General features: G+C 38.4%; 1 protein-coding gene across 3 annotated transcripts; it reads right to left on the bottom strand.

Annotated features, from left to right (window-relative positions):
* Window positions 1-9934: 9934 nt before the first annotated feature.
* On the bottom strand, window positions 9935-119009 carry APOOL (apolipoprotein O like). 3 transcript variants are annotated; one of them, XM_073228167.1, is made up of 10 exons: window positions 118742-118984; window positions 75525-75629; window positions 47214-47333; window positions 44316-44370; window positions 42763-42861; window positions 31663-31754; window positions 18583-18696; window positions 18256-18373; window positions 17525-17604; window positions 9935-10511 (listed from the first exon to the last, which is right to left on the bottom strand). In XM_073228167.1, exons 1-10 carry the CDS (start codon window positions 118754-118756, stop codon window positions 10446-10448), a joined length of 864 nt encoding a protein of 287 aa, XP_073084268.1. In that variant the 5' UTR covers window positions 118757-118984; the 3' UTR covers window positions 9935-10445. The 3 variants fall into 3 exon arrangements, with proteins under 3 accessions (XP_073084268.1, XP_073084270.1, XP_017514448.3); XM_073228169.1 differs by lacking the exon at window positions 42763-42861 and having other exon boundaries at window positions 118742-119009; XM_017658959.3 differs by lacking the exon at window positions 17525-17604 and having other exon boundaries at window positions 118742-118890.
* Window positions 119010-121467: the final 2458 nt, after the last annotated feature.

The following is a 121467-nucleotide window of genomic DNA, read 5'->3' as shown; positions in this document are numbered from 1 at the left end:
GACCAGAAGCAGGGAATCTGGGGATCTCTGGGCACTCTAACCCCCTGGGCAGCAGGGAGCACAGAGGCCCCTTACGGAGATAAATAGTCTCCTGGCTGCTCCCCCTCTAACGAGGCTCCACCATTTTGGAGGAACAGCCCCAGCCAGGCCAAGCCCACAGCAACAGTGGAGATAAACCCCAAAGCAACTGGGCAGGAAGCAGAAGCCCGTCTGCGCACAGCTGCCCAGCACAAGCCACTAGAGGTCGCTATTCTCCCAGGAAAAGGCTACAAACCAACAAGAAGGGAAGCTCTTCCAGCGGTCACTTGTACCAGCTCTGCAGACTATCTCTATCACCATGAAAAGGCAAAACTACAGGCAGACAAAGATCACAGAGACAACACCTGAGAAGGAGACAGACCTAACTAGTCCTCCTGAAAAAGAATTCAAAATAAAAATCATGAACATGCTGACAGAGATGCAGAAAAAAATGCAAGAGCAATGGGATGAGATGCAGAGAAAAATGCAAGAGCAGTGGGATGAGATGCAGAGAAAAATGCAAGAGCAGTGGGATGAAGTCCGGAAGGAGATCACAGATGTCAGGAAAGAGATCAAAGAAGTGAAACAATCCCTGGAAGGATTTATAAGCAGAATGGATAAGATGCAAGAGGCCATTGAAGGAAAAGAAGCCAGAGAACAGGAACGTATAGAAGCTGACATAGAGAGAGATAAAAGGATCTCCAGGAATGAAACAACACTAAGAGAAATATGTGACCAATACAAAAGGAAAAACATTCGTATTATAGGGATACCAGAAGAGGAAGAAAGAGGAAAAGGGATAGAAAGTGTCTTTGAAGAAATAATTGCTGAAAACTTCCCCAAACTGGGGGAGGAAATAATCGAACAGACCATGGAATTATACAGAACCCCCAACAGAAAGGATCCAAGGAGGACAACACCAAGACACATAATAATTAAAATGGCAAGGATCAAGGACAAGGAAAGAGTTTTAAAGGCAGCTAGAGAGAAAAAGGTCACCTATAAAGGAAAACCAATCAGGCTAACATCAGACTTCTCAACAGAAACCCTACAGGCCAGAAGAGAATGGCATGATATACTTAATGCAATGAAACAGAAGGGCCTTGAACCAAGGATACTGTATCCAGCACGACTATCATTTAAATATGATGGTGGGATCAAACAATTCCCAGACAAGCAAAAGCTGAGGGAATTTGCTTCCCACAAACCACCTCTACAGGGCATCCTACAGGGACTGCTCTAGATGGGAGCACCCCTAAAAAGAGCACAGAACAAAACACACAACATATGAAGAAGGGAGGAGGAGGAATAAGAAGGGAGAGAAGAAAAGACTCTCCAGACAGTGTATATAACAGCTCAATAAGCGAGCTAAGTTAGGCAGTAAGATACTAAAGAAGCTAACCTTGAACCTTTGGTAACCACGAATCTAAAGCCTGCAATGGCAATAAGTACATATCTTTCAATAGTCACCCTAAATGTAAATGGACTTAATGCACCAATCAAAAGACATAGAGTAATAGAATGGATAAAAAAGCAAGACCCATCTATATGCTGCTTACAAGAAACTCACCTTAAACCCAAAGATAAGCATAGACTAAAAGTCAAGGGATGGAAAAACATATTTCAGGCAAACAACAGTGAGAAGAAAGCAGGGGTTGCAGTACTAATATCAGACAAAATAGACTTCAAAACAAAGAAAGTAACAAGAGATAAAGAAGGCCACTACATAATGATAAAGGGCTTAGTCCAACAAGAGGATATAACCATTCTAAATATATATGCACCCAATACAGGAGCACCAGCATATGTGAAGCAAATACTAACAGAACTAAAGAGGGAAATAGACTGCAATGCATTCATTGTAGGAGACTTCAACACACCACTCACCCCAAAGGATAGATCCACCGGGCAGAAAATAAGTAAAGACACACAGGCACTGAACAACACACTAGAACAGATGGACCTAATAGACATCTATAGAACTTTACATCCAAAAGCAACAGGATATACATTCTTCTCAAGTGCACATGGAACATTCTCCAGAATAGACCACATACTAGCTCACAAAAAGAGCCTCAGTAAATTCCACAATATTGAAATTCTACCAACCAATTTTTCAGACCACAAAGGTATGAAAGTAGAAATAAATTCTACAAAGAAAACAAAAAGGCTCACAAACACATGGAGGCTTAACAACATGCTACTAAATAATCAATGGATCAATGAACAAATCAAAATAGAGATCAAGGAATATATAGAAACAAATGACAACAACAACACTAAGCCCCAACTTCTGTGGGATGCAGCGAAAGCAGTCTTAAGAGGAAAGTATATAGCAATCCAGGCACACTTGAAGAAGGAAGAACAATCCCAAATGAATAGTCTAACATCACAATTATTAAAACTGGAAAAAGAAGAACAAATGAGGCCTAAAGTCAGCAGAAGGAGGGACATAATAAAGATCAGAGAAGAAATAAACAAAATTGAGAAGAATAAAACAATAGCAAAAATCAACGAAACCAAGAGCTGGTTCTTTGAGAAAATAAACAAAATAGATAAGCCTCTAGCCCAACTTATTAAGAGAAAAAGAGAGTCAACACAAATCAACATAATCAGAAATGAGAATGGAAAAATCACGACAGACTCCACAGAAATACAAAGAATTATTAAAGACTACTATGAAAACCTATATGCCAACAAGCTGGAAAACCTAGAAGAAATGGACAACTTCCTAGAAAAATACAACCTCCCAAGACTGACCAAGGAAGAAACACAAAAGTTAAACAAACCAATTACAAGCAAAGAAATTGAAACAGTAATCAAAAAACTACCCAAGAACAAAACCCCGGGGCCGGACGGATTTACCTCGGAATTTTATCAGACACACAGAGAAGACATAATACCCATTCTCCTTAAAGTGTTCCACAAAATAGAAGAAGAGGGAATACTCCCAAACTCATTCTATGAAGCCAACATCACCCTAATACCAAAACCAGGCAAAGACCCCACCAAAAAAGAAAATTACAGACCAATATCCCTGATGAACGTAGATGCAAAAATACTCAATAAAATATTAGCAAACAGAATTCAACAGTATATCAAAAGGATCATACACCATGACCAAGTGGGGTTCATCCCAGGGATGCAAGGATGGTACAACATTCGAAAATCCATCAACATCATCCACCACATCAACAAAAAGAAAGACAAAAACCACATGATCATCTCCATAGATGCTGAAAAAGCATTTGACAAAATTCAACATCCATTCATGATAAAAACTCTCAGCAAAATGGGAATAGAGGGCAAGTACCTCAACATAATAAAGGCCATATATGATAAACCCACAGCCAGCATTATACTGAACAGCGAGAAGCTGAAAGCATTTCCACTGAGATCGGGAACCAGACAGGGATGCCCACTCTCCCCACTGTTATTTAACATAGTACTGGAGGTCCTAGCCACGGCAATCAGACAAAACAAAGAAATACAAGGAGTCCAGATTGGTAAAGAAGAAGTTAAACTGTCACTATTTGCAGATGATATGATACTGTACATAAAAAACCCTAAAGACTCCACTCCAAAACTACTAGAACTGATATCGGAATACAGCAAAGTTGCAGGATACAAAATCAACACACAGAAATCTGTAGCTTTCCTATACACTAACAACGAATCAATAGAAAGAGAAATCAGGAAAACAATTCCATTCACCATTGCATCAAAAAGAATAAAATACCTAGGAATAAACCTAACCAAGGAAGTGAAAGACTTATACTCTGAAAACTACAAGTCACTCTTAAGAGAAATTAAAGGGGACACTAATAAATGGAAACTCATCCCATGCTCATGGCTAGGAAGAATTAATATCGTCAAAATGGCCATCCTGCCGAAAGCAATATACAAATTTGATGCAATCCCTCTCAAATTACCAGCAACATTCTTCAATGAATTGGAACAAATAATTCAAAAATTCATATGGAAACACCAAAGACCCCGAATAGCCAAAGCAATCCTGAAAAAGAAGAATAAAGTAGGGGGGATCTCACTCCCCAACTTCAAGCTCTACTACAAAGCCATAGTAATCAAGACAATTTGGTACTGGCACAAGAACAGAGCCACAGACCAGTGGAACAGATTAGAGACCCCAGAAATTAACCCAAACATATATGGTCAATTAATATTTGATAAAGGAGCCATGGACATACAATGGCAAAATGACAGTCTCTTCAACAGATGGTGCTGGCAAAACTGGACAGCTACATGTAGGAGAATGAAACTGGACCATTGTCTAACCCCATATACAAAGGTAAACTCAAAATGGATCAAAGACCTGAATGTAAGTCATGAAACCATTAAACTCTTGGAAAAAAACATAGGCAAAAACCTCTTAGACATAAACATGAGTGATCTCTTCTTGAACATATCTCCCCGGGCAAGGAAAACAACAGCAAAAATGAGCAAGTGGGACTACATTAAGCTGAAAAGCTTCTGTACAGCGAAAGACACCATCAATAGAACAAAAAGGAACCCTACAGTATGGGAGAATATATTTGAAAATGACAGATCTGATAAAGGCTTGACGTCCAGAATATATAAAGAGCTCACACGCCTCAACAAACAAAAAACAAATAACCCAATTAAAAAATGGGCAGAGGAACTGAACAGACAGTTCTCCAAAAAAGAAATACAGATGGCCAAGAGACACATGAAAAGATGCTCCACATCGCTAATTATCAGAGAAATGCAAATTAAAACTACAATGAGGTATCACCTCACACCAGTAAGGATAGCTGCCATCCAAAAGACAAAGAACAACAAATGTTGGCGAGGCTGTGGAGAAAGGGGAACCCTCCTACACTGCTGGTGGGAATGTAAATTAGTTCAACCATTGTGGAAAGCAGTATGGAGGTGCATCAAAATGCTCAAAACAGACCTACCATTTGACCCAGGAATTCCACTCCTAGGAATTTACCCTAAGAACGCAGCAATCAAGTTTGAGAAAGACAGATGCACTCCTATGTTTATCGCAGCACTATTTACAATAGCCAAGAATTGGAAGCAACCTAAATGTCCATCTGTAGATGAATGGATAAAGAAGATGTGGTACATATACACAATGGAATACTACTCAGCCATAAGAAGTGGAAAAATCCAACCATTTGCAGCAACATGGATGGAGCTGGAGAGTATTATGCTCAGTGAAATAAGCCAAGCGGAGAAAGAGAAATACCAAATGATTTCACTCATCTGAGGAGTATAGGAACAAAGGAAAAACTGAAGGAACAAAACAGCAGCAGAATTACAGAACCCAAAAATGGACTAACAGGTACCAAAGGGAAAGGAACTGGGGAGGATGGGTGGGCAGGGAGGGATAAGGGGGGGGGAAGAAGAAGGGAGGTATTAAGATTAGCATGCATGGGGGGAGGGAGAAAGGGGAGGGTGGGCTGCACAACACAGAGAGGACAAGTAGTGACTCTACAACATTTTGCTAAGCTGATGGACAGTAACCGTAATGTGGTTGTTAGGGGGGACCTGATATAGGGGAGAGCATAGTAAACATAGTATTCTTCAGGTAAGTGTAGATTAAAAATTAAAAAAAAAAAGAAAGAAAGAAAGAAAGAAAAGGGGGATTACTCCTTAACAGGATAAAACTATTGGTAAATCAAAGATCAACGCATGCTTTAAATATCCTTAATGTTGATCACTTAAAGGGTGTCAGATGATCAGCTATGGAGGTACTCTTTTCTGATAATATTCCTTTCTCTTAATTAAAAAAAAAAAAAAAAAAAGCAGTTACTGTGTGCTGACCTCCAATGAGTTCTGCACAGTGGTATAGAGGGCATGTCAAAGTGTGGGCAAAGGGTCTGTTTGTTTCTACGCAGAAGATCAAGGCCTAGCTTGGATACCCAGAAAATGAACTAAGATACGATATGAGGAGGAGCTTCCGGCATCAGCACTCTCTGGAGGACTCGTGCCGGGGGATGATCATCAAAAAGCCTCCACAGGGATCCGGACGATGCTGCGGTTGTGGCTGCATCCAGCCCACCATCTCCTGGACTTGCCATAAGAAGGAGGAGGGAGATGTCTAGGCTGGCATGTGCATACAGTGAGACAACGAATTTGACTGGATCTGTACTGTTGGAACTCAACCAGGAGTTGGGAGGGGTGCAAGTTGTAGCACCCCAAAATCTCATGACTATAGACTATCTATGGTTAAAAGAACATATGGGATGTGAACAGATCCCAGAAATGGGCTGCTTTAATTTGTCTGATGGTTCAAGTACAGTTGGAAAATATCCATCATATCATAGATAAATTTTCACAAATGCCTAGGGTGCCTAAATGGTTTTCTTGGCTTCACTGGAGATGGCTGGTAATTATAGATTTGCTTTGTTTATGTCACCGTATTCCTATTATGTCAATATGTGTGTGCAAATTAGTTAGTAGTTTAAAACCTATACATACTTAAGGTACTATACAAGAAGATATGTCAAAGAAATAATCAATCCTCCCAAGTTTCCTTCATATGCTACATCTATAGCTTTTCTTCTTCCTTCCTAATTACAAACTTTAAATAGAATTCGTGCCTCATATCGAATTTACCGAGTATCATAATTCCTCCAGGTGGTAAAGATACCTCGAGACAAGTGCTGGGCATAGAAGCTACAGGGCATAAATCTGCAAAGAAGTAAAAAGCTAACCTTTGCAAACAATATGGCTTCTCTCTCACTTACCAACTTTACATTTCCCTGTATGGCCCCGGAAGATGACTGGTTAGCCAGAGACGGGTAAGATTCCTCAAGGGAGGAACAACCTAAGACAGGCACAGTCGCAGGGGGGCCATCAGGTGAGAATTTGGGGATCAACGGAGGTGAGGCTCAGAACCTCACCCCCCCTGCTTTGAGAGAAATCTTCTGCATCCGTGGATGTCTTGCTGCCCTTGTCTAGCCTGGATTAATACTTAGTCCATAGGCACACACCTGATCATCTGATCATCTACATTTGCCTTCTTACAGCACTAAACTATGTTTTCTACCTTTATCTTGCATCTACCTACCACTTCAGCATTTTATTAAAAATAAAAATAATAATAATAATAGGAGAAATGTGGGATCAACATATAAATCAAGTACAAAAATCAAATGAATATTCATATTTGACCTGATGGTTTATAGGTCATATTGCATGATCAAAACCGAAAGTTTCTGTGATGACTGCCCTTGTACTGTTCACCATGTAAGAATTTATTCACTCTGTAAGAATTCGTTCACCATGTAAGAACTTGTTCGTTATGCTTCAGAAGATTGGAGACTGACGAGAATTAGGCTTGAGATGGATTAATGATTGTACATTGAGCATTGACCCCCCTATACTGAATTTTATTGTTGTTAACAACCATTTGATCAATAAATATGAGAGATGCCCTCTCAAAAAAAAAAAAAAAAAAAAAAAAATTCATTTAAAATATTGAAGTTATGGTGACTTGATAATGGGGGGAATCTAGTAACCACAATGTTGCTCACGTAATTGTATATTAATGATACCAAAATTTAAAAAAAGGAAAAAAATTAAATGATTTCCTATGGGCAACATAAAAATAAATATTGAAGTTAAATTTTAAAGAGCTTACTTATGAAAACCTAGTAAGTGAACTGCTTCCTCACCTTGAGCAGCTCAAGTACCACTGCCTCCTTGATATCAACCCAGAACTACATTCCATCTCTGAGCATCTACAGGTCTTTGGTTGTACTTATCTTAGGGAATATACTACATATAACACTGTATTTTATATGTTTCCATCCTCTCTGGTAGAATATATGCCCATTGATAGAATTATAATTATTTTTGCATCCTGTTATAATTGGCAAGGTAGAACATGTGAGCTCCTATTACTATGTACCAGGCATTTCTTGGGCATCAAAGCTACACAAAGATGATTCAGTCATACCCACAAGGAGCCTCATCTGTGAAAAAAATACCAGTTTTTGTTTTATAGTAAATTGTATGTGCTATCACAGCTATACATATCAAGTGTAAGAGAACAGAGGAAAGAACATCTAAATCTCACCCTAGAGAATTGAGAAAGGTGACATTGGAATTGGGTATGAAGAATGAATAGGAAGTTGGGATGGGGAACCGGATAAGGCAAAAAAATTTCTAAGAGGAAACATTAGGATAGGCAGAGAAAAAGAGATATAAAAGTACGAAGCATGTTCAAGAAGCAAGTGGTATGTTATAGATAATATACCTTGGCAGTAGGGTGAGGGGGGAAAGGGAAGACAGGATTAACATTGAGCTAGGATCATATATGAAGTACCTTGTATGTCACACTACAGTCTTGATTTGATTCTGTAGGCAATGATGAACCACTGAAAATTTCAGGAAGACAACTATCCATCCATAAAAGTTGTTAGAAAGACAACTATGTCATATGACACATGTTACAAGAATATGGTAGCAGATGCTGTATGTTAGCTCAAACTCAACACAATTCTAAATCCCTTACCCCTTTGCCTTCCTTACCATAGAAAAAACTATGGTTTGCCAATCTTGAGCTGAGTGTGGCTATGTAAGATTGGTCAAGATGTAGATATAAATCTTCTGAGAGGGGATCTAAGAAAGTGTTTACTCTTCTAATAAAAAGGAATCAGAGAAAATGTCTAGGTCTTTGATTAGCCACTGTACCAACCCTATGGTGCCTAATTTCAGACTTTACATAGGTTTATTTAAACTATTGTTAACTGGTTTACTGTTATTTACAAGCAGAACTCATTCTGAAGAGATAGAAAGCAAGGCTAATGGCAGGCAGATTGACCAGAAGACTTACTGTAATATTCCAGGAAAGTGATAATGAATATTTGAATGAGAGCAAGATTACAGGAGGTAGAATAGATTTGGAAAACCATATAAATTAAGAAGAGAGAGGTAAAGGCAATTTAGTTTGATGCATAATGACACTGAGGATACCTATGGGATGTACAGTGGATACAACTAATAAAAAGGATAGGTCTACAGCTCTGGAGATGTATGGGTGTTAGAAGTAAGGAAAAAAAAGGACATACAAGTGGTGTCTGAAGCCAGTGAAGTATGTTGAATGAAAATGAGAGAGCATATAGAATGGGAAAAAGGCTAGGAATGCAACCTGAGGAGCCTCAGCATTTAAGGGATTCAGAGCAAGAAAAGAATAAAGAGTCAGACAAGCATGAATAGCAGAGCAGAGGGAAGAATGAGTTTCAAGGAGGTAGTAGTGAAGAGTCCATAATTACAGAAAACTCATATAGAGGCCAGAGTATCGCAAGTTAAGAGAGAAATTGAAAATGAAGAAGAAAATGACATTAATTAATTTTTTATGAATTATGGAAGTCATAGGAAGGAGAAAGAAAAGATAGCTTGAGAGGAAGAGGCATGGTTAGGTAGAGACTTTTGTTACTGATGTTTTTGGATAAAGACGTGAAGCTATTTAAAGGTTGAGGAAAAAAGAATGAAAAGAGAAATGAAACACTGAAGATTAAAAAAGATGGGATATAATACTGGAAAAGATGGGAAAGAATGAGACCAGGAACATAAATAGAAGCATTAGTCTTAGAATATGGGGATGCCTGGCTGAAAAGAGGTAAGTCTTGAAGGTAGAAGGGGAGAAATTGGGAATGGTCATGTCTAATAACTTGTTTTTTTCCCCACTATGTAATAGGAGACACAGTCATCTTTGGCAGGTATAGAAGGCTTAAGAATTAAAGGTTTGTAATACCTCTCCTGCGGAACAGAACAGGAAAACCATCTGGGAATTAGTAGTAGGGTTGCTAAGCAGCATTGGGGATCCCATGTAGCCAGTCCACTTAAATAGTTTGAGATGTTTTGGGACATTTAATAGGAGGTAACATTAATAAATCAAAAAGACAAGGCCAAGCCCAACTGTCATAAAATATGGATATTTTATTCCAGCTCTGGAAAATCAAAAAAAGGGAGAAGGTACAGGGGTGAGGGAACACATCCATCCACACACCATTTTAATTTAGCTGACATTAATTTGGAAAAGTTGAAGCAAATATACATGTATATGTATAAATATTTATATATATACATATACCTACATTTTTCAGATTTTAGTCTCATCAGTGTTTATACATTTGCTGTTTTTTTTGTTTTTTATAAACACTCTTGAAAATCATCAAATGCATTATAATATATCTACTTCTGCCTCCTTGTCAGTTTTTAAATATTATTTGGATTGTATTCAGTTTGTGTTTTAATCATTTATGTGACTGGTCAAACTGAACATTGGAAGATGTAAGGGAAAATCTTGGTTTAAGTTATACTCTATGCATCAAAGTTACCCATCACATGATATTTTCACCATTATTTGCAACTTCACACATCTTGTTGCTCTCTATGCAGACTATTTCAGCTTCTAGTGCTGTACATATCTACATCTTCTGGATGGGACTGCCCGTGATCCATGAGCTTGGGGTCAGGCATAAACTGTGTGGTACCTGATAAAGTATTAAAATGAAAAAAATTAGTAATTCATTTAACAAATTTATTGTTGGTACTGGGAATAAATACATCAGTGAATAAAACACATAAAAATCTCTGCCAACATGCAGCTAAAATTCAAGTTGGGTGAAACTAACAATAAATTAAGTAACATATATATCAGATGGTGGTGTGTTTTGCAGAAAAATAAAACAGAGGGGCATATGGAGTCCTTGGGTGATTTGCAACTTTAAATATGGTGGCCAGGGAAAGCCTTCTAGAAAGGTGATATCAGAGCAAAAAACTGAAGGAGGTGAGGGTGTGAGTCCTATAGCTATCTGGAGAAAATGCCTTATAAGAGGAGCAGATGGTAAGTATAATGAACCTGAGGCATGTCTGAGGAGTCACACAATGGCCAGTATGGCTGGAACAATGAAGGGAGGACCCCAGTGATGGTGGGTTCAGTGAGACTGACAGGAGACATGATCACCAAACAAAGGAAGGCTAGGCCACATAGGGCTGTGGTAAGGTGTTTTTTTTTTTTAGTGCAATGAGAAGCTACTGGACAGTTTTGAGCAGGAGAGTAACATACGTTTTCCATAAGATCACTCTTGGCTATGGGGAGAAGTGACTATAGGGGAACAAGGATGGAAGCAGGGAGACCAGTTGGTAAGCTGTTTCAGTGCTTCAGGAGATGCTGATGGCTTCAACTAAGGGCAGTAACAGCAGAGGTGGTGAAAAGGGACTGGATTCTGGAAAACCTCTGAACGTAGAATGGACAAGACTTCCTACATGGGCTCACTATGTTGAGTGAGAGAGACTCTTTAACTTGAGAAATTGGACGAATAGAGTTGACATTTACTGAGATAGGGAAAAATGCTAGAGAAGCATGTTTGTGGGAAGGCAAGTGAAGTGTTAAATTTTGGATGTGTTAAATTTGAATTGCTAACTAGACATCTGAGTACAAATGTTCTCAGCTAGAAATGTGAGTCTGTAAGTTCAGGAGAGGTCTGGGCTGGTTATAAATGTTATAGTCCTAGCCTATATATGGCATTTAAAACTGTGGGACTATATGAGAACATATAGACCATCAGAAAAGAAGTCCAAAGAATGAGCCCTTTGAATACACCAACATTTTGAGGTTGTGAAAATTAAGAGGCTGTAGCAGAGAAGAATGAGAAGGAACAGCCAGTCAGAGAGATAAGAGAATCAAGAACAAGTAGTTCCCCACAGGCCTAGTGAAGGGACTGTTTCAAGGAGGAAGAAGTAATTACCTGTGTTAAAAGTTTCTGATGGGATTACATAAAATGGGGACTAACACTGGACTCCTTAGTTTGGCAATGTGTGGATCAATGGTGATCTTGTTAACTGTGTGCCAGTCAAGATGCTTTATTATTTTCATGCATTATCTCACAATATCACTAAGAGACACATGGTATTTTTATATTGTCCTTGTTTTACAGATAAGGACATATTTACTTAGAGAGGTAAGAAACTGAACCAGTGTCACTAAACTGATAAGTGATAGAGCCAGGATTGAACCCAGTTTTGTCTGACTTCTCAACACAACATGGCTCTTCTGTAAAATGGGGGTGAGAGTAGTAACAATGACACAATTTTTTCAGTATTCAATATAATAATATGCACAAAATGCTGCATATAATACACTGTGCATTGGTAAGTAGGCCAGAAAAAACTTTATTTTGTGACAAGACTAAAAATATTTTTTCAGAAAATTTTATTTGAAAGGTTTTTCAAACCTATTTTTAAATAATTTTATCATATTTGGAAGACACACTTTTCTTCCATAAAATTTAACTACCAATTTTATGACGAAAATTAAGGGGAGACACAGATTTACACACAATGATTTCTTTTATACCTATCTTTTCAGAAACATTTCCTATTTTATAAAGAGTGATATATCTATGTATAATTTCACCATCAAATATGTTAAACAACCAGGTCATAAGTAACCACTACCCATGACACTAATACAGTTCTCCACAGGATAGAGAACCTTAGTCTGGGATCCCTTTGGGGGTCTGTGGATAGAATCCATGTGATCAATGAACTTGGATAGGGGAAATTTGCCTTTATTTTCATTAATCTCTGGCTGACAATTAACATCCTCTTCAATAATGAATGTAGGCAACAAACCACAACAGTATAGCAGTACCTTAGCTTTTGTCACTAATAGAAATCACAGATATTTTCATACCACACTATAATTATAAATGTTTTGAAATATTTACAATTGCTACTACTTCAAACTATTGCCTTTATTAGATATGTTGTTAGATATCGCTATGTAATATATTTGCGGAAACTCCCATATTACTATGCATTTTATTTTACGCTTTTAAAAACAGTCTGCAAAGGGATCCGTGGCACACTAAAAAGGTTTAACAGATTTTGCCTGCTCCTTTCTCAAGTGTATGTTTACTGCCATCTGGTGGAATCCTTTGCTCAGTACAAGTGGAAAGTGTACTATGAAAGTAGTTTTTAATCAAACATAATCATTATGGTTAGCATGTGACAAAACGATTATTTTATATAAGTCGGAATGTGTATAATTTCCTTAACAATGTCCACCATTTGACTAAGTTCTCTAACACTTTTACTCACTTCCTTAATTTATATCCTTGTCCAAAGTCCGGTCAAAGATTCAGCCCATCCAAATTTGAAGGCTCCTTTGCTTTTAGATCTCTACCTCTCAAAATCTATTGAGAGGTTTGAAGTTTTTGATTTATTCATAGCTTATGTCAGACATTATTAACTAGAGGAATATACATGAGAATTGCCTGTGGAGTTTTTCCTACAATTCACCTGCTTGTGGCCCTCACCTCTACAAATTTCTCAGGTAGAGTGAATTTGAGGGGGAAAAAAAACTCAAGTTAATTGTGATGTGGATCCCTGTGGTTTAGAACCACTTAGCCTAGGCCATCTGATTTCTGCCTTTTAAAAAAGATTCATCTCATGATTTTCTGAGTAATTAAGGATTCTATCTTTCCTCTTAGAAATTTCTTTACCCCCTGAGATGATTCAGGGCTCTCTATCCTCCCAAAGGAATTGCAGTTGTATAACTTTTCTTGAATCTCCCCTACTCATTGTAATGCTTTTCTTTGCACTTTATCATATTTTTAATCTCTCATAAAAACATTTCATGTTTAAAGGTTTTTAGCAGACTTTTAAAAAAGTTGGTGTTACAAAAACCAAAAAGGGAATAAAGACGTTTACAGTTATAAAACAGCAATGAATTATTATCTCAAATAGCCATTAGGTGATATCTGTTCATTAAGAATTTAGTTCACACATTATCTCATTTATATTTCAAGCAAGTTGGGTACAAAAATTGGGACAGATCACAAACTGCTCAGTGAAGTTAGGATTGTTAGGAATTCTATTTTTGTTTCTTTTGTATAAAGTTGGGATGATACTCAGCTTCTGAGTAATTGAAACACTTAAAGATACTAATCACTGTATCAAATTACAAAGTATAATTCTCATACTTTGTTCTAATCTTTTCATTCTTTTTTCTCTCTGTAATTCAGTTTGTCTATTGTCTATTGACCTGTATTTGAGTTCATTACTTCTGTCCTCTTTTGTATACAGTCTGCTGTTAAACCCATCCAATGAGTTAATTTCAGATACTGTTTTTATTTACTTTTAGATTACCCTTCACTTTTTAATAGATTCTTATTTTCTGTGAAATTCTCCATTTTCTATCCACTTTATCATTTTTTCTAATTAAAATACTAGTCATAAAGTCCTTTTCTTTTAATTCAATATTTAGATCACCTGTGGGTCTGCTGTTACTATTTCTTTTCTCTTTTGATTGTCAGTCAACCTTCCTGCCTTTTTGCATGATTAGTATTTTATTTGTCTATATGGTAGAAATTGTGTATATAAGAATTATAGAAGCTCCAGATGATATCCTCCACAAGAGAGGGGCCCCTTTTCCTTTTTTAGGAAGGGTGAAGTGTTCATCATCTCAGTCCAATCAGGCAGTGAGCTGAGTTACAGTTTCAGAAAGAGTCAGTCAACTGGTTCCTCCCTGTTCCTCAGGTATGGCACTCCCAAGCTTATGACTGAGAGCTTGATGAGTTTTGGTCTCCCTTATACTGAAAGACTGTAGGAAATTTGGTTTTGCCCTTTAGAGATTTTGAGCTTGGCTGTTTAGTGTCCTGACCCATAAAAAAATCCAGCAAAAATCATGAGGATGATGAGTCCATTTATGTATGGCACACTTTATACCTCTATAACAGGAATCAGCAAACTTTTTCTGCAAAGGGCCAAAATAAATATTTTGAACTTTGAAAAGGTTTGTTTTTGTAAAAAATTTTGTAAAGCCTCTAGTGCAACTGTTAAGCTGTGCAAAAACAGCCAGAGACAATAACATAAATGAATGTGTGTGGCTGTGTTCCAATAAAATTTCATTTATGGGCAGAGATTTGAATTTCATATGATTTTCACTTGTTATAAAATAGTTTTCTTTTGATTCTTTCAACTATGTAAATCACTTAGAAACCATTCTTGGCTTGTGGAATGTATAAAAAGTGGTGAGCCAGATTTGGCACAAGAGCCACAAGTTGCCAACCTCTGCTTTAGAGGGGCATGAATCCTGTAGGACCGTGAGAGATTTCATTCTGCTTTCATCAGGTTTTGAAAAGGTCCATGTCCCCAAATTTCTAAATTTGTGATTCCCCAAATAATAATTCTTGCCATAAACGTATATGGATGATAAAGAACAACCAAACTCATATTCAGAGCCACAGTATATATAGTTGGACAGTACATCCAACCTATGCTGTATGGTGATAAGTGATGGCTATGGCTAGGTTCCTTAGCTAAGTAATATACTCCCAAAGTTTGTTCTCAATGAAAATCTATTTCTTTACCAGCCAAATGGCTGATTACTTAGGCAAATGATATCTTCTAACACTCATTGAGAACTCTGTATGTCCTCGACACTGTACTTTGTGCTTTAGTGCAATATCTCATTTGATCCTCATTACAACCATATGAGAAAGACACTATTATTGTCTCCCTTTAGTGGATGAAGAGATTGAGACTTGCGGTATTAGATAACTTGCCCCAGGCAATAGAACTACTAAATGTATCTAGGACTCAGATTCAGATCTTGTTCTAAAATCTGTGCTCATAATCACACCTGTTTCCTGTATCTTGGACCTTTGGTATTGCATATAAACTATGGAAATGGTGAATCCTGAGTACTGTATAATCAACTCTGAATGATACATGATAAGGATGAACAGCACTGGCATCTTTCTCTCTACATATCTCCTTTTAATGCTTTTCATATACTACATTACCCATGATGGGCAGGTAGTGTTCCAGAATCACTGTGTGTGAAGAAAAGACACTGGCTAGAGATGGTTTGGTCCCACTGTTAAGCTGTAACATGTTTCATCTCCACAAAGATACTCTGGAATTGACAGGCATTTAGAAAAATGAGTGGATATATTATATACTTGTGGGGATACGGTCAACTGTGGATTACTCAGAAAGACCCTAAAAACTGTATAACTTACCTTGATTAGAAAGGATAGGTGACAGAAAAAATAGCGAAAAGGAAAAATTCTGAAATGTCCTAAAATTAAGTGACATAACGGCCAGAGAATGAGGTAAAGGACAAAGTAAGATAATCAATCAATAGCCAAGGGCCATAGCTAAATAGAAACTCCATGACGCTGGATGAAGCCATTTCAACAATTATCTAGACGGTCCCCAGAACCACTGCGTCTCCCTTGTGGATGAACAGTGCCTGACCATCCTCGACACAAAATCTATGAGCCTACTCTATGGACTAATCACCTACCCCTGAACTTTCCCATTTTGCATTAGCCCACCTTTTTAAATGTGAATTTAAAGAACTTTCTTTCCTTAAGACCCCTTATAAATGTGTCCTGTTTCTTATGTCTAGTGGACAAGTTGTTTCTGTTAACTGGCCTTGCTGCTGCTGAACAGAAACTTCCTCTCCCAGGACTAGTCCTTTTTCTGGTTAGCATCTGGAAAGGCTCTATTTCACAGATCTCTTGGTCTCTAGAGTTTTTGATTTTTCAATAGTAAAACTCAAATCAGGTTTGTTACTCAGTGACAGCTTTTATGACGATTAAGTGAAACATAAGGAGGCTGAAATTAGAGACTGAACTCTGGTTTTAAATTAATCTATACAGAATGGAAAGAGCTTGGGCTTTTGGTGTCAGGATTATCTAGACTATAAACACAACTTTGCTACTCATAAGTTGTATGATTTGGGGCAAGTTACTTAAGCTCTCTGAGTGTCAGTGTTTTCATCAAAAAATGATTGTAATTACATAAAGACCAAAGTTTTTTCTTGTTTGTTTTGGTTTTTGCGTGAGGACTGAATAATATAATATACTTACAGCTCTTTACACCACAGTAGGTGCTCAATAAAGTACAGATATTATCATTATTTGCGAATTCTCTACCTGTGTTTTGGTCCTATTTCCTTTGCAATAAAACAACTTAATGGGTAGTACCATTCACATTGTACAGATAGACAAACCTGTGTAAGCCAGTGGCTGCTGAGTTTATGGGAATACACTATTGAAACAGTAAACACTCTGTTACCTGCTTTTTTTTTTTTTGAGAGGGCATCTCTTATATTTATTGATCAAATGGTTGTTAACAACAATAAAATTCTGTATAGGGGACTCAATGCAATCATTAATCAACCCCAAGCCTAATTCTCAACAGTCTCCAATCTTCTGAAGCATAACGAGCAAGTTCTTACATGGTGAACAAGGTCTTACATAATGAATAAGTTCTTACATGGTGAACAGTGCAAGGGCAGTCATATCACAGAAACTTTCGGTTTTGATCATGCATCATGAACTATAAACAATCAAGTCAGATATGCTTATTTGTTTGATTTTGTAAAGATACCTCAAGACAAATGCTGGGCATAGAAGCCACAGGGCATAAATCTGCAAAGAAGTAAAAAGCTAACCTTTTCAAGCAATATTGCTTGTTTCTCACTTACCAACTTCACATTTCCCTGTATGGCCCCAGAAGATGACTGGTTAGCCAGAGACGGGTAAGATTCCTCAAGGGAGGAACAACCTAAGACAGGCAGAGTCACAGGGGGGCCATCAGGTGAGAAATTGGGGATCAAGTTACCTGCTTTTTGATTACAGTAAAACCATAGAAGTATTTACCTAGAAAGTATAATTGTCACTATTTGTTCCCACAAAGTATTGCCAGTACCTAATACTAGCAAAATTATTAAGTATTATAATTGATGCTATTTTAACTATTTGGTGTTGAAAGTTCTCCCAGTAGAAAAACTAAATAAAACTGATGGTGGAAGCTAAGACTGATAGGGTAAGTAGTACAAGAAATGGAAAGATGGTATTTCTATACAGATGTGACTCACACTTACAGCCTATACATTGATAGAATCCAGGAAGGTACATTTTCCTCCATTTAATTAAAAAACTCACGTTTATAAAGTGATATTAAATGCTTCAGTTACCCAACTGCCAGTGATATTCTATAACCCCATATACAAAGTATCTGTATTATGAACTATATGGCAATTAGAAAAAGTACCAGGTACCTTAGTACCTCAGAATCTAAACTGGTAAACAGACTATAGATATAAGATAAAACATTTATAAAGAAAACACATACATAAATTCAAACTGCTGATTATAATACTATAAAATTATTTAAGAAAAGAATGAAAACAAAATTGAATTACTCTGAACAAACCTGAGGTGGATTCTGAGTTGGTCTTTGTTTCATAGCTGAGTTCTTTTGGCAAAGGCACTGAGGGTTTCAGGTCATGAGTTGTTTTTGCAGGGATTTCCATTTCAGCAAAATTTCCTAGCTGTTTATCAAAAAGATTTTTCCTTCATAAGTAAATCATTTTACTAAAAGAAAAAAAATACCCCCCAAAATTCTAGCATGCAAAGATATTATGTTTCTTCATTTCCTTTTATTCTATCCTCAGCCTATCTAGGATTCCCATGACAAGCCAAACCTCTTTCCCCATAGAAACCTTTCAATGTCTACATTTTTGGTTCATTTAAATTCTACCTTAATTTTTTCTTTACGTTCAGGAAATAACTCTTCTTTGTTGTTTTTTGTCCACAATGATTTAACTGCTTCATAAATTTGCTGACTTGTAGCATATGCCTTTTTCCCAGTTACCTAATTAAAACAAAAAGTAAATCAAATAACATATTTTAAAAAGTTAAAATAAAAATATTAAAAATTTTGTTAGGTATTTTATAAGAACATCCAGGTCAGAATCAATACTAAAGATATAAATCTCTAGGTCATATAACACAAAGCCCCATTTTCTAAATCTTATATGAAAAACTATTTGCATCACGTAAAAGGCTAAAAGCTGTATAGTTAAGTACAGTACCAAGAGTGAATCCTAATGTAAACTGTGGACTTTGGGTGATGACAATGTGTTAATACAGGCTAATCAATTGTAATGCATGTACAATTCTAGTGAGGGACGCTGAAAATGGGGAAGACTATCCATGTGTCGGGGCAGGGAGTGTATAGGAAATCTACATTCCTTCCCCTTAATTTTGTTGTGAATCTAGAACTGCTCTAAAAAATAGTCTAAAAAATGTGGTTTTCTTCACACTGTAACATGTGAATTCAAAACTGTCTGTTTAACAGGAGTTTGGGAAAGATGGTTTGACATAATAAACAGTTGACTGACAAAATGAAACTTCAAGATGTTATAAAATTAATGCATTTGCTTATTTGTGGTGCTTTCTCTGGTCATGAAGAAAAAGCATCAATGTATTTCTACTGAGAATAATATTCTTTGTGGTGAAAACATGAAATAAAAAACTGAAGAACAAACACACTATAAGCAGAGATCAGGGTGCTAACTGAATTCTGCAAGTTGCTATTAATTTCATTCATACCTCTTTCCCTTTGAAAACCTCCTTCTGATTCCTTTTCTCTGTTCTTTTCCCATCCTTTTGTTCCTTACTGCAAAAGTAAATTCAAAAGCTATGGATCTGTCAAGTTTTAAAGAGGTTTTGGAGAGTTTTCCAGGATTACACTTTCTATAAACATTCATTTTTAAACTTTTTCTTCCTTAAAAAGAAGTATTTTTATTGTCTTTGCTAAGTATATACCTACACTTGAGAAAAATCAATCCACTAGTATAAAGAAAGTGCTCTCCTTTACAAAGTGCTCTTGTAAATAAAGTCCTCAGTGTAACCTTTGTTAAGTTGTGTGGATATTCTTCCTGAATTTTGCCTCTTATATATACACTATGCATATACACACAAAGCATTTTAAAACAAACACAATGTTAATAACTATAGATCTACCAAAAAGGATGAAGTAGACCTATATGCACTGACATGGGTCGAAGTCCATGATGGACTACTGAATTGAAAAACAGAGATTATAGATAATGTACCACAATCTCAATTATGTTTTAAATTAAATTTAAAATAAACTACACACACATTTAGTTTCCTTTTTAAATACAAGTGATATCACACTATACATATTATTTTGAGATTTGATTTTTTAAAGGCTTAACAATGTGTCATACAGATGTTTCCATATCGGTTTATATACCAGTAAACGTGCTTCTTTCTCGATAGCTGCATAGTTGGTTTTCTATAATGGACATGCCACAATTAGTTCAACCCAAGTCCCCTACTGATGGGCATATGGGCATTATGATTTGTTTAACAAATCCTTGCTGATAATCACTCCTTGCTTATAATCCTTCACTGATGGGAATATGGGATATTTCCTTTTTGTGTGTGTGTGCAATTATAAGCATGCTGTGATTAGCACCCTTATGCATACAACTAGGATCATACACCCTTGTGGTGTTTCCTAGACACAAATTCCTAGATGTAAAATAACTGGATTAACGATTATATACATTTTAATTTTTGATAATAGTGCCACACTATCTCCAGAAAGTCAGCAATACACTAGCAATTAACACACCCACCAAGAGTATATGTCTGTTTTCCTACTCCATTTACCAGCAGCATTATTATGAATCTTTTAAATCTTTATCAAATTGAAAAGCTAACTGCCAAAATCTAAATGAATTTTTAAATTTGCATTTATTTGATGGCTGATGAAGTTAAGTTTCATATGTTAGGTCATTTATGTATCTTATTTTGTGTATCGCTTGTTCATATACTTTATTTTCTTAGAGGTCACTCATCTTTTTCCTATCAATTTATAGGAGCTCTTTATATATGAAGGATTATGTTATTTTGTTCTTTGTTATATATGTTGCAGAGTTTTTCCAGTCTTTCTGATATCCATTAAACTTATAGTTAACCAGTATATAATGGTATATTGTGATCAACAGAAATGTATTTATTTTGCTGTAGTACAATATAGTAATTTTTTCTTTGATGACTTCCAGATTGTGTTTTGCTTAAGGCCTTTCCTATATCAAGATTACACAAATATCCTTCTTTTTTCTTTTAATATTTTATAGTTCTATATTTTATGATTAGATCTTTATTCCACCCAGAATTTATTTTTGCATATCTGTAAAGGTCGAAGTATTTTTCCAAAAAAGCCAATTATTTCAAAACATTTCTTGAATAATCTATCCTTTCTTTACACACTGAAGTGAAGTGCCACCTTTACTATGCCCTACCCCAGCCCCATAACATTTACAAAGACATCGTCAATATATTTGTTTTTGGACATGCTCTTTTATTCTCTTGGTCTATTTTATTATCTATGCTATAGCTTAGTATGATTACTGATACCTGGCAGGTGGACAACAAATACTGGTTGAATCAATGTCATATTCCCTCCAAATCCAGGAATCTTGTAAGAACTGAATTAAGTTTATAAATTTGGGAACATCTGCCATATTCTAATATTGAGTCCTTTCATCCAGAAACAAGATATATCTCTAAGTACATTCAAGTAAAAAAAAATGCCCTTCAGTAAAGCTTAATAGTTTTTAAAAAAATAGGTGTCATGACAATATTTGGTAAATTTATTTCTATATATTTCATAGTTTTCAAAGACAGCTGACTTGTTACTCTCTACATAGTTAATAAAGAAAATATTGTGAGGAATAATATAAAAAAGCAAAGGGTAACCCATCTTGAAGTATATTTCCAAAGTGGTGAATAACTGGAGTGTGACTTTTATTTTTCAAAGGACTTTCTGAACTATCATTTTGTAACCTTTTTTTACCTCACAGACCCCTTGAATAATCTCTTCAAAGGTATGAGCCCTTTCCTTCAGAAAAATACTACACATACAGTAGGTTCCCACATAACAAAGAGACTTGTCTGATTAACTGAAGATGTTTTAAATTTTTACAAGAAATGATGTTCATGGAATGCTAAATATTCATTGCCACTGAGTACTCTCCAATACACTCAATTGAGTACTGTCTTTCACAAGTGATTTGCCTGCTGGCCAACAATAAGCTGTATTTGTTTCCAAGTCTGTACATCAGTTTCACTATAATTAAACAATTTAAATGTAACATAATAGGATGAAATACGAGTATAAAGAGAATTGTGTCTAGGAAAATTAAATGCTTTGGAAAGACTCAAAAGTGAATTACTAACAAAATAACTACAGTTAAATTAGTGGTGGGAAAGACAACAGTAAAAGGCTGGGAGAAATAATAAAAATCTAAGAGGATTCTGCACTCGTATCATTTAAAAATGTTTTTAAGTGTTCATTCTACTTTAAAGAAACCCAAACTGAAAACAGTACAAGACATATTACAGATACAGCGAACTATAAGAAAAATGCTATGGATCTGCAACTAGAAGGCCCATGCTCACAGAAAAGCCCTACTTCATAAGAAAAAAAAGAAAAAAAATCAAACACTAATTTATGTTTTAATTTGAAATAAAATAAAAATTTAAATACATATCATTTTTTAAAAACTTCCTGCTTTAATATTTTTTATTATTAACTACCAGTCCTGACAATATCAATTAGAAGGCATCTATTGTCTATACCCAATTTTTCATACAGTTTCAGGTGGGGGAGTTACAGATTCTCTGAAGTCCATCATGCATCTCAGATTAAGAACCCATGTTCTGTACATATAAATTCTATATGTAATAATCTATATATATAGGGTATTAATTCTAACATATATATATATATGTGAGAATCAATCAAATATTACATATAACATTGTTACATGCAAGTTAAAGGAAAAGCAAGGGTCTCAACTCAAGGAATTTAAGTAACAATCATTACTTAACCACAGAAGAACTTTTAGGAACTCATATTCATATCTCTTCATCACAGATATTTTTATTTGAGGCTTAGTAATTCTTTTGTTTTTATTTTTCTTCCATTAAAGTAAAATTAAATTTAATACTTTATTTTTTAAATTAAAAATAAGATGCATACTGTACTATGATTCTGTTCTTATGAAATGGTATCTGCCTATTCACTCGTCTATCTTTCTATTTCTATGTATGTATGGAGAAAAGTCGAAAACCAAATGTTAACACTGGTATTTTTCTGGATGAAAGAATTTCAGGTGGTTAGTTGTTTTTTCTTATTCTTTTCTGTAAAATCTAAGTAAGTTATTTAAGGATGAGTAGGTACTAATTTTATTAAGAAAACATGAAGTCATTACTCTAAACCAACCAACAAACAAAAAGAATTAGTGGCAGCATCATGCACTAGGAAGAGAACAGGGAAGCAGGACATCTGAAACTGAATAGAACCCTGAGCAAATCAGTCATAGTGAAACTTCTCTGGGCCACAGTTTCCTTACTGGCAAATGAGAAAATGAGAAAGTTGAATGTGATGAGCTCAAAGGTTTCTCAGTACTAACATTATATGAATTTCAGCAGCTAATCACTATGTAAATTCTTAGGAAGATTTTTAAAAACAAGTTTATCATTTTATCCACCAATTATCTCAAGTATAACTAGGTTTAATGAATAATGCCCTCTTCCTTTGCTATAAGCTTTTATAGACTGACTACATTAAAAACTATATAGGGCACTATACCTTTGACATCTCAAAATATTGAATAGGCAGCTTTATCTACATCAGTAATTAAAGAGATGCAGTGATGAGATACAAGTAAGAGAAAGTCCTTCTGGTAACACTACACATTGCTTCAAATGTGAGGGGGAAATGTTAAATATATTAAAGGCAGAAGATTTAAAAAAAAAACACAACACCCTGCATATCCCAAAGCTCTCCTCCCCTATCCAAATGTGTTAAAAATTGTGGGATTAATATATAAATCAAGTATAGAAATCAAATATATAATCTATATATGACTTGATTATTTTTCCTGTAATTCCTGGTAAATGATCAAGAACAGAACAAGACCAAAACAGTTTCTCTGACCTAATTGCCCTTGCTATTGTTTCAATACCATCTAAGACGTCGCGCTCCAGGAGACTGGAGACTGCCGAGGATTAAGTTTAGAGTTAGTTAATGGTTGTCTATTAGGTCCCCCACACAGAATTCTATTGCTGTTAACATGTATTTGCTCAATAAATACGAAGGGTGCCCTCTCAGCACCACTCTTGCAGTGCTACGCCTTGAGTACCCTGGGTGGTCCTTTCAGGTCTTTGATATCTCATCACATCTCCTCCCTTATCTGTGGGTCAGAGACAGGGAGGGACTGACAAGTGGCACCCGAACAGACACCCTTGAAACTCAGAGTGGGGAAGCTCCAAAGATCGTTGATCCAGTAAGACTCCCGGGAAAGCATATGTAGGGACAGGATTGAGATGTCAGGGACACTATAATGGGCCAACATGAAACTAAATCAGATAATTCAGAGGATTACTTAAATAAAATTACTCCATGCCCTCCTAAAAACCTCAGGAGCAAACACTTCTAAAAAAGACTTTGCTCAACTTCACAAATACATTAAAAAACATTGTTACTGGTTGTCACCACAAGGAACCTTCAGACAAGCTGATTGGAGTAATGTATTAAGAGATTTCAAAAAGGCTCACAGACAGGGGAACATTATCCCTATAGCTGTTTGAGTGGATCAATGACCCCTCAATAAAGAAAAACTGGCAACCTTACACACATTAGTTCAACAACAGCTTCAGTTAGATAGATTAGAATTTTCCATAAGCCCGTGGAATTCCCCTGTACTTATTATAAAACAGAGTCTGGAAAATGGAGATTCTGACATTACTTAAGACAAATTAATGCAGTCCTTAAACCTATGGGTCCTTTACAAGAAGGCCTGCCTTCTCCAGCTATGATTCCAAGAGACTGGGACATGGTTATCATTGATCTTAGAGATGGTTTTTTTTTACAATTCCTTTAGCTGTAGCAGATAGGTAAAAGTTTGCTTTTACTGTACCCTCCTTAAATTTACAAGCTCCTTCAGAAGGATTCCAATAGAAAGTACTTCCTCAAGGAATGTTAAACAGCCCTACAATTTGTCAAAATTATGTACACAGGGGCTCTCTTGTCCCTTCCTGGTGTGAGCCAGGAGCTGTCTGTCCTCTCACTGTATCTCTAAATAAAAGCCTCCCCTTAGTTCTCCTACCTTGACTGTTTGCTAAGTTCATTTATCAGCTTTGCAAACAAGAACCCTGGCACCATTTTTGGGGGCTCATCCGGGATAGCTTTGGAGGTGAATATCAGCATCCAAGCCTGCTTTTTCTTTCCCTATCCTTATAGATGGAAGCCGTATACGGCACACAACATCGGGCGCTCGTCAGCCACTTAAATGGGACTAGCCTGGCTGCCATTCTCAAAAGTCTTGAGTGACAGGTTCCCGTGTCTCCCTCAGTGGATCCCCCGTCTCCCTTGGGAGCCGGGAAAGTCTCCTGAGTGGAGGCCAGGATTCCCATTCAGAGGCATCTCCTTGGATGCAAGGGACTGAGGAAAGCCATGGGCAACTGCGAGAGTCTAGGCTGAGGCTACACTTCAGCGGCTTCTCAAAGGTCCACGTGTCTGGAATGAGACCCCAACAGCCTGAGTAGGAATCCATGAGGAGTGTCTCTCTTTCTGTCTCTCTGACTTCCAGCCTGCTTCTTCAGGCCACCCTGGCCTCTCAGTGAGGCAGGAGATGTTCCTAACTCTCTCCTAATTTCATCAGTTTCACGGAACCTGATACCCACCACTGCAAGGTAAGAGATTGCTCTTATTCCTGACTAAATGCTGTACTCTTTATCTCATAAAATGTGTCTAAGCACCTGTTAGCCACTTAAAAGATGATTAGCATTGGACACCAGTCTTAAGTCGCTGATTAGAAAGGCTTGGCCCCTGAGAGAAGTATACAGTATTATAAAGTTATGCAGCTGAATTTATTTTAATGCAAGGAAAGGAAATAGACAAAAATCCCATAGACTACAATATGGAACTAGTTTTCTAAATTAGTTTGTTGAAAATCTATTCTTATTGGGTTCATTATTATCTGCAAAAACTAGGAGATTTTTAAACTAGACTCCCTGAAATGGAAGAAATTTATCTTCTGCAATACAGCCTGGCTTTAAATAACTGGTGCTAGAATTGTACTTGCATTTCATTTCCAGCCCCCTTAGACACACACAGTCCCTATCAGTACAGAGCTTTCATTGGCCCTTTTAATCTGGGGCCATCTAAACCTTAACCCAGTTATGGAAACTACTCACCCTTAGAGTGTATTCTTGAAAACTGAGATACTTTTAATCAAGTAAACTAAAAAGAAAGAAGGCAATTGAATATTAGTAACTCAAATCTTTGTTATCAGTTTATCTGTCTGTGTATATGTTTTTATGAAGTGTTGCTAACTACAGTCATTATGGCTCAATCTGTATGTCTGTGTGTCTAAGTGTATAAATGAAAAATATTTTTCTACCTCTGGATGGTATTAATAAAAATTGATTTAAAGACACGCGCTTGTAAAAATTGGGCATTCTAAAACTTCCAGAAAATTCTAATAAAAGATACTAAGCACTAATGCTGATTTAAGTTAAACTGAAATGGACATGTCCTTATGGTTATCAGCTGCCTAAGTTTACCTAAAGTCATTGAAGTTGATATTCTGTTAAATCTTTCAAGAAAAAATGCTTAAAGAGAGGCTTGACTTTGTCTATTGTTTGGTAAAAGTTTTGTGAGCATACTTGTTAGGAATAAGTAAGCTAAATAAGTGTAGCAAGTAAACATCTTAATAATAGGGTGTTAATGTACTACAGTGTGTTACAGTGTATATACCTATAAACAGCCTGAGAATCTTTGAAGTAACCTAAAATCTTAGTTTTGCTAAGTAGACATACTTTGTGCTTAGTGAAAGACTGTGCTGTAAAGCTGATAATTACAGAAATTATAAAATGTGTTCATAAATTTGTTAATCTAAAGAATGCTAGTGCAATGGTTTACAATAGCCCACTTCTCAGTGTTCACTGAAAATTAAAGTTCCTAATGGCTTTAAGGTCTAATTAAAGCTACTTAAAGTAATAAAGAAAACATCTCTACTTGCTCAAAAAAGATGTGTGTTTTAATAAGAGAAGGTATAAGGAATGAAATTCGTTTTGTTGAGGGTAAAAGAAGGTAACTGTTCTAAAGTACAGCTGTTTATTTAAAGAGGAAGAACTCAAAATTAAAAAAAAATTGTAGAAACTCTGTAGAAGAATTAATATGGTCATGCTATGTAAAATTAAAACAAATGAGTCTCGATATCAGGTACAGGGCAAATTAGAATTTTGTTTTCAGTTAAAAAGACAAAGTTTTCTTAAACTGTTAGTCTGCTCTTAATGTTGAAAGATCACAAAAGGTTTTCTAATTGTTTTATCAAAATAGTTTCTCATGTTTAAAGTCTCAATGAATTTATTTAAGAAAACGAGATCTTAATATTAAAGGACTAAAAGTTAAACTTTGCTAACAACTGTGTAAACTTCTGTGTCTGCCTTTGAAGTATTTTGTTGTCATTCTAGTTAAATGGATAAGTATTGCTACATGGCAACCTATGATCTTATTTAAGCAAATGCCAAAGAAACTTTCCTCTGACAACTTTCCAAAATCATATTCAAAAAGGTGCTTTTACCTCTAATTAACTCTGATATTTTCCAGAGCGCCCCTGGAACATGTCAGAGGAATTTTTTCTCCTCATTGGGGAAAACATTTGGCTAATTCGGCTTATTTATCTGATATATATTAACCTGGAAAGTACTGTCAAAGGGAATGATGCTAAACTTTGTTACTGAATGTTTAATGTTACAGAAACATCCAAATTTTCTTATGTCAGCTGTCTTATAGTAAGCTCTCATCAGGTCTTTAACCATTGTTATTTGTAAGTCTTTTGTCACTTATAATCACTGTTTTATTACTCCTAAACTAGTAAAGAACTAGATTTCAGCAGAACAGGTATTGGTTACATAAGATTAAGTAATCTAAGGGATATGATTTTATGGCTTTTTGTTTCAAATGTTGCTGATGAAGTGTTTAAGCTTTTTCTCTGAAACTGACAACAGTTTAGTAAATGACAATACCTTTATAAGCAGAATTGAAACATTTATCTTTCTACCTGACCCCTCCAAAATTTAAAAACTTTCAGTATTTTTATATTTTATGGCAGTATGTTTATTGGCATAAGCTCAGTAAGAATCTGCTTTCCTTATAACAGGACCAATTAAAAACACTGGTTATGTTACCAAGGCTTTGACTGGAATGTCATACCTGAGAGACACATGCATAAACTCAGATATGAACAGTTTTAAAGAACTAAGGTTGACTTTATATAGCCAACAAAGCCCCTTGGAAGAACTGGCCTGGTACCTTGCTTACAAGGTTCCCAGCAGCCTTACCAGGTGAGTAAGGAAGGTCACTTCCTGGCAGGTGCAGGAACCTCACAATGTCTTTGGGCCATCAAGAAGAGAGGAATTCACCCAAATCTACAGGTTCTGCAGGCAAAACCTGATGGCAAATCTGGCTTGGCTTTCTGGCCTCAAGAGGCCTTTAAAAGTCCAATCAGAAATTCCTTATAAAAAGTTCCAGCAAAGCACATTTAAAAGATCCCATGTAATCAACTGCTCTTCTTGCTGCACTTATGCAAACAGTCAAGCCAAGTGTTAATTATTTTCTTAATCTAGTTAGTTCTAATAAAGATGAAGGTGATTTTAGAGAAAAGTATTGTTTCAATAATGCAGCCTTATCTATACTAAATCCTAATACTAGTCATGAAGACATAGACTAGATCCAGAATTATAGTTTCCCCAAAATATCAGCTATGATTCTCCAGATGTTTTAGTTTTCTCCCATAATTTCAATTAAAATTTTACTGTTTCTAGTTCTCATATTCAGCCATACATTCTTAATCTTGTCAAGTTGCTCTGAAAAGGAAAATCCAACTCCAGATGTTGCTACTTAACCTAATAACACGATTTGTCCTATCTTGCCTAGAAGCCATAAAATTGCAAATAGTAATAAAAATGGAACCCAGAATAGAAGTGCTAATCTTCTGAGGCCCTCTCAACTGACCAGTGATGGAGACTGTGCTCCCTCTCTCAGCATGAAGCAGCCAGAGCAGTCATTGCCCTTTTCCCTAGCAGTAGCCAGGGTCTCTATCTGTAGAGGGGGGAATGAGACAGGGACCTTGACCTTAGAAGAGGGTGAGGGCCTCCGGAAAAAGCAAGGCAGGATATTTGCAGCCAGAGCAATGTAACTACATGCAAGGAAACCCCCTACCAAAACTCTGTGTTAAACATTAAGCTCTAGAGTCATTCTTCACTGAGATCAGTTAAAGCTCATAAGGCCAGGAGCAACTTGGCCTGGAATGTTTGAGTCTTCCGCAAATAAAGAAGGGTATCTCAGCATAACCCGTGACTTCACTGTAAACAGCCCTAGCAAATAAACAACACAGCCCACCTTAGGGGCAGGGCAGGTGGTACAAGTCTACACCCTAAGCCCTCTCTTCACATTATCAAAGTATATGTGGTGTTGAATGCATCCTTCCTGCTCTAATAGATTATCCCGGAAATAGTCATGAAAGATTTCTCCAAGCTCTGCCATCTGAGAGTGATGACAACTTGAAACTTTTAGATCCCACCTCTGTTGCAGTTGCAGCTGCGTTCATCCTGCCAGTTCCCGGATTTGTAGGTGGAATGCAAAAAGATATACCTAAGCTGGCCTGTGCGTATAGTAAGACAACGAATTTGACTGCTTTTGTATTATCTGAACTCAGTCAAGAGCTAGGAGAAGTGCGAGTTGCAGTGCTTCGGAATCGCGCTACTATAGACTATCTGCTGTTAAAAGAACATATGGGATGTGAACAGTTTCCAGGAATGTGTTGTTTTAATTTGTCTGATTTTTCTCAAACTATTCAAAATCAATTAGACAATATTCACCATATTATTATTAAGTTTTCACAAATGCCTGGGTTACCTAACTGGTTTTCTTGGTTTCATTGGATATGGCCAGTAATTGTAGGTCTGCTTTTGTTATGTATCAGTATTCCTGTTCTGTTAATGTGTGTACGTAATTTAATTAGTAGTTTATTAAAACCTATACATGCTCATATTACTCTACAAGAAGTTATATCAAAGAAATAATCTTCTCATATTTTCTTCCATCTGCTACTTCTATAGCTTTTCTTTTTCCTTCTTAAATACAGCCCTTTCCTAGAATTTGTGCCTCATACTTAAAATTACCGAGTATCATAATTCTTCCAAGTGATAAAGATACCTCAAGACAAGTGCTGGGCATAGAAGTCACGGGAAATATGCAAAGAAGTAAAAAGCTAACCTTTCAAAGAATTCTCTCTCACTTACTAACTTTACATCCCCCTGTATGGCCCCGGAGGATGGCTGGTTAGCCAGAGATGGGTAAGATTCTTCAAGGGAGGAACAACCTAAGAGAGGCACAGTCACCGGGGGGCCATCAGGTAAGAAATTGGGGGTCATCAGAGGTGAGGCTTAGAACCTCACACCCCCAGTTTTGAGAAAAATCTTTGCATCCATGGCTGTTTTGTTGCCCTTGTCTAGCTTGGATCAATACCTACCTAGTCTATAGGCACGGACCTGATCGCCTACACTTGCCTTTCTACTGCACTAAACTCTACTTTCAATTTTTATTTTACATCATGAGATTTAAAAAATAGATTATCTTTTATGAAAAAGTAAAGTGTGTTAAAAAGCTTTCTATTAGAAACTGTAATCTTTATTATGTCTACCTACTACTTAAACATTTTATTAAAAAAATAAGGGGGAAATGTGGGATTAATATATAAATTAAGTATAGAAATCAAGTGTATAATCTATATGACTTGATTATTTTTCCTATAATTCTTGATAAGTGATCAGGAATAGAACAAACAAGACCAAAACAGTTTCTGTGACCTAACTGCCCTTGCTATTGTTTCAACACCACGTAAGACTTCACGCCCCAGCAGACAGGAGACTGCCGAAGATTAAGTTTAGAGTTAGTTAATGGTTGTCTATTAAGTCCCCCACACAGAATTCTATTGTCGTTAACATGTATTTGCTCAATAAATACGAAGGGTGCCCTCTCAACACCACTCTTGTGCTGCTACGCCTTGAGTCCCCTGGCTGGTCCTTTCAGATCTTCGATATCTCATCACGTCTCCTCCCCTATCTGTGGGTCAGAGGCAGGGAGGGACCAACAAAAATAAAATAAAATACTGACACAAACTATTCAAACAATTATGAGAATCTCTGGATTTGTATGTAAGCTCACAATGACAAAAAAACTAACACAGATTCATGGCTGTCACTTAGCTTCACATGGTTTCAAAACTGAGTTTGTATGTATTTTTTTTAAACCTTCAGAAGCCTTTGTCACCTATCAGTTCATCATTTTTTGCATTATGTTAATCTGCTGAATCAACAGCCACCAGCTGGTATTATTTTGTTAATTAAAAGTTGAATTTTTCACAGCTCAACAATGGAATGGTATTTCTCCCCATAAATTCTAATTTAGTGTCTCTGAATTTAATCTTTCATATTGTTAAATTATATTTAAAGAAAATTCATCCTATTTATTTGTGATGCTCATGTAATTAAGAATGTCACCTATCATGCTAAGATGCTAATGTGATTTTGCCACATAAAAGTTGATACCAAGTATATATTTCTCTGAAAAGTAAATGCTGCAGGTGCTGTATGGTATTTAAATATTGTCACCCTAAAAGTTTAAACAAATACTGAAATGCAGCTATCACTTAAAAGAACTTACCTTTGCAATTATTACTGACTGAACGGGGTAGCAAACAGCTGCTCCTACAGTGGCCAGTCCCAATGGATAAGCCATTTTCTTAAACCTAGAACCTATGAAATTCAAACAAATTATTAAAATCTGAACAGATGCTACCAGAGACTTGATACTTTTATAACTTCAATGTTTTCTTCGTTGCCCTTTAAGCCATCACTGTATGTTGTTACTCTTTAAGTAATAATACAAGTCAAGATGGTAGCTGAAATGTCCTTAAGGATCACAATTCAATTAATACCCCTTGTTGTCATGCCCAATTTAAGTACTCTCAACCTAACATTGATAATTACCTACATAAAGGGAGTTGCTTATTTTCTTATTTTTAAAAACTAGGTATTTTTTCACATGGCAAGAAACCCAAAGTTGAAACACATTTTCTTCAACTATCTAATAAGGCATGGTAATATAGAGAACTGATCAACTACCATGTCTGTGATACCATGTTAAACTGAAAGGGACACTCTTAATGTATCTTTCTGATTAACTCCTAAGGAAGGTGAAAGATCCAATTAACTAAATAGCTAAGGACTTTAAAAGGTACATAATTCCATGTCAATGATTTAGAATACTGAAGCAATAACAATGGTAACTTGAGATGATTAATTCATTTCCAAAAGCCCTTAACTAAGCACCTAAGAACTATTTTCAAACTTTTTTGACAGCAAAATCCTTTAAAGAAATCTTCAAAATAGAATCTCACTAGTATCCTCATATATAAAACCTACCAAGTTAAAGCTGTTCTGGACAGCCTCAGGGAGGGAAGCTCAGTATTGAGCCCTGCCTGCATAGCTTTTCCTTTATCGCCATGCCACCCCTAAACACTTCCATGGAACCCTAGGTTCTGGAGATGAGTTTGAAACCCACCACTCTAAGCCATAGCTTACTTTCAACAGTCTATTAGTTCAAAACAACATGTATCTTAAGAAGCTTGTCTGTGTAACCTGAACTCTGCAAATATGATCTGGGCAATTAGATGATAGGATTTCTAATTGGGGTACTTTTATTCACCTGAACAGCTCTTAACTACCCTTAATTTCAAAATGAAACAGCCTACCATGTATCAGTAAACACTAAGGTGAAAAATATCTAGCAGTGTTTGCAGGCAACTTTACAGTTTGTGGAAGGTAAAAACAAAAGGTATTTCTCTGGTTGAACTGTTACTAAGGAGGCCTTCTACAGTAATGTCTACAATAGACAGAGCTTAGGGGAAGTGGGTAGGTAGGGTGCTTCAACCTCTAGTATAGCCTCCCTTTAGATTTAAGACTGGTTTTTGTGGTACTGGGAAAGAGGAACTAGGTATATTTAAACATGTCCTACGCTGCTCTTTTATTCTAGTCCTTGTTGTTATTCTAATATCTATAGTTTGGTTCTTGATTTTACTGACTTAACATTTCTTGATGTAGATTTCCTTGACTCATCCAAATTCCCCTAATTGTGCTGCTCCTAAACTTGGAAGGTAGCAGCTTTTCCTTGATATGTCATTTTAAATATTAAAAAGGCTATGCTCTCCTGTCTTTACTTGATATGAAAGGCCAGTCTACAAGAAAATTTCATTTGGGTTTAATAGCCCTACTTCCATAAGAAGGAAAAGACTGTAGACACAGCCATCTATGTACTCTGTACTGATATTGTCAAGTGATTTCCTTTTCCTGGATCTCTAGCTGTAGCATCAGAGGGACTTTGATGTCCAAAGTTTCAAACTTTTTTGACCATGACTCATATTAAAGAGCAAAATATTACCTTATGACCTATGATTTCTCTCTCTCTCTCTCTCTCTCACACACACACACACACACACACACACACACACACACATACACACTCTACTGAAACTGAAACAAGTTTCATGATACCTGTACTAAGTGCAAAACATGGATATTTGCTATTCTCCTCTATTTTGAAAATAAAATGTTTCCTGAGATCAGCTATGTTTATTTCACTACCTACTAATAGGTTGAGATCTTCAGTTTGAAAAATACTGGCTTAGATTATTCTAGCTCTGACATTTGGAGACAAGGTGAATGACCTAAGGAATACTTTATCTACTAACAAGTTGACATCTACAGTTTAAAAAGTACTGGGTTAGACAGTCTCCAAAGGTCAGAGCTCGAATAGTCTAAATGACTTAAGAACGTTTTCTCTTATAAGGGGACTATGAGTTTTTCACTGAGAATTGAGTAATATGTTTTAGCCAATTTCTTCCAAAATTTAATTGTTTTATTGTCACATGATGATCTTGGTTTTCAATTTCTTTCTAATATTTTATAATGTGTATTCAATTGGAAGTTGCTCATAGTGTTGGAATAAAAAAATGGGAGATATGGAGATTGATATTAGCTATAGGGACAGTGTTAGGGCTATTGGTATGAGATATATAGGCTAGAGTTAGAATGCTGGAATATTCTTATAATTCACAGAGGTTCTGTATCTGGTAAGTGTACTTGAGTTGAGGCTACTTTAAGGCCTGAAGCTGGGCAAACCAACCATAGGTACCTGATATTAGATTCCAGACTGGTTCAGAGCTGTGACTTCCAACCACATGTAATGAAGTTTGAGGACAATGACTGGCAACTGAGTTACAGACAGAGGACGAATGGAAGATGACCAAAATGGCTCCTGACCAGAGACCTGCACCAGCTTAGTAAGGGTTTGAGTGAGGAAGGGAGGCACTGATGCCTACTGAGAGGGATTTCCATACCCAGAGGTAGAAAACAGGCAAATTCAGAATTCACCATCTGCTTATAAAACAGTTATTCAACAGTGTTCAGAAAAACATCAACATAGTATGTATAAGACTGTTGCTGTTAGAAAGGCCTGTCTGCTAGGCTGGCACTTGGCTGGCATCTGAGAACTTGACTGATAAGCAGTTCTCTAGACTGATTGAAAACATTCTCTCAAAAATAAGAGTGCTACATTGTGCCCAACCCATTCATGCAAATAATGTGGTTTACACTCAACAACTACTTTGCTTTTGGGAGTCTGGAATTTTGGTACTTGCTAGCAAGACAGTACTTATGTGACTAGCCCCCAGTAATAACCTTGGCAACTCAGTCTCTAATGAGCTTCCCTGGCTGACAATATCTCACACATATTGTTGTAATTTATTAGTGGAGGAATTAAGTGCATCTTACATGACTCCACTGGGAGAGCATTCTTGGAGGCTTGTACCTGATTTCCTTTAAGCTTTGATCCATGTGCCTCTTCTCTTTGCTGATTTAACTTTGCATCTATTTACTGCAATAAATCTTAGCTATGAATATGACCACAGGCTGAGTCCTCTGAATCTTCCTAGCTAACCAGCAAACCTGGGAGTAGCCTTGGGGACCCTCTACACAAGTGATATAGTGGGAAGGAAGGACAAAGTACAAAGGAGAAAATGAATCAAATACATCAAGCCTCATGTGCTGAATGGGAGTAGTGAATGCACTGTCTACTTTCATAAACTCTATTCTGAGCTGGCTGATGTTAGTTCCAGCAATCTTGGTGAGGATGAGGCCAAGAGGGAATAGTTTTTTTCTGAGATATCAGCATCTTACACTCAAATCTTTAAAATGGCTCCCAGAATATGGGTGGTCATGACAAAGCAGAGAAAAGTAGTTTGAGTGGTTAGTGTACATTTTTACATTATAGTAAAAGTCTCTAGATTGTGTTTTGATGGTCTGTTTTTAAAAGATATCAATTAACTACTTAATTAATTAATTATTTTTTTAAATTTTGGTACCATTAATCTACAATTACATGAAGAACATTATGTTTACTAGGCTACCCCCTTCACCAAGTCCCCCCCACATACCCCTTCACAGTAACTGTCCATCTGCGTAGTAAGATGCTGTAAAATCACTACTTGTCCTTTCTGTGCTGCACAGCCCTCCCTGTGCCCCTCACGCACTATACATGTTAATCGTAAAGCCCTCTTTCTTTTTCCCCACCCTTATCCCTCCCTTCCCACCCAACCTCCCCAGTCCCTTTCCCTTTGTTAACTGTTAGTCCGTTCTTGGGTTCTGTGATTCTGCTGCTGTTTTGTTCCTTCAGCTTTCCTTTCTTCTTTTTTCATTTGGTATTTGTCTTTCTCCGCCTGGCTTATTTCACTGAGCATAATACCATCTAGCTCCATCCATGTTGTTGCGAATGGTAGGATGTTTTTTTCTTATGGCTGAGTAATATTCCATTGTGTATATGTACCACATCTTCTTTATCCATTCATCTATCGATGGACATTTCAGTTGCTTCCATATTTTGGCTATTGTAAATAGTGCAGCAATAAACATAGGGGTGCATCTGTCTTTTTCAAACTGGAGTGCTGCATTCTTAGGGTAAATTCCTAGAAGTAGAATTCCTGGGTCAAATGGTAAGTCTATTTTGAGCACTTTGAGGAACCTCCATACTGCTTTTCACAATGGGTGAACTAATTTACATTCCCACCAGCAGCGATGGAGGGTTCCCCTTTCTCCACAACCTCGCCAACATTTGTTGTTGTTTGTCTTTTGGATGGTGGCTATCGTTACTAGTGTGAGGTGATATCTCATTGTGGTTTTAATTTGCATTTCTGATGATTAGCAATGTGGAGCATCTTTTCATGAGCCTGTTGGCCATCTGGATTTCTTCTTTAGAGAACTGTCTATTCAGCACCTCTTCCCATTTTTTAATTGGATTATTTGCTTTTTGCTTGTTGAGGTGTGTGAGCTCTTTATATATTTTGGAGGTCAATCCTTTATAGGATCTGTCATTTATGAATATATTCTCCCATACTGTAGGATACCTTTTTGTTCTATTGATGGTGTCCTTTGCTGTACAGAAGCTTTTCAGCTTGATATAGTCCCACTTGTTCATTTTTGCCTTTGTTTCCCTTGCCTGGAGAGATATGTTCATGAAGAAGTCACTCATGTTTATATCCATGAGATTTTTGCTTATGCTTTTTTCTTAGAGTTTTATGGTTTCATGACTTACATTCAGGTCTTTGATCCATTTCAAATTTACTTTTGTGTATGGGGTTGGACAGTGATCCAGTTTCACTCTCTTACATGTAGCTGTCCAGTTTTGCCAGCACCATCTGTTGAAGAGACTGTCATTTCCCCATTGTATATCCATGGCTCCATCATAAAATATTAATTGGCCATATATGTTTGGGTTAATGTCTGGAGTCTCTATTTTGTTCCACTGGTCTGTGGCTCTGTTCTTGTGCCAGTACCAAATTGTCTTGATTACTGTGGCTTTGTAGTAGAGCTTGAAGTTGGGGAGTGAGATCCCCCCAACTTTATTCTTCCATCTCAGGATTGCTTTGGCTATTCGGGGTCTTGGTGTTTCCATATGAATTTTTGAACTATTTGTTCCAGTTCATGGAAGAATGCTGTTGGTAATTTGATAGGGATCGCATCGAATCTGTATATTGCTTTGGGCAGGATGGCCATTATGACGATATTAATTCTTCCTAGCCAGGAGCATAGGATGAGTTTCCATTTGTTAGTGTCCTCTTTAATTTCTCTTAAGAGTGTCTTAAAGTTTTCAGGGTATAGGTCTTTCACTTCTTTGGTTAGGTTTATTCCTAGGTATTTTATTCTTTTTGATGCAATTGTGAATGGAATTGTTTTCCTGATTTCTCTTTCTATTGGTTCATTGTTACTGTATAGGAAAGCCAGAGATTTCTGTGTGTTAATTTCGCATCCTGCAACTTTGCTGTATTCTGATATCAGTTGTAGTAGTTTTGGAGTGGAGTCCTTAGGGTCATGTACAATATCATGTCATCTGCAAATAGTGAAAGGTTGACTTCTTCTTCACCAATCTGGATTCCTTGTATTTCTTTGTTTTGTCTGATTGCTTTGGCTAGGACCTCCAGTACTATGTTGAATAACAGTGGGGGGATTAGGCATCCCTGTCTTGTTCCCGATCTCAGAGGAAAAGCTTTCAGCTTCTCGCTGTTCAGTATGACGTTAGCTGTGGGTTTATCATATATGGCCTTTATTATGTTGAGGTACCTCCCCTCAATGCACATTTTGTTGAGAATTTTTATCATGAATGGATGTTGAATTTTGTCGAATGCTTTTTCAACATCTATGGAGATCATCATGTGGTTTTTCTCTTTCTTTTTTGTTGATGTGGTGGATGATGTTGATGGATTTTCGAATGTTGTACCATCCTTGCATCCCTGGGATGAATCCCACTTGGTCATGGTGTATGATCCTCTTGATGTATTTTTGAATTCGATTTGTTAATATTTTGTTGAGTATTTTTGCATCTACGTTCATCAGGGATATTGGTCTGCAGTTTTCTTTTTTGGTGGGGTCTTTGCCTGGTTTTGGTTTTAGGGTGATGTTGGCTTCATAGAATGAGTTTGGGAGTATTCCCTCCTCTTCTATATTTTGGAAAACTTTAAGGAGAATGGGTATTATGTCTTCTCTGTATGTCTGATAAAATTCCGAGGTAAATCCGTCTGGTCCGGGGGTTTTGTTCTTGGGTAGTTTTGATTACTGAATCAATTTCGTTGCTGGTAATTGGTCTGTTTAGATTTTGTTTCTTTCTGGGTCAGTCTTGGAAGGTTGTATTTTCCTAGGAAGTTATCCATTTCTCCTAGGTATTCCAATTTGTTAGCATATAGGTAGGTATTCATAGTATTCTCTAATAATTCTTTGTATTTCTGTGGGGTCCATCATGATTTTTCCTTTCTCGTTTCTGATTCTGTTGATGTGTGTTGACTTTCTTTTTCTCTTAATAAGTGTGGCTAGAGGCTTATCTATTTTGTTTATTTTCTCAAAGAACCAGCTCTTGGTTTCTCTTATTTTTTCTATTGTTTTATTCTTCTCAATTTTATTTATTTCTTCTCTGATCTTTATTATGTCCCTCCTTCTGCTGACCTTAGGCCTCATTTGTTCTTCTTTTTCCCATTCTGATAACTGTGACGTTAGACTATTCATTTGAGTTTGTTCTTCCTTCTTTAAATATGCCTGGATTGCTATATACTTTCCTCTTAAGACTGCTTTCGCTGTGTCCCACAGAAGTTGGGGCTTTGTGTTGTTGTCATTTCTTTCCATATATTCCTTGATCTCTATTTTACTTTGGTCATTGATCCATTGATCATTTAGGAGCATGTTGTGAAGCCTCCATGTGTTTGTGAGCCTTTTTGCTTTCTTTGTACAATTTATTTCTAGTTTTATATCTTTGCGGTCTGAAAAGTTGGTTGGTAGGATTTCAATCATTTTGAATTTACTGAGGCTGTTTTAGTGACCTAGTATGTGATCTATTCTTCTATTCTGGAGAATGTTCCATGTGCACTTGAGAAGAATGTGTATCCTGTTGCTTTTGGATGTAGAGTTCTGTAGATGTCTATTAGGTCCATCAGTTCTCATGTGTTGTTCAGTGCCTCTGTGTCCTTACTTATTTTCTGTCCTGTGGATCTGTCCTTTGGAGTGAGTGGTGTGTTGAAGTCTCCCAAAATGAATGCATTGCATTCTATTTCCTCCTGTAATTCTGTTAGTATTTGTTTCACATATATTGTTGCTCCTGTATTGGGTGCATATATATTTATAATGGTTATATCCTCTTTTTGGACTGAGCCCTTTATCATTCTGTAATGTCCTTCTTTATCTCTTGGTACTTTCTTTATTTTGAAGTCTATTTTGTCTGATACTAGTATTGCAACCCCTGCTCTCTTCTCGCTGCTGTTTGCCTGAAATATGTTTTTCCATCCCTTGACTTTTAATCTGTGCATGTCTTTGGGTTTGAGGTGAGTCTCTTGTAAGCAGCATATAGATGGGTCTTCTTTTTTAAACATTCTATTACTCTGTGTCTTTTAATTGGTACATTCAGTCCATTTACATTTAGGGTGATTATTGAAAGGTACATACTTATTGCCATTGGAGGCTTTAAATTTGTGGTTACCAAAGGTTCAAGGTTAGCTTGTTTACTACCTTACTGTCTAACTTAACTGGCTTATTGAGCTATTATAAACACTGTCTGATGATTCATTATATTATTTCTCTCCCTTCTTATTCCCCCTCCTCCATTCTTCATATGTTGGGTGTTTTGTTCTGTGCTCTTTTTAGGAGTGCTCCCATCTAGAGCAGTCCCTCTAAGATACCTTGTAGAGGTGGTTTGTGGGAGGCAAATTCCCTCAACTTTTGCTTGTCTGGGAATTGTTTAATCCCTCCTTCATATTTAAATGATAATCGTGCTGGATACAGTATCCTTGGTTCAAGGCCCTTCTGTTTCATTGCATTAAGTATATCATGCCATTCTCTTCTGGCCTGTAAGGTTTCTGTTGAGAAGTCTGATGATAGCCTGATGGGTTTTCCTTTGTAGGTGACCTTTTTTCTCTCTCCGGCTGCCTTTAATACTCTGTCCTTGTCCTTCATCTTTGCCATTTTAATTATTATGTGTCTTGGTGTTGTCCTCTTTGGGTTCCATCTCTTTGGGGGTTCTGTGTGCCTCTGTAGCCTCAGCAACTATTTCCTCCCCCAGTTTGGGGAAGTTCTCAGCAATTATTTCTTCAAAGACACTTTCTATCACTTTTTTCTCTCTTCTTCTGGTACCCGTATAATGTGGAGATTGTTCCTTTTGGATTGGTCACAGAGTTCTCTTAATATTGTTTCATTCCTGGAGATCCTTTTATCTCTCTCTGCATCAGCTTCTGTGCGTTCCTGTTCTCTGGTTTCTATTCCATCAATGACCTCTTGCATCTTATCCATTCTGCTTATAAATCCTTCCAGAGTTTGTTTCACTTCTGTAATCTCCCTCCGGACATCTGTAGTCTCCCTCCGGACTTCATCCCTTAGCTCTTGCATATTTCTCTGCAGCTCTGTCAGCATGTTTATGATTTTTATTTTGAATTCTTTTTCAGGGAGACTGGTTAGGTCTGTCTCTGCAGATCCTCTCTCAAGTGTTGTCTGACCTATCTTGGACTGGAGTAAATTTTTTTGCCTTTTCATGGTGATAGCGGTGGCTGTAGGCAGGTTGCAGGTGTGTCAGCTGGGAGAGAAAAGTCCTTTTCTGCTTGCTGGATGCCTTGCCCTTCTCTGCTGCCTGTGTCGCTTACCTGCACTCCTGGAGCAGCCATCGGGTTAGTCCCCAAAGCTGCCATGTGTGGGGTCTCCGTCAGAGCAGTGTGGAGCCCTGCAGGGAGTGTCAGCCACACTAGGTGTGCCCCTGCCGGGCACTGTGTGGCAGCAGCAACCTTTAGGTCTGGCCCAGGTGGCTGTATGTTGGGCTGGGATTCCAGTCGGCTGCTGGGAGTGCTCCTGCTCCCTCTGGCTCCGCTGAAGCTGCGCACGGGGCTCTCCCGTGCGGGCTTCTACCGGGCTCCTCTGACTCCATTGCCATTGGTGCACGTGAGCCGTACCCGGCCTGTTCAGTCTCCGCTGCTGCGGGCTTGCACAAGCCTCTCCTGGTCCCCTCTGTTGCCTTTGGCACACGCGATCTGCTCCTGGTCCCTTCTGGTGTTGCCGCCCCTGGCACGTGCTGCCACTCTCCCGCTACTGGGCCGGTATGTCGGGGTCCGTGCCAGTTGGGGGAACTACTGGCAGGCTGCTTAGTGCCGTGAGGATCTTCAGAGCCACACTGCCTCCCTGGGGATTAGGGCACCTAAGGTTCCCCGGGATTCCCAGCTGCTGGCTAAGTGTGCCGAGATGACTTCGGCCAGCTATGGGGTCCCTGTCTCTTTAAGACGTGCAGAAAGCACTCGCTTTTCTTTTGTCTCAGGGGCCCCAGTTGTGGGGACCTGCCCACAGGTTTTGCTTTTCCGTTTCTCTAATATCCAGCCGCCCATACACCTTGTGTCTGCGCTCCAGGTGTGGATTTCTAGAGCTGGTTGTAGTCCTGGGATTTCACTCCCTCCCCGTTCCGACTCCTTTAGTCCCACCAGGTTGTGGGGTGGGGGAGCGTTCGGTTCCCACCTGGCCGCAGCTTGTATCTTACCCCCTTCATGTGATGTTGAGTTCTCACAGATGTAGATGTATCCTGGCTGTTGTACTGTATCCACTGGTGTCTCTTTTAGGAATAGTTGTATTTATTGTATTTTCATAAATATATATGTTTTGGGGAGAAGATTTCCTCTGAACTACTCATGCCGCCATCTTCCTGTGATCCCCCCTTAAAAGATATTTTTAAGAAATAAAGTTATCTAGAAGATGGGAAACAAAACAACAAATTACAATTTTAATGGGAAGTGTATTTTTACGTTTTACTTTTAAATGATTACATGGGAAATTCAACTTTCTTGGTATATAGTCTATCAATGTTACTATACATATGGAGTCCTGCATTCACCAGTACTATCAGGATTCAGAACAGTTCTAAAAAATATCTTATGCTATCCCTTTGTAATCACACCTTCTCTTCACTCTAACCCCAAGGAACCCCTGACCTATTCTTTGTCACTGTAGTTTCATGTTTTCTGAGTAAGTCATATGAATGGAATATAATATGTAACTTTTTTAGAATGGCTTCTTTAACTCAGATTCATCAAGACTGTTGCACATGTCAGTGGTTCACTCCTTTTTTTACTGAGTAGTATTTCTTTGTATGGATATACCACAGCTTAGTTTTGTTGAAAGACATTTAGGTTCTTTTCAGATTTTAGTAATTATGAATACAGCTACTATAAACATTTGTGTACAGGTTTCTCATTCCTCCAGGGTAATTACCCATGAGTAGGATTACGGGGTCTCATGTAAGCATATATTTAACTTTATGAGAAACTGTCAAACTATTTTCCAGAACAGCTGTACCATTTTGTTTTCCCACCACCCATGCATGAAAGTTTCAGTTGCTCTACATTGTTTTGGTATGGTCAATATTTTTAATTTTAGACATTGATAGGTGTATAAAGGTATCTCATTGTGGTTTTCACTTGCATTTCCCTAATAACATCTCATGTTGAACATCTTTTGGAATAGCTGTATTTTTGAAAACACAGAAGGCCTTTACAAAAGTAAACATGCTGTACTATACAATCTAAAAATTCTTATGGTAGTCTATCCTAGTAATATTCAATAAAAGGTATATTTTCCCATGACAGTAACATTTCAAAATTAACATAATGGCATTGAAAGAGAGAATATGTATTTTAATCCCTACCTTTTCTTGCTGAAACCAAGCCTGCCAATCCTGAAACTGTAATCATTCCAATTTTCGGAAGAAAATCTCGAGGTGGATTCTTCAGATAGACATATGCATCTCAAGAAACCAGTTAAGAATTAACGTAAGTGGGCTTACTACAATTGGGCATTATAAATAGTTATGATGCAGAAAAGTTAGAGATTTGTGAAGAAAATAGCAGATGGTTTAAACACTTCAAAGGAGCTACACAAAAGAATAATCTGAGCAGCAACTTAAAAAGCAGTTACACTACTTACTAGTTACAAAATAAAATCTTCCTTCAATAGGTGACTTAATGATACTTGTTTTCTTAATACACAGGTGTGATTACTACTCTAATGAAGTATAATGCTAGAGTGCATACCTTAATATGGATTACTATAAATTCTTGATAGTATATGTACTATACCACTATAATGGAAATTCTTCTGGCCTTACCTGTTCAAACACTGGTAGAATCCAGTAAGAATTAAATAGATACTTTATTAGGGAACTTTGAATAACCATCTACGGATACATGCAGCTACCAGAACCTGATTGCCACTACTCCCCAATAACCTCAGAGCAGATGTTGCTCTTGAATAAAACCAATGATTAGGATGAGAAGTGAGCCTGGGGAAAAAGTAGATGGAGAATGGACAGAAGTCCAGATTTCTTGGTTTTTGTATCTTTAAATTGTTTCTTTTTCATGCAATCCAAAAAACACATTCTTTTATCACAGTAAATTACTTAATGGCAATCACTTATTTAATCATATTCTTCAAGATTGATGAGGACTATAATTTAGAATTAATTCCTACATATACTAAATAATGGTAATGCATATATATAGGTCATCAACATCATGAAGACATTTACAATTTTAGCTGATCTTTCTGTCCTCCACACATATTTATTTTGACAACTGACTTAATCTCAGAATATTAGGAAGCTATATCTGCTGCCAAACTCCATTGCCAAACCAGAGTCAAATACAACTACTTTCTAACATTAGCTCAGATATTCTAGGGTGAATGATTGGTACAGTGTTTCCTATCAATCAATAGCAAAATACTATGTATTTTAACAGCAAATAGCATTTATTTAAACTAGTTGATAACAATGGAGACATGTTTCTAATTTACATTTTCTTAGCATATAATATGGGCTTTGTAACTAAAACACACCTCAGTTTGAGTCCAGGTGCTGCCACTTACTTGCTATGTGACCTTGATAACCTAGTTAACCTTTCTAAACCTCAGTTTCCTCATCTATAAAGTGGGGATAATTTTAATACCAAACACTCACTGAATTGCCACAAAAATTAAATTAGATAAATCATGTAAAATTCCTATCATAGTGCCTTAGTATGTAATTGCTAAATAAATGATAGGTACTATTGCTTTATTGTCATCATAAAGTGTTATACAGAGTGCTTTCTGAATTGCTAAAACATGATAATGGTAGCATACCATGTTTATTTCCTTACATTGAAACCTTGCAAATTAAAAAGATAATAACTGTTTCTAATTGTGGATGGTTTGGTCACCTACCTTTTCCAAATTGTACTGTATCCATTATCCCATTTTTCACAAAGACATAAATACCCTAAGCAAAAAGGGGAAAAAAGGACATCTGCATTTTTGAAGATGTTAATGAGATCAAATAGTCAACAGCTCTGAGGTTATATTCAAGCACTGATTTAGCATTGCACCAAAATCTAAATTTAGCTTTCCTATTTAATCACTGTGAGGATACTTGTTGAACTTAGTTTCTCTTCATTTCTTGCTTTTCATTCTATTTAACACGGATAATACCTGTTACCTAGTTTCCTCCATAAATAGGCAAAGTTGCTTATAAAATAATCAGAGCAGCTCACAGAACAGCTATTGCAGAAATGCAAATATTTATCATCACATTTTACAATGGCCTAGGAAAATGAATGTAATTTAAATAAAGGATGAAGAGAGGTACCTTTCACCTCAGAAGCAGTATCTAATTAATAAAGATGTAGCAGCAGTAATATAATGGTTGTGGAAAAAACAACAACAGAAGCCCAAAAAGTACTTCACCTTCTCCCCCTCTCATAGTGTGTATTAGAATGAGAAAAAAATCTAAATAAGAATTTTATCTCAGGACAGAAATCATTCTACACAGACTAGTGTCCATCTTGCTTTTAAATAGGATCATAAATTTTCTGCAAATCAAGACTATATTGACCCACTGGAGGAATTAAAGCTTTAAATCAAAATTTTCCTTTTATTTATTTCTAACCAATTTATTTTAATGCAAGAAATACTGTTATACACATTTATTGAGTGATAGGTACTATCTCAATTACATCAATAGAAAAACGAAGGTATGGAATAATTTACCCATAGTCATGCTGTACTCTATCGAAGGATGCAGAAAACACAATCCAAATATATGCTCTCCTACTCTGAACTAGCTGCTATGAAAGCAGGATAAATACAACAACAAAAGAGATTTTCAAAGCAAAGAAAATAGAAAGGATTGCATTAGACAGTAAAGAAATATTATTGCTATTGAGATAGCTTGATATTAGTAATTTTGTCTCATATATTTTCATGATGATCAGAGATACATAGCTTCAACCTCTTTATTACAGTTGAAAGCTGTACAAACCAGTACAGACCCTAACCAACACTGAACTACTTCTATTTAGGGGCTGTCTCTTGAGAAAATTTCACCCACAAAGTTATAATACTGACCAGTTGACTGGGAGTCATGTAACTATTGAGGAAAAAAACTGGTCACTTTTGGGAAATTTTCCCTAGCTGTATTTAGGAATCCACTTTTACCACTGGGGGTCACTGCTATCTAAATTCCAAAACACTACGGAGTAGGAGGAGGAAGTGAATTTGCCCTGCATGATTCCAAGCTTAATGCAGAGTGCAATTTAGGTCAGAAGTAATTTTTAAAGAATAGATTATGTTTTTAGGAGAAAATTAGAGGAAAAGCTGTTTACACTGAAGATGAAATGCATTCGAAAGTGCCTCTCTTCAAGCTATTTGTTTTGGCATATTAACAAAAAGTTCTTTAAGTCTTAAATTGGGTGATAGTAACAATAGCAATTTAAAGCTCTCTCAGGAACAATTTACCTCACTGAAAACAACTTTGAGAACACTATGGAAAATTAGCTCCCAGGAGACTTGAGGCTGAATCATCTAACTGTTGGCATACAGCCTCAGGGGCATGATTCAGACCTTAATTAGTTAAGCTATTTCCCTCTGAGATTCAATTATTAAGAGTGTATAGTACAGCTAGCACTATTACAATTGTTTGACAGGCACACAGTTTCAAAAATAACACTGAATTCATCAGATTTTTGAAATATCACCTGGAATGTCCAGAGTTCACAGATTTGATATTTCAAAATTATTAAAATTTTCTCTTTAAAGAGAAAGGATTAGAAAAAAGCACAAGGGTTCACAATTGAATAGTTAGATCTGAGGAGACATTGTGTGGCTATAAGGTCAGAATGATGAAAACAGTGGTGCCAACATTACCATTATGACATTGACACTGGAAATATTGATGTTAACACACCTATATTGATGTGATGATAATGAAACATCAGTATTGTATTAGTTTACTCCACCATTCTACTTCTGGGTAATGCTGACTGAAAGCTAAGTATTAAAATAAGGTGAACTCTATTCTTCCCAATAGCTGACTGAAGTCAGAACGGTCTTAATGATCTAAACTCAGTAAGTGAACATTTTGCTTAGGCAAATAAGGAAAAATTCAAAAGTAACTTCACAACTTCATGTAAAAGATCAAACAAGTACATGCTAGGTGACATAAATGCTTGCTGAACTATTTTAATCTATGCAGGAGTGGTAGATTAAATATGGCCACAAATTCTCTGTGCTACTTGTATGGAGAGGTGGCATCTAATTCCCCTCTTAAAACTAGATAGGCCTTAGTGACTTGCTTTAACAGAATGCTGCAAAAGTAACATTCAAGGTCATCTGAGGTAGGGAAGAAGCTTGGCAAATTCTGCCTATGGCCTCTTGGAACAATTTCTCTAGAAGTCCTGAACTGCACATGTAAGTTATCTGATTACCTTGAGACCACTAAGCCTGAGAAGCTACATGTAGGTCCTTCAGTCAACATTCCCAGCTGAGCCATCTGTTAGCCATCTGTGACAAGGTGTCAGAGATAGATTCAAGCTGTCTTAGATCCTCTAGTTCAGCCCACTTGCCTGATGAGTATCACTAAGTGACCTCTGTCAACATGACATGCAACAGAGGAATCGCCTATCCAAATTCTGATCAAAATCTTGACTCATAAAGTCATGAGGTATACAGAATGGTTGCAACTAAGTTTTGGCGTAGTTTCTTACACATCAGTGAGTAACTGGGACAACTGTTATGCAATACAAATCAGAAACTTCTATTATTTAACTGCTATTAGAACTGACTTACCTTGCACCAGCCAATATAATGACCAGTTGTAGTACGGATGGATGCAAAGCCCATTTGTAAACTACCAGGCTGCTCTTCCACATACTTAGACTGAAGAGGTGGTGTACTATATATGGGGAGCTAGAGGCAAAAAAAAGTTCATGTCAAAAATGTAAAACAGCTGGATTTCCTTTTCCAGCAGTATGAAAGAATAAGACTCGTCATCAACCTTCCTGCTAAAAACCACTAAAAATGCTGATAAAATATTTTTTAAAAACACCTTAAATGCAGGAATGAAATCTGGTAAGTAGTTTATAAAAACTACTCAGAAGTCAGAAATTAAATAAAGACAGAAATTCTCAGAGATTACAAATAAAATCCTCTTTTACCTTGATGTCACTTGATATAAAACAGATGGCTCATGGGGCATGGAATCAGAACACAAAACCAACAGGCTTTAAGTGGGCAATCTTATTGGAGACCTTATAAAGCTAGCATCTCAAATTGTTACATTCTCAACTTAAGGGTGATCTAGAAATAGTTCACTCCATGGGACTTAGGAAGATTGACTGTCTCAAAGACTGGGCACTGAGTAGAGGAGAAAGAAATATTTCCTAAGAATCGGCAAACACAAGTGAGAACTCCTTTAGTCTACAGCACGAAACTATCGGATAACCTGAGAAATCTCAAATAAGTAATATATTTGTACAATAATATCATACAATAATAAGTATTCCCAGGCTGGTAGCCCCCACAAATGCTTGGCAAAAGCAAATAAATATCTTCTCTCTGGAGAAAGTTACCCAGACTTCAAAGAATTACAGCAGATAAAGTTTCAAGAAATATGACACAATAATTTTTAAAAATTAGAAAACAGCAGGAAGCATCTGGATAAGAGCTGGCAAAAACCACAAAGAACAAATTCAGATCCATAAAGAATGTATATTAGAATATATAATATAGAATTTATTTTTTATTTTTAAAGAAATTAAAGGGTAAAATATGAGTTAACATCATGAGGCTATAAAAATTACCAAAGCTAATGAAAGTAAAGAGAGAGAACTTCTAGACCTGGAAATTAAAAAACAAAGAACTGAATTGATGAGTTCGACAGATTGGATACAGTTGCTGATTTAGTGAATGAGTAGATCTGAAGAAATTATGCAAAGAAATGAAAAAATATGAAAACTATAGGTAAGCTAGAATGAAAAGATGGGGCAGAGGTAATATTTGAGTAGAAAGGCCAAGATTTTTCCAGGACTGATGAACTGAACACTTGACAGATTCAGAAATCCAACATATCCCAAGCAGGATAAACAAAAGATAATCCAGAATTAGACAAATCATACTAAAACCCCATAACATCAAAGGGGACCTTAAGAAAAAAGCCAGAGAGAAAAGAAAATTTACCTTCAAAGGAATAAAAATTAGATAAAACTTCAACTATTGGAAGGCACAATATAATAAATATCTTCATGTGTTAAAAGAAAGTGACTCAACTGAGAATGTATACTTAATAAAATATCTTTGTTTCAAAAATGAGGGGGGAAGTAAGGACACACTCAGACAGAATAACCAAGATAGTTTGCAACCAAATGACCCTCATTAGGAAGTTTTAAATCATGTACTTAAGGCAGAAGAAAAGAATTCCTATTGAGCATATCTGACATGCAGGAAGGAATGATTAGCAAAGAAAGTGGTAAGTATGTGGGTAAATATAAATCAATGACTATATAAAATAATGTTTATGCATGTGTTTTTATAGTAGTACCAATCCCTGAGAATCAATACAGTATAAATTAGGAGAGAATGACAGAAATTAAAGTATTCTAAGTTATCAGTATTGTTTTGGTGAAGGGTAAATATATTGATTAGACCTGAAACAAATGCAGGTTGAAATTTCTAGAGCCATCAGTAAAAGAAAATAAACAGAAGACACAATTACTAAACATTTTTGTGAAGAAAATAAAGAGGCAAAAAATAATCCAAAGGAGAAGCTAAAAGGATATAAAAGAACAACAGAAGAGTTAAGAAAAACAAAAAACACAAAAAATGGTAGAAATAATTGTAAACATGATAAATGCAAATGGTAAAGTGATTTAGTTAAAAGCTAAAGAGGATCAGAATGCATTTACAAAATAGTCATATGCTGGTTGTAAGACACTCCTAAACAACTATTGAGAAGTTGAAAAAAATTAAAAAATGCTTATTGGGCAAATAAGCAACCAAAAGAAAGCAATTACAAGCTATATTAATATTAGACAAAATAGACTTTACGGTAAAACCATTAGTAGATATGAAGTGACTACATCAAGATAAAAAGTTTAAGTAGATAGATATTACAATCTTAAACTTGTGTGAATCTATTAACATATCATAAAAATTTATGAAACAAGAAATAGATAAATTCATCAACACAGAAGGAGTTTAACTTATTCTCTCAGTAGTAAGTCAAAGAGAAGCAGATTAAAAAGAAAAAAAAGGACTTCCACATGACGTTGTTGTAGGAAGATCCTGAAATCACTTCTTCCAATGGACATTCCAAATCTACAGCTACATATAGAACACTTCCCTCTGAAAAACACATGAAAGCTAGATTAACTGCTTCTCCACAACAAAGGACAAAAGACTACATCGAGACAGATGGGAGGGTAGAGAGAAGGTCTCACCGAAAACCTCACCCAGGCACAGCAACACAGAAGTTGGAGGTATTTCATAAGTCTGGGGCACCTCCTGGAAGAGTAAGAGGTGGGTGGTCCACATCAGGCACCCCAAACTCTGGGATCTGCACCAGAGACATGAACCTCCAAAACATCTGGCTTAGAAAACCAATGGGGCTGATATCCAAGGAATCCAAAGTACTATAGGAAACTGAGATTCCCCTTTTAAAGGCTTGGCATGTGATCTCATATGCCCTGAGACCTCCCAAAAAAACAGCAGATCATGACTGCAACCCCACAGGACTGTAATACCCTTGCATACTTTAAATGCTACTTCTCGAGGGTCTGCTTTCCAATCAGCCTGAAACTAGGTGCTAGCTAAGTGAGATTCCCCCACTTGGAACACTGACATATCTTGGCACACTCTCAACAACAGGGACATGTCACAAATAAATTAGGTGGTCTAGACAATCACAGAAGATTGAGAGACGAACAAGAGCTAGGGCCAGATTGAATGAGAAAGCTTATCACCTACATGAAGCCATTCATGTAATACTTAGAGAGGTAATAGATAGAAAAAAACAGCAGTTTGAAAAATGCCTGGAGTATATATGTGAGGAGATTCATTTGCTAATCTAAAAGCATCTCCTGGAGAAGCAGGGCTTAGGTGAAACTTTCCCCAGAGAAAGAGAGGTGCTGGCATATGCCAATTTTGTATTCTCCACCTATCCTGTTTGCACAGGTGCTCATGCTCAGATGTGGCACCCTCCTGCCAACTTGAGAAGAAACAGGAAGGAGTGAGCACTTCTGGCACCATCCCACTGCCTCACTGAAGCCAGAGAGAATGGTGGTTGCACTACTCTGCAGCTCCCTAGCTGGAGCTGGCAAGCATGAGCAGCCACAGCATTTGCCTGCTCCAGCTGAAAGCCAGCACATATGCACAGAAAAGGCCTTCTCCCACTGCATCCTAAAGCCCAGGGACACAGGTGTCAAGACATTTTCCAGCTGCCTTTCTGAAGCCAGTGAGCATGTCCTGCCTACTACACTCTCCAGCTGCCTAGCTAAGGCCAGTGGGCACACACAATCCATACAGGTTTCCCCTTGATGGCCTGCCCTGATGGCCAAGGGAGCTGGCATTCCTGAGCACCATGGGAATGTAAAAACCAAAGAGAGTTCTTCAGACAACACTGCGCAGACACTGGACTGGAACGCAACCAGTCTTCCTGTGAGAAAGGCTATTATCTGGCCAAGAGATTCAGGCTGAGGGGCAGGTTTCAGGTTTCACACACACCTAGAGGCTAAGAAGGCGCTCCCAAGGAACATAAGCAGGGAGACACCAAACTTGCACTCCTCCATGACCTCACTACAGCTCAATGAGGCATCCCAGAAAAGAGCTTTATACTCACCTGGAACCCTAATTTTAGCAACTGTTGCCCAGAGGACACCTCCAGATATCCTGGTCTGGAGGCCAACAGGGATCATGACTGCGACTCCACAGGACTGTATACCATTGCATACTTTAAATACTACTTCCTCAGGGTCTGCATTCCAATCAGCCTGAAACTAGGTGCTAGCTAAATGAGATTCCCCCACTTGGAACACTGACATATCTTGGCACACTCTCAACAACAGGGACATGTCATGAATAAATTAGGTGGTCTAGGCAATCACAGAGGATTGAGATGAACAAGAGCTAGGGCCAGATTGAATGAGAAAGCTCATCATCTAATGAAGCCATTCATGTAATACTTAGAGAGGTAATAGATAGAAACAAACACATAGTCAAGCAAAATGAGGAGACAATGAAATATGTTCCAAATGAAAGAACAAGACAAAACCTCAGAAAAAGACCTTAATAATATGGAGATAAGTAATTTACTTGATAAAGAACTCAAAGTGATATTCATAAAGATGCTTACCAAATGAGGGAGAAAATTGGATGAACACAGTGAGAACTTCAACAAAGGGATAGAAAATATGTGAAAGTAACACACAGAAGTCACAAAACTGAAGAATACAGTAACTGAACTGAAAAATACATTAGAAGGATTGAAGCAGAAGAACAGGTCAGTGAGCTGCAATACAAAGCAGTGGAACTCATTCAGAGTAGCAGAAAGAACAAAGAATAAAAAAAATGAAGATAACATAAGAAACTTATAGGACAACAATATGATAAGGATCCCAGATGGAGAAGAGAAAGGGGCAGAAAACTTATTTGAAGAAATAATGGCTGAAAACATTCAAAATTTAAGAAAGGAAAAAGACATTCAGGTCCACAAAGCCCAGAGTTTCAAGTAAGATGAACCCAAAGATTCAAACAAAGGCACATTGTAATTAAAATGTCCAAAGTTAAAAAGAAAGACAGAATCTTAAAAGCATAAAGAGAAAAACAAATTGTTACATAAGAGAAATCCCACAAGGTATCAAAGATTTCTCAGAAGAAACTCTGCAGGCCAGAGGGAGTGGCAAAACATACAGTGCTTTAAAGGAAAAACTTCCAACCAAGAATATTGGCAAAATTATCATTCAGAATTGAAAGAGAGATAAAGAGTTTCCCAGACAAGCAAAAGATAAGGAGTTCATCACTACTAAACAGTCCTTCCAAGAAACATTAAAGGGACTTCTTTAAGCTGAAAAGAAATGGCACAAATTAATTACAAGAAAACAGATGAAAGTAAAACTCTCACTAGACATGTAAATATATAGTAAAGGTACTGAATCACTTATAAAGCTACTATTAAGGTGAAAAGACAAAAGTAGTAAAATCAATTAAAACTACAATAATTTGTTAAGGGACATATAAAAATTTTAAAAATGTAAAATGAAAAATGTGACTTCAAAAACAAGATATAACACTCATATATAGACCCAATACAGGAACACAAAATAAATAAAACAAGGATTAACACATCTAAAAGAAAGAAATTGACAGCAATACAATAATGGTAGGGGACTTTAACAACCCACTTACATCAATGGATAGATCATCTAGACAGAAAATCAATAAGGAAACAGTGGCCTTAAATAAAAACTTAGACCAGATGGTATTATTTGATATATACAGAATATTCCATTCAAAAGCAGCAGAATACACATTCTTCTCGAGTGCATATAGAACATTCTCCAGGGTAGATCACATGTTAGGCCACAAAAAAAGTCTCACTAATTTCAAAACTGATATCATATCATCACTTCCAATTACAAGAAGGAAATTGGAAAAACTAAAAATACAGAGAAAAAACATGTTAATTAATGAATACTGGGTTTTAGAAGAAATCAAAGGAGAAATTAAAAAAATGAACAAATGAAAATGGAAATACGACATACCAAAATCTAAGGGAAGCAGCAAAACTGGTTCAGAGAGGGAAGTTCATAACAGGCCTACCTCAAGAAACAAGAGAAACCTCAAATAAACAATACAACTATACACCTAAAGGAATTAGAAAAAGAGCAAAAATGAAGCCCAGTGTTCCTAGAAGGAAGGAAATAATAAAGATCAGAGTGGAAATAAATGGACTACAGACTAAAAGGACAATAGAAAACATCAATGAAACTAACAGCTGATTCTTTGAAAAAATAAACAAAACTGACAAACCTTTAGCCAGACTCACCAAGAAAAGACAGGGCACAAATAAGTAAAATTAGAAATGAAAGAGGATATGTTACAACTGACACCATAGAAAGATAAGCCATTTAGTAGAAAATATTTCCAGATATATACCTGATAAAGGGCTCAAAATCCAGAACCTATAAGAATTCTCAAAACTCAATAATAAAGAAACAAACTACCGAGAGACAGGATTAAAGATGGTGGCGTGAGAGGTGAGACAGACGCCTCCTCCTAAAACTGCATATAATACGAAAATATAATTAATACAACTAATCCTGAAGGAGCAACAGGAAAAAAGGCTGTGCCAGACTGTATACACCTGAGAAAAGAAGAGACCTCATGGAACAGGGTAACGTACCAAAGCCATGACCCAGCGGGACCCAAGCCCTTCCCCCACCCCAGCTCACCGGCAGGAGGAAGAGAAACAGAGCGGGGAGTAGAGGCCAGGGACTGCTGAACACCTAGCTCTGGAGATCTGCTCTGGGAGCACAAACCTGCATTACATGGTGCTCTGGAGAATAAGGGGGTTGGAAAGCTAAGACAGGCAGAGTACCTGGAGAGACTGAGATTCCAGCCGCTTGTGGAAAACAGGGATCCATATCAGGCTGCTCTGGGACAAAAGAAAGGCGGCCAGTCTGACAGACTTCCTAACAGCGAGAGGACTGCTTAAGGGGCAAGGATTGCACAGAGCTTATTGCTCAGTACAAAGGACAGGTAGACAAAATTGTCCAGGTGCACTTTGCACAGCAGGGTGGGATCTTTCATGATCTTAAGGGACTCCATCCCCCTAGATGGCTATGCAGCGCCAAGGCCACCCTCCGTGATAAGTAGCCTGTTGTGCCTTCCTCCCGGCAATCCCGCACATGACTCACAAAACAGCAAACCGTGTCCTGTCGTCAGGCCAACCACAGGGAAACCCCACCTACAGCAGCTACAAACGCAAAGCATAGAGGCTTATACCTGTGTGCTCGGACCACTGGTTCTGGCACTGGAAACAGACATAGCACCTGGGAAGCAGAAAACAGCTCTTTCCTCCCCTCAGGGACCAAAACCGCTCTCTTGCGACCCCCAACGTTGCTCCAGGGGCTGAGCAGCTCCAGAGAGTAGAGCTTCTGGACAGTAGAGGGCACAATGTGCAAATATGAAACACCAAAGGAACCTGGTTCAAAGCAAAATCATAAATACACAAGAGAAAGAGTCAAAAGAAATCAAACTCATGAATCTTCCTGAAAGAGATTTCAAAATAAAAACCATAAACAGGCTCATGGAAGTAAAGGAAAGTATTCAAGAACTCAGGAATGAATTCCAGTAGGAGATCCAATAATTATGGAACACAGTATCAAAAATGAAACATACAATGGAAGGTAAAAGTGCAGTAGATAAGGTGGAGGAGACAATAAATGAAATAGAAATTAGAGAAGAGGAATACAAAGAAACTGAGGCAAAAGAGAAAAAAGGATGTCTAAGAATGAAAGAATATTGAGAGAACTGTGTGACCAATCCAAAACAGAAAAATACTCATATTATAGGGATACAAGAAGAAGAAGAGGGAGAAAAAGAGATAGAACGAGTAGAAGGCAATTGCTTAAAACTTCCCCAATCTGGAAAACAAGATAGTCTCTTAGGCCATGGAGGTGCACAGATCTCCCAACACAAGGGACCCAAGGAAGAAAACATCAAGACATATAATAATTAAAATGGCAAATCAAAGATAAGTACAGACTATTAAAATCAGCCAGACAGAAATAAGACCACATACAAAGGAAAGCCCATCAGGCTATCATCAGACTTTTCAGCAGAAACCTAACAGGTCACAGGGAGTGGCATGATATATTTAATACAATGAAGCAGAAAGGACCTGAACCAAGAATACTTTACCCAGCAAGATTACCATTTAAATTTAGAGGAGGGATTAAACAATTTCCAGATAAGCGAATGCTGAGAGAATTTACCTCCCACAAACCATCTCTACAGGGGGGGACTGCTATAGATGGAAGTGTTCCTAAGGTTAAATAGCTATGACCAGTGGTAATAAAAATATATAGACAAAGAATACAGAATGTGATACCTAATATATAAAGAATGGAGGAGGAAGAAAAGGAGGGAAAACAAACAACCTACAGATTGTGTTTGTAATAGCATACTAAGTGCGTTCAGTTAGACTCTTAGATAGTAAGGACGTTACCCTTGAACCTTTGGTAACCATGAATCTAAAGCCTGTAATGGCAATATGTACATACCTATAAATTACCCTAAATATAAACAGTGTGAATGCACAATCAAAAGACACAGACACAGAGAAAGTGAATGGATAAAAAAACAAGACCCGTCTTTATGCTGCCTACAAGAGACTCACTTTAAACCCAAAGACATACACAGACTAAAAGTGAAGGGATGGAAAGAGATATTTCATGCAACTAACAGAGAAAAAAGCAGGAGTTGCAATACTTGTATGAGACAAAATAGACTTCAACACACAGAAAGTAACAAGAGACAAAAAAGGACATTACATAATGATAAAGGGGTCAATCCAACAAGAAGATATAACTATTATAAATATCTATGCTCCCAACACAGGAGCACCCACATATGTGAAACAAATACTAACAGAATTAAAAGGGGAAATAGAATGCCATGCATTCATTCTAGGAGACTTCAACACTCCACTCACTCCAAAGGACAGATCAATCAGATAGAAAATAAGTAAGGAGACAGAGGCACTGAACAACACATTAGAACAGAGGGACCTAACAGACATCTACAGAACTCTATACACAAAAACAGCAGAATACACATTCTTAAGTAGACATGGAACACTTTCAAGAATAGGTCATATACTAGGCCACAAAAAAAGTCTTGGTAAATTCAAAAAGAATGAAATTGTACCAACCAGATTTTCAGACACAAAGGTGTGAAAGTAGAAATAAGTTACAGAAAAAATGAAAAATCCCACAAACACATGGAGGCTTCACAACATGCTCCTAAATAATCAATGGAAAAATGACCAAATAAAAACAGAGATCAAGCAATATATGGAGACAAAAGACAACCATAATTCAACACCACAAAATCTATGGAATGCATGAAGGCTGTGCTAAGGGAAAGTATATTGCTATACAGGTCTACCTCAGGAAAGAATAACAATCCCATATGAACAGTCTAAACTCACAATTAATGAAACTAGAAAAAGAAGAACAAATGAGGCCCAAAGTCAGCAGAAGGAGGGACGTAATAAAGATTAGAGCATAAATAAAAAAAATCGAGAAGAATAAAACAATACAAAGAATCAATGAAAGCAAGAGCTGGTTCTTTGAGAAAATAAACAAAATAGATAAAACCCTAGCAAGACTTATCAAGAAAAATAGAGAGTCTACACACATAAACAGAATCAGAAATGAGAAAGGAAAAATCATAACAGATACCTCAGAAATAAAAAGAATTATTAGAGAATACAAAAAATTATATGCTCATAAATTGGATAACCTACAAGAAAAGGACAACTTTCTAGAAAAATACAACCTTCCAAGGCTGACACAGAAAGAAACAGAAAATCTGAACATACCAATTACCAGCAACAAAATTGAATTGGTAATCAAAAAACTACCTAAGAACAAAATGGCTGGAACGGATGGTCTCACCACTAAACTTTATCATTTAGTGAAGACCTAATACCCATTCTCCTTAAAGTTTTCCAAAAAATAGAAGAAGACAGAATTCTCCCAAACTTATTCTGTGAGGCCAGCATCACTCTAAAACCAAAACCAGGCAAAGACAACACAAATAAAGAAAATTACAGACCAATATCCCTAATGAACATAGATGCAAAAATTCTCAACAAAACACTAGCAAACCAAATTGAAAAATATATAAAAAAGATCATACACCATGATGAAGTAGGATTTATACCAGGGATGCAAGGTTGGTACAATATTAGAAAATCCATCAACATCATCCACCACATCAACAAAAAGAATGACCAAAACCACACGATCATCTCCATAGATGAAAAAGCATTTGACAAAATTCACCATCCATTCATGATAAAAACTCTCAACAAAATGGGTATACAGGGCAAGTACCTCAACAGAATAAAGGCCATATATGATAAACCCACAGCCAATATCATACTTAACAGCAAGAAGCTGAAAGCTTTTCCTTTAAGATTGGGAACAAGACAAGGATGCCCACTCTCCATGCTTTTATTCAAGATAGTACTGGAGGTCCTAGCCACAGCAATCAGACAACACAAAGAAATAAAAGGCATCCAGATCGGTAAGGTAGAAGTCAAACTGTTCCTATTTGCAGATGACATGATATTGTAAATAAAAATCCCTAAAGAATCCACTCCAAAACTACTAGAGCTAATATCTGAATTCAGCAAAATTGCAGGATATGAAATTAATAACCAGAAATCTGTTGTATTCCTATATACTAACGATGAACTAGAAAGAGAAATCAGAAAAACAATTCCACTTAAAATTGCATCATAAAGAATAAATACCTAGGAATAAACATAACCAAGGAAGTGAAAGACCTATACTTTGAAAACTACAAGATATTCACAAGGTAAATTAAAGAAGAAACCAATAAAGGAAAATGCATCCCATGCTCATGGATAGGAAAAATTAATATTGTTAAAATGGCCATCCTGCCTAAAGGAATCTACGAATTCAATGCAATTCCTATCAAAATACCAACAGCATTCTTCAATAAACTAGATGAAATCATTCTAAAATTCATATGGAACCACAAAAGACCCCAAATAGCCAAAGAAATCCTGAGAAGGAAGAATAAAGCTGGGGGGATTATGCTCCCCAACTTCAAGTTCTACTACAAAGCCACAGTAATCAAGACAATTTGGTACTGGCACAAGAACAGAGCCACTGACCAATGGAACAGAATAGAGAGCCAGATAGGAACCCAACCACATATGGTCAATTAATATACGATAAAGGAGCTATGGACATACAATGGGGAAATGACAGCCTCTTGAACAAATGGTGTTGGCAAAACTGGACAGCTACATGCAAGAGAATGAAACTGGATTATTGTTTAATCCCATACACAAAAGTTAACTTGAAATGGATCAAAGACCTTAATGTAAGTCATGAAACCATAAAACTCTTAGAAGACAGCATAGGCAAAAATCTCCTGAATATAAACTGAGGAACTTCTTCTTGAATGCATCTCCTCTAGCAAGGGAAACAAAAGCAAAAATGAACACATGGGAGAACATCAAACTAAAAAGCTTCTGTTTGGCAAAGGATATCATCAACAGAACAAAAAGACATCCTATAGTATGGGAGAATATATTTGTAAATGACATTTCCGACAAGAGGTTAACATCAAAAATATATAAAGAACTCACATACCTCAACACCCAAAAAGCAAATATCCAAATTAAAAAATGGGTGGGGGATATGAAGAGACAATTCTCCATAGAAGAAATTCAGATGGCCAACAGGCATATGAAAAGATGCTCCACATCACTAATCATAAGGGAAATGCAAATTAAAACCACAATGAGATATCACCTCACACCAATAAGGATGGCGAGCATCGAAAAGACTAAAAACAACAAATGCTGATGAGGATGTGGAGAAAGGGGAACCCTCCTACACTGCTGGTGGGAATGTAAGCTAGTTCAACCTTTGTGGTAAGCAATATGGAGCTTCCTCATAAAACTTAAAATAGAAACAGCATTTGACCCAGGAATCCTCTTCCTTGGAATTTACCCAATAATACAAATTCTCAGATTCAAAAAGACATATGCAGCCCTATGTTTATTGCAGCACTATTGACAATAGCCAAGATATGGAAGCAACCTAAGTGTCCATCAGTAGATGAATGGATAAAGAGGAAGTGGTACATATACACAATGGAATACTATTCAGCCACAAGAAATAAATAAATCCTACCATTTGCAAAAACATGGATGGAGCTTGAGGATATTATGCTCAGTGAAATAAGCCAGGCGGAGAAAGACAAGTGCCAAATGATTCCCCCATTTGTGGAGTATAACAGTGAAGGTAAACTGAAGGAACAAAACAGCAGCAGACTCACAGACTCCAAGAAGGGACTAGCGGTTACCAATGAGGTGGGGTGTGGGAGGGCAGGGGCTAAGGGGAGAAGAAGCAGATTGAGGGATATTATGTTTAGTACACATGGTGTGAGGGGTCACAGGGAAGACAGTGTAGCACAGAGAAGGCAAACATTGAATCTGTGGCATCTTACTCTACTGATGGACAGTGACAGCAATGCAGTATGGGTGGGGAATGGATAGTATGGGTAAATTTAGTAACCACATTTTTTTTATGTGAAATCTATAAGTGTGTATATCAATAATACCTTAATAAAAAAATAAAAAATAAAAACAAGAAAAACAAGAAACAAACTTTGCAAACACCAAAGACCCCAAATAGCCAAAGCAATCCTGAGAAGGAAGAATAAAGTGGGGGGGGGGGGATCTCGCTCCCCAACTTCAAGCTCTACTACAAAGCCACAGTAATCAAGACAATTTGGTACTGGCACAAGAACAGAGCCACTGACCAATGGAACAGAATAGAGAGCCCAGATAGAAACCCAACCATATATGGTCGATTAATATATGATAAAGGAGCTATGGACATACAATGGGGATATGGCAGTCTCTTCAACAGTTGGTGCTGGCAAAACTGGACAGCTACAAGTAAGAGAATGAAACTGGATCACTGTCTAACCCCATACACAAAAGTAAATTCGAAGTGGATAGAAGAACTGAATGTAAGTCACGAAACCATAAAACTCTTAGAAAAAAACATAGGCAAAAATCTCTTGGACATAAACATGAGTGACTTCTTCATGAAAATATCTCCCTGGGCAAGGGAAACAAAAGCAAAAATGAACAAGTGAGACTATATCAAGCTGAAAAGCTTCTGCACATCAATGGACATCATCAATAGAACCAAATGGTACCCTACAGTATGGGAGAATATATTCATAAAAGAGAGATACGATAAAGGGTTGACATCCAAAATATACAAAGAGCTCATGCACCTCAACAAACAAAAAGCAAATAATCCAATTAAAAAATGGGCAGAGGAGATGAACAGACAGTTCTCCAAAGAAGAAATTCACATGGCTAACAGACACATGAAAAGATGCTCCACATAGCTAGTCATCAGAGAAATGCAAATTAAAACCACAATGAGATATCACCTCACACCAGTAAGGATCACCACCATCCAAAAGACAAACAAGAACACATGTTGGCGAGGTTGTGGAAAAAGGGGAACCCTCCTACACTGCTGGTGGGAATGTAAATTAGTTCAACCATTGTGGAAAGCAGTATGGAGGTTCCTCAGAATGCTCAAAATAGAAATACCATTTGACCCAGGAATTCCACTTCTAGGAATTTACCGTAAGTATGCAGCACTCCAGTTTGAAAAAGACAGATGCACCCCTATGTTTATCGCTGCACTATTTACAATAGCCAAGATATGGAAGCAACCTAAATGTCTATCAGTAGATGAATGGATAAAAAAGATGTGGTACATATACACAATGGAATATTACTCAGCCATAAGAAGAATACAAATCCTACCATTTGCAACAACATGGATGGAGCTAGAGGGTATTATACTCAGTGAAATAAGCCAGGCAAAGAAAGACAAGTACCAAATGATTTCACTCATATGTGGAGTGTAAGAACAAAGAATAAACTGAAGGAACAAAACAGCAGCAGACTCACAGAACCCAGGAATGGACTAGCAGTTACCAAAGGGAAAGGGAGTGGGGAGGATATGTGGGAAGGGAGGGATAAGGGCGGGGAAAAAGAAAGGGGGCATTACAATTAGCATGTATAATGTGGGATGGGGCATGGGGAGGGCTGTGCAACACAGAGAAGACAAGTAGTGATTCTACAGCATCTCACTACACTGATGGACAGTGACTGTAATGGGGTGTGTGGTGGAGACTTGGTGAAGGGGGGAGCCTAGTAAACATAATGTTCTTCATGTAATTATAGATTAATGATAACAAAAAAATGCAAATGGATGAAAAAAATGGGCCACACATATTAACAGACTCATCATCAAAGAAGACACATGAATAACAAATAAACACATGCAGATGCTCAACATAGTAATTAGAAAATATAGAAATTAAATGCAGAATGTTACACCTCTTCACAATCACTGGTTGTGCTTAACTTCATTAAAATGATGTTTTACTTTATTAGCAACATGGAAATGCGAATGAAAAACACAATAATATAGCATTAAATCCACCAGTTTTTCAAATTAAAGTCTGATGATATCAAGTGTTGACAAGAATATACAATAACCTAAACATTTATACACTGTTTGTAGGAATATAAAGTGGCACATATACTTTGAAAAATAATTTGGCATATAATAATAAATTTGAAGATGCCACATACTGCATGACCTACTGGTTCCACCCCTAGGTATATTTAGAGAAACTACTGCAACTATATACTTAGAGACATACACAATAATGTTCATAGCAACACTTTAATTGTAAAAAGCCAGAAACAACCCAGATGTCTGTCAACAGTAGAATGAGCGATTAAGTTAGATTATACTCACACAATGAAATATTATAAATATTATAAATTAGTGAAAAATATCAACTACAGCTATGTGGAAAAACTTTTATTGACTTCAGCGACATTGCACATACAAAGGTATTTATATAACAAAAAAGTAAGACGTATAAAATTACATGCCGGTAAATTTCTATCAATATTCAATGCAAACACTTGTAAAAACAAAAAGTCATACTGTTCAGCAATGCAGATATACATGGTAAAACTAAAAAGTAAAGAAAGAGGGCAAATGAAAATTCATGGCAGTGTTTATCTCCGAATGGATAGGGAATATTATGAGCACACAGGAGATTTTATTTGGTGTTTCCTTTAAACTGAGTGGTAGGTACATGGTTGTTTATTAAAATTTCTTTTATAACTTTCATAGATTGATTAGACAGCCTTTTGATTCTAATCAATATTTAGTAAAAACAATAATAAAGCATAAAAGAACTATGAAACATTTGATGAGGTACGGACTTATTTCCTTTAACTATACATACATATTATATATATATTATATATATATACATAATATATATATATATACCCTGAACAAAAAAGCAGAATGTATATATATTAGGTAAATAAATATATACATGCATGTGTGTGTATATACGTATATATGTATGTACGTGTGTGTGTGTATGCTTTTATGTTCAGGGTGTAGCAACTTTCAAGAAAGTCTGATAAAGACATAGCTTGGAAGAATCAAGTTTACAAATCAACAGCAAGGGAAGTAGATTATTAATAGCTTTGGATTTGATCTACTAGTAAGAAACATGAGACAGTGCAGGTTTGGCAAAACTTTACCAGTAATAGAGCATAAATATTGTTTTACCATTAGATGACACTTTGCACTCATACTGGGATTAAGGAATTAGTGCTTCTAAATTCACGATGTTGGTAACTATGTGTAGTTAGGAAGGTCAGAGGTGTATATTTTATAATAAGGGTGCACTTCAAGTATAAAAAGCAGGCACACAGCAGGTGGGGAAGTTCCCTGGGTTCCTTTATAGCATACCTGTAGATGCATGGGTGTTAACAGTATACAAAATTACTTACTTATACGTTTTTCCATTATATCCCCAGCATTTTCATTCTTTGTGCTGTCCAATTCCAAACTGTGTAAGTTATTACCTGTTCTCATATTCTCCTCTATCGCAATCAAAATCTACTGATTCTTCATTTATACCCCAGTATAAATTAGATTAACAATTTATAGAATAGGCTAATTACCTATGGCCTATTGTAAGAAAAATTTTGTGTATGCACTTTTCTAGGAAGAGTACCTAAATTTTCATCAAATCCTCAAAGGGTCAAAATGGTTCAGAAACAGTGCCTTAAAGTATTTTCCTTCTTTGGTATGAGCATTCAAGCATATTTGAAAGGCTTATGATAAAAGTATTTATTGAAATGATTAAATCAACAAACTCTTAAACTTATAAAAAAGAGTCCAATAAAATTATAAATGAAAGAGGAGACATTACAATGGATACCTTAGGAACACAAAAGATCATAAGGGACAATCGTGAACAAATATGTGTCAACAAATGGATAACTTAGAAGAAATGGATAAATTCCTACAAATATACAACTGACAGAGAATAAATTAAGAAATAGAGAGCCCAAACAGACCAATAACTAATTATGAAATCAAACCAGTAATCAAAAATACCCCAAGAAAGAAGAGCCCAGGACCAGATGGCTTCAGCGATAAATTAAACATTCAAAGAAGAGTTACTGACAGTTCTTCTCAAACTCTTCCAAAAAATAGAAGAGGAAACACTTTCAAACTCATTTTATTATTGTATCAGTCTATACCAAAGCCAAGCAAAAATACCACAGAAAAAGAAAACCACAAGCCAATATCCCTAGTGAGCATAGATGAAAAAATCTTCAGCAAAATACTAGCAAACCAAATTCAATGGTGCATTAAAAGGATTATACAACATGAACAAGTGGGTTTCATCCCTGGGATGAAAGGGTGGTTCAACATATGCATATAAATATGAAGGACCACATTAACAGAATGAAAGATTAAAAACCACATTATCATCTCAATAGATGCAGAAAAAGGATTTGACAAAATTCAAAATCTATTCATGAGGAAAAAATTTCAACAAAATACATACAGAAGGAACTTACCTCAATTTAGTAAATGTCATATATGAAAAGCCCATAGCTTACATCATAATCAATGGGGTAAAATTGTAAAATGTTTCTTTAAATCCAGTACAAGGCAAGGATGTCCACATTTAAAACATCTATTCAACACAGTACTGGAAGTTTTAGCCAGATCAATTAGACAAGAAAAAGAAATACAAGGCATAAAAATCAGAAAGGAATAAGTTAAATGATCGTTTGAAGATGATACAATCATATACATAGAGAACTCTTTAAGACTTAACAAAAACTGTTAGAACTAATGAACAAATTCAGTATGGCTTCAGGATACAAAATCACCATACAAAAATCAGTGGCATATCTACACACTAACAATGAATTATCTGGAAAAAAAATTAAGAAAACAATTCCACTTATAACAGCAGTAAAAAATAAAATATTAAGAATAAACATAATCAAAGAGGTGAAAGATTTGTATACTAAAAATTATAAAACACTGATGAAGGAAATTGAAGACACATAAATGGAAAGCTATTGTGTGTCCATGGATTATAAGTATTAATATTGTTAAAATGTCCATGCTATCCAAAGTGATATACACTCAATGTAATTGCTATCAAAATTCCAATGGCATTCTTTACATAAACAGTATAAAAATCCTAAATTTCACATGGACACACAAAAGACCCCAAATATCCAAAGCAAGTCTTGAGCAAGAAAAACAAAGCTGGAGGCATCGCAATTCCTGATTTCAAAACATATTACACAGTGGTAGTATCAAAACAGTATGGTACTGGCATAAGAACAGACATACAGACCAGTAGAACAGTAGACTGGGAAGAAATATATATATGCACTTACAGTCAAATTCACACAGGGACCATGGATGTAGGCAGAGCAGGGTGAGGGCCTCCGGAGGGAGCAGGGCAGGATATCTGCAGTCAGAGCAATGTAACTACATGCAAGGAAACCCCCCTACTAAAATTCTATGTTAAACATTGAGCTCTAGAATCATTCTTCAGTGACATCAGTTAATGTTCCCCAGATAAAGAAGAGTAGCACATGTTTTATTATGCTAATCATTTGTAACCATGTGTAAGATTCACTTTAGCATGCTAAAAGGCCCAGGTCTCTGTGCTGTCTTTCCTCCTTCAGATCTGACAAGGTGATTTTGCAAACTGAGCAACTAACTTATCATGCAGACCCAGCTGTAGACGACATGGTAAAAGACAGGAAGAATTCCATCTTAAAGATAAAATTGCATTTTAACACCCAGGAAGTTTAAGAGGCAAGATTCTTTAGCAAGTAGACAATACCTCAGCCCACCTTGGGGGCTGGGCAAGCAGCCTTTTGATATGCTTCCAGACCAAGGCGCCAGTGTCCCAGAGAGAAATCAAGGCAAGAAATTCCTTACAGTTAATTTTTAATATTCAGGGACCACTTAACAAGTCTCCACCCCTAAGTTTTTTTCATGTTCTCGAAAAATCCTCAACTGCCTATAAAACTCCCTAGACAATGCACCACTACAGACTCTCTTGTCCCCTTCTGGCATGAGCCGGGAGCTCTGTCCTTTTACTTTATCTCTAAATAAAAGCCTGTACCTTGCTCTCCCACCTTAACTGTGAAGCTCATTCTTCAGCTCCGCAAACAAAAACCCCGACATCACAGTTACTATCAGTCGACAAAGAAAAATGCTCCAGAAACACTGACTATATTATCCATGCTGCATGCCCATCCCTATGACCAATTTATCTTACGACTGATATTTTTGTGCCTCTTGATACTTTTTTAAAAAGATGTTTAACAATAAGAGTCGAACTTAGAAAGGATTTTCTGAGGAGCGTCAAGTTTTCCAAAAGATTCAATTAACCAGAATAACTCATTTTTAACTATTTTGATTTAGCAGAGGTTTTATTATAAACTTAAACAGAGGCAAAACTCACTTTACACAATAAAAATACCTGGAAATTTTGCATGAAAATGACATTTTCACTCCTTCAGAAATGCTAAGTTCCTCAAAAACTGGATCCTGACTTTGTGAATAGTCCCTAGTGCTTAGCTGGCAACCAACTTTGTTAGTAAGTTATTCCGTTAAATTCTTTTAAAATGTACTTGCATATATAATAAATACCAATGATTCCTCTGTATACCATTTTATGGTAAAGAGCGCACATTGATTTTAATATTTACAAATATGTGAATTCAGCTATTAGGGACAGATGCTTGTTACTTATCTTCCTATCTAGAGTTTGAGCCTTCCAAAAGATGGGAGTATCAAGGGAGGCTTAAAAATATCATTTCTCTAAGATGAATAGAAAGGAGAAAGAATTCTGAGGGTCATCAAGTGTACAAGGAAGTGAATGACCCTAGATTGTAACAAAAGAACAAAAGAAACAAAAATTTAGTCAGTGCTTAAAATAATGTCTCATACAGATACAAGAGAAGCTCAGGATTTTTTGTTGAATAAAGGAATGAATAAGACCTTTATACATGACAGTTTGGCAATGGGTTAATAATTTTCATGCCTTCTGGCCTACAATTGCATTTCTAGAAATTTACTCTAAGAAAATAGTTACACATGTTGTGGGTAAAATTGCAGTATTTCCAGAATCTCCCACCTGGCCTTAGTGTATCTCCATATCAATAGGTGTTTACAAGGGGTGGAAAGAAGTAGTCCATCTCCATATCAACAGGTGATTATAAGGGGGAGTGAAGGCATATCTGTACCAGAGAGGATGGGTGGGGTCCCTTTCTGCATCCAGGTTGCAAGAGACACAGGCAAGCAGAAGTGGACAACTGCTTGTAAGCAAGAAACAGGTTTCTCCCACTTTATCTCTCTGTTTGACTGATTTTTAGCTTCAAAGGTAATTTGCCCTGGGCTGGAAACATATTTTACCCCCGGAGTTAAACATGTACATAAAGATTTATATCAAGATGTTTTGACAAAGCACTGATTACAATAGCAAAGTAATTGGAAATATGCTAAAATTCCACAAATTTATGGAAATTGTACATTTGATACTGGCACACTTATACAAGAGAATATGCCACCATTAAAAATTCTGTCCAAAGTCATTCAACTAGTCAGTGATGTAGTCAGGATTCAGACTCAGGACTGTCTGATTCAAATATACGTTTCTAAGTATACAGATAAATCTTAAGGGTAACTCGAGTCTGGAGAAGATTGAAAAGCACAATGGTGAGAAGAATCAGTAACCACAATTAGCAACATGCTGGAATGATAAGACTAGATCAACAGGATGAAAGCTAAATGGGCATAAATGTACCTGCAACTGAGTCTGAAAGGTCCATAAGTGTAATGAAAGGAAAGGAGTGACACATAGCAGCAATTCACTGGAGAGTTCCGCTTTATTAGGGAAAGGTGCTGGGTTATATAGGAGGGGGCATGAATTGATTGAGGTGTCACTTCTACGGGGCTGGTGGCTGTTGGCTAGGTGCTGGGATTGGGAGGGGGGCAAGAGGTGATTGGGCTTCAGGTGGCGCCGGCGGGAACTGAGGACCCCGAAGAGAAGCCGGAAGTTTGCCATCTTACTGGTGGTGACCCTTCATTCCCCCCTTTCTCCTCTATGGGTTTGTGGACTTTGCTTTCTCTCTGGCTGCTTCTTACTGAACAGGGGCGGAGAAGGGAGTGAGGGCTTGAGGATTGGGAGGAAAGGGTTGATAGGATTCCCCGCAGTAAGGACGAGTAGATGTGGACTTCTTCAGGTTTGGAAATCAATGAAGGTTCCCTATAACCATAGGTTGGCTAAGAGGATATGGGTGTCAGGAGCCAGGCGTCTGCGGCTATTGTTTCCAGGAACAGTTTCCAGTGGAGAGAGGGGTCCATCTCAGCGTGAGGTGAGGAGGTCACATGAGGGTGAGGGATCTTCTGTGGCCAGAAGCTGGTAGTTCCTGAGTAAAAGCTGGTTGAAAGCTTGATTAGAGATTTTTCCGACTTGGGATTTGATGAACTTTATTATACAGGGTAAGAAGAGACAGGCGAGAAGAATGATTATTATGGGGCCTGCAATGGGCCAGAGCCAGGTGAGGAGGGGGTTTGTTAGTATTGACGAGAATGGGTTGGAATTGGAAGCAGAGTGGAGACTGGAGGCAAGGTCGGTGAGTTTGGTAATGTCAGTTTCTACAATGCCAGATTCGTTGATGTAATAGCAGCACTCTTCCCAGAGGAAGACGCAGGTGCCGCCCTTCTCGGCTGTAAGCAGATCTAGGGCCCGCCGGTTTTGAAGGGTGACTTTAGCTAGCGAAGTGACCTGTCTTTGGAGAGAGGCTAGAGAATCGGCAGTGGATGTCAGGGCTCCCTCAAGTTTGGCGTTGAGATCTCTAACTGCCTATAGAGAGTGACCCAAGGCTTCTCCCGAAAACTCTGCACCAATGGCTGAGGTGATCAAAGAGCTACTGACCATGATGGGAAGGAAAGCAGCTCTTTTTGTGTGCGAGGGCAAGGGAGGTTGGAGCTCAAGGAATTCTGCCATGCTGTAAAGTGTAAACTGTGGGATTAGGGTGACGAGAATGCAGGGTGTATCGGAGTTGAGAGGCACTGAGTTGAAAAGGCTGCCATTACACCAAAAGAAGTGTCCCGGTTGCGTAAAAGTCTTAGAGCTGGAGGTAGGGGTGTAGATAGAGAGGCAGTGAAGTGTGCTGGAGGGGGGTGGAGTTGGGCCTACACAGTGGTGGATGGTGAGATTATCTGCTATTCTGGTTCCCATAGGGGTATGTCTGCCAGGGGGCAGAGGGGTTGTCCTTCTGCATGGAAGGAGTAGTTGGAAATATTAAGGGGCACGGCGGCCAGCAGTGGGCGCTGTAGTGATGTGCACAAGAAACTATTGGCTGTGTTAAGGGTGTGGTTGAGAAAGATGGTGGTGTCCTGAATGAGCTGTAATGAAGAGTAGGAGAAATGGGAAGAGGGGCGGGGATAAGAAGATGAAGAGGCGCCGTCAAGAGTTTGGATAATGACTTTTTTGGAATGTCTGATATATGATGCAACTTGAGATATCTGGGAATGAGAGGGAACATACTTTTGAGAGATATGAAGGGTACTGTGGGGGTCGAGGACCCCCCCATAGTAAACTGAGGCTGTGACTCTGGCAGCTCATCGAGAGTCCCAGGGATCTGGGATTGATAAGGAGAATGAGCCGTTGGGATATTTCATGAAACGGTTGGAAGAGTAATACTGTGGGTACTGGAAGTTACTCATGTAGTTAATTGCACAAGACCGGTAGGGACATCCCCCGTAGGTGTCTGGCTATCACCTGCAATAGGCTTGTTTTTGGTCATAGAGGAAGCAGAGGTAGGGAGAATAAGGGTAGCTGCTAGTGAACACTTCGGTGGAGGGAGGAAAGTGGAGGTATAAAGGCTCAGAGAAGCTTTTCAGAGGGCAGTCTGGTGTGGCAATGAGGGCAGTAACTTTTGTTTGATGCTGTGTGTAAGTCTGTCTGACTTTGAATTGCCATACAAAGGAGGCTGGGGTGGCGGGGAAGACAATAGGAATGAGGAAAAAAAGCAAGAGAGCAGTAAAGGAGGAAAAAGTCATGATTCGGGTATGGATGGCAAAGGGGGTGAACGGGGTTTTGGAGGAAAGAGGACAGTAAGGTCAGGAGTCTGGAGGGAGGGAGGGAGAGCCTGTAAACTTTTGTAGGTTAAGAGATCTTTTAGGTGATGTGGGGACAGAATGGTAAGGGGTGCCCTGAATGTCAGTTTATGAGCTTCTTTCTGCAAGAGCTGTCTAGCGGCTAATGCTTGTAGGCAGGGGGCTCATCCCCGAACTGTGGGGTCTAATTGCTTGGAGAGATAAGCTACTGGGGCAAAGGATGGGCCATAATATTGGCTTAGGACTCTTAGAGCTTGACTGGACCTCTCATGAATGTATAATGAGAAGGGCTTCGACAAATCAGGAAGATGGAGAGCTGGGGCTTCCACAAGGGCTTGACAGAGCTTAATGAAGGAGTGTCGGGGTGAGGAGGATAATGGTTTTTTAGGGAGGGCTCTTGCTGAGGTCGTATAGGGGTCTTGCCAACAGGGAGCAGGGAGAAGTTAGGGATCTACGCTCTAAAATATCTAGCCAGGCTTAGAAAGGAAAGGATTTCTGTCTTGGTTTTGGGAACAGGCAGGTCAGAGAGGAGCTATTTTCTGTCTAAGGTAATGGACTTTCTTTGTTGAGATAGAAGGAATCTGAGGTAAGTGACAGGAGGGGAAGAGATTTGAGCTTTGACGGGGGATACTCGGTAACTTCTGGAAGCTAGAAGGTTAAGTAGGGAGGCAGTGTCAAGTTGAGACTGTTCTCACGAGAGACTGCAGAGTAGAAGATTGTCCATGTATTATAATAAGGTGGACTTGGAGTGATCATGATGAAACTGTTTGAGGTCCTGAGCTAGGACCTGTCTAAAAATATGGGGACTATCTCAGAAGCTTTGTGGCAAAACTGTCCAAGTGAGTTGTTCAGAATGTCTTGTGTATGGGTCCGTCCAGGTGCAGGGGTTTAGAGGGATAGAAAAATGGGTCCTTGAGATCTAGGACTGAGAAGTGGGATGCTGAGGCAGGGATCTGCAATAAAAGACTGTATGGATTTGGAACTAAGGGATGGATAGGGACAACGGCTATGTTGATGAGGCAAAGGTCTTGGACAAGACGGAAAGATCTGTTGGTTTTTTTAACAGCTAATATGGGGGTATTAAATGGGGAGTGAGTGGGTCTGAGGTAATTTTTGTTTAAGAGATCTTGAATGATGGATTGGAGGCCTATGAGGGCTGAAGTGGTTAGGGGTTATTGGGCCTGACAGATATACTGAGAGGGGTCACGTAATTTGATAGAGGCAGGGGGACATAGGGCCACGGAGGGGCTTGTAATGTCCTAAACTTGGGGATTTACAGGGTGTATGAGGGCAGAACCGGAGCTTTCATTTGGTAGAGGAGAGTTGTTGGCTATAAGGGCCATCAGAAAGGGAGTACTGGGGGCTGTGGGAGTGGATATAGTTATGGAAATGTGGAGGAGGGAAAGGATGTCCCATCTTAGTAAAGGGATGGGACACTGGGGCATAACCAGGAAGGAGTGGGAGAAAGGTATGGGATTGTCTTGGATTGTGCATAAAGGGGGGGGGGTTAATGGGAAATTTTGTTTACCTCTTACCCTGACTATAGGAGTAATGGCTGGTGTGGTAGGGCCCCGGTATTCTCACAAGACTGAGAAGGTGGCTCCTGTATCTAGGAGGAAGGAGATGGGGTGACCGTCTACTGTTAAAGTAACCCTGGGCTCCTGTTTGGTGATGGAAATGGTCGGGCGAGAAGCCCCTGGGCCCCATCAATCTTCTTCTGCCAGCCCCACTACGGCGGGCTTAGGATGGGGGTTGTTCGTCCAGCCTCCCCTTCGGGTGGTTGGGCAATCAGACCCCCAGTGGCCCTTTTTGTGGCATCTGGGGCATGGGGTGGTAGGAGATCTGGGGGAGGGGCATACCCTTGACCAATGTCCCTCTTTTCTGCACTTGAAACAAGCTCTTGGGGGGGGCTTGTTTGTAGAGGGGCGCCCAGGTTGTGGTTTTATCAGCTGGGCCAACATCTGGAAATTGGCCTGATCAGCCTTTTGTTTACGGCGTTCTTTCTCCTCCTCCCACTTATGGAAGACTTTATAGGCCACTGTTAGGATCTCAGTCTGTGGGGTAGCGGGGCCCTGTTCTAACTTTTTGAGTTTAGCTTTAATGTCAGGGTAGCTTTGAGCTAGGAAGTATGTCATAAGGACCTGTCTTCCTTCAGGTGTTTCTGGGTCCAGGCTGGTATACTGTAATAGGGCTTGAGTGAGTCTGTCTAAGACCTCAGAGGGGATTTCGTCTCTCTTTTGAATTATGTCTTGGAGCTTTTAAAAATTGACTACTTTACAAGCTGCCTTTTTCAGACCTGCTATTAAGCAGGAGGCAAAAATATCTCTAGAGCGGAGACTCATGGCGGTGTTATAATCTCAGTGTGGGTCTTGTTCGGGGACAGCAGTGGGGCCAGGGGGATAGGTGGGGTCAGTCCTGTGGGTTTCGGTAGCGTGCGTTTGGGCGAAGTCTCAAACTTGTCTACGCTCTTCAGGGAGGGGAGTATTGGCCAGGAGCATGAAAATGTCATGATGCGTGAGGCTGTAAGACTGGAGGGTCTATTGAAACTCCCTGATGTATGTCATGGGATCAGTGGAAAAGGAACTTAGGCGTTTCTCTAGTTGGGCTAAATCTCTTAAGGAGAAAGGGATGTGAACGCGCACGATGCTTTCGGATACTGCTACTTCCCGGAGGGGGGCGATAATTTTGGGAGGCTCTCGGGACTGAGTCTGAGGGGGACTGAAGGGTTCTGGCTCAGTCTGTGGGGGAGTGACGTGTTCTAGCCGTGCCTAGTCGAGCAGGTCCTGAAGTGCAGAAGGGGGGCAAAGAAAATAAAGAAAGATAGAATCGGACCCACATGTCGCCAGCTAGCAGCTAAGCTGCTTGCTTCTGCCGCTCTAGTTGGGCTTGAACTCATGACTCTGAATTAAGAGTCCCATGCTCTACTAACTGAGCTGCAGCAGGGCTCTAGTTAATTGCTTATGGAATGCGTAAAGAGAATGTTCTTTGTTCTCCATTCCTGCCACATCCACAAGTCGGGGAAGGGCATATTTAGAAGCAGGGGCGGTGTTTCTACACATCTTCAAGGTCTCCCTATTTTCAGAGTGAGGAGTCTTGGCAAGATATGTTTTTGTGGACAGATAACTTCTAAGGACTGCACCAGTTGTTCTCTAGCTTGTGCTTTCCCATGCTGCGTTCAGACACGGGGGGAGGTGCTTTCCCATTCTCTCTACAAACATGTGAGAAGACAAAGGCGGTCCCTAACAGGGGAGAAACAGGTGATGAGGGCAAAGATGGAGGAGGCCCCTGGGACCTAGTTAAAGGGGGGCTGAAAGGCTCAGGCTTAATCTGCAGGGAATGAAGGTGGAGGAGGTGAGATGGGGGAGGAAATGGTTGGGGAGGAAGGGAGAAGGGCTGTTGTAGGAGAAGAAGGGGAAGGGAGTGAACGGGAGGCTTCTGCAGGGGCGGCGGCTTGCAGGCTAGGAGAACTTGGGAGGGGGCGGGGAGAGGAGGAGGCGGAAAGCTTCGATATAGGGAATCTCCTTCCATTTTTTCAGGCGCTGGCAGTAGTTAAAAAGATCGCGAGTGATCTTAGGATCAAGAGTTCCCCCTGCAGGCCATTGGTTTTTATTGTCTAGGGGGTATGTCGGCCAATCTTGGGAGCAATATTTACGGAGAAGTTTTGGTTTTATATCAGGCATCAGGGAGAGGGTAGCCAGATGCTTAAGCAGGCATTCAAGAGGTGAACTTTCAGGGAGGGATGAGGAGGCTCCCATGGCTAAAGGACAGAGAAGGAGACAAACAGGGGAAGATGAACGGAGATCCTCGGACTGGAAGCAGACCACAAGGAGACAAGGGGCGTCCCCGATGATCCTTGGTGGTCTGCGGAAACTCGCATACGAGTCGGAATTTCTTGGGAAGTGTGGGTCGTCACCCAGACTTCCCTAAGAAGGCAGAGTGCCGGAGTCACGAGGTACCTAGTGCTAGGCGTTTTTGGCGGATGGAGCAGAAGGAGGAGGGGGGGAAAAGGGAGCGTTCTCATCCACAAAGGAGTCACCTCGTTTATGGCTGTTGGAAGGGGGTGCCTGAGAGTCGACCGCAGCCGTGAAGGCCTGAGGCGGGGATTTATGACTGTCGGAGGAGGTGCCTGAGCGTCCGCCGCAGCCATAAAGGCTTGAGGCGGGGATTTATGGCTGTTTGGGGAGGGGCCTGAGGGTCCGCCGCAGCCGTGAAGGCCTGAGGCGGGGAGAGTTCCCTCCTCATCCCCGAGCGTCAGGGCCTTGCCGGGCGATCACGGTCAATGGCACTGCGATAGCTCGGGGAAGAGTGGCCCACTCCGGGGGGAAAACTTACCTAAAGGCCAGAGAGGAGTGGTGAGTGTGATGAGCCAGCGCCGGAAAAAGAGGACGAGGGCAAGCTGCTGCTGGTGTCGGGGGAAGACGGGGCCCAGTTGGGGTGTCCCGTCTCCCGGGTTTCGGCACCAATGAAAGGAAAGGCGCGACACATAGCAGCAATTCACCGGAGAGTTCCGCTTTATTAGGGAAAGGTGCTGGGTTATATAGGAGGGGGCATGAATTGATTGAGGTGTCACTTCCACGGGGCTGGTGGCTGTTGGCTAGGTGCTGGGATTGGGAGGGGGGCGAGAGGTGATTGGGCTTCAGGTGGCACCGGCGGGAACTGAGGACCCCGAAGAGAAGCCGGAAGTTTGCCATCTTACTGGTGGGGACCCTTCAGTAAGTGCAGACTGGGTACTTGCAGTCCATGTAAAAAAGTTTAATGAATTTTACAGACCTGCAAGTTCACTATGTCATGGTCAAAGGGTGATTATAATAAGCATGGCTGACCATAAGGACTCAAATCAAAAATAAATAGAGACATGAATGTGATCTTAGGCAGCATTAATAGAAATGTATTACTTAGAATAAGAGAAGTCAGAGTCTGCCTCTGTCCCTTCAGTGGTCAAAATACTTATACCTGAAGAAAACACAAACCATCCTGGATATGGTTGGCAGAGAATGATTATGATAGTAAGGAATTCAAAGCTATGGCATATGAGGAATGATTAAAGCTACTAATATACTTATCCAGGAAATGAAACTACTTAAAGTTTAACTGACATCTGAAGATTGTTTTGTGGAAGAGAGATGAGAATTTTTCTATATGGAACCAATGCAAAAGATACAGGGACAAAGGGTAGAACTATGAGACAGGTTTGTGTTTGACATAGGAAGGACCTTAAGTTGAATGAGAGCTGCCAAAAAATGGAATGGGATGCCAGGTTTTTTAATCCAGAATTTTATTTATGTAGAAGATAAATAGCCACTTACTGTGCCTACTGTAGAGCAAAGTACAGTACCATAACAGGTTAACCCAGCAAACATCTATTGTCACTTTCAAAACTGAGACCTTAATGAAGTTATTAAAGTAAGGCTTCCAAATATCAGGTGTACCTATATACATTTTTCAAGAAAGAAAAATCAGACCACTTAGAAGTACTAAGACCCTGTATGACTCAATGATTATCCATAAGAAAACCCACCAATTGATTTTTACTAGACTTAGGATTTTATATGTTTGGGTCAAATAGAATACAGTGCTTATTTTCAGACACCTTATAACTATTTCTCTCAACTTATAGAATGTGCCCAACAAATACTTCAAAGGCATTTTTCATGAATATAGGTAATAAAAAAGAAAAAAACCCTCATAGCTTTTGCATCATACTTGTTACAGAATTCACAAACTTTTGCAGGCAAGTTACCTGCTCTGGTTTCACTAGTTGCTTTTTGGATTCCTCTTCTTTGACTGCATGTACACTTATAGATGCACATACCAGACCTGCAGGCATGGTTGTCAGCATCCCCATCTGAGAAAGAAATATCAAAAAAATATTTTTAATTGAAAAGCCCCCCATCCTCCATTTCCTGATAAATTTGGGGGTAGATCTGAGGAACACTGTGGGTTTCCTTTATTAAAAACTCAAGCACTCCAAATGACTTACTATATTTTTAGGTTATAATTCCTAAAATTATCATCTGATACTACATGGCAGAATATTATTTTTATGAATTTGTTAACTATTTCATATGGAACAAAGCAACATAATAATTACTAGGAAGAAGTGAATACATAATTTGAGGGAAGAAGTGAATACATAATTTGAGGGAAGAAGTGGGATAGATCATGGTATTCACTCAGTCCACAAATACTAAGATATTAAGCCACTACTTTGTACCAGGCCCTGGTTTCAGTGCTTATGATACATCAGTAAACAAAACAAAGATTTGTGCTCTAATGGAGGTGATGCTTTAGTGGAGCAGAGACAGGCAATAAACACAGTCAATAAATTATATGGAATATTACAAATTGATAAATGCTGTTGGAGAAAATAAAGGGTAAAAGTGATCTGGATTACTGGGTGATTCAAGTTGTGTCTTGAAATATAATTTATATTTACATTATTTATTAAATTTTGTTTCATTACAAATCCTTTGCCCCAAACTTCCCAATGCATTCCTTTCTACCTGTTTCATGCTTAATCTAAAGCAGACATTGTCAAAAGTGACATTTGTTTGGAAAATAACTTGATTTTAATTAAGAATGCAGAAAAATTCTGGATCTAAGAACAAAGTGTTCCAGTGTTTACTCAGGTATCAAAATATCCCCCAAAGATTATCCCTTCAACAAGGCCAAATGAAAAACTTTCCAGGGAACAAATATTTTAAAAGCTTGATTCTTTAGAAGAAAGGAGGCTTGCTGAAATCAACAAAGGATATCCACAGGGAAGAGGTCTCTTTGGCTTACACAAATGGAATTATGCAAAAACTGGAACAAACACTATCCAAAGGATTCTAAATGTTCTCTCTTAACAGTGATAGTGCCTGTACTTCATTACTGACACATTTTCCAGTATTTTCTGAGCATAGTAATGGAAGCTACAGGCACTAGTTAAGCAATTTCCTGTTTAAACTAGATCTGACTTAGACTGAGACTACAGAAATACAGGGCAAAATGAAGACTCAATACTCATAAGAGAAATTTTGTTCACTGTTTTTCCCCCTTTAAGCCTCCTAGTACATGTCAACAATAATGAGTGATTTATCTAGGCCTGCCTCCCAAAAGATATTACTTTTGATTTCTTATACCTGATTGGTATTCACTAATCAAATAAGATTTCTCCTCTGTACCTATTTCAGGTATCAGTTAAACTTATTAAAACTGATACCAGCAAAGATGCTCTCCCATGTACCTGAGAAATTTTGTTAATAAAACTTTGAAGTGATTATTTGAAGGATGTCAATTCTTACAACATTCAAAAGCTACTTTTAAAACACCTGATAGACCTTATTCCCTAGATATAAGAAAAACACTTTTGAAGTATGCTAATATCTGAAACATTTTCAACATCCTAATGTTCTCAGAGTACAGTCACCCTCATATAATGCAATAATAATAATATGTAGACTATAAAATAAATTCATTGCTTGATATTGCTTGATAATTATGATCTCGTGCTCTACAGTCTGGACTAACTCATAAACTAGTAACCTAAAAAGTTAGTATACTTTGAAAAATGCCTAAGTATCTTTGCTACATTTTCTACTTATTAGAACAGGGCCCATCCACCTTGACTTTTATTGATGAGGCAGTGTGGCATAATGGAAAAAACATGAGCTCAGGAGTTTCACAGGCCCGGTTTAGACGACCAGTTGTGGAACTTACTGTTTAAATCTGGGCAAGTTATTTAAGCTTAGAGTTATGCTGTCCAATATTGTAACTATTAGCCATACATGGTTATTTAAATTTAAATCAATTAAAAATAAATAAAATTTAATATTTAGTTCCTTAGTCACATCAGGGCTCTTTCAGAGAGTGGCACAGATCTACAATAATTCCATCACTGAAGAAAGCTGTCTTGCCAATGGTTTTCAGCCCTGGGCAAGTTTGCTGTGGATGCAGTAAACAAATGACAGTAGAACATTCTTGGGGTGGAAGGGTTTATTACCTGGCTTGTTCTCCCAGCAGTAGGTCAAGCACTAGCGTCTCTGCCTCCATGCAGAGCACTGGCCAAGCTCTCTATATAGTGCAATAATAGCTTATTGCCTATGGGTGTGGAAGCTGTAGCCTAGCAACAGGCCAGTTACATCATCAAGTGATTTAAGTTCAGAGAGGATCCTAGCCATAGGGACCCCAACTTACTCACACTCCACCCCTACAGGATTCTTGCCTTACAATCTACACACTCTGAATCTTCCGCAATGGTCCCTGTGCGAGAAAGCTGGAGCACTGTAACCAGATTCCACAACAGCAACACCGAATAACAACTTAGAGATAACAAAAATTAAGATACAAAAAGATTTTGACACCAGTTACAAACATTGTAATAATCCTCAAGCCAGAGGAGGTTCCCAATCCACAAAGACCTTAGGGGCAGTAAGACACGTTTTAATGACACCAACATAGGCAAATCTTGTCTATCAGGTAGGATGCATGCAAGAGAGTGGTCCTGTGATAGGACTGTAGCAGGAAGGGGGTCCCTTCCAGGTCTAGTGTACCATACTTTTACTCCTTTCCCCATGGGGGTTACTGAAGGGTCTATATATAGTGCTACTGGAGGTTCATGCACTGGCCATAATGATAAAACAAAACTCCCTGGTAAGATGCTCCTACCTTCTGGCCATTCAGGATATACTACTGTGACCTTTGGGGACCACTCTGCTGTTATTCCAGGAATACAAAGGAGGCCAGCTTCCAGGCCCTGTCCCCAAGGTGCCAGGAGAGCCAGCCATCATTGGTCCATGTGTCCAAAGGTCCAAGGCCACATCCACTCAATGGAGTCTCCAGGGTTTAGTGCAGTTGGTTCTGGCAGAAAGATATTATTCTGGTGGCCAAACCTTGGCTTCAGTGATAATTCCTTGGTTTGTACTTGCAGTTGTATAGGGGAAGCAACAATATGTGTTAACATGTCTATGGGGTTCAGGGCTCCCTTTTGGGATCTCTTGTTCAAACACCATAGCACAGTCCATAAGCAGACTGACTATCCCCGCAGACTGTTGGTATCTGACTTTAGTCCAGATTTTAACAAGCCATTGTGCCTCTATCATGCATGCTGTGGTAGGATTGTATGGCACATGAAACTTCCATTTGATTCTCAAATGTTGCACTAATTCTTGCAGTGTATGTCCAGTAAAATGGGTGCCCTAATCACTCTCCATTACCTGTGATTGGCCATAGGTGGCAAAGAGATTCTATAGGCCTCTTTTGGTCATCTGCTGTTCTGCACAACATGTAGGAAAAGCACCAGAAGTCCAGTAGGTATGTATACACAAGTCATCGCATACTAATATGGTTATGATACAGGCAGAGGCCCAATATAGTCTATCTGCCACCTGACAAGGGATATAGGCCCCTTAGCTATTGTCCCATTTGCTGTGGAACTCAGTGCAAGTCCCTTTTAGAGCATACAACACACTCCTGCTAGGCTCTACTAATTTCTTCAAAGGTCAAAGGCAAGCCTCACCAATGGACTACAGCTCACATTGTCTTTTGCCCCACATGCAACAAACACTGATGTAACCATTGGGCTATGTCAGAGACAGGCTTTCCTTCTAACCAACATGTCTGGGCCAATTTATCTGCTACATCATTTCCTGGGGATGCCAGTGGGAAATGACCTGTCACATGGTATACTGTAATTATTTTAGTCTGACCACAGGCCCATGAGTCTTGCCACAATTCTTTCCCCCAAAGGGGTCACTGAACAACCAGCAAGTTGGCATGCTACCAGGTTGGTAGCCATAGGGTTAAGCCTTGATAGCCCATCTGTCAGTAAAGACAACTATATGGGAGGGCTCCTGGTTTATCACAAGCCACAAGGCCCACAAATCTGCCCATTGGATAATCTTCACCTCACTATCTTCCATCCGTATTGTCTCTGTCTTAGGATGCAAAGCTACAGCTCTCCATTTTGAGAGCTTCCCATGGCTGGAGTCATCCCTGTACCATGCATCTTTGGATCTTTGGGTATAGGGTGTCTTCCTTCCCAATAAGGACTCTCTGCTACTAATGGTTCTAAAGTAAATTCTTCCAGCTTTTTACTAGTATATGTCACTGGCCCCAGTAAGTGTTGGAGGTCCTCACTCAAGGAGCTACTAGAGAGGGCACTATGCTGCTGTAAATAAGCATCACACTTGGCCAGTGTGGCATTTTTGCCACACCACTCCTTGGCTTTTGGGTCCATTCTTGTATTTCCCCCAAGATGGGGTAGGTGAATATTACCTTTATCGGGGCAATTCCAGTGATGGGTTCTGTAGCCAGCAAGGCATGATAGACAGCAGACAGTTTTTTTCTATCAAAGTGTATTGTACCTCTGCCCCTTTCCAGAGTTCTGACCAAAACCCAATAGGTTAGAGAGTTCGTTCAAGCTGCTGCCAGAGACCCAAGCCATAACCATATTTAGTCACATGAACATCTAGCTCACAGGGCCTTGTTGGGTCTATCATGCTCAAGGCCTGCGTGGCCTTGACTGCCCATTTTGCTGTAGTAAAGGCAGATACACATGTTTCATCACAGTCCCACCTGATGCCCTTTCATACCAACCGGTATAAGGGCTTCAGAATTTCTGCCAAGTGCAGGATAAACACTCTCCAGTAGCCTAGAAGACCCAAAAACTCCTATAACAATGCTACAGTTGTAGGGGTAGGAAAGACCTGGACTTTGTCTATAGCTGCTTCTGGTATAACTTTGGTCTTATCTAAAGAGACAACCTCCAAGACATTGACTAACAAACCAGGTCTCTGAACCTTGATACTGTTCACAGCCCATCCTTTCTCCTGTAGATGTTGCAGCAGTCTACGTGCTACACCTTCTAGATTTGAAAGAGAATCGAACATGGGCATGACATCATCAATATAATGGTACAGCCGCACCATTGGCGTTTTCTCCCATGTAGCCAAGTCCTGGGCTACAAGTTCATGACAGATGGGGGTTGTAGAGGTATCCCTGTGGAAGAATGGTGAAAGTCCATTGCCATCCTTCCCACGTGAAGGCAAACCATTCCTGACATTCCTGCTCAATGTCAATGGAAAAGAAGGCATTAGCAAGATCTACCGCATAATGGTATGTCCATAGTTCATTGCTGAGGGTATCCACCAGGTCTTCAATAGAGGGAACAGTAGTATGCTTAGGGGGTATGACTTTATTCAATTCTCTGTAATCCACAGTCATATGGCAGGAATCATCTGGCTTTTATACTGACCACACTGGGGAATTGAAAGGATTACAGGTGGGCTTTATAATACCCACCTTTCCCAGTTCCTGGAGGGTTTCTCCAATTTCTTTATGCCCTCCAGGCAGTTTGTACCATTTGGTATTAGTTATCCTCCGAGGCACAGGCAAAGCTATGGGGGGGTGCCTAGCATGTCCCCTCAGAACTGCGTTCACCACATGTACTCAGTCTTAATCACCTGCAGTGGTCTACAACCATAGACCCTGCATGATATCAATCCCCAAAATATACTCAGGGATAGAAGATATATGCCCAGTGTACTCTCTTGGGGTTAGATGCCCTATTCTCAAAGGCGTTTGGGTTTGTTTCATTCTGATAGCCTTTCCCCCATATCCATTCATGATAGTGGGGGGGTCCCAGGGAACCGCTCAGGTTTACCATGAATCAGTGAACATTCAGCCCCTGTGTCCATCAGAGCCAGGACATGTTGTATGTTCACTGGGAACCAATGGATATCTATTTCAACATGTGGCCTCCAGTCCCCACCTGGTTCCTCAGGGCAGGTACCTCAACCCTCCCCTCAGTCGAGCCATGTTTTCCAATCACCTTCCTGTGCAGGCTTAAGTGAGGCTGGATCTCTCCAGCAGGAAGTCTTGCAAACACACAGGCTGGACTCGTGGCTCTTTCTCTGACCTCTGCCTGTTTGGTTTTAATAGGTGGAACTGCTGCTCTGTTTTCAGTTGTTGACATAGCTCCAGTAAGATCCTATTTGACTCCCCATCTAATTTCCTTTCCATCTGCTCCTGCCCATATTACATCAACCCATATCTGGTCTTCGTAACCTTCACGGAGCCCTTTAAATTCTTCTTGTAAGTAGCAGACTTTATTTCCATGATCTCATTGCTTCAGCTTCTCCTAAGTCTGTTAATATATGTGTAACCTTGCTTATGGGCTGCCCTAAGTGAGGGGCAAGAATGGCAACTAGAGACCCAAAGAAGGATGTGGGAGCCATTTGAAGCACAATATGTCTCATCCCTGTAGTGAAAAGTTACTCATCTGGGCCAAGATTCTCTGAGCTATAGATGGCATTTATTATGCCTAGCTCCCATAACAGCTGTTGGAGCTCAGAACATATCTGCCATCTAGCAGGGCAGGATGGTAGATCACCCTGATTGGGCCACACAGCATGAAGTGCAGCCATAACCCAATCGAGGAGGGAGTGATTCCCTGGGGGCTGATGTACACTTTGTAATCACTGCCTGAAGGCAGACTGAACCGTGAGGGAAGCCAGCTTTCCCATCTCAGATACAGACAGAATAATCCCATCTACCCCTAAGTCCCACAGACGCAGGGGCCAAGCTGATATTGACTCCGAGGGCCTCTGCCTAAATCAGGAGCCCAAATGCACCAGCTCTGCATGAGTATAGGGGCAGAGCATAGAGTTCTCCATGACCTGGGAAAGCGGCTTCACCTCTCCTTGGGGAACTCTTGGCTGCTGTGTCTACATTTTCTTTACAACGACTGGGCATGCTTTCAATACATTGAGGGGTCAGTGCCTCTGGTATCACCCCTTCATCCTTCCCCAGCTCCTCCATTTCTGGGGCTGATGAAATCTTTCTCTCCCCTCCCCCAAGTGCCTCCTCTGCTACATCCTTTAGGTTTTCTATGTGCCTCACAGCAAGGCTACCTCAGTCTTCAACACCTCTCTTACCTTCACTTCAGTGCTTCACAGCTGGTGTTCTTGTGCCACCTCCACCTGTGCTTTCCTCAGGAGTTCATCTTTTTCCTTGATGACCTTTCCCTCCTTCATAGCACCTGGCAGTGCTGCTGTCTCATTCTGCAAGGAATCCTTTACCTCTTCAATAGCACCTCACTGCTGGCGTTCTTGTGCTGCCTCCTTTAGCATCAATGCCACTTTCTCTTTCAGGGAATCCAGAGCAGTTTGCAGGGGGCCTTCTTATACCGGCATTTCTTGGGTCTTTTTATTTTTTTTTTTAATTTTATTTTGGTATAATTAATCTACAATTACATGAAGGACATTATGTTTACTAGGCTCCCCCCTTCACCAAGTTCCCTCCACATCCCCATTCACAGTCACTGTCCATCAACAAAGTAAGATGCTGTAAAATCACTGCCTGTCTTCTCTGTGTTGCACAGCCCTCGCCATGCACCCCCCACACTATACATGCTAATCGTAATGCCCCATTTCCTTTTTTCCCCGCCCTCATCCCTCCCTTCCCACCCATCCTCCCCAGTCCCTTTCCCTTTGGTAACTATAAGTCCATTCGTGCGTTCTGTGCTTCTGCTGCTGTTTTGTTCCTTCAGTTTTCTATTGTTCCTATACTCCACATACGAGTGAAATCATTTGGTACTTGTCATTCTCCACCTGGCTTATTTCACTGAGCATATTTTATGTTCCCTCCATGTTGTTCCCTCCATGTTGTTCCAAACAGTAGGATTTGTTTTTTTCTTATAGCTGAGTAATATTCCATTGTGTATATGTACCACATCTTCTTTATCCATTCATCTACTGATGGACATTTAGATTGCTTCCATATCTTGACTATTGTAAATAGTGTGGCGATAAACATAGGGGTGCATCTGTCCTTTTCAAAAGGGAGTGCTGCATTCTTGGGGTAAATTCCTAGAAGTGGAATTCCTGGGTCAAATGGTATTTCTATTTTGAGCATTTTGAGGAACCTCCATACTGCTTTCCACAATGGTTGAACTAATTTACATTCCCACCAGCAGTGTAGGAGGGTTCCCCATTCTCCACAACCTCGCCAACATTTGTTGTTGTTTGCCTTTTGGAAGGTAACCATCCTTACCGGTGTGAGATGATATCTCATTGTGGTTTTAATTTGCATTTCTCTGGTGACAAGCGATATGGAGCATCTTTTCATGTGTCTGTTGGCCATCTGAATTTCTTCTTTAGAGAACTGTCTATTCAGCTCCTCTGTCCATTTTTTAATTGGATTATTTCCTATTCATTTGTTGAGATGTGTGAGTTCTTTATATATTTTGGATGTCAACCCTTTATCGGACTGTCATTTATGAATATATTCTCCCATACTGTAGGATACCTTTTTGTTCTATTGATGGTGTCCTTTGCAGTACAAAAGCTTTTCAGCTTGATAGAGTCCCATTTAATCATTTTTGCATTTGTTTCTCTTGCCTGGAAAGATATGTTCAAGAACAGGTCACCCATGTTTATGTCTGAGAGGTTTTTGCCTATGCTTTTTTTTTTAGTTTTATGGTTTCATGACGTACATTCAAGGCTTTGATCCATTTCGAATTTACTTTTGTGTATGGGGTCAGACAGTGATCCAGTTTCATTCTCTTACATGTAGCTGTCCAGTTTTCCCAGCACCATCTGTTGAAGAGACTGTCATTTCCCCATTGTATATCCATGGCCCCTTTATTGAATATTAGTTGACTATATATGTTTGGGTTAATGTTTGGAGTCTCCATTCTGTTCCATTGGTCTGTGGCTCTGTTCTTGTGCCAGTTCCAAATTGTTTTGATTACTGTGGCATTGTAGTAGAGCTTGAAGTTGGGGAGTGAGATCCCCCCCACTTTAGTCTTCCTTCTCAGGATTGCTTTAGCTATTCGGGGTCTTTAGTGTTTCCATATGAATTTTTGAACTATTTGTTTCAGTTCATTGAACAGTGCTGTTGGTAGTTTGATAGGTATTGCATTGAATCTGTATAATGCTTTGGGTAGGAAGGCCATTTTGATGATACTAATTCTTCCTAGCCAGGAGCAGGGGATGAGTTTCCATTTGTTAGTGACCTCTTTACTTTCTCTTAAGAGTGTCTTATAGTTTTCAGGGTATAGGTCTTTCACTTCCTTGGTTAGGTTTATTCCTAGGTATTTTATTCTTTTTGATGCTATTGTGAATGGAATTGTCTTCCTGATTTCTCTTTCTTTTAGTTTATTGTTAGTGTATAGGAAAGCCATAGATTTCTGTGTATTACTTTTGTATCCTGCAACTTTGCTGAATTCTGATATTAGCTCTAGTAGTTTCGGAGTGGAGTCTTTACGTTTTTTTATGTACAATATCATGTCATCTGCAAATAGTGACAGTTTAACTTCTTCTTTACCAATCTGCATTCCTAGTATTTCTTTGTTTTGTCTAATTGCCGTGGCTAGGACCTCCACTACTATGTTGAATAACAGTGGGGAGATTAGGCATCCCTGTCTTGTTCCCAATCGCAGAGGAAAAGCTTTCAGCATCTCACTGTTCAGTATGATGTTGGTTGTGGGTTTATCATATATGGCCTTTGTTATGTTGAGGTACCTCCCCTCTATGACCATTTTGTTGAGTTTTTATCATGAATGGATGTTGAATTTTATTGAATGCTTTTTCAGCATCTATGGAGATGATCATGTGGTTTTTGTCTTTCTTTTTGTTGATGTGGTGGATAACGTTGATGGACTTTCAAATGTTGTACCATCCTTGCATCCCTGGGATGAATCCCACTTGGTCATGGTGTACGATCCTTTTGATGTATTTTTGAATTCGGTTTGCTAATATTTTGTTGAGTATTTTTGCATCTACGTTCATCAGGGATATTGGTCTGTTGCTTTCTTTTTTGGTGGGGTCTTTGCCTGGTTTTGGTATTAGGGTGATGTTGGCTTCATAGAATGAGTTTGGGAGTATTCGCTCCTCTTCTAATTTTTGGAAAACTTTAAGGAGAATGGGTATTATGTCTTCTCTGTATGTCTGATAAAATTCCAAGGTAAATCCAGCTGGCCCAGGGTTTTTTTTCTTTGGTAGTTTTTTGATTACCACTTCAATTTTTTTGCTGGTAATTGGTCTGTATATATTTGCTGTTTCTTTCTGGGTCAGTCTTGGAAGGTTGTATTTTTCTAGGAAGTTGTCCATTTCTCCTAGGTTTCCCAGCTTGTTAGCATATAGGTTTTCATAGTACTCTCTAATAATTCTTTGTATTTCTGTGGGGTCCATCATGATTTTTCCTTTCTCGTTTCTGATTCTGTTGATTTGTGTCGACTCTCTTTTCCTCTTAATAAGTCTGGCTAGAGGCTTATCTATTTTGTTTATTTTCTCGAAGACCCAGCTCTTGGTTTCATTGATTTTTGCTATTCTTTTATTCTTCTCAATTTTATTTATGTCTTCTCTGATCTTTATTATGTCCCTCCTTCTGTTGACCTTAGGCCTCATTTGTTCCTCGTTTTCCAATTTTAATAATTGTGACATTAGACCATTCATTTGGGATTGTTCTTCCTCTTTTAAATATGCCTGGATTGCTATATACTTTCCTCTTAAGACTGCTTTCGCTGTATCCCACAGTGGTTGGGGCTTTGTGTTGTTGTTTTCGTTTGTTTCCATATATTGCTGGATCTCCATTTTGATTTGGTCATTGATCCATTGATTATTTAGGAGCGTGTTTTTAAGCCTCCATGTGTTTCTGAGCCTTTTTGCTTTCTTTGTACAATTTATTTCTAGTTTTATACCTTTGTGGTCTGAAAAGTTGGTTGGTAGGATTTCAATCTTTTGGAATTTACAGAGGCTCTTTTTGTGGCCTAGTATGTGGTCTATTCTGGAGAATGTTCCACGTGCACTTGAGAAGAATGTGTATCCTGTTGCTTTTGGTCGTGGAGTTCTATAGATGTCTACTGGTCCATCTGTTCTAGCGTGTTGTTCAGTGCCTCTGTGTCCTTACTTATTTTCTGTCTGGTGCATCTGTCCTTTGGAGTGAGTGGTGTGTTGAAGTCTCCCAAAATGAATGCATTGCATTCTATTTCCTCCTTGATTCTGTTAGTATTTGTTTAACATATGTTGCTGATCCTGTATTGGGTGCATATATATTTATAACGGTTATATCCTCTTGTTGGACTGAGCCCTCTATCATTACATCATGTCCTTCTTTATCTTTTGTTACTTTCTTTATTTTGAAGTCTATTTTGTCTGATACTAGTATTGCAACACCTGCTTTTTTCTGTTGTTTGCATGAAATATCTTTTTCTGTCCCTTGACTTTAAGTCTGTGCATGTCTTTGGGTTTGAGGTTAGTCTCTTGTAAGCAGCATATGGATGGTTCTTGCTTTTTTATCCATTCTCTCACTCTGTGTATTTTGATTGGTGCATTCAGTCCATTTACATTTAGGGTGATTATTGAGAGGTATGTACTTATTGCCACTGCAGGCTTTACGTTTGTGGTTACCAAAGGTCCAGGGTTAGCTTCTTTTGCTATCTTACTGTCTAACTTAACTCGCTTGTTGAGCTATCATAAACACGGTCTGATGATTCTTTATTTCTCTCCCTTCTTATTCCTCCTCCTCCCTTCTTCATATGTTGTGTGTTTTGTTCTGTGCTCTTTTTAGTAGTGCTCCCGTCTACAGCAGTCCCTGTAGGATGCCCTGTAGAGGTGGTTTGTGGGAGGCAAATTCCCTCAACTTTTGCTTGTCTGGGAATTGTTTAATCCCTCCTTCATATTTACATGATATTAGTGCTGGATGCAGTAGTCTTGGTTCGAGGTCCTTCTGTTTCATTGCATTAAGTATATCATGCCATTCTCTTCTGGACTGTAGGGTTTCTGTTGAGATGTCTGATGATAGCCTGATGGGTTTTCCTTTGTAGGTAACCTTTTTTTTCTCTCTGGCTGCCTTTAATACTTTTTCCTTGTCTTTGATCTTTGCCATTTTAATTATTATGTGTCTTGGTGTTGCCCTCCTTGGATCCCTTGTCATGGGAGTTCTGTGTACCTCTGTGGTCTGAGAGACCATTTCTTCCCCTAGTTTGGGGATGTTTTCGGCAATTATTTCTTCAAAGACACTTTCTATCCCTTTTTCTCTCTCTTCTTCTTCTGGTACCCCTATAATGCGGATATTGTTCTATTTCGATTGGTCACTCAGTTCTCTTAAAATTCTTTCATTCCTGGAGATCCTTTTATCTCTCTTGCATCAGCTTTTCTGCATTCCTGTTGTTTTTCTAGTCCATTAATGTTCTCTTGCATCTCACCCATTCTGTTTTGAAGTCCTTCCAGAGCTTGTTTTATATCTGTATTCTCCCTTCTTAGTTCTTGCATATTTCTCTGCAAGTCCATCAGCATGGTTATGACTTTTGTTTTGAATTCTTTTTCAGGAAGATTGGTTAAATCTATCTCCCCGGGTTCCTTCTCAGGGGAAGAGGCAGAAGATATCGAAGCTGTCTGTGTTAGTCTTGTCTGGAACAAATTATTTTGCCTTTTCATGTTGATAAGTACAATGGTGAGCTATTGACTTGTCTGTCAGCTGGGAGAGTCAAGACTCTTTCTACCTGGCTCCTGGCCTTTCTTTACTGGGACAACTGCGACCCCTAGTTGCTTGTGTTGGGCAATTGCGTGTAGACTGGGTCTCTGTATCTTGCCCAGCTGGTATGGAGGTAGCTCCCTTGCTGTGGGCGTGGCCAGCCTCAGGCTGCTGCTCTGCTATGGTGGGGCCCCAGAGGGGTGATGGACAGGGGGCTGTTTGGCTGTTTCCCTCCGTGAGGGGTATCAGAGCTGTTGCCCAGGGGGTTAGTGCGCCCAGAGTTCCCTGGAATTTCCAGCTGCTGGACTGTGACCCGGGATGCTTCCATCTAGCTGTGGGGTCCCTGTCCCTTTAAGGCTTTCAAAAAGCACTCACCTTTCTTTGTCCCAGGGGCGCCGGCTTCAGGACCTGCTCACAGGTCTTACTGTCCTGCTTCCCTAGTTTCCAGCACCCCACGCATGCACTGTGTCTGCACTCTGGTGCAGATGGCTAGGGCTGGGTGTTTAGCAGTCCTGGGCTCCCTCTCCCTCCCTGCTCCAACTCCTCTCCTCCTGCCGGGAGCTGGGATAAGGGGCCTCGGGTCCCACCGGGCTGCGGCTTGTATCTTACCCCTTTCAGCAGGCGCTGGGTTCTCGCAGGTGTGGATATAGTCTGGCTATTGTCCTGTGTCTTCTGGTCTCTCTTTTAGGATTAGTTGTATTTGTTGTATTTTCAAAAATATGTATGTCTTTGGGAGGAGATTCCGACTGTCCTACTCACACCGCCATCTTGGCTCTGCCTCTATCTTGGGTCTTTTTCAAGAGCATGTTCTTCTCTTCTGTAGACTTTTTTAATACTGTAAGAACCATCCAACCCAGTCCCTGCTTCCTCATGGGCACTTTGTCTCTCAAAAGACCTACTTACTATACCAACAGCTACCCCTCCTACCTCAAGTATCACCTCCACTTGCCTCCACTCCTGGGGTGGGGCCCAGCCCTTTAGGAGGCAAGCCACCTCAGACCACATACCCACTGGTGGACAATCCACTGTCTCCCCATTCATAGGGGCAGCCTGCTAAAACACCCCTCCAATAAGGGCAGCCTTTTTCCTTGGTCAGCAATGATTCCTGCTGACTATGCCAATTGTTTTGCCAATGGGTTTTAGCCCTGGGCAAGTTCGCTATGGATTCAGTGTGACCGAAGAAATGACAGTAGGTTGTTCTTAGGGAAAGGTTTTATTACCTGGCTTGTTCTCCCAGTGGTAGGTTGAGCACTGTCTCTACCTCCATGCAGAGCACTGGGCTGAGCTGTCTATATAGTGTAATAATAGCTTATTGCCTATGGGTGTGGAAGCAGTAGCCTAGCAACAGGCCAGCTACATCAACTCATTTAAGTTCACTGAGGATCCTGGGCATAGGAACCCCAAGCTTCCCACAAAAGCTCTACTGGCCAGTCCTATATTAGAGTCTCAGATTATACATGTAAAAAATTTATAATTATTATGATGCTGAAATAAAGAATTATATAAAAATGGGTGACACCTGGTAAATGGGCAATTAATTTTAGCACCCCATTTCTTCTGATTGATGAGTGAAGATGTTAAGTACCTGTACTTAATTCTCATTTTTTGTCCTCATGTATTTGATGTTCATCAGGCTCTAGTGAGAACTATAACAATAGAAATATAGCATACTTATCGCCTCTAAACAAAAAAAGCCAAGATTTCAATCAAAATTAAATAGGCAGACTGGCACACTTAGGCATTTGCAAAGAAGCAGCTGAATGTATAACACCCCAAAAATTTTAGAATAGAGATAGGTAAATCACAGCTCTGTGCTAAACCTGACCTGAAGTCTGAGCTGAAATGTTTTTTAAAAATATATTTAAAGATTTGTAAAAACAAAAAACAAAGAGGAATATGTGATCTTATGTGTCTAGCGAAGTCTAACATATTTGCTATCTGGCCCTCTACAGAAAAAAAAAATGGCCAACCTGTGATTTAGATAATAAATAAAATATTTATAAAGTATGAGCTTGGGCACATTATAAAAACTTACAGGCTCATAAGGCCATTAAATAGCATTAAAACTGAGCACAGATGATCCTAGATTTCACAAAGAGTTGAAACCTTTAGTTAAAATTATTTTTAACTTCAAAATCATGACTTAGCAATTCAAAATAGTAAATGATGTTTAAAAATCAGTAGGAGATAAAAACAGGGTCCTAGAACAGAATTCCATCATACAGAGATTAACAAATAACAAGATTGCAGAACAGCATCAGGTAACTCCCCCTTATGTAAGATTCAACCCTTCAAAGTGCTTCTGTAATCAAAATGTAGTTGACTTTCATTATTTGTAGTAGTTATATTTCATGAAACAGTCATGAACATTGATTTAGGGAATACTAAACCACTACTACAAGGGCAAACACAGGGTTAATTTCTTGCAAGATTCTGATTACATTTTGTTAACTAATCAATAAATAATCTTGTTTTTATGTTTTTCTGGGTAAACACACTTTATTTAATATATATTGTTGGTTCATTAACATTGAACTCAGGGCCAATAGCACTATAACTCATGCTTGAATTAAGTTCACTGAACATACATATTTTCTTCATAAGGTGTATCATAGTTTTTTTGCACCTAAGAACACTAGACTGAACTTCTGCACAATGCATGGGAGCCATTTTAAATAGCAGCATCACCAAAAAAAAAGGGCAGAAAAAATAGCACTAATTAGAACATAAAGGTTTTCTCTTCTTTCTTAACAGAATTGAACTTTAAAGTTCTCTTCCATAAGAATCTTTGTTATCTATTTTATAATAAACAGCATACTTTTATTATATACTAATCTAAAATCAATCCTAATCATTAGTTCTTATTTTAGAGATGAATCATCACATAGCAAAGTTATTTTATTAAATTAAGAATCCTGTGGTAAGTATAAAACAAAATTAAAATCTAAAAAGGTAAGCTCTAAAACCTAAGGAAAATAAACTTATAGAGGCAATGATCACATAGGCAGAAACAATTCAAAGTGAATTTACAACCAAGTAACTGACTGTCCATCCCTAATGGACAATACCCAAGGACTGAGAGAACAAGCAAAAAACCTTAAAACTATTTTTAATAAACATTTTGCTGGTGGCACTGTTTGCATCTTATTATGAAACTACTGTATGTATCCTGGAGAATAGGACACTTAAATATGCTGTTATTTTAAAGATTGGGATTTTCCATATGGAAGGAGGATTGATTAAGTGAAAGCAAAATCCTGTAGTTCTGAATCTGAGTAAGAGTTATTAGTTGATTATCCTATATAATCATGATAAAGGAAATATAAAACAAAAACTTGTTAAAAGAAACCATGGAAATTCAATAAGGATATTCAAGAATTCAGAAACTCTATATGGCAAATGACATGACCTGATTTCTTCATAAATAAAGAGAGATGGAGGAGAGACTTAAAATCAACAAGTTGCAATGTATGGATACAACTTTGACCCAGAAGAATAAGAAAAAAATTTTCAAAAAACTGACGCATTTAGGGTTTGTTTTTTTTTTTGGTATCATTAATCTACAATTACATGAGCAACATTATGGTTACTAGACTCCCCCATCAATTCCCCACCACACCCTATTACAGTCACTGTCCATCAGCATAGTAAGATGCTATAGAATCACTACTTGTCTTCTCTGTGTTCTACAGCTCTCCCCATGCCCACCCCCTACATTATGTGTGCTGATCGTAATGCCCCTTTTTCCCCCTTATTCCTCCCTTCCCACCCATCCTCCCCAGTCCCTTTCCCTTTGGTAGATGTTAGTTCATTCTTGGGATCTAGGAGTATGCTGCTGTTTTGTTCTCTCAGCTTTTTTCTTTGTTCTAATACTCCACAAATGAGTGAAATCATTTGGTACTTGTCCCTCTCGGCCTGACTTATTTCACTGAGCATAATATCCTCTAGCGCCATTCATGTTGTTCCAAATGGTAGGATGTGTTTTCTTCTTATGCTGAATAATTAATATTCCATTGTGCATATGTACCACATCTTCTTTATCCATTCATCTACTGATGGACACTTAGGTTGCTTCCATTTCTTTGCTATTGTAAATAGTGCTGCGATAAACATCGGGGTGCATACGTCTTTTTCAAACTGCACTGCTGCATTCTTAGGGTAAATTCTGAGGAGTGGAATTCCTGGGTCAAATGGTATTTCTATTTTGAGTTTTTCCAGGAACCTCCATACTGCTTTGCACAATGGTTGAACTAACTTACATTCCCACCAGCAGTGTAGGAGGGTTCCCTTTTCTCCACATTATCACCAACATTTGTTGTTGTTTGTCTTTTGGATGATGGCCATTCTTACTGGTGTGAGGTGATATCTCATTGTGGTTATAATTTGCATTTCTTTGATGATTAGCGATGTGGAGCATCTTTTCATGTGCCTGTTGGCCATCTGAATTTCTTCTTTGGAGAAGTGTCTGTTCAGATCCTCTGCCCATTTTTTAATTGGCTTATTTGCTTTTTGTTTGTTGAGGTGCATTAGCTCTTTATATATTTTGGATATCAACCCTTCATCAGATATGTCATTTATGAATATATTTTCCCATACTGTAGGATGCCTTTTTGTTCTATTGATGGTGTCCTTTGCTGTACAGAAGCTTTTTAGCATGATATAGTCCCACTTGTTCATTTCTGCCTTTGTTTCCCTTGCCCGGGGAGATATGTTCGTGAAGAAGTCACTCATGTTTATGTCCATGAGATTTTTGCCTATGTTTTTTTCTAAGAGTTTTATGGTTTCATGACTTACATTCAGATCTTTGATGCATTTTGAATTTACTTTTATGTATGGGATTGGACAGTGATCCAGTTTCATTCTCTTACATGTAGCTGTCCAGTTTTGCAGCACCATCTGCTGAAGAGACTGTCATTTCCCCATTGTATGTCCATGGCTCCTTTATCGTATATTAAGTGGCCATATATATTTGGGTTAATGTCTGGAGTCTCTATTCTGTTCCAGTGGTCTGTGGCTCTGTTCTTGTGCCAGTACCAAATTGTCTTGATTACTGTGGCTTTGTAGTAGAGCTTGAAGTTGGGGAGCGAGATCCCCCCCACTTTATTCTTCCTTCTCAGGATTTCTTTGGCTATTCGGGGTCTTTGGTGGTTCCATATGAATTTTTGAACTATTTGTTTCAGTTCATTGAAGAATGCTGTTGGAAATTTGATAGGGATTGCATCAAACCTGTATATCACTTTGGGCAGGATGGCCATTTTGATTATATTAATTCTTCCTAGCCAGGAGCATGGGATGAGTTTCCATTTGTTAGTGTCCTCTTTAATCTCTCTTAAAAGTGTCTTATAGTTTTCGGGGTATAGGTCTTTCACTTCCTTGGTTAGGTGTATTCCTAGGTATTTTATTCTTTTTGATGCAATTGTGAATGGAATGGTTTTCCTGATTTCTCTTTCTGCTAGTTCATCATTAATGTATAGGAATGCAACAGATTTCTGTGTATTAATTTTGTATCCTGCAACTTCACTGAACTCCGATATTAGTTCTAGTAGTTTTGGAGTGGAGTCTTTAGGGTTTTTTATGTACAATATCATGTCATCTGCAAATAGTGACAGTTTGACTTCTTTACCAATACACATTCAGGGATATTTTAACATTGATTAGATATTTCATATTAAGGAATTACTGTTAATTTTGTGCATATGTTTATTTTTTTAAAAGAGTTCCAGGTTTTTAAGAACTATATACTAATATCTTTACAGGTGAAATATGTCTGGAATTTGCTTGAAAATAATGCCAAGGTGAGGTTTATATAAAAGAATACTGACCAGAACTTAATTCTTGAAGCTGGGTGATAGGCATATATTATATCATATTATATTATATTTTATATATTATGCAATATCATGCTATATTACTATACTTCACATTGTTCTCTGTACTTAAGTAAATGTTTTAAATTTTCCATGACAAAAATTTTATAGAGTCCTATGAAACTTTGGATATATATATCCCATTATAATCTTTCAACACTATTTTTCAGTTGAAATCAGGATAATTTACTAGGAATACCAATAAAAGGCAAGAGCAGAAGGAAGCACTCTACTACTACCAACTTCAATACTGTACTGCTACTGTACTCTCAAGTACGAAAATGAAGTAATTTATTGTTTCTTTCTCATTTAATCCTTGCTTTCTATTCTTTCATTCACCAAACATTGTCAAATGCCTACTGTACAATTAAATTAGGTACAGGCTTTATAAAGATGAATAAGATATGATCCATGTCCTCCAAGAATCAGTCTAGTAGAAGAAACAGGCACATAATAAACAAGACCCAGTGTGATGAGTGTTATGATTAATACCACTAGGTATAAGGTACTACAGGGGCCACTAACCTAGATCACGCCTTTAACCATCTGTTTGGTAATGCAGTGGAAAGAGGAGAGACTTCAGAGTTAGACCTAGATTTAAATTCTAGCTCTACTGTTTACAAGTGCTGTAGCTTTGGGCAAGTGATTGGCTGGGTGTCAATTTGCACTTGTTTAATATTACCTATCTCAAAGGGGCAAGCACAGAAGGGCTCACATATATTAACCATTACATTTTCAACATCATCATCATACTGAATAGCCTAGTCAGTGGTCACCATTCCACTCTCTTCTAATTCTGACTGTACTTACCACTGTCAAACCAAAGTAATTCTTTTGTTAGATTACTACCCAGCTCAAGAAAATAAATTGGCCCCCTCTCATCTATTACACTGTTTAAAACCATTTTTTAATTTTCATAATTTATCTCCAATCTACACAGGTAGTCTTCTTTCCCACTACTCCCCAACAATTATCCTTCACTTCTTACTGCACTTGGCAGCTAGCCACTGGCAATATTAGCATTTTCTCCCCAAGGAGGCTGTTAACTTGTTGGGAACAGGGGAGCAATATAGACCTGTGGCCGAGATTAGTTGCCTGGCCTTGGTGAGACCCTCTGCTAGATATGTGAACTTAAAAGTAAAATACATGGGCCTGGGAAGTTCCTAAGTTCATTGCTGTGTACCTCTCACCTTTGAAGCACCACCACTTCATGTCCAGTGTCTGTTTAATAGCAGTAGCAAATGCTGTGGCAGGGTAGAAGAACTGCACTGCTGCTGCAGGAAGCTGAAGGAAAACACTGCCTTTCATTCTTTTAGTCACAAGTCTGGGTTCATTGTATCTTGGCCTCACAGCATTCCAACCTACAGTATTTGGCTTTTGATCAATACAGTTCATAAAAATGACTATGCTTTTACCAGTTTATTCAAAGAAAAGGTAACCACAAATTTGATACCTGTGGGGTGGTATAAACCTCAGTTGGTGCTGGCATATTGGACTATAGCTATGCAACAAGTATTCCATGCAAATAGTCAGACCTTCCAACTGATATTTGTAAGAAAATTCAATTGTGCTCACAATACTGAAAGTATAAACTGCTTTACATATTTGCTTCAAGAACTTGTGATTATACTGCCAGTACTTAATGAGCTGTGACAAGGTAAGACTGGTCATCAAAATTCAGGACGGCCATTAGTAGCTTAATTGAACTCTGGATGCTGCCATGCTCTTTGATTTGTTCACCTGTGAAGATCTGCGGCAAGAGGCAGGCTGTGACCTGAAAAAGCTGGGTTCTAGTCCAGGCTCCGCGAATACCTTACCACTTCACCTTTTACAAGTCAATTGCCTCTCATTATGTGTGAGATTGCCCATTTGTGGAAGGGGGCTGCACTACAAAATGTCTAAAGCGCCTTCTAATTTTGACAATGTGTGATTATAAAGTTCAGTGATAATTTCCAAGTGTAAATTTACTACAGATAAGACATTGCCAATCTTCTTTCTCTAAAAACCAGAAGGGAAGTCACCAACAGATAATGACTTTATTTTAAAATAATATTCTATATTACATGATCAGGTCTCTCATTTAAAATTTGTTGCAGTATGAAACACAAAGCTTAAGAAATACAAATATGGTTTAATTTATTAATGGTCATTAAAAGCCTACAAATAAACCCCCAATCTATTAGAGGCCATTTGAATTATTTGCCATGAAAATGGTCAAATCATGAATTTGCTAATTTTTTCCTCAGTCCTAAACTGACCTTTATATTTTTGACAAAAACAAAAAAGTACCACCTGGGAAAAGTTACGAAGCCTACTACTTGTACTATAAACATAAAGCTGCTTTCTATGTTTGTTATCCACAATTATCACCCAGTGGTTTTCTAAAGTAATATTTATTAAAGGTTTGTATAGCAGTTCTATTATTTCTAGTCTGACAGCACTATGGGGACACATGACACTCAAGTACAATCCCAAACTGAAATGATGGTGGGGGAAGATATTCTGCAAGAAAAGATATTTTTTCCCAATTACACCAAACTTGACTAATGTTAACCTTTTTTTAAAATCTAAAAATATACATGATATTATAAGTTGAGTATTTGTATACCCCCAAAATTATGTTGAAGCCCTAACCCCTAATGTGATGTTATTAGATGGTGGGGAACTTGGGAGGTGATTAGGTTTCAAAGAAGTCATGAGTATAGAGCCCCCACAATGGGATGAGAGTCCTAAACAAGAAAAGGAAGACATGAGAGTTCCCTCTTCCTCTCTCTTAAGAGCATACAGAAAGAAGATGTCATGTGAGCACACAGCTTGATGGTAGCAGTCTGCAAGCCAGGAAGAGAGCCCTCACCAAGAACCAAATATGCTGATACCTTGATCTTGGAGTTCCCAGCCTCCAGAACTGTGAGAAATAAATGTCTGTTGTATAAGCCACCCAGTCTATGGTATTTTGTATAGCAGTAGGAGCTAATACACATGGTTTGACTCCAAGTAAGGAGATCGATTTTCCTGAAGCTTTTGGAAATGTGTCTCATTCACAAGCTAGGCTTATTATAAGGTACACTATGACCTTAGCTATCTAGAACTTTAAGGCATCTAGAGGAGTTCTTAAACCTGGGGAGGGAAAAGAAACAAGATCTCATATTTCAGAATGTCTTATGGCAGCCAAACACCTGTCCCTAAAAGATCCAGCAACCAACAAAAAGGGAGAAGAACCAAAGAGCTGAGTATTATAGGCAAGGGTATTCTAATTGATTAGTTGTGTTCATGAAAGGCTAGATTTATCATACAAAAGTCAAGAAGTGGAAGAAGTAACAAGAAATACAAGGCATAAGAAAGAATAAAAGCAGAATGAGAGACTAGCAGAGGAACGCACTATGGCTGGGAAAGAAAGAGAAGCAGCAAGGAAGTTACAAATGGATGATGGAACAGCTCTACTATCTGGCAGTGGTACCTGTGCTGCACCTTAATATGATGTCCCTGAAAAATTAGGGGTCTCTGAAGACAGGGTGTTCTGTGGTTAAGGAGCACCTTCTTTGTGCCAGGTGTTTTACATACATGGAATCTTCTCATCTTCCCAACAATCCAATACAGTAGGTATCATTTAGGATGTTTTTCTAGAGTTTTGGGATCCCCAACTCAAACTGGCTTCAACAATGACAAAACATGATTATTTCATATAATAGGAAGTCTAGAAGTGGGCAGAATTTCAGTGACTTTTCAAGAACCCATCTCTGTTCTGTTGCTTACATTAAAAATGCCACTTCAAATGGTACATATAGCATCTAGTCTTTCTTGCAAATTCAATATTAATGAACACTAAGAGAAAGTAGTGACGTGTAGTACATCTGTAAATGTGAAATAATCTAAATATGAATGTGCTGACAAAATAATACTTGTGCTCTCATACCTTAGTAACAAGGGATAAAAAAATTAGTATTTTTTGAATGACTACTATGCATCAGAAAGAATTTTATGTTAATGGTGCAGAAAGCATACATACTATTTTCACTGTGAAAGGACAAGGAAAAGAACACAAGTATCAGCAATGACCTCTGGAGGTAGAAAAACACTTGGAAAAGCCTTCTTTTGGATTACTGAGCATGTTACATTGCCCACAAAGCTAAGAAGTTGTATGTATTTTATTTCACATTTATTTATGGGGAAAAAGCAAATGACACCAGAAATTTTTTCAAGATAGTATATTCTAAGGCTATTTCTCTGTTCAATATTCATTTAAGTTCACTATCTATATTTGCATCTTCATTAACAGCTACAACGTATTACAATTGGCAAACTTAAATAATGATGACATTGAATGACAAAGAATGGGTTAAACTCTTTGGTTTAAGATGGATGGGAAGTACACAATACATTTGAGATTTAATCTTCACCAAAATTATACTTCCAGCACTTACAAGACTTATCTTACATTAGACAGAACAAAGAACTGCCCAGCTCAGTGTGGCCTGCATAGAAAGGGTTTTTACTGTATTATTAAATTATAGAACATTAATGTTAAAGCATTTCAAGTCCTGAGTGCTTTAATTATGATGTATGAAAGAACAAAATTATTTTGGAATTTTTGAGCACTCAATAATTCTTATATAATTATTACTGAGCAACACCTGAAAATGTTAAAAGTTTATCTTAAATAAAAATTTAAAAAATAGAAAATAAAAAATAAAAGCATATATAGGGAATATAGCAGGTATACAAACACTTAAAAAAATCCTCCAGAAATGGCACAACCAGATTGGCATAATTCAAGTTTAGTCTATTTATGGTAATCAGGATTAAACAAATACTATTGTCAAAATTGTAAAAAGTAACCGAGTTTTAAGAAAACATCTAACACCTCCCTTTTACATGCATACATATACACATGTGTGCTATACACAGGAAAGAAATTAGGCTCTATCTACCGTGTGGGGGCATGGGAAATGAACATCGAGAGTATTCTATTTACTTGAGAAGACGGTAACACTCCAATAAGAGATGATTTTCAAGGTGCTGTCAGTTTAGAATTTAGCTGCTACTAAATTTCAAAGATGAAATGAATTATACAGGAAAGCTAAATTAATCTTTCTAAAATGCTGTTTTGTTCTCTTGGTTCACCAACCAACCAACCAAAGTCCACTCTATCCCTTTCTCTATCCCCTCCAGCTCAAGCCATTAATCTTCCTAGATGCCAAACATGTCAAGCACATTCCTGCCTCAGTGCTTTTACTCACTTCATTTTCTCTGCTGGAATGCCTTCCTCTCTCCTGCACCTGGCACATGGCAGGGACTCAAAAGATATTTGTTGAATGAATACACTTACCTAAACACTGCCCTTAACTGGAGGCATAGTTCAAGGCCCACTACCTCACTCATAGCCATCTCTCTGAATTCATATAGCACTTATTTGTGTGAAGCCCTACTCTGGCATTAAAGAAGCAGTGTTATATTTTTACTTACCTTTTAAAATATATGTAGGCTCCTTGTGAGTGGTCTTATACCTCTTTGTATCCAAAGGGCTTTATAGGACTAAAGACCTCAAAATTAAGTAATAAAATAATTCATAGGTTTAAATAAGGCAGTGTACATATAGGCAATCTAACAACTTCTTTCACATAACATATATTGAATGTCTATGAGCCAAACATTTGTGGAGGCAAATGATAACTGAAAGTCCTAAAGCTAATCTGAAATTTTAAGACTGACTCAGTGGTATCAACTTTTTGAGAATCTAATAAAAATTATAAACTATGTCCCCCAAAATGTAGTTACTCACAAAATTTTGCATATGCCTGCAGGCCCCTTCATATACTCTGAAGCATTTGAGGACCCAGTTAATTCAGGCCCACCACAGCTAAAATTTATCACAAGTAAATTTTATCCTGATACACAAATAAATACTTTAGAGAATACTTCTCATATTAAAAATTCTCACAAGAATGTTCTAAGGATACTACAATAGATGAAAAATTTACAAACTGTTTTAGTGCTGGATAAATGGATGTTAGTATTCTTATGACACATTTCTTGACTAAATTTCAACCTTCTGAAGACTAAATATGTGGACAACAAAGCAAGACCAATTATTTCTTACTGGGAACAGCATTCTGCTTTGCATGTGCTGTGACAAAATTTCTTGTTCAAATTAATGTGATGATTATTATACAATATCAAATAAATATTTTAAAATATAATACTTTCTATATACATTGATGCATCTTTAGCTAGAATGGTCAATAATACCTTAAATAATCCATTAGGAAAAATATTCTTTTACACTATATTGCTTATATATATCATTTTTAAAGCCCTCATTTTGCAGAGGTCAAAAGATCCCAAATTGGAATAAACTGGAAAGGTATGAAATTTCCCTTTCAGTGAGGGGCTGGCGTATGAGGAGCTGTTCAAAAGGAAAATCTCATCCCCACAGGGCTGTTTATGACTCTGGAGCACTAGACTTGGGTGGGGAAGAGAGGGAGTTACAGTCTGCCATCCCTTGAAAAGGAAAAAGTACCTTACCTATCTCTGCTTGCTTCCAGCTTTTGTTCTTTCTTCTCCTCCTCTTCCCCCCAACCTTTTATTTCTTTCAGCAACTATTTGTTCCAACTGTTGTTCAACCCTTATTTTACCTCTATTTCCTATTTCTTCTTTCTACCTTTCCTTCTTTCCTTCCCTTGGTAGATCTGAAAGGCTAACAGCTTGTCTTATGAGCAGGAGAGGTAAGACTATGACTGACTATACCTCTGGGGGAGAAGTGTGTTGCTAGCCAGGGTGAATAAACCAGTGAAATTGGTGGAACCAAAATCAATCAAGGGAAAAGCTAGATGGGAGAAGCTTTTTATTGCTTACAAGAGACCTGGCTCCATTGTTCCCTCTCTGGCAGCCACTCTCACTCTCTGTTCCTCTCCTGGCCTATCGTGCTCACCCCCCCTCCCTCCTCCGCCCCTTCAGAGAGAAGCTCTGCAAGGGGAGCATCATTGACTGACAGGTGCCAGACCAATCGCATAACAGAGGGAAGGAGAGAACAGCTTCTCTCCACACCTTTTGCCTGGAGGCTGCAGGAAGAAACACCTATTACTATGGAAATAGACTAAAGTCAGGGGAGGGATTCTGGAAATGTTGCAATTTTACCCACACTGACTGTCTACATGAGTACTGTTCTTTCTGGATGATTTCCTTTGCCCACAGACCTAATGTACAAATACTCCTGGGGAAAACAAACAGGGGCATAGCTATACAACTGATGAATTTTAGCCTCTTCTCAAATACCAGATAGCAGATGAGAGGAACATAAATTAGCTTGAAAGATCAAGCGCTCCTCCTGAATAAACTAATGATTGTTGAATCCAACATAAAATGGCAAAAGAGAGATTAGTTTCAAAATATAAGACTGCCTCAGGGATATCATCTTTGCACTAGGGTTTCAGTCTCAGAACGCAAAGGGACCTTAAAGGTGTTCTGGTCCAAGTGACCCTCCAGTCTTACCCCATTCAGTAATGGAAGACTCCACTAATAGATCATTTCATGTTTTCACAGCTCTATGAGAAAGTTCTGTAGACTGAACTGAAACACCTGCCCATATAATTTTCACTGGTCCTGGTTTCCACTCCTTTGAGTCATACAGTACAGGTCCAGGAACTCTTGCCCATGAAAATATATTTTAATTCCCCTTTACTGACTTCTATTTACAGACTTCTGAAATGCACCCTGTATCTCCTGTACTACTTTCCAAGGGTAAGAAAGTTTCTGACAATGACAAGTACTCCTGAACTCATCTTCTGCTTTAACTGAGATATAACTATACTCTTTTCTGACTAAAATGGAAAGGAAAAAAGGTGCTAATGCTTCATGTATAGCTATAGCCTAAGAGCGAGCTACTTCTTGACAGTAATATAAAGTCTTACACAAGGGTATCCTGTTTTGGGGTAATCACCAGTGAGTAACTAACAGAAGATCGCTAATATGGATATATAATAATATATATATCATACTGTGTATATATATATATATATATATATATATATGCATACATATGTATGCATATATATGTATGCATATATATATATATATCACCTCTAAGAGAATAAACTATCATTAAATCCACAGAGAACAACAAAGTCTATCACCTACACCATTATTTATTATACTGGTACATGGAGAGCAGATACTTTGTTGAAATGGGAAAGTTTAAAACTCTGCCTGTATTTTCTTAAGTAACTCCTGAAAAAGTGGTACTGAAGAAATAATCAAACTACAAAAATGTATCTGTACAATTTGGGCCTTCCATATCAGCATTTCAAAGTCTACTTCAAAGAACTGAAATACTGTGATCAAAAATAAAGAACCTGTGGAAAAGCTATAGGGGTAAAACAGCTACAAACTATAAAGCCTTAGCATCTCAGTCCACAAAGATTTGGAACTGTATTATTTACGTCTTCAACTTATTAAGATTTCACAGAAGATCAATGAAAACAGTTCTCTCATTCCCACCACTCCACTAGAATTTTATCTCCTTCAATTTGGGTTATACTTAAACATTTCTTCAGTCATGAAAATTTTCTGTTACACAGGACAGTTCTTGAGTAACCAATCTCTGCAATAACCTCTGCATTCAAATTTCTAGCATAATAGCTTAGTGTTTGCATGATGAAGAGGGAAAGGAGAACCTTTTATGCATAAAGGATATAGCAACAAAATTATACATTTTGTTCTTTGTAAGGATTATTTACATGGCCAGCGGCATTTGTCATTAAACTATGAATAACCATCGAAGATCTGAAAGAAATCAAAATAAGTCTAAAAAAAACAAGGCTATAAATAATTATTTTATTAAAAATCCATAATATAACACAACAAATTTCTATTCTACTGACTTGAGACTACTGCTGTTCACTGTCATGAGAAATATGTTCTTAGAGTCCACTAGCATGAAGAAAGTGTGAATTAAATTGGATTCTGAAGGTCAGAAGAAATATGGCATTACACTAAGTGCTGTGAATAATGGCATTACACTAAGTGCTGTGAATATACAGATTCTTTTAAATATTAAGAATAATAACAGCAGCTAAAAATTATTGGATATTTGCTATAGCACAGGTATGGTGTTGTGCACATTATATATTACCTTTTAGTCTTTCACAGTATAAAACTCTAGGAAATAAGTACTATTGTTACCCTAATTATTCAAATAAGGAAACTGAAGCATACACAGGTTAAGTGATTTGCCCAAAGTCATACAGCTAGTATATGGTAGAGCAGGAAAACACTCACATGAGTCCAAGGAGACTTGGATATGGAAGTTCATAAAAGCACCATTTGTAATAATAAAAAGAATGAGAGAAGTGACCACACCATCCATTAAGAGAAAGGAGAAATAAATGTGGTATAGTCATACAACAGAATACTATGCACAGTGAAAATGAGTGAACTAGAGCTACACATATAAACATGAATATCACAAACCATGCTAATTGATAAAAAGAAGTGGCAGAGGAATATATGCAGCATAAATAAAATCTATAAAGTTTAAAAGCACACACAACAGTGGGTAAAGTTTAGAGATACACAATATATAGTAAAAGTCTAAAAATATGCATACACTGTTAAATACAAAAGTTAAAAGAGTGGCTATGAGGCATTTAGGGAGCAAGGAGAATGCAATCATAGTTGGAGGGGTCCATAGGAGGTTTCAACTGCTTTTGCAGTGTTCATTAATACATTTTTGTCTACCTGTAATATTTTACATTAAAGTTAAAAATCAATCATTTTGGATTTGTTTCAATAGCTACGTGCCGCCTTCAAAATAAAATCCCAACATCCTAGCATTCAAACACTTCACCATCTTGCTGTTTCTTATCCAACCTTCCAAACTTATCATCTGTAAGTATACCAAAACTGACCTTTTTTGATTTAGCCAGCCTAGCTATCTTAGGTTCCTGGAACATATAAAAATGTTTAATCCAGAGCCACTGCTGACAAGCTAACTGCTTCATTCTTGATAATCTAAATACTATCATTCAACATCTGAGAGACCTTAAGCTACTATAGTATACACAGGTGAATTCTTCAATTGCTACGGATTTATTACATATATTACATTTCATTATATTTTAATATATGTTATCTTATAATACTATCCATTGCATGGGGATAGGTCCTCTTCGTCAACAAAACTATAAATTTCATTAGAGCAGAAATTATGTTGCAGAATTTGTGTGCATTCGTACTACACTTGGTGTGTAATCAATATGTTTTAAGCAGCTGAACAGAACTTGAGGCATTTTATAGAGGTAGAATCCCCAGATACAGGCTATACTGCAACAAGGAATTCCTATACATGTTACTGCAATAAGGAATTCCTATATACAAATTAACAACAGAGATTCAAGACAAATCAAATACCTTATCTTCACATGGTAATGTACAAATCAACAAGACAGAAATAGATTCATAAACACAGAAAACAGACTTCTGCTTACAATAGGGGAGTGTGGTGGGGGTACAGTAGAAATTGGTGAAAGGGTTAAGAGGAACAAACTTCAAATTATAAAATAAATTAGTCACATGGATGGAAATATAGCATAGGGCATATAGCCAATAATATTGTAGTATCTTTGTATAGTGACAGATGGTAACTACACTTATCTTGGTGAGCATTTAGTAACGTATATAATTGTTGAATCACTATGTTGTGCACCTGAAACCAATATATCAACTACATTTCAATTTAAACATTTCTTACAGAAATAAAAATGTAATTTTCATGATTCAGACATGAAAAGATAGCAGAAGAGGACCACAGGGTGAAAACCTTCTCCAATGTGCACACCCAGGAAGCAACAGCAAAGACAACTAACATTGAAAAAGACCTCAAGACTGCAGAACAGACCATCTGCACCTGGTGAAGAGGAGAGGCCCACATCAAGAAGGGTAAAGGTGAAGAGACATAATTGATAAGACCCAAGCCCTTCCCCTATCCCAGCCCACAAGTGGGAGGGAGAAGAACAGAGTGGGGAGGGGATAAGTGCTCAGGAATCCAGCAGACCTGGCCCTGGAGATCTGCTCTGGGAACATGAGTCCACATTGTTTTGGGCTTTGGTGATTCACAGGGCTGGACATGAGAGAGAGTTGGAGCACTCTTGAGAGCTGAGACTACTGCCCGTGGAGGACAAGCACACTCCAATGGTCCTGCTGAGACCCAACACAGAAGCAACAGTTTGAAAGATTTGCCAGCAGCAGGAAGTGCACCAGAGGGGCAGGGGTCAGAAGGAGGTATCTCTAGAAAAGAAAGGGCAGGTAGACTCTATTTCCCCTACTCACCCTCAGCCCAACTGTTCAGGTGCTCCTGGGAGCCAGGTCAAATCGTCCACCTCCCTCACTGTCAGCTCAGTCCTGCAGCAGCAATTCCCTGTGCACCTGCCCCACCCAGTCCAGCAGTGGTCCAACTTTGCTGCCTGGCAGACAGAGTGCTTGAGGGAGCCAGCTCTAAAATCTCCAGACACCCCCACTGGAGGTTCAGCTTCAGGGTGATGCTCCTCTGAGCACCCACCCCACCAGGACTGTTCCACCCAGCAGCCTAGCCTTCCACCATTGCTGACCTACAGGCAGAAGATGGCACCACCCAAAACAAACACGAGCAGAAGTGCCTTATGTCACACAAAGGACACAGAGGTGAGCTGTCGGCCTCTGCTAACAGAGATCAGCCACTGACAGCAGACAGGCATCCATAGCAAACCAGGTGGCTCCACCACAAAGAAGCAGCAGGTACTGGTAAACAAAGAGTCTTGAGCTCTGGGCACCACAGGACAACTTCTTCATAAAGCCATTACTTTCTAGATCAGGACGCATAGCTGATCTATCTAATACAATGGAAGAAACAGGGAAACCCAGAAAAAATTACAAGACAAATAAAAATGTTTAAAACAAAAAACCAAGACACCAGAAAAAGGGCTAAATGAATCAGGGATTAGCTGACTTCTTGATAAGGAACTCAAAGTGACAGTCTTAAAAATGTTCACTGAATTGGGGAAAAGAATTGATGATCTCAGTGAGAAAATCAACAAAGAGAAAATATGAAAAAGAACCACTCAGAGCTGAATAATACAATAAATGAAATGAAAAATACAACAGAGAATGAATAGCAGACTGTTGGAAGTAGAAGACAGAATCAGTGTGAAGGAAGCAAGAGAACAGCAAAGTAACCAAGCTGAGGAACAGAGCAAAAATATTTCTAAATATGAGAAGATGCTAAGAGAGCTGTGCGACAACTCCAAACAGAACAGTATTTGCATAATAGGGGTCCCAGAAAAAGAGAGAGAAAAAAGAGTAGAAATTCTCTTTGAAAAATGATGGCTGAAAAATTCCCCAATCTGGGGAATGAAATACACATCCAGGACCTGGAAGCCCAGAGAATTCCTAACAAGATGAACCCCAGAAGTAAACACCAAGACATACAGTAATTAAAATGGCAATGACTAAAGATAGAGAATCTTAAAAGCAGCAAGAGAGAGGCAGACAGTTACCTATAAGGGAAACTCCATAAGGCAATTAGCAGATTTCTTTTCAGCAGAAACTCACGGGCCAGAAGGGTGTGGCTTGAAATAGTCAAAGTATTGAAAGGGAAGAACAACCAAGAATCTAACTAGCAAGATTATCATTCAGAATTGAAGGAGAGATTAAAAGTTTCCCAAATAAATGATAGTTAAAAGAATTCACCATATTTAAACTGGTCTTATAGGATATGTTAAAGGGTTTCTGCATATGGAAATGTTTTTAAGCCTAAATATTTTGCATCAGTGAAAATAAACCTACAGTAAAGGTAGTACACCAATTAATTACTGAGCAAGTATGAAGTTAAAAAAAACAAAGTACTAAGATCAACGATACACAAAATTGTGAAGGGATACATAAGATGCACATTATGACATCTTATACATAAAGCATGGAGGAGGAAGAATAAGAAAGTATTTTTGGATTGTGTTTGAAATCAAGTGACCGTCAATTTAATATAGACTGTTACATATTTAGCAAATTATCTATAAACTTTATTGTGCTCACAAAACTAAAGCTTATAATAAACAAAAATTAAAAAAAAGAATCCAAACAAATACTAAAGGAAACCATCAAATAATGAGTATAAGAGAATAAGAAAGGAACTACAAAACAATCATAAAATAACTCATAAAATGGCAACCACTACATACCTATCAATAACTACCCTAAATATAAATGTTCTCAATGCACCAATCAAAAGACATAGGGTGCTAGAATGGACACAGAAAGAAAACCCATCTATATGCTGCCTACAAGAGACTGATTTCAGAAGTAAACACATACAGAGACTGAAACTGAAGGGATGGAAAGAAGATATTTCATGCAAATAAAAGGGAGAAAAAAGCAGGAGTAGCAATACCTATATCAGACAGACTTCAAAATAAAGAAAATAATGAGAAAAAGAAGGACATTACATAAGGATAATAGGATCAGCCCAACCAGAGGATAATATAATTGTAAATATCTGTGCACCCAACATAGGGGCACCTAAATATATAAAACAAATACTAACAGAGCTAAGAAGGAAATAGCAACACAACCATATTAGGTGATTTATTAACCCACTTACATCAAGGGACAGATCATTAAGGCAGAAAATAAATAAGGAAACAGAATTATTGAATAACATATGAGACAAGATGCTCTCAAGAGGTATACACAGAACATTACAGCTAAAAGCAGGAGATCACACATTTTTCTCAAGTGTACAAGGAACATTCTCCAGAAAGGATTAAATATTAGAACACAAAAGAGCCTCAATAAATTAAAATAGATTGAAATTATATCAAATCTTTTCACACCAAAACAGTATGAAACTAGAAATCAATTATAAGAACACCAAAAATACCACAATCACATGGAGGCTAAACAAATGCTTCTAAATAATCAATGTATCAGTGAACAAATCAAAAAGGAAATCAACCAGTACATGGAGACAAATGAAATCAGAAACACAACAGTTCAAAACATGTGGGATGCAACGAAAGTGGTTCTAAGAGGGAAGTACATAGCCATACAGGCCTACCTCAAGAAACAAGAACAATAGCAAATGAGCAATCTAAACATGCTACTAAAGAAATTAGAAAAAGAACAAACAAAGCCCAAAGTCAGTAGAAGGAGGGACATAATAAAGATGAGAGCAGAAATAAATAAGATAGAGAATACAAAAGCAACTGAAAAATCAATGAAACCAAAAGCTGGTTCTTTGAGAAGATAAAATGAAATACAAAAACCCCTAGCCAGACTTATGAAGAAAAAAAAAGACACACATAAACAAAATCAAAGACAAAAAAGGTGAAGTTACAACTGACACCACAAAAATTCAAATGATTTTTAAAGAATCTTATGAAAAATTATATGCCAATAAATTAGATAACCTAGAGGAAATGGACAAATTCCTAGAAAACTACAACCTTCTAAGACCGACCAGGAAGAAACAGAAAATCTAAACAGACCAATTGCCAGTAACGAAATAGAACTGGTAGTCACAAAACTCCAAACAAGCAAAATTCCAGCACCATATTGCTTCACAGGTGAATTCTACCAAATGTTTAAAGAAGATCTAATACCCATCCTTCTTAAAGTATCCAAAAAGTAGAAGATGAGGGAAGGCTTCCAAATGTATTCCATGAGGCCAGCACCACTCTTAACACCGAAACTAGACAAAGACAATACAATAAAAGAAAATGACAGACCAATATCCCTGATGAACACTGATGCAAAAATCCTCAACAAATACTAGCAGACCAAATTCAAAAATACATCAAAAGGATCATCCATTAAGAACAAGTGGGATTTATTCCAGGGGTGCAAGGATGGTACAATATTCATAAATCAATCAAGGTGATACACCACATTAGCCAAAGGATAAAAACATATGATCATCCCAATACAGCTGAAAAAGCATTTGACAAAAATCCAACATCTGTTCATGATAAAACTCTCAACAAAATGGGTATAGAGGGGACTTACCTCAACATAATAAAGGATATATATGACACACAACTAAGATCATACTCAATGGCAAAAAGCTGAAAGCTTTTCCTCTAAGATCAGGAACAAAACAAGGATGCCCACTCTCACCACTTTTATTCAATAGCTCTGGATGTCCTAGTCATAGCAATCAGACAAGACAAAGATATAAAAGGCATTCACATTGGTGAGGAAGAAGTAAAACTCTCAGTATTTAGATGACATGATTCCCCACATAGAAAATTCTAAAAACTCCACCAGAAAACTATTAGAACTAATAAATGGATTCAGTAAAGCTGCAGGATACAAAATTAATATACAAAAATCAGTTGCATTCCTATATACTAAAAACAAACTAGCAGAAAGAGAAATCATGAAAACAATTCCATTTACAATTGTATAAAAAAAAAGACCTAGGAATAAACCTAGCCAAGTAGGTGGAGACTTATACTCTGAAGACTATAAGACACTGATGAAAGAAACTGAGTAAGATACAAATAAATGGAAATCTATCCCATGCTCATGGATGGGAAGAATTAATATTGTCAAAATGGCCATCCTGCCTAAAGCAAATTTACAGATTCGAAGCAATCCCCATCAGAATACCAATGGCATTTTTCAATGAACTAGAGCAAAGAATCCTAAAATTTATATGGAACAATGAAAGGCCCCAAATAGCCAAAGCAATCTTAAGAATAACAAAGCTGGGGGTATCACCTTCCTTGACTTTAAGCTCTACTACAAAACTACAGTAATCAAAACAGTATAGTTCTGGCACAATAACAGACACATAGATCAGTGGAACAGACAGCAAAGAAATAAACCCATGCATATATGGTCAATTAATATATGGTAATGGAGCCATGAATATACAATGAGGCAAAGGCAGTCTCTTCAATAAATGATGTTGGGAAAACTGGATAGCTACATACAAGAGAATAAAACTGGATTACTGCCTAACACCATACACAAAATTAAACTCAAATTAGATTAAAGACCTAAATATAAGACATGCAACCATAACACTTTTAGAAGAAAACATAGGCAGGAATCTCTTGATCATCAGCATGAGCACTTTTTTCTGGATATGTCTCCCCAGCCAAGGGAAACAAAATAAAAAATAAGTGGGACTACATCAAACTAAATAGCTTCTGTACAGCAAAGGACACCATCAAGAAAACAAAAAGGCATCCTAATGCATGGGTGAATATAATTGGACATGATATACCTGATAAGGGGCTAATATGCAAAATATATAAAAACTCACCACCAAAAGAACAAATAACCCAATTAAAAAATGGCAGAAGGCCTGAATAGACATTTTCTAAAGAAGACATGTAGGTGGACAACAGGCACATGAAAAGCTACTCCACATCATTAATCATCAAGAAAATGCAAATCAAAACCACAATGAGATATCACCTCACACAAGTCAGATTGACCACTGTCCAAAAGAAATAAGTGTTAGTGAGGATATGGAGAAAAGGGAACCCTCCTACACTGTTGGTGGGAATATAAATGGGTGTAGCCACTTTGTAGAGCAGTTGGAGGTTCCTCAAAAAACCAAAAACAGAAAGACCATACTATGCAGTATTTCTGCTTTTAGGAATTTACCCAAAGTAAACAAAATCTCTGATTTGAAAAGATATACACGTCCCTATTTTTATTACCACATTATTTACAATAGCCAAGATATGGAGGCAACCAAAGTGTCCATCAATAGATGAATGGATAAAGAAGATGTGGTACACAATGGAATATTTTTCAGTCATAAAAATGAAACAAATCCAGCCATTTGGGACAACATGGATGGACTTAGTATTATACTAAGTGAAATAAGACTAAGGGTAAAAAACAAATACCATATGATTTCACTTATATATGGAATCTAAAAACAAAACAAAATGAACAAAACAGCAATAGACTCTTAGACAATAAGAAATGGCTGGATGTTACCATCAGGGAGGGTGAGGGAAAATAGGTGTAGGAGATAAAGAGACACAAAATCTCAGTCATAATGTAAATTAGTTATGGAGGTGAAAGTACAGCATAGAGAATACAGTCAATAGTTCTATAACATCTTTTTATGTTGACAGATAGTAATTCCACTATTTGGGGTCATTATTTAATAATGTATATAACTGTCAAATCACTATGTTGTATACTTGAAGCCAATATACTATTGTATATAACTACAATTTTAAAAATCCAAAAAAACTTTCTTAAATCAATGTGAGAGAGAATATGAACATATGAAAGAATAAAGCATCCACACAACTTGTTAACAGTTTGGATGGAGGGGATACTTTAAGATGATCCCAAGAGCAGATGCTGATGTTCTTAAATGAAATAAGGAATGTAGCACAAAAAATAAAATTTGGTGAAGTTAAAGAAATTTTGAACATCTTGAATTTGGTGCACCTAAAAATATATAGTAGGAATTTGGAAATATGAATGCATGAGGTGAACTATGGAGCTAGGCTGAGGGGGGATTTGGCAGTAGCAGTTGAGAAGCATTTGGTGAGTTTCTGAATGACTGAGAGAAAAGATCCAAAAACAGCCCAGCCAAATCTACATTAAGTACGTAACTCATGCCTTGGCCTAGATCACTAATATTTATCAAGTCTATATCACAGATGTTTTCATTCAGGAAAGATTACAGGAATGGGTTATACTCTCCCCTCCCACATGTTCAAATTATATTAAGCAACTTTCATTATCCACTGCAGACTGCTATTTACACTGGTTATCTTAAAGTATTTTTCACCCTCAAGAAACCAATTTCCCAATTTAAATTACAAGATATTAATGTTAGCTTTTAAGAGAAACTCTAAAAAGTATTCTGCCATATTTTCAATGACTTTATTATTACATAATTCTGTAAAGTATTTAATAGTAATTTGTACCAGATAAGCCATGAACCTGCAAAGTATCCATCCATTACCTTGTCCCTTGAGAGCACCTGGCAATTACATTGATTCCTTCTGTGATGTCTAGCCTGAGGGGGATTGCCCCATGCATTTCACTCTCAATTCGGGGAGACTTGAATAACAACAACAAAATGTTAGAGGTAAAAGGGTTTATACCAAGTGTCTTGCCAGTGGGTTTCAGCCCCAGACAAGTTCACTATGGATTCAATTAGAATGAAAAAGTTACAGGGGAACGTTCTTGGGCTGAAAGAGTTTATACCCAAGTTTATTCCCAAGGTGGCTGGTCAATCACTAGAACCCCAACCACTCAGAGTGAGTCTGCATGCAGCAAGCCGGTCTCTGCCTCTGGGCCTCTCTGCCCCTGCAGCCATCTCAGTCTCTGTCCTCGGCACTGCCACCACTCCAGTGTCTGCTCTCCAGCAGCTTTGCAGCCTTAGAGCTGTGCAGCATCCCAAAGCACTGGGTAGAGCTCTTTATATACAGTCTATAACAATATATTGCCCACACATATATAGTGAGCAAGTACACCAGGTCACGTGAGAATCCTGGCCATAGGAACCTTCACTTTCTCCACACTCCACCCCTCCAGGATTCTTGCCTCTCAATCTACCTACTCTCAATCTTCTGCAATGGTCCCTGTGCAAGGTAGCTGGAGCACTGTAACCAGATTCCATGACAGCAACTGAAGCACAAAATATAGATAACAACAAAAATTATAATACAGATAACAGAAATTATGACAATCCTCAAGCCCAGGGAGACTGACTGCCACCAAGTGATCACTTCAGCTGTATTCAAACCAGTTCTACTCAGATGAGTTGATGACTCACACTTTCTGTGCTCACCCAGCAAGCAGCAGTTGTTGCTAGGGTGTGTGCTCAATTCACTCAGACATTAGAGGAGATTAACTTTAAGAGTGACATGTTTTAGTGTCATGGGAAAATCTTATCCATCAGGTAGGATGCATGCAAGAGAGTGGTCCTGTGATAGGACCATGGAAGGAAGGGAATCCCATCTGGATCTAGTGTACCATACCTTTACCCCTTTCCCTGTGAGTGTGACTGAGAGATCTATATATAGGGCTACTGGAGGCATATGCACTGGCCATAAAGATAAAACAAAACTCCGCAGTAGATGCTCTTACCTTATGGCCATTTAGTGTATACTACTGTGATTTTGGGGGACCATTCTGCTGTTACTCCAGGAATACATAGAAGGCCAGCCTCCAGGCCTTGTCCCCAAGGTTCTAGGAGGACCAGCCATCGTTGGTCCATGTGTTCCAATGTTCAAGGCCATGTCCATTGAATGGAGTCTCCAGGTTGCTATGGGACTCCGTGTAGGTCCATTTAAGAGCACACAATTCACTCTTGCTGGGCTCTGCTGATGTCTTCTAAGGTCAAAGGCAGGACCCACTGACAGGCTATAGGCCACATTTTCTTCTTCCCTACACTAATTTGTCAGCTTCATCATTCCCAGGGGGTACCAGTGACAAATGGCCTGTGCTCCTTTCCAGAATTGGGACCAGAATCCAATACGTTGACAAGTTTATTCAAGCCACTGTCAAAGGCCCCAGCCATAACCATCTTCAGCCACATGGACAAAGAGCTCACAGGACCTTTATGGGTCTATCACACTCAAGTTCTGCATGGCCTTGACTTCCGATGTTGCAGTGGCAAAGGCAACTGCACATGTTTCATCCCACCCCCATGTGACACCCTTTTATATCAAACAGCAAAAGGGCCTCAGAATTTGTGCCACGTGCAGGATACACACTTTTCCAGTAGCCCAAAAACCCAAAACCTCCCACAATAATGCTACATTTGTAAAAGAATCAGAAGTAAGCATAACATCATACACAGTATTAAATGCCCTATTCCCAACAGGATTCAGGCTTGTTTCACTGATAACCTTATCCCCATATCTATAACAGTGGGGGACCCAGGAAACCACTCAGGGTTGCCATAAATCAATGAGCACTCCACTCCTGTGTCTATCAGAGCCAGGACACATTGTACATTCACTGGGGGCCAATGAATTGATATGCCTTGACCCTCTCCAGACAAACAATATTGCCCAATAGTCTTTCTGTGAGAGTACAGGCAGGGTCAGCTCACTCTCCAGCTGAAAGTCCTGCAGGCACACAGCCTGGGCTTGTGGCTTTGGCTCTGGCCTCCATTTCCTGTTCCTCACTTTAGTTAACTGGGGAAACCACTGCTCCAGCTTTAATTGTTGCCACAGTTCCAGTAATGTTTTGATTTTTCATCCAATTTCTCTCTGCTCTGGCCTTTATCAAATCAGTCCACATCTAGGTTCTAGTGATCTTCACAGGGTCCTTTAAACTCTTCCTCTGAGTAGTGGATCATATTTCCTTCCATGCTCACATTGCTTCAGCCTCTCCCAAGTCTGCTACTGTATGGGTAACCTCACATAAGGGCTTCCCTAAGTGAGGGGCAAGAATGGCCACTAGGGGCCCAAAGAGGGATGGGTGAGCTGTTTGAAGCACATTTCTCATTCCTGCAGTAAAGTCTCATCTGGGCCATGACTCACTGGATTATAAATGGCATTTTTCATGCCTAACTCTGGTTAACACCCATTGGAGTTTGGCATATGTCTGCCATCTAGCAAGGGAAGATGGTAAACCACCCTGACTGGGACATACAGTGCAAAGTGTGGCCATAAGCCAATAGTGGAGGAAGTGATTTCCTAGGGTCTGATGTGCATTTTGTGGTTGCTACCTAAAGGCAGGATGACCTGTCAGGGAAGCCAGCTTTCCCCTTCCTGATCTGGACAGAATAATCCCATCCACCCCTAGATCCCAAAGACACAAGATCCAGGCTGATACTGACTATCAGGGCTTCTGTGGAAACCAGGAGCCGAAATCCACCAGCTCAGCCTGTGTATAGGGGTGGAGCATAGAGTGCTCCACGACCTGGGGAGAGAGCTGCACCTCTCCTAGAGGAACATGTGGTTGCTGCATCTTTATTTTCTTGACTACAACCAGGTGACTTCAACTGGGACCATCTCCACACCCTCATCCTTCTCTGATGTATCCTCTACCACTTCTGGAGCTGATGGCACCACTATTTACTTCACCTCCCCCACAGCACATCACAGTCTGCATTCTCATGCTTTTTCTCATGCTACCATTACATCCTTTACCACCTCCACAGCACCTTGTAGTGATGCCATCTCAGTCATCAACAAATCTTTTACCTCCTCTATAGCAACTCTCACCTCATGTTCTTGTACTGCCTCTTCCTTTGCTTCTCACAGAAGTACATCGTCTCTTTTATGGACTTTCTTAACAAGGTAAGAAGTAGTCAGCACACAGTTGGTGCCACTTGGAGCACACTGCTTCTTTAAGGAATTCCCTATTTTGCAGAGGGCCTCCTCTACTGCCTCAGGTGTCACCTCCACCTAACACCTAGTCCTGGGGAGGGACCCTACCTTCTAGAAGGCAAGTCACTTCACACCACATGCCCATCAGGGGATAACTGAGTATACCCCCATCCATAGGGACAGTCCACTGAAGTACCCCCCGACTCATGAGGGCAGCTTATTCCATTTTTCTGGTCTGCAGTGAATCCTGCTGGCTATGCCAAATATCTCGCCTGAGGGTTTCAGCCTCAAGCAAGTTCATGATGGATCCCACAGGACTGAAAAATGACAACGGAATGTTCTTGGAGTAAAAGGGTTTATACCTAGCTTTATTCTTGTGGTGGCAGGTCAAGTACTAGAATCCCATCCATCTCCAGGGCAGTCCACATGCAGCACCATTCTTGCTCCTTAAAGCTAATTCCACATCAGTGTTCTACTATCACATCTGCTTATGAGGTTCTTAAACTTCAAGATGTATTTAAACTATTTTCAGAGTTATCTACCAACCCTCAGAACTCCTCTCTACCTTACTCTTTGTTATTAAGCACTGGGGCTTCAAAATTAACACAGATCACCTTTTAGGTACCTTGGCCTCACAGATGCTTCCTCAAGCTTAAGTCTCACAATCTGGATTTAGATCATGTGATTTCAAATCCAGCTCTATGGCTCGCTACTGTAAGACTGTGGGCAAGTTACTCAACCTTTCTAAGCTTCAGTTTCCTTACCTGGAAAATGCCAGTAATGACAGTATCTACTCATAAGACCACTGTGAAGCACACATGAGAAAATTCATACAAAGTGCTTGGCAAAATGCCAGCACAGTAAATAGTCAATAACATAATAGCTGTGATTACTACTAGTATCTTTCCTCTAAAGTAGTTCTTGGAACATTCCCCTTGTCTCCAAACCTCCTGACATTTTTTCCCCTCAGTTTTGAGACATAACTGACATATAGTCTCCTGACTTTTTTTTTTTTAAGAAAAGACACTTTTCTTGTAATTTCCTACCCCCATCCAAGATTTTTTGCCTCCCCTTTACCACACTTCTCTAAATTTAGAGTAATATATACCTTCCTTTCAGAGGGAGCAAGGAGTAGTAGAAAGATCATGGACTGTGAAGTCAAATATACCTGTGTTTGAATGTGGCTCCTGCACTTAGCAACTGTATGACCTGTATGTAGCAAGCACTTTTTCTAAGTGTCAGTTTTTTCATATGTAAAATGGAACATGACCCATTTTGTAGGGCTGTCAAGAGAATTAAACTGAAATAATATATGTAAAGCAGCTGGCCAAAGTATGTGCTAAATGAATGCCAGTTTCCTACTCCTTATCCTTTCCTTAACCCCTTATAACCTTGGTTCCACTCTACCACTTTACTCATATACCTCTTCATCTCACTTCAGTTCTTATTATCATTATGACTTTGGGAAATTTACTTGATTTCTCTAAACCTTAGGTTTTCATTTGTAAAATTGTGATCATAATATCTACAACATGAAGTTGTCTTGAGAATTAAGTGAAATAACATATGTAAGGTATTTTAGCATGGTGCCTGGCCTTGTAGGAAACACTTAATAAATGGCAGCTGCCAGTGACTTATTAATAGCCAAATAAAGACTTGACAACTGTCTTCTTCTCTAGACTTCAGTGACAACACACTGTTCTGGTTTGCTTTTTACCACTGACCATTTCTTCTCTCTCTGTACCTCTTCCATGAAGTCTTCCTTTACTCTCTTCAACCAGGCATGAATTTTCTTTTAAACCCTCAGACCACTTTGTACTTCTGAGACAAGGCATTTGCCTTACTCTGGATCACATCATTTGTGTTATATGCTGCATCTCTGCTGCTTCATTTAATCTCTTTTATCTTCATTACATGGCATTTATTTATTCATGTAGAATTTATTGAGTATCTAGTATAAGTCATACCTAACATAAAAATTAATATAATTAATCTCGAGTAACTTATAGTTTAGGAGGGTAAAACAGATAAGTAAATAGTCTAATATTTACAGTGTGGTAAGTCCTATGGTAAGAGTATGCCCAGAATCTTCTGGGAGTACAAAGAGGAGTTATTTAAATTAGACTAGGGTGGTGGGGGACACTACCTTGAAAAAGGCATTTTGTGCTAAGCATATAGGGAGGTAGTATACAAATATCTGTTAAGTGAATTAATTAACTATGATAGGAACTAACTAGATGAGTATAGGAAAGGGCACTTCAAGCCCAGTGAAAGAGAAGAGGAAAAAGCTCGGAGTACATACATTAGGAGAGTTCCTAAGAGACAGGAATTGAAGCTGGAAAGCCAAGGCAGGGTCGGGTGTTCTGGACACAGGAATCCGACCTGATATCAGAGAGCAGATGATGGAGGGCCAACAAAGGTTTTTAAACAGGAGAGAGGTATAATCAGATTCGCATTTTAGTAGAAGTACTCTGGCAATGCAGGGGAAAAAAGATTCCATCAGAGCCAGGCTAGGGGCAGCAAGTATATTTAGAAGGGTGTTGTGATAATTCAGATAAATTATGAGAGCTAGAACTGCAGAAATGGAGTGAGAAGGAAGAATTAATTCAGATACAAAGGCAACTTAAACATTGGTGAACTGAATTATTCATATCTATATTTCCTGCAAGCAGTAAATTTTACACTTAAAACCTGCTACAAGTACGTTATTGAAACCGACGTAGGGAACTGCAGCTAGCAGCCAGCTGAGTCACTTCCTGCACACAGATTCCTGAATAAAGGGACGTTTTCCCATTACAGAACTTAAAAAAAACTTAGCGTCTGTTATTCAAACCCATTGTAACAACAGTGAATACAAACCCGCGCACTGCAGAGATACTCTGAGACGTCTCCCTCCTGGTCTATTTCAGCCCAAATAATGTTTGAACCAAGTACTTCAAGAGGTCATGAGGCCCTGCCCTGTGCACCCAGACAAATGCCCGGCGTTCTTTTCTTTCTGCTCGAGACCCAAATGTCTGCAGCTGCTCGTCACCCGGCTGGCCATTTTCGCCCAGCCGTCCCCCAGTTTTTCCTGTGCCGTTGAATAAGTAAACGGTCGACCACAGGGATCTGAGGAGAGAGTACATTTCCAGGCTGAAGAAATCCAAAGGGGAGAGGCAGGCGTTCTGAGGCTTTAAGCGTTAAGATTCTCAGACCCCACCCATTCTCTCACAAGCCCACCTCCGCCGCCTCTTGCTGTGGGACTCCCTTCCGAAATTAGGATCATCCCTTCCTTAGTTCCTAAAATGCTATCCGCACCCAGAGAAACTACGCAAGGTTTTTTTTTTTTTACTTACCCTGAAAGAAGCCATATCTGTGACTCCTCCGCCCCAGTTTTCCTAAGGCGAGCAGAGAGGGACAAAAGAGTTCGACTCGGGGGCCCTCGCAACAGCCCCGCCCAGTTACGTCCGCTGTCTGTTGGTTCCGCCCTTTCTCCGCTCGCCTAGAGCTGCTTTGGGAAAGTTGCAGTTGGTCAGCTATTGTCCGGAGAAAAGATTGATCCTTAAGTTTGACTGCTCCTGTACCTGATAAATAAAACCTTTCAGAGTAGTCCCCACAGTCCAGTTGAAAGCTATTTGCTGGTTGCAGAACTTTTCGTTATTTTCGTTGTTTCAGGCATATATGATTTGTCTAGATAAGGATTGAAAACCCAAGTCCAGCTGCCGTAAACACACAACTACTGTCAACAAAAAGAGTGTATTACCTCTACCATACAAAGGCAAGTTCATACATGCTTGACTATGTCACTAAGCGCCTACTATAAGCCAGGCACTTGTTCAAGGTACAGAACAAAGCACAGCGCCTTCCCTCATGGATCTTAAGGTTCTAGGAGGAAAAGAGACAAATGTACACAGTGCCAAGTACTGTGAAGGAAAATAAACCAGTATGAGGATGCGGTGAGAATTTACTGGTTTAGATGGGTTAGGGAAAGGCTTTCTGATAAGGTGACATTTGAGAAAAGTTCTAAAGGAATTCAGGGAACAGCGTTCCATAGAACGCAATGAAGGAACAGCAATGAGAAAAGACCAGTGTGGCTGGAGCGGTAAGTTAAGAGGGAGTGAAATAACACACTTTGTAGGGCCTTTTTGTGTCCTCATATGAACTTTAGATTAGATTCTGAAAAAGTTGGGAAGTCAGTGGAGGACTTTGAGCAAAGATGTGGCATGATCTAAGTTAGATTTTAAAAGAATTGTTTTGGTTCTGTAAGGAGAATATCTGTGGCTAGGTGCAACATTTTCAATAGGAGCAGATCTCCCCTAGGTTTCCAGTGAGTTATTCTAAGGAAGGAAGATGCACATAATCTGCCCATCAACATATCCAATATTAATTCATTTGTTCATTCAACAAATATTTAAGTGAAAACTATATGACAGGCATCAGTGACATAGCTAGCATATTTGACACTCAAAGCTTACCATTTTTGAATAGCCTTCTCTATATGACAAAATTATTTTAAGAAATGATGAAATTAACCTAGTAATAACAGCCATAAAAGAAATAGTGAAATTTTTCTTTTATTGAACATCATGTCTATTATAGACAAAAATATTATAGCAAGCTAACAAAATAAAATAGAAAATAAATATTACAGTACAAAAGAAGGAGAACAGTAATGGACCAATGTTTTCTAACTGCATTAATGCATTTTTAAAGAAAAAAGAACTTATAAAGGTATTGGTCTAATGAATAATAAGATTACAGTTTCTACTTTTGAGCTTTAACACCTGTATATTTGTCAATGACTTCATTAAAATAATATGTCTACATATTCAGTAGATGGTGTAAGGTAGATTTCTCTTTGTTAATAGTTGATAGATGAACACTCATTAATTTCAATATTAGTAAATTTTATTTCATATTATGCAACAGGTATACAAATAGGAGGTCTTAAAATTGTGAATAAGTTTGGAAGAGAACCATAAAAATCCTTTTCTCAGAAGTTCCATGAACTAAAATACCATACTTGTTTTTGTTTCTTCAGGACCAAATCCAGACAAATTCAAATTTTCTGTAGTTGAAAATTTCAACTGAAATATCACCAGAATTAGTCATAAGTTTCTATAATAGTCGTTAAAACTTCAAAAAAAATCTTCTTCTGGAAAAATCCGTGAAAATGTCTAAATAAGAGGAAGTTTGGACATCATTTGATCTACTGCTTTAGAAGAGGTATCCACTGCTTGGTGGAGATGAACATGTCATTCAGATACTCCCCTTTTGGTTTCTTCTGGAAATGTCAAACAAGCATCTTTTGCCATTTTTCTTGCTGTTGTTTTTCAAATATGCTTATTTTTTCTAGAAAAATATCTGTTTTCTTATATGTGTTATTGAGTAGTAAGGATTCTCCACAATTTCTGCAGGGAACAATTTAAAGGAATTCTTCAAGGAACAATTTAAAACAAATTTTCACTGTGCGTTGCTGAAACTAGTTCTGGCTGTTTGCACATATTTTTCTGTCAGAACCTCATCTAAAGGTTCACACCAGAAAAATTCAAATTCAGCAAAGTATTTTATGCATGAGTTAAATGAATCTCATGTATGAGATTTTCCAAACAAAAAAATTACACCTCGAAGTTTGTACTGTTTCAGTGTTTAAAATTTTAAACATGAATGAAAAGCAAATGGTCACATAAGAGGGCAGAATTGAAAAAACCCATGTTATGTTTCTCTTTTACAATCACTGTGCTATCACTGTTCACTTCTAATCTACTGTTTAAATGCAGAGATATATAATACAGGGGATGGAGACACAAAATGCACCAAACTGAACTTCAAAATTTGGAAACTTTGTGAACATATTCTCTAAATGGTTGTGTGTAGGTCAGTCAACATATTTTTGGAGATCCACTGTATAACTGGGAATTCTCCAAATTAACTTTCATGAAGAATACAATGCTTGTTAGAGGATAAATTATCAAAATGTGCTAATTTCAAGGTTACATATATACTATTAAAACTCAACACTAGCTATGAAAATTGTTTAGAACTTAGACTGAAAAAAGGGTTTTCCTAGGGGAGGAACATT

Source organism: Manis javanica, chromosome X (assembly GCF_040802235.1).
Source record: "Manis javanica isolate MJ-LG chromosome X, MJ_LKY, whole genome shotgun sequence".
Taxonomy (NCBI): domain Eukaryota; kingdom Metazoa; phylum Chordata; class Mammalia; order Pholidota; family Manidae; genus Manis; species Manis javanica.
This window is presented reverse-complemented; position numbering and strand designations above follow the sequence as displayed.

Coding starts and splice junctions, on each gene's coding strand:
- APOOL (XM_073228167.1), bottom strand. Junction 44,371..47,213: donor ATTATATTGGCTGGTGCAAG/GTAAGTCAGTTC, acceptor CTTTTTGCTTAG/GGTATTTATGTCTTTGTGAA. Junction 10,512..17,524: donor TACAGGGAAATGTGAAGTTG/GTAAGTGAGAAA, acceptor ATACTTTATCAG/GTACCACACAGTTTATGCCT.